This window comes from Pempheris klunzingeri, chromosome 1, assembly GCF_042242105.1.
Source record: "Pempheris klunzingeri isolate RE-2024b chromosome 1, fPemKlu1.hap1, whole genome shotgun sequence".
NCBI lineage: Eukaryota > Metazoa > Chordata > Actinopteri > Acropomatiformes > Pempheridae > Pempheris > Pempheris klunzingeri.
This window is the reverse complement of record NC_092012.1, coordinates 17,444,602-17,588,780: the sequence shown is the minus strand read 5'-3', so window position 1 is coordinate 17,588,780 and position 144,179 is coordinate 17,444,602. Positions and strand designations below refer to the sequence as shown.

Below are 144,179 nucleotides of genomic sequence, written 5' to 3'. Positions count from 1 at the left end.
ATTTTTTTCTGTTCCAGACAGACTATAACTACCAGACATTCACAAAAAGAGCTATTGTTCAAAGACTCTCCACTTCTCCTTTGTATCATGACTGTATTGAGTAACAGATTGTTTTTGGCTGAGAAAGGCAACTCACTCTTAAAGCAAACTGTGAGACACAAGATAAACAAAGTTAAATGAAAAGGGGCAAAAAGAGCGTAACTCAGACCATGGTAATTGCTCATTTGTAACCCAAAGCCTGGCTCCCCTGGTGGGTGCAGTGGAGAGAGTGATGGGGTGTGCGTGCTGGGCCCCAGTGTGATTGGGTGCTCTGAGCCAGTACACCCTCACTTGGCTTCCATGTATGGTTTGCTTGATTTGAAGAGTGACCTTGAGTGAGACAGTGCTCCTCTTTCGTTCCTGCTCTCCTCCCTAAACCATCTTTTCCCTCCCTCTGTCTAGGGAATGAAAGCTTTGCCAAGCCACCATCAACACAAGAGCTTCAGAGGAATTACAAGCTGCCCAAACCAGGGCTGTTTCGATGAATGAAGCTAGTGTCCTCACTCCCACTGTGTCTTTATGCCTTCAGTCATCCTGCTCCAGCACTGTGCTCAACATCTACAGTAGGAGCAGGTAAGCATAGAGAACAGCACAACAGGGATACCGTAATTTAGGTAAAATAAATACAATTTAACTCATTCGGAACGGATGGTTTTCCTGACATTAACAAGGTACATTGAATGGCCACATAATAGAGTTCCTTAATACAAGTATACAGGGATACAGGCAACACAAGGTTGTTCAACGAAATGAAACTTGTAGCTCCTTCATGCCACCAATTATTTATATACATATATACTTAAAGATATACACGCAGAAAACAATTTAGTGATGCATTTTTTGAAATTGCATCTGAATAAATGTAAACAGAAGCAACAAGACAATGGTGAAAATATTGCCTTCATCTTCACATTTCAAGTTCGACATCTGGGAGACACTGTCCATCAACTCTGACTACGTGTGAGCACCGAACACAGTAGATGTAAACACAGAGTCCATCTCTCCCTCTCTCTCTGTCTGTCTCTCCCTCGCCATTCTGCTGCCGTCCTTCAGCCCAGATCACTCTACCAGTCGAGTGCTGTAACTTGATGCAGGGGGCTGACATGAAGCCAGGCCTCTGTTAAGATGTGGGCACACACAGTCTCTGATTTCCCGTTGCTTAGACAGGCCGAGTCCCGTTACATCCACCCCACCATCCCGTGACAGGAGCAGGTCAGGTTGATGGTCGGAGGACGCCGTGGACCATGGCAATCGTGAGGAACTACCGGTTGCTGCTTCTATATAGTTTGCCGTATCTCTCTCTGAAAGGGAGTGGTTGGCCATAGATTCTCCTCACCCTTCTCCAGACCACTGGCAAAACAAAGTCCTTTACACCTTGTGAAGGTGAAGTGGAGGAAAGGGTTACGGATTTACCTCTGCTCATACCGTCACCATATGACCATATGACAAATTATGTATTTTAATCTAAAACTTTTGATCTTCTAGCTATGAAGGCTGAACACATATTTCTGACTCATCCTCAATTGATTAAAATCCTTATTCCAATCCAACCATTCCCTAATTGGAGACAATTACTGAATAAAGGGTGCTAAGAGACCAAAGGAAGCAGCTTAGAAGTGAAAAAGAGCGACAGCCCAGGGCGATACAGTAACACTGAGTCCAGTAATGAAGAGTACAGATAACTAATTCATGGAACAACCATAGACATTGGAAAATATGGCCCCTTGATGACAAAATAATCACAGCATGACAATATAATAATAGGAAAAAGGAATCATCCTGAGCAGGCCTTAAAAGCCCCTAGATTTAGCCCATCATATCTTTTAACATGTACAAACTGCCATATGCAGAAGGAGCAATTTTCACTGCTTTGGAGCGCTGTCTGCGTTTACATGAGGATTAGGGTTTGGCTGTCGAGTCAGAATCCAATGTGGAGCCTTCTATAACAAACTGAAGTAATTAACAGCTCACTTCTAAGGCTAACCTCTTTCATTTAGTGTCCTATGGAGCTGCCTCCTCCCAGGAGGGAAGACCTTAACAAATGGCTTTAATAGGCAGACCTTCATAATGTAAACCCATAGTCTTGTGGGACAGCTCACGGATTTGACCACAGAGCAAATATGAGTAATTTGTATACACGTCTGTTGGGAGCCATAACAACCGCACTGGGAGGAATTACTTTATGTAATTACTTGAGAAAATATCTTGGTAAGACACATGCAAGGCTATGTCATGCTATGAAATAGGAAAACAGAGGAGGTTACAGAGGGAGAAAGAGAAAGCGAGATGCAGATTATGTGATCTATCCCTATGGTGGTTAGGGCGCTCGTTGGAGAGGCTATGAGGCAATCACAAAGGTTCTTCAAATGCACCCGGCAAATTTACTCACATGGAAAATTAAGCAGAGACGGCATTCTGTCCCCCTAAAGACTTTAAGATATATAGCTGCTTTTGTAATTATCATGGGTCAGGTCCTAAATTGAGATATGTTCATATACCAGTGATTTCAGTATAAATCTTCCTCTGTCTGTGATGATTCTTTCAACAGCAAACTTGCATGTGCGTCTGGCTTTTACATTTTACATACTCGGTTATCTATGTGTGTGCGCGTGCGTGCATTTGTGTGTGTGTGTCTGTGAGAGTATGCATCTATGTGTGCATGCAGTGGGTGATATACGAGTTGCGGTAGGATTGAGAGAACCCTGTCGACAGCTGCTGGCTGCCATTCACACCTGAGAGGACCCATGTCCTGATGAGAATTAATGTACTCTGACATCCTCTGAGACTCTGGCAGCCCCCAGAGGGCCTAATGAAGAAATACAACCTTGCCAAGAGAGAAGGGGCAAATCAAAAGGCTCCCTCAGGCCCCAGGAGAGGGCATATAGAGAGGGCATGGACAGACAGAGGAGAAATAGAATAAGGATATTTGGGACTGAGAGCAGAAAGACTGAGAATATTCTTGGGCTTGTGCACTTTGTTTTTTTTTTTTCCCTCAGATACAGTAAAAACCTCAGATGTTCATCATTATGCTGATCTACCTCGCTGTGTTAATTAAACATGCAGAAAGTGTCACCAACATATGCTGGAAATTTCTCACCTGCTCATTAAAAACCTAATAATCAATCATATTTTTTTTAGAACTCTTGAGAATGAACCAATTGCCTGCAGGTTATATGTTCTGACCTCCCAGCAAGCCTGTATAGAGAAGGGTTCTAAAGGTCTGCAAGGTTAGTGGACCAACCCCTTTGGATCATTTGTGTCAGAGAAGAGGGCATGAATGGCCTTTCTTAAAAAGGAGCTGTGTTTGGGATTTAAGTATTGGTCATTATGCAAAATCTATTTGAGTCCCAAGTGATGTATCATCCAAGTACCAATTAAAATGCTTCCCTTTAAATTCAGGGTGACTTGTACATCTCTGAAGGGACAGATGGTAAAGCATAATGGTATATTTGTCCAGCCCAGCTCTCCATAGACCACAAAGTCAGGGCAGGAGGTAAAAACAAGTATTCCAATCCTTCAACCCCGGTCATTTCTCTCCCTAAATCCCTCATTTGCTCATCACTTTTCTTCCCCCACATCTTTTTTCCTCAATCTGTCTCCCTGAAACAAAAGCAGCACATTAGATTTCCAGTGCTCCACCACTCTTTGCAAACAGGGTGACTTTCACGAGCGAGCCAGAGTTTCTAATCTCAGAGGAGACTGTGAAATTCTGAAAATAAAGACTCAACATGAAAGTCTGACCACCTGAAAGAAGCAAGAGAGAAAGACAAGCAGACAGACAGACGTAGTAGTGAGGGGAAACAAGGAGGTGCGGCTGTTGCAGGATGAAGATGTCTGCACAGTACATTTAGTTGTTAACTATAAATGAGACCGAGGGCTTTGGCTCCAGCACAGGGCTGCCTGGAGGTAACCTGGGGCCAGTACAGTTGAGGTGCTCCCAGAGGGTTCAGGAAAGGACCACGGCAGAGTGTAGAGTACACTGGGACCTCTGCCAGGAGGACCAGCAGCCTCTGGATCCCCTCATGATGTTGACTAGCCATCCACAAACCACAAGGAAATGGCGGTAAGAGCTGACCCAGACAGAATTCCAGGCGTGTGACCATGTGACGTCAGTGCAACCAACATCTATCATTAGCACATCCACAAGCTCCACCAGCATGTCCTTCTGTCCGTTCTCCAGCATAGGATATTGCACTGTGATGAAGCCGACTGGGGCTGTCAAAGTGAACCGATGCCTGTCTTTTTGCTATTGCACAACAGCTAATTTGAAGTTCATTTCAGCTGCTTTTTTAACAGCTGCACAGTCGTCACACAGCAACGCTAGTTGCCAACATATCCCTGTCTGCATTCGGCTCTGCCACTAATCCCTGAAAATTACAGTGTAACTGCATCCGTGGAAAGTCATGGTGGCCACTCAGACCATCCCGTTCACTCACAATGAAAAAGTCCTGAAATACAAGCATTATCACTGAACCTATGGAGAAACATATTTCCAAGTTCAGATTTAATTCCCTGCTCCCTAGCTTCAGGCGTCCTTTTTATAAACTAGGGTTTGCCATTCAGCCAAGTCTTTAACTCAGATCTTTTTTCCTGATTCATTTTAAAACAAACTGTTGTCAGTCATGGCTCCAAAAGTACTTTTCTGCATGTGAATGAATAAAAAACAAACTTTTACCATTCAATTACAGAGCAACACGTAAAAACCGAGAGGTGTAAATCAATTTTACTTCTTTAAGGTAATCTATTCCTTAAAAAAACATGTGTGCTTCCCTCTATCAACTTTGAACATCAATTCCATTTGTCAAAAGCTAAAAATCTGTTAATGTGCACAGCAGAATAGTGACGTAGAGGGGAAAGGAGGTGCTTTCTTCTTAGGCTTCAATGTTTGGACAGAAACTGCTCTTTCATCCTCCATTAAAATTTCCCACACATTTCTGTCAAAACAATCCCTTCAAAGTCCCCTGTCAAACATGTATGCAGATGCAAAACACTCTTAACCAGTCATCCTGTGGGCAAACATTACTTCCAGCTGAGCAAACATGCCTAGACAGAACAAGCTATATGTGACGGAAGGCTCTAGTTTCTTACTCCATATTGGTCAAACACTATACAGCATTAATACACCTAGCGTACAGTGTACCCTTGCAGTGTTACAGCCTCCAGTACTATACTAGTCAAACTTTTACAACAAAAACAGTTATGTTTCAGTTGGTTCTTTTTTTTATGCCCTTTACTAAATGGTTCAGTTAATTTAAAAAAAATCATCTGGAGGTGACAAATAATGTGATGTGATTAGTGATGAGCTACAGATGTCACTATTATTTTTTGATGTAAAAACTAATCTGCAAAAAAACAAAGCTAGACCTGTGATCTAATGCAAACTCTCATTGCCTAATTCGGCAGATATGCAAGTAATCAAAAAAAAAAAAAGAACAGGGGACACTATTTAACATAATAAACAGAATATGTTTAGCATTTATTTAGGCCATTATGTAAAAATGAATCACAAGATAAAATGCATTGGGATCTGGCTGGTAGACGAGTGGACACCTGGTAGACTGAAGTTGGATTCACATGGAGATCTGGGGTTGTTCTTCAATGTATACTGTCTTCAAATGGCACTTCATCATGGTCTTGTTAAAGCTTTTTTATTTCTTAATTTCTTATCTACTGTTTGTATTTTCTTTGTTTTTTGTTTCCTGCCCATGGATATGGATAGTGGGAGCTAATTGCAGCATGTTGTGATTTATGCACTGGTCTCTGCATGGATTTGGAAGCTAGGGAAGTTAATAGAGTTCTTAAACTCAGTTCTCTCTTTCTTTCTCTCTCTCTCTCTCTCTCTCTCTCTCATTAAAAGAGAGACAACAAACCTTCATCAAGGTTTGGTCTTAATTGGCTTAAGTGCAGGTTTATGAAATAGTCAATGATCCTCTAGACACCAGTTTGATGTGATCATTTTGCAGCTGCAGGTCAGGTGAACTCTGACCTCACCTCCCTCCATGATAATGGCGAGAACAGACCCTTGGCCTCTCTCAGTATCAAACCTCTCATATTGGTCACAATGGCCATGTACAATGTCCACGGTGACCAATAATTGATGATGTCTTTTGAGCCTTGAAATGCATAATTTTAATGAGTGTGTGTGTGTGTGTGTGTGTGTGTGTGTGTGTGTGTGTGTGTGTGTGTGTGTGTGTATACAAGTGAGTGGATGAGTGAGAGAGAGGCCAAATTTGAGAAGTGTATGATTAGAACCAAATGATTAAAACTGCAGGAAAACCTCTGTAGACTTTGACAATCCTGCATTACTCAGGAAACTGTTCATAAAGCTTTAGGACTGAAATGTAAAAATAGACTTGGGGCTGTTCGTCATTATTGGAGGAACAATCTAGTTTATTTTGATCTTACAGGTAGAGTGGATAGTGCTTATAGTGATCATGCCTGTGATGTCAACTTGATCATTTAACCATTTTTCTTCTTTTTTGCTCATGCAGATTACCATTTTAATGCCATTTATTACATAAATATAAAGTAATGAAATGGAAAGCTTTGCTATTTACTACGTTATGCATCACATGACATGGCATTATCATTCCACTTGACGAGGGCGGCTTAAACCACAGGTGCTTTCCCTGTGCACAGGGGTTAAATTGGGCTGATGCTGCCCTAGGCCGGGCGTATGCCCCAGCTGCGTGTTCCTGTGGCAGGCTTTCTGGGCGTGTCCCCAGTGCACCAGGCCAGTGTTTTTGGGCGAGTCTGCGGTGCACCAAGACAATATAAAATCACCAGAGCCCAGAGCCTCTCCACAAAACAAATCCCCATGTACTCCCTTGCCTGTGTGCATTAGGTTTGTGTCTCCATTAACAGCAGCCAGGACTGTTTCCGGTTGTTTAAGTCGCCTACACAAGGCAGTCTGAGGAACACCAAGTTTCGCTGCTGCATGTCGTTGACTTGTTTTCTTTAATTTGTCATAAGCTTCATGAACACCACGTTTGTGATTGAGAGAAAATTACTCTATTTTTCCTGTCATGACTTCAGCACCAGCCACAGGTAGCCCGTCAGAAGCAGACAGAGCACAGCGAGACATTTCTAGTCCTTACATTCATTTCAGGAGCCACTTAAGCCCTCTATGGATAAAGTCCACTCCATTTTGCATACTTGTTGAAGAATCTGTTAAACTTCTACTAATGAACAGTTTTTTTTGAAAAATCTGTTTTATTGTGACCTCTGGCCATAGATAAAGAAAATGGGTAGATTCTGTGAACATGAGCCAACTAAATCAAAGTGGCTCTGTAGATCTTCTGGACATTTCTGACACTCCATATTGTGTCACATAGAGGCACAAAAGAAGCGAATGCAGCAAGCTTGACACATTACATTCTCCTCCTAGGAAATATAAAGACTGTTGCAATGGGAAGGAGGAAAAACAAAACATGCCCAACTCTGAAGCATAAGCTTAACCATGTACTACTTTTGGAAGGAATGAACATACTATGCTTCTCTAACATTACAAAATTAAGCAAAGTGTGAATAACTGGTTATCATATTAATTCAGTAATTCGTATCACCTGAGGAATGATAACACAGTGCAACATCAGTACTATTATCATCCATGTTGAGGTTAATAGTCCAGTTATGGTTTGGATTTTTAAAAGAAGAAAGAAAGAGAATACGTTTTGGGACTCTAAATAAGAATCTGTGGAGTGGTGCTTACAATCGTGAGAGTGGGTCTAGGAGAGTTATGGCTTTAGCTAGCCTGTAGTTTATGTGCACTCTGGGTAAAATGCAGAGCACTTTGAGAACATTTATCATAAAACACAGGGAAGGGACCGGGATGTAAAATGGCTGCTCTGCTCAGCCACAGTATCTGCGATCTGATATAAACTCTCCAGATAAATAATGCATGATGGTACTGTTGGAGAAAAAAAAAAAAAATCAGAGTGGCTCTCATTTCTTGCTCTGACAATTACAATGCTTTGTAAGGTTTTTGTTTTCCTCTTTTTTCATTTGGGAAAACTCCATTTCTCCTTTATTGTACTTAGAGCCAGACAATGTGGTTTTGCTTGTCTTCTACCTAAAAAGCTTATCATGAAGTAACACTGCACAGACTTTTTTATACACATTGGTGTAACGTGTTTGAGGAAATAACTAAATCAATGACAAATTGTGCTGTTAATACCTTTGTCCCTTACAAATGATGATGAGAAAATCCATGCATACAGATGAAATTAAAGCTATTAATTCTCACTTTGTTTAATTTACTAATGTTCTTCAATGTTTTTGTTTTTTTCTATAAAATGTAAAAAAAAATAATAATATTGAAATTGATTGTTTTGCTTCACCAAAAGTCCAAGACTTACTATTCAAATTGCAACGGCACACAGAAAAGCAGAGATATTCAATATCAGCCACTTCTACTTATCCACTAATAGTATTAGAACTAGATGATAGTCTTACTCTTCCCCATTTCTCCACATTTTCTCTTGCGTATTCTGTCAAAGACATAAACAAAACTTACATCTACTCTCTAAAAGGACACAGGTGCTGGGAGCTCCATGCACATTGGCAGCATTTAGCGGGTGACAAATGGAGTTTCCCAGGCTGAACCAGCCCAGAAGGCTCACTCAGGTGGGTTGATGAATGTAGAAGTGAGCCCCGACAGGCACGTTTATTTTTATTACATCTGTCATCGTACTTTTGCAATGTCTCCACAGCAAACACACACACACACACTCACACACATTATGTGCTACACCAGTAGGAGGATGTAGCCTTGAATCAGAGTGAGGACTGTGTAGAGATTACACAGCTATTGTAAGTTTTGGTCGTTTCACTGCTGGTTAACTGGATTTAGAATAAGTCAAACAAGTCAAATCTTCATGAGATGGTAGGAAGCAGAAGAGTATGAAAATGAAAAATGTAAGGTTAATATAGAAATGAACGGCAGATATTAAAAAGAGTCTTCAATGTGCCCAACCACTCACTGAAAACTAAAACAAGAAAACGAAGGGCAAGTGTACAAGCAATCACAAAAGAACATCCACCATCATCTCATTCCCATTCCCTCTCAACAAGAGAAACACATGATGGCAGGGAAAAACACAGTTTCTTTATTTGGCTACACGCAGAGTGTACTTTATCTATTTGACAGAGGATGTGAAATCACAGAAAAGGAGAGCGGAGAAAGGGTGGAAATATTCTTTTTAAGAAAATGATTCATGGGCTCGAGGCTGTGTAACTCATGAGTCAACAATGTACTGTGGGTGTCTTTGGGGGTGTGTTCAGCGAGGGTGTGTATCAATAGGTAATAAATCTCCAAGCATTCCCAGGATGAGGACAGCCACACAGGTGTCTCACTCTTAACACAGCAGCTTCAGCAGTACACACAGGTCATGGAAACACTGATTCATTGTGGGCCACGAGTCAGTATGGAACATGCCTGTTAATAAGTGGTGAATGTGGCAAAACCAACATAACAACACTAGAAATGACGTTTGGTTACAGTGATATTTCATGTTCCAAAGGAATCCACATTAATGGTTTGGGTTTTGGACAAGACATTTGATTTTAGCTCCACGGATTTGGAAATTGAAATGAAAATTGATGAGTTACACAATTTAAATATGTATTTGTTCTCTGATATGTTCCCGGTGTGCAAAAGTCAACTCATTATCCAGAAAATGTACAATATTATGTGAACTGGAAGGTAATAGAGTGGGAACTAATAAAGACTTTATGAAAGTTATAGTTAAAAAAGAGAAAGAGAGAGGCAAGCACACAACTATCAATGGTATTGACTGAAAATTCGGACACACGCTTGCTTTCACCTTGTCTTATGTCAAGCTTCACCATAGAACTCAATCAAATTAAGAGCAGCCAAGCTGAGACCCACTCTTTTCCACTCAAACGAGCAAGGAGAGCCACTATGACCTGCTTAATGGTGATAAAATGGTCTTTAATGGGACTGGCGTGAGACAGATTTAATGTAGTGACTTAATGCCGAGGTCTCTCACCTCTTCCTAAAGCTCCAGGGAAAGCTACCATTATGTGATCAAAACCCCCTGCCACCTGATGGGCTAGCTGGAGACCCTGTATAATCAAGGTCGGCATTGGCCTCTGGATAATGCAGCGTGGTTTAGGGATGCACCTAACAATTATTTATATTCTTTAGCATATTAAGTGTCAAAAATAGCAACACATGTCCATCAGAAGTTACCAGAGTCCAAAGTCATTTGCAAAAAGTCAAGACATGCAAATACAGGTCTTTAATAATTTTTTTTTTTTTTTTTAAAAACATACAAACACACACATTTTCATGTTTTAAGTTTCCATCTACTAAAGTCATCCACATATTTTTATATTTATTAGATGTTTGGCCTTCACTGTGTAGAATGATATATTTGACCACCTTAAATCTGAGACGTGTACGTACAAATATGATGTTTTGACATCAAGCCAATCATAGTCCAATATGCAACTTATGCAAGTAAGATGTGAAAACTTGAGGCCTATAGCGCCCACACACTGAAAATTGACTTTTATTGTAGGTGACATCTTGTGTTCAGCTGTTTAACTTCTGGCTTTTTAATTGAGGAAAAAGCAGTACTATTATTTTAAGATCTTTTTATCTAGGTAATTGAATATTTTTGCAGAAAAAATGTATCAGGCAAAAATAATTGTTCCAGTATTTACATTATCGATATATATATTTTTTTTTCTATCAATATTTACATGTCTGGAGGGGATCTTTAATGAATGACTCAAACTGGTAACTGGGTGTCAAAAAAAGAATCCTCTGTTGATCAACCAAAAACTGATCAATTAATGTTAATGTTAAATAGCGTAATTTCATTGGCACTGTCCAGCTATTTAAACTACCAAGGCCACCTGTTCAATCAGTTTTTACTTAAAGAATTACCAATATTAGCTCCAAGCAGAACATTTACTACAAAGGTAGAATCATTTAGTGCTTTGGCCTGAGGTCAGATGTCTATCTAGTGAACTGGAGAAAAAACGCCTACAAAACATTGAAGCTTTCCTTCATTTCACAGGCAATAATGTACAGAGTGAATTTCACTCACAAAACATGGTATATTATATTATCTATACAGAGTAGAGAGCCCTTTCTTCCATTTCCATGTTGAAGAAGCACAGTTGCATATCAGCACTATCACAGCCCTGAGAAATTTGATTTTCTATGTGTGTGACATCTCTAAACTCATCTTTCTGTTGTGTCATTTGTGTTTCGTTCAGCCAGAGGAGGTTTTAGTCTCCAGTTCATCTGAAGTTCAAGTGGAGCATCAGGGATTGTTCACCCTGTCGGTGTCTGTGAGGTGTCTTGTAAGGAGCAGCCAGGGAGGAATCCTTTCAATTAGAGTGATTTATGAGAGAACTTATTGAGCTTATTACACATGGGCTAAGACTGGGAGTATTCTGTTCCGTACAGAGGGTCATTTACGTGTTGATTACATGAAGAAGAATTGGAAGCTTCATAAATATTCCTTATGGTATCAAATCTCATCCAAACGGTCATCAATCTACAATAACTTGCACACCATTAGTCATAATGAACTTCATCTACACGACAATTTTCTCCCCATTTTCCATTGTATGCCACTAACAACAAAACTGAAAAAAAAAAAAACTTTTCAAACACGGTCTTCCTAGGGTTTGTGGGATTATAAAAGGTGGAAATTATTAAACTCTCCCAGCTTCTTTGAGACTTGCAAATAATGCATATTTTTGCAGTTTCACAGACTACCTACCTTCTCCAAGGATGGTCTAATGGTGGCACTAATAATGTTATCTTAGAATGTATCTGTGCTGCAAAGTAAGCTTTTAAATCTCAAACAATTATGTAGGCCTCATTATGCAATTCAGCAAAGACATTTAACTATAATGCTCCAACTTTGTAAAGATAAAAAATATGTCTTCCGCACAGTTAAAAAGGTATAAACACATGTTATTTTTCCCTTGTCTTGCAAAATATGGAACTGGGGAAAAGTTTAATGACAAGCGTGTAATTTTAAAAGTCAGCAGAAAGGTATTATTAACATAAAGAGTATCGCAACCATGATGGTTTCACTGAAAACCGCCACAGGCATCTGTTGGCCTAGAGCTTGAGAAAATGTATTACAGTACGTCCTATGTCTTTTGGCAACGATATGAGTGACTACATCGAAGTACTGACTGATATTAGAGAATTGTAAGGAGAATCATAATGTTGCACAATTGGTATGCAATCACTTGAATAAACAAATATGTCTAATTGTCTGATTTTGGCAAGGTTTCAATAAAATCATAATAGCAATTTACAAAAAAAATGAGACATCAGTGGTTTCTGACAGGACAGATAGCATATCAAGCGAGTACTGTTGAAGGAGGACATATCTCTTCATTGCCATTGTTGAATTCAAGGCTCCACTGAAATACAAGAACTGGCCTCTATGACAAGCCTGATCTTCAGTAAGACTGTTACGGGGTAGACTGTAGGATAGAGTTTAAAAAAAAAACATGCTATATCAAGGCATGGGGGGTAATGTGGGTGTGGGCAAGGGCTCTCCTCTACATTTAATAAACTTGTTAAGGAGGCATGCAACATCATTAGAGATAAAATAAATCCTATCTGACAGCTTTCATTGAGGTTGTCGTTAAGAGATATGGAATCTATGTGCTTGTTCTTTCACAATAGAAACATTGGTTCATTTCCTGTCTACACGGATGAGCTGCCCAATTTTACGCCAGCCTTTGAAGGTAATTTTACATTGCCTGGGCCTCTCTGATTTCAACTTTGTATGCATTATTTACAGAGAAAAGGGGGGGCAGGGCAGGTCTATCGAAATACTCCTTGCCCTAGGTAATTATCCAGAAGTCTTAGTCCAGCCCCGTTGATGAAATGTGCTCATGTTTATGCACACGAAGGGGATTACACATTCAAACAGTCGGACCACTATTTCACTTCCTCACAGTGTAATTATAAACGGATTAGACTGCATTCAAAATGCAAAGACACCCCTTATTTTGAACCATATCCTGTTCCAAATAATATTGCCTGTATGAAAGCATGTGCTTGTCTTATCTCAGGTTATTTCATTTGACTAAAAAAAAAAAAAAAAAAAAGGTGTTTTGGAGTGTAGAAAGAGAAAAAAAGTCAAAATGGTGAGACAATAATTTCTATTTCAAATCCATGGAGCTTCACAGTGTTAAAGTCATAATGGGCTGCAGGCAATGAGAGGGAAGACGTGCTGAATTAATTAGCCTGGCAAATAGACAGGCTCCCTGTATTGACCCCTCACTGGTTTTCTCCCTCCGCCTCTTTGCCAGCCACACAATCAGCAGTGTCACTAATTAAGAAATACCAGCTTAGATTCTGTCCTTTGTAACTTGCATCAGACAAACCCCTGAATTAAAAGCGGAAATGTGTACCTTCACTAAGTGACTAAATATAAGCATAGGCTGACTGCTTATAAAAACACTGATTCGTTGTATTTGTATTCAAGTTTTTTTCTGGTTTACTTTTGTATTTTGTTTGTAATGGAGTAGATTGTAAATATGAAGTAACCTTCTTTTTTTCCTCCAAAAATGGCATATATAACGTGTTATTATTTTATACACACACACACACACACACACACACACTCTATAATAACATCACCAGTGGAGCAGAGGGTGATAATAAAAGCTGGTAATCCATTTGGTGCTTACACATCCATATAGAGTTCAAAGGTGACACTATAGCTGGAGGTGGAACAGTCTGACAGAAAATAGATTGATACATTTACAGACAAATGCAGAGAGTTCCAATATGTTGATTGTATTTTTCTGCCAATTGTAATATTTAAGTTTAGAATTAACAAAGAAAAGATTCCAAAAACGAATGTCTAAAGCTTACAATGTATCTTATAACATACAATGTTGGGCATTAAAATTATTTTTCATAATAAAATGTGCATTTTACTACATTTCGTAGTTTTGGCTTTTCTCCTGAAAAATATCATGTTTATCCTTTTATCTGATAACATGTAAATGAAAGTATATTATAGGATTAAAGACTTTCAATGAATAATGCACTCAGGGAAATATATAAATATATATAAATATATTTTAAGGGTTTAACAAACAACATGTCTTCACCACACCTTGCCACTCGTTTCCCTCGACACATTACCTTAGCACACACATGGTTAGTTGAATGACATTCAGCAAGGCAAACTCTATGGGAGCTCTACTGAACCTTTAGTGCATGTATGGTGCTTCCAAAAGTCCCGTTGCTGTTGGTGTGCATTAGGCCAAAGCATAAGCTCTACGGTTGTTTTTCCTTTAATCAGGAAGAAGTCCCGCTGCACAATGCAGTAATGCTAGCGGACGCCCAATATTACAGCTAAGGGAGCACTCTGGCACATTAGAGGGGTGGAGGTTGAGAGAGCAGGCCCTAGTCATTCCTACAATAAGGAAGAGTCACACCAGAGACAGAAACAATAACTGCACTTCCTCTACAATGGTGCCCCCATGCACCCAAATGCAGAAAAATGACAGGAGGTGACGTTCCCTGCTGCATTACTTTTGAGTTACTGAGGTGATTTGCAATTCAAAGAGTCTGAAGAGTGCTGACCACAACACTAACGCCTCCACGGGCCCACTGAGGCAAATAAGACCTGGGGCAATTTGCAAACCCTTTTGCTTGGAAACACACTTTTAGGCCAAGTCATGTAAAATAAAAATATGATAAATACCAAAACTAATGAGGCCAAATTTTGTTTTCTGAACTAAAAATAGAGGTGGGTGTTAGGAGTTAAGTTTATGTCAAGGCTACCCTTTCTTGGAGCAACTTTGATAGAGTTGGCCTTGACAACACTGCAAAGTAGCTTACATGTTGTAAATTAATGCTTTGCATATCTGCTTAACTGGTGAAATCAACAGTAAAGTCTTACTTATGAAAATTGTACACAATGTTTATATTTGCATTTGTTTGAAGCACGTAGAATTTAAAAAGCGAACTTGAGATTAAGCATTTCTGTGAAAGAGTAAAAACCTCTTTTTTGAGAAGTATTTCAATTATGACTGCCACAACCTGAAACGCTCTTACCTGAACTATTAATCATAGTGTGTGACTTCTGTGCTGCCATATGGAGGAGCAGCATGTGAAGAGCACCAAACTTGCTGATCCTCTGTAATTGGGCCCAATTAATCCTGCCGGCTGCATCATCCACATCAGGTCTGTGGTGTGCTGCGCTCCAGCCTGAGAGAAATACGAGTACTGGATTTCTCCCAGCAGCCTGTCCAGTCAGAAACAGGAGAACTCAAAGCACCTGTGATTAATGATGGAGAGTTAAACTACTACAGATGATTTAAGATAACATGGGAAAAGGAGGGGCAGGGGATTTAGGTGGATGTTTAGCACCATAGTAGTAGAATATTTGTGAACTCCATCGCCAATACAATTGCATTTAAGGCCAATGTTTCGCAGGTGAGTACGTGTAAAACGTGGAGTATCATTCTGATGAAAACTTCAGCAAGACACACAACAAAATATTTGAGTTTGGCCTGTGGCTACATATAAGAACTTCAGCATTGTTTGGAAGATTCCCTCATTTGCAGTGTAGCCAGTAGAATTCACCAAGTGCTTTAATGCTTCATTTCCTATATCCGTTGGCTGATGAAATACCTGAGGATATTCATTAAATGTATGCATTTGTACAAATAACAAACACAAGAGTCTACAGCCATGCTAGTGATACTCTGAGACTGTCCTTTAGGCTAAATGCTAATATTGGCATGCTGGCACACTCACAGTGACATGGCTAACATGCTGATGTTAAGCAGGTATAATGTTTACAATGATCACCATCTTATTCTGGGATGCTACCATGCTAATATTTATTAAATGGCAAGAGAGTACAAGAGAGCTGGAATTTGATCATAAACCAAAATGCAGCTGAGCGATAAAATTATCTCAATATGAAGCTGTAACAACATTTTCGCCTATAACAATGATAAAAGTTTAAGTATTTTTTACTCCATATGGATAGATCAACTAGCCTATTACACACCAAAAATAAATGCGACAACAGCCAGTCAATCTGCAGTTTTTTGCTTGCATGCTTGCCTGTCAAAGTACATGCAAATTTCTGATTGGTTGTATAAAAATAAGCAATAGTGATGATGTCAGCGCCTTTCTGAAAAGTTCAGAGATTTTCAGCGAAAAGCTCTTGTAGTGGCCGCACAAATACGTCTGAGCAAGCTGGGTGCAGCTCTTTTCCTCTAGGTAGCTACATGCTGCTGCAGATGTTCTCTGCTCATTGAAAATAACTGAGTGAAATATGGACACAGGCCCTTAGTTTGTAGGAATGCTCTGTAATCAATCTAAACTTGAATCTTGTTGAGTTAAACAGAAGTTTTTGAGGTGATTTTAAAATAGGTTTGAGCATCACTGTTGTCCTGTCCTGAAACTCTTCAATCATGTCACCTAAATCCACAAGCTGAAGGAAGGACAGAACCTCAGATAGGCTGATCTGATACAACACAACAGCACTCCAGTATCAATCTGGAGTGGAGACAGATAATGGATTAAACTCAAACGTACCACTCACAAGTGTTATATCTGATTCATCTTCTGGTTCTTCATCTAGTTAAAAATCTATTGTTAAGTGTGAACAAGAAAAGAACCATCAACAACTTGATAAGAAAGTTTCTTCTTTTCATGATCTTATTTTATTTCCCCATGTCGCTGTTATAAATGGTTAGGTACAGTATAGACAGTCATAGTAGAGGCTCCATATTCCTGACACTGAAATGCTCTGTCCCTCTCTGCTTGATATTTTTGTGCCTAGCATAAACAGAAGGAAGGTACCTTCAAATGTGCCAGAACAAAACAAGGCATTACCATAATGAAAATTGAGACTGAGATGTTGATATCTGATTGATAGCAATGAAGTGCCTGTACATTTACGAAATTAAGTTTAGAAAACAATATTAGATTTTATGTTTTAGAATATTATACAGAAAACACCACACAATACAGATACTGAAAAATATTGTGTTTGCAAACAGGATATCGATGCCAGCAGATCTGCAAATACTTAAACTTCACTATCAGGTTATAAAGGCTGTTGATTGTGTCTATGCTAATCCTTAACAGCATAGAAACTCTTTTTCAATTGTGTTTGTAGCAAAGAATCATGCAGAAATTATTGGGAAGGACTTATCAGGCAAAGAAAGGGAACCCTAATTAGATTGGACTACAATCAGATTCCAATATCTGTATAATTAGTTCATGGTTCCTAAAATGTAATCGCTACTGATTAGATTTATCTAGCCAGATGTTGATTCTCAAATATAATTAAGGATAATCAAGTGTTTTTGAAGCATGTAACTGTATGATAAAAAATGAGAATCTTGTTTCACAGACGTCAGACAGTACAAACTGAATCCAACGTGTACTGATGTAGCATTGTTCTTATGTGCACATATCCTGATGTGACTACCTGTACAACCAATTGATTGATAGATTGATTGACCTCTGCAATGTGAGAAGGCAAAAGTCACTTTCTCATGCAAAAGAATCAATCAGTACTACAAGGAGAATCTATGGTTACTAATCAGTTACTGGCTCAAGGTGAAGTGCCCTACTTTTTGTGAATCAAGATGCGTGCACAGGAGCAACCAGAGTAGACAAGACCAGTGAATCTGTGCATCAAGCAAAGATTTGGTTTTACATCAGAGCCGAAAGCATGTTGTGATCAGGATTGGATTCAAAGATATATTAACACTGAAGGCCCAAAAGCACTGAAAGCATCTAAAAACATGCAAATATACCCAGCGTGCACAAAAGTATCATGAGGTATTTCAAACTGCTTTGATGACCCTACTTGGTCCTTGTTTCAATGTTGTGTCAAATAAGGACCCAACAAACAAATCTGTTATTCCTGTAGCTGTAGTACCTGTTTGAAGAGACCTAATGAAAATAAAAAGGTAAAGATTTCTACCTCAAAAGGTCAATATATTATTAAATACATTTATGATACTAAACAAATAGACAAAAAATAAATTGATTTAGAGATATGACCAAGATTCATATTGAGCCTGTTTTTTGGAGAATTATTTTCCTAAAGTGTGAGTGAGGAGGAGGTACTTCCTCTACTTTCATGGTAACTCCTCGGTTATTCCTCCACAATGAGAAGCAGATCGGCGGTAGAAGGGACCCCGAAGAGTGGAATTCCAGCAGCTAGTCAAACTCAATTTCTCTTAACTTCACATGCTACATGAACCTAACAACAGCAACAGCAACAGGGGTACAACCTGGGCTGGTCGCCAGTCAATCACAGGGTCGAAATATAGAGATAGACAACCATTCATGCTCGTATTCACACCAATGAGTCACCAGTTAGCCTGACCTGCATGTCTTTGGACTGTGGGAGGAGGCCGGAGTACCCGAAGAGAACGCACGCAAGCATGAGGAGAACATGCAAACTCCATGAAAAAAGGCTCCAGCTGGCCGACAACGTGGAGCCTCCTTGCTGTGAGGCAACAGTGCTAACCACCACACCACCATGCTCCCATAAGCTGGCATCAGCCAGAGATGATTGAGTCATTTCATCTGATTCGCAGCAAAAACCAATTTGTCCTCTTTGCCCAAATCAACAGCTGCATCATAGAGACATCTTGCTATGCAAAGCCTACAGTATTACGTTGTCCAACAGTTGCAGAATTAAAAAGCACAAATCTACACCAGCCCTGTCATGGATATACATAATGACGACCCACTTTTAGTCAAATCCATGTTTGTGGAGATAAAGAATCATTGTACTTGTCAGCAAGATGGCAGAGGGCCATTTTGCCTTTTTATTAATGGGGGCAATTATTCATACAGTGCTTCGTGCAGATCCTGTTGAGCTGACTTTGGCGGTTGCTCTTAATTGTTTTACTCAAGGTAAGTGACAGACGGTTGTATTCAGTTATTCCAAGCTGTGCTTATATGTAAACAATAAAACATCCACTGTCAAAACTGAAAGAATTCTGAAGTTTCAAGGTGTTTTCAAGCCACAACAGTTTGCACTAAACAGATATAAAATTTGCTAGCACCCAATGAAATCCAATTTTTAAATGAAGATATGAATCTGGAGAATTCTTCCAGTAGTATACAAGACAACATTTTAGTGTAGACTATAAGACGTGGAAAATGTAGATTTAGCTTTATTTTTTTTCAACGTCTGTGTGTGTGTGTGTGTGTGTGTGTGTGTGTGTGGTGGGAAAAGACTGAATGTATCTGTATTTGTCATGCATATGAAGGAGTAAACAGAATAAATGCACAGAACAGGAAAAGAAACATGGTTTGGGGGTGAAAAGGGTGACTTGAAAGTGCCTGGCAGCTTAAAACAAGCAAGTGAACCACATAAATGTAGATAATTATCACACCATGTATAGCATTCAGCAACTCAGCATCTCATTATAGTCCAGCACATATTTTGTTTAAAGTCACTTTGATTGTGTTTGACTTGAGCAATAACCAAGCCTGTTGGACCAGAGTCTATCTGTGTTTGCCTATAACTCAAACCAACACAGCACACGCTCAATGCAGCATCTGGCTTTCACATTACATTTGAGGCTGAGTTTTGAGGAGCCTCTGAAATGTGTTGGAATTAAATTAAAACATGCGCTATGCCTGGGCAAACTGGACATTTTCCAAGAGTGCATTTCACACACCATAAACACTACAGAAATCTTTAAACATATAACCTAAAAGGGCACTGCTGAGCCTTTAAGATTCGTTGGGCAGCACGCATTTAAGAATCTCCCAAAAAATAACAAGCTGTTTTGCATTTGAAAGAAAGAAGGAGACACTAAATTCCTCAGAATTTATGGTTCTAGAAATCCAAAGTTTTCTTTTTTCTCTTGTTTTTAACATGTTAATATTTCACACTGACTTCAGAATTACTGGAGTTTATGAGGGAGGCAACAGTGTAGGTGCATGGGAATACATTAATAAACAATGACTGCAAAGATTTAAATCAGCAGGAATTTATGAAATGTATATATATTATGTATATATAAATGTATATATTATACATAAAAGTAATTGAGATGTAAATCATCTCACTCTATTCCGTAATATCTAAAACCTATTATATGACAATTGTTATAATCTTCCCTTTCAATTAACACCACACCTTATGTAATGTGGCACACATTTTATTACATCTTTGCAGCTTGTTTATGCTCTACAATTCATTCAAATGAACTGAAAGAGGATAAAGAAAGTAAGATCAGCATCACAGCTTCAACAGTATCCCTGTAGGTGTTCATAATGAACACATTTATAAAAGAAGCAAACAGCAAACAGCTTTGAACCACAAAAGAAGGGAATTTCTCAAGTGGTGTTTTAAATACAGGACCCAGACTGCTTAGAAATCCGTTTAGCCCACCCCTAATGCAATATTTTACTAGTTATCAAATTGAGGTTCACATATGGTGTGGCCTCGGCAAAATCCTAAAAGCAAACTGTTACTAAGACCCAAAATCTATGTCAAATAACCACCATCTGTACCAGAGCCGATTTACAGTAAAACCAATGTCTCCTTAGCAGCTTTAGCAAAACAACTGCACGATATGGAAACAGATATGATTATATAACATAATAGAATAACAAATCTGGTTAAAGCTAACAGGAGGGACAGAGACCCCATTCAGAATCTCAACCTCTTCTTATTATTCCTCTCCAAATCTAATCCTGTCAGACAATAAACGACATAAATGTGTCTAATAGGATTATGGCCAGTGAAAATATGTTGGCGAGAACAGGGATAGAGACATGGGGGAGAGAGAAGGAGGGGGACAGGGTGAGAGAGATAAGTGGGGTACCTTTACCACCTTCAAACACTCAAAAGAAAGCATGAGGACTTGTGAAGGACTACAAGTTTCCCAAACTGTGGATCATGGCTAATTCCTCCTGGCCCACGGCTGAGTGCTGGGTTGTGGCTTCAAACAGCAGTGCGTTTGTTTAGTGGGTCTCTGGAACATTCCTCAAGTCTCAACTGAAGCCGAACAATAAGATGTCTGGTGACCAAATGACCTTTGTCCTCCATTTTCAATTACAGTATCCATAAAAACTTCAATAATTAACAAATCTGGGTGTTCCTATTGCATAATCTGTTTTTCCAAGTGGTTTTGAAATGATCTTTGATTCTGTTAACTGCCAATTTGTGCTTCAACTGTTGATTATGTTGCCATTTACCATCAGCACTGGTCTCAGACTGGTTTCACCATGTTTGCCTTGGCCTGAAACGTGCGTCTCCCCACAAGGTTATAAGACTCAGTGGAGGGATCTCGATCTGCTGACATCCACGAATACAGGGCAGCAGTCATATTTACACAAACTGGCACAGAGGAGGAAAGAACCCTTTACAGCAGGGAGCTGCACAGAAGAGTGAGTGAATGAAAAAGATAGAAAGGACAACCATAATTGTGTCTGTCACTTTGCATTAGAAAAGAAATTACTCCAGTAAATGCACATATACACACATCCATGCAGGCCTTCCCTCTAATGGACTATTGCTATGTGATAAACGGTCCTGTGCCTCCTCAGGACCACCTACCCAGCAGGAAAATCAGGTCATGCACCTGGAAATGGTCAGAGCCACAAACACTAGCAAACAGTTTGTGATTATGGTTGGCAATTACTCAGGACCCTGGCCCACACCAGAGCCAGACGGAGGTGGAGATAGGGAGCACCATAAGCTGGGAGAGGAGGGATGGACCACATACATTATCAGGAGGGAGGAATTATTAATATAAGCAACGAGCCAAGTCCAACTCAAAAAATCTAAAACCAAAGAAAACACTTACAGACAGAGACATGTACACCCAGGTAATCCCACACTTGGTGACCAATATATTAGTTCATTAGTCCCTTCTTCAATACATATTGAATGGATAGCATTGTACTCACTGGGGTTAATTCTATTTTCCCCACATATGAATTCAAACAATATCATTCCTTGCTTGAGGTCCAGCCCTCTGCCTGTTTGTGAATGACCTCAGAATGTGTCTGCCAAGAGGAGAAGAATCTTGCATATGTGAAACAGCTGCTTGACTTATAGCCATTTATGCAGGATATAGTTGATTTCATGGACCTCCACCAGTAATGATCAGTAAAAGAACAAATTAGGGAGACAGAACAGTCCAGTAATTCCTGCCACTCAAACAAAGAATCCTATTATCGACAATCAAGATCCTATGTAGTGTTTTTAGTGGGTTATGCTCTGCAGGATTATTAAACTGAAAGACCTGTCACGGTCTGGATTGAGAGGGAAGCACTGCCTTTCAGTTTTTGGACAGCAGACAAACATCCTCCCAGTTGTTTGTACTGTAAATCACATTATGCTCCAAAACGCCCTCCAACAAACCTGCCGTCTACTAACACCTCCTACTGTGACACATTAATTATAACTTCCTGTATACAGCCTATCCCAAGCCATGAATACGTAATGCTCCAGAATGAGTCATATTCACATAGCAGACGCCCAACAGTGAATAAATACAACCTATCCATCAAACACTGCCCAGTGAAAAATTATTGAAAGCCCACAGAGGCAGGCAGGAGGCTGGGCCTAGCCAATGGGAAGAGTAGAAATTATTATACTTGTCCCAATTATGCCCTCTATGCTAAACAAAACCTGAGCACCTAAGAACCAATAGCCTAAATGAAAAACATGTCAGTGTGGGTGACAAGTAGGTGTTCTGTTAAATTCTGACTTCATATCATTTCAGTCCAAACAAGGTTCTAACATGGGGTGTAACTTGATTTTTCTCAGTCCTGAAAGCCACGTCTATCTTTGCTACGGATGGTGAAAAATGCAGCGGAAACTGGCAGGTCATTCATCTCTGTTGTCCCAGTGGGTGGTGTTGGATACAAGTTGACTAATGGTCCTACTGAAATGCTTCAGATGTCTGAGTAATGACAAGCTATAAAGCAAAGATGACTATAAAGTCAACTAATCTGAAATCTACTGACTGTTTTCCAGTGATGATAGCTGCTTGACTTTTAGAATAAGGAAATGTCATGACAATACAGGGGCTAAGGTTAGAGAGGGTTGGATTTTGGCACTTATTTAGTGGTCCACTGATAATGAGGTCAACTGAGACAATACACAAGATGCTAACAGTAGGGTTTGGTTCGGACAGCCGGTTCCATTTTAGATCCGCTTCCTGATCAGCAAAAAACTAAGATTAAACATTTCATACCCTCTGCTGCTCGTGTAAGTTTCAGATTGTAGTGGCAGTTTGTGAAAAATAACTGGGCAACCTTAATTATTTGTTTATTCATTTACCAGACTGTAGCATTTCTGGCTTCTAACCTAACAAGTCATCACAGATCTAAGGTGAATTCAATTACAGTTATTTATAACTTTACTTACTTGCAAATGATTAAAGCGAAAGTTAATGATATTCAGTAAGGGATTTGATAAGATTCAGAATTGACAGGTGGATTTGATACTGGATTTGGATTCAATAAAATGCTATCGAACACCAACTCTTATTAACCCTTTATAGGGCACTCATTGAAATACTTAGAAATTCAAAATTTCAACCCTAGATCATGTTATGGTGAAAATCAAGGTCAATGAAATTACCATATATGGTTTCTTGCCGGTCTGTCATGTAGCCTGATTGTCACTGATTGGCTTGGAGAAATCTCGTAGTTCTGCTGCCTTATGGTGAGGCAAGGGGCGGCATTTTGAACTCCCACTTAAGTTACCAAATATGGTCCCATGCCCGTTAAGGGTTAAAGGTAGCTGGTAGTTTTTATTGCAATGGAGGAAAAACATTTTAAAAAATACATAATTGGTCCTTCCGTCTCTTTCCTAACATCGAAGTAGTGAAAGTAAAAGGCAAAGAATGACTTAAGTGACAAATAACAAAAGAAAGGCATAACAGAAGAATGAATGACAGAAGGAAATGAAAGTAAGTAAGGAAAGTAAGGAGAGGTAAAGGATCTTCAGGAACTGCCCCGAGTCTAAACATCTACTGCCCATCCCTTCAATACCTACCCCCCAGCCCTGCTTCCCCCTCTGTTATTGCTCCTTCTGCTCCTCATGTCTGTTAAGTCAGCATGACATTTTATGATGCATGGATATTAAAAAGCAGTTTCTATTATGTGTGAGAGGGTAGTGGAAACAGCCATGCTCATGCTAGGTAATTAGGGGAAGCAGGCAAGGGGATATTTATGAATGCAGGGGAAGGCTAGGGGGAGGCTAGGGGGAGGCTAGGGGGAAACCAGGGGAATTGGTGTGTAATGTCCTGCTGTCAGTAACAGTTTTCTCTTTAACTCTATACAGAGCACTGTTAAGGGTGGAAATCATTTTGAATCTCATTTACGATCCATGATGCCTCTGAATCATTTGGTTCATTTGTCCTCCGTGATGCGTCCAACTGAACAATGCCAATTGCAGCAATGATGAAAGGAGCACTGAGAATTTTTAGCAAATACGGCCATGGCAGGCTAGATGTGATTGCACTTGATCAGACAAACAAAGAGTGGTAATACAGTTAAATATACTGCTTAGGGTTGTGACGAGGCCTTTACTTCAGCTGTCCTGTTAGGGCATCTCAGCTCGGAATCAACCCGCCCTGTCCGAGGAGTCTTGCAAGGCTTGCAAGATCAGTGTCTTTCAATCCCTTCTGAAAATACAATTTAATCAAAAGGCTTTGTTATAGATTCATTTCAGCCGTTTGTGATATTGGTCAGGATTCTGCCATATTAAGTCTTGCACCTTATTTTGTCAATACAACTTTTACTTTTTTATACCAAATGTTACATTCCTGCCAATTGACTATTCATAGTATTACTATTTTTATTGTTGGCAATTTCACTTTTCATACCTTTATAGTTGATTCTTGGTGCCTGATCTTTTTGTTGTTTTTCATCGTACTCTTTCATTGTTCTATTGTGGTGCTTTGTAAAGCACTTTGCAATGCTGGTTTCAATAACTGCTATATAAATCTTATTAGAACCACAACCAATATTAAAAAGAAAAAAAGATTTTAAAATTGAAAAAAAAAAATCTCCTTTTGATTTTTTTTTAACAAAGATTGCATGGCGCCAGTAGCAACATTTTTCACAGATCGCCTCGGCAGATATGCAATAAAACCACTCTGTTCTTCTCTCCTGATGTGGTCAGCATATCCGTTTCTGATACTTGCTGGAGAACTTTGATCAGCTTTCTGACCACAAACCGTGAAAAGTCATTTTCATAGAAACCAAAGTAATAATAATAAGTTCACTTAACCGGACTTGAAAGCAAATGTACTCTGTTTAAAAGCTACATAGGGAAAGAGTTTCTTTGAATACAGAGTCTAAGGGAAATAATTGTTGATCAGTGTTTAGTTTTTCAGTTTTGCTCAGTGGCCCATGTAAAGATCAAACACACACACACACACACACACACAGTGTGCATTGCATCCGTTACGTTGTACAATCAGGGTTGTGGCTTTTGGCAATGTGCAGCTGTACTGTATCTTTCCTTTCTCTGTTCAAAAACATTAAACAATATTTCCAGCTGGCCCCTCCAGGCCCCCAGCTCAATAACAGTTTGAGGCTGAGAGAGAAGTGAATGGAGGTGGTTCAGACACCTCAGGGCCTTGGGGGCTGCCCTGGGCTCTCCCTGGAACCACAAACCAGCACAGGTCACTCTCAAGTTTGTTGCTTTTCGTTTTCTCCACAGCTCAGGGACAAAATGAAGCCTTAACCTCGTAATCTACCCAACATGTCCCCGGGTAGCACTTCTGGATTTAGAGCTGGGAAATTACACTTCAGATCTGAGAGGTGTGGAGGGAGAAAGGTGATTTTGAGCATACCCGATGAAAGATGGCATTTTAGATAATGGAACCACAAGACTGAAAATTTTTCAGTTTTCATGAACACACTTCCAGACATGATATTCCTTATAGCATGAATAATTGAAGCGAGCAGTTAAAACATATCAACATTTGTGTTTATTTCTTTAGGATTTTATCTTTGGTGGTTTCAGTTGTAGTGGTAGGGAGGGATATAATGTGACAGCAGTCTCTCTGCCACCTGTCACGGTGCGGCTTTAGGGGGAAATATTCTGTCTAACCTTCTCCCTCAGTCCATCCAGCCCACTCTGTCTGCTGCACAATCAGTCCTCTGTTCGAGACTCAGGGTGGGTCTCACTCCTTCCACCCGCATTGCTGTGAAAACAACCCAATCTCAAACACACTCTCACTGTGGCATACCCATGTGTAAATACACACATACACACTCCTGGACCCACTTCTAAACCCATTGCCCACCGCGGTGTAGCAGAACCTATGGGAAACCTAACCCCATTCCTGCCACTTACTATTATACTCCTGCCTGCCTGCTTCATTGAAAACACATGTATGTGTGTGCGCTTATGTGTGTTTAACACATAGTTGCAAGTAAATGTGGGTCTGCCAAGGTATTCCTACTGTAACTTTGGGTGCGTAACTGTGCATGCAGACTTGAAACCCTGACAACAGTATACACACTGATACACTATTCCTGCTATTTCAGGCCCTCACTTCAAGTCTTGATCTTTGCCTGCAGCTCAGGCGTACATCCATAAGCAACCAGTCTGAAAAATGTAACCATGCCACAGTCTGAATATTTATGCCAGATTGTATTAATGTAGCAACAGCACTCATAAGCTCCTTTCACACATGCATTTTGTTATGTGAATGTGTCAGGGTCAGTCTCATGTCTGAATGAGTACCTGAGTCACTTTAACGTAAAAATCACCGCAGCACTGAGTCAGTATCTTCCTCCTTAAAAAAACAAAACACTCTTCTTCTCTCATATCATAACTTTTCATCTTACCGCTGTTACACCGCTCCCTCGTATACCAGGTGCCAAATATCATGCAAGCACACGGCTCTTTCCGAAAATGTCTGGTAATGTCTAAATAAAGCTGTTGAGACATTAACATAAAAGGCACCTGCGTCTGAATTACATCACAGACAGATGAGCAGCAATTTTGCATATTCCATGTCTGAAAATGGTTATAGAGCCAGAGAGCTTGTCAACAGGATAGAACTTAACTTCACTGTACCACTGTCCTCTCAGGCAGTCACATGATTCATAGTCCTACTTGCCAACAACTTAACACTTCAGCCATGATATATGGCAACAGGGACAAATCACCTTCTATGAAAATTCCCCCGTACTCCCGTTGTATGCAATGACACTGGGGGATCCTCCTAATGTATAATGATGAAAATTTTCTGCCACTGTGACAAGGCAAAGTCTTTGCTTCAGTGTATGAGACCCATGAGCAAACATATGGTTCTGTGTATTGCTGCCGACATTGACGTATTGCTAGTCACGATGGAGTGGGGCTCACATCAAGAGGAGGCTCGTCCAAACCACTTAGTCTATAGATCATCAGAGACAGAGAGCTCTCCCTCAGCCTTTATGCACTCCTCAAGTGGGCCCATTCAGTCAGAAATGAAAATAGAGAGAGAGCGTACTATGTCTTTGGAGTACAAGTACATTTATGTGTGTGGTATGAAACTCATACAGACATAGGAGGTGGGCCAATACTTCTTACTTAGACCACACACATGTACACACACACATATATATATATATATATCTACATGCACACTAACATCCACACATGCAAAAACACACACACATACACGCTTCGCTCACTTAGACACATTTTAACACCCAAACAACACAAAATGACAACCACAGGCCAAGAAACACAGGCCTACACTGTTGCCATATCCCCTTCCAGCGACAGAGAGCAAACGAGCCTCAACATTTTCCACGGCTGGGTGCACTAGTTAAACGCTCTCAGAAGTGATGTCTCTTTGATGAGCTGTGGTAAGTGATATAATAATCACACTGCCACTTTTGCCAGAACACTTGCCCATATTGCCCCGCCAGCTCAATGCCCTTAGGGGAGACTCAGCCAAATAAACAGATCCCATTTCTAAAAGGCAGAGACTGGTAATGATGAATGCTAAAGTGTTCATCCTGTTAACATTCCTCACTCACGGTATCACGGCTGCTGGAGGCAGGAGTAGAGTTTAAACTGTCACCAACCAAGGCCGTCCATCTATGATGAGAATACACTGGAGGCCTTTGTGTCACTGGAGCATTTTAGACAGACGGAGGTAGGCAGACAGTTACACAGACAGACAGAAGGGTGAGCACAGATTAGATAAACTCTCACAAACACAAACACAATACCCCAATTGATCATTTCTGCCACCAATGCATCACATGCCCCATAACTCACTATGAGACTACAACCATGAAAGGCAGTGATACACTGGCTTAATTTTGAGACAATAAAGTAGATGGCCAATTTTGTGAAAGAAAAAAATACTTCAACCTAAGGTTTTTTCATTATAGTTTTGTTCGTTACAGGCGATTTTATCACACCAATTTTGTCCAGACTGACACCAACCATACCTGCTGGAAGCAATATCTACTCTCATCGTCTCCAAAACCAAAATATATGTCATTTTGCTACAGTATGCGTTACCTCCACTCTGCTACTATAAACTGGGACAGAGTTACACAACAAATGTCACGCCAAGTTCCCAGCTAGGAGAACCATGTGAGCACAATGATGGAGGGTAGTGTTTGGCTGTGTTTAAATCCACATACTTACAATGGATATAAAATGTGAAGATGCTGGTTGTGTATCTACCTGGTTTGCTTTCTATCTTCCGTTTTTCTTGAAACGGAAATGACGTCATGTTAAAAGGGGTTAAGAAAAGCCTGCATATTTAGATCAAATGATTATTTCACACCATTCAAAACATTTTTCAAAACATTTTGAAACCTGTATTATTTACACCTATAATTTGCTAGCTAACAGTCTTCTTCTTTCCAACTGTTGTTGCCACCTTGCTACATTTCCTGCCTTGTGTTACCTTTACATAGTGCAGAAAAAGCTAAACTGTCTTTGATAAGAAGACATCAGTTGTGCTCACACCAATATCATAACTGTTTGGTAATACATCACCAATTAAGTTGAACAGGTAGGTAGTAGGCACTAGCTAGTGCTGCTTTCTTGTCCAACTGGTAAATTGTCCCCTACTGTAAATAACTAAAAAAAATATGAATGGGAATAAGTGCTGGGAATGAGGATTAAGAAATGGACCAAAATGCTTGCCTATTTGTACTAAATAGATGGAATACTTAGTACTATCATCATAGCTTGCTCTGTATTGGCCAAGAGTGAGCCAAAACAGAGGGTGGCAGCAAGGAATGGAGCTAAAAAGCAACACAGTGGACGGAAAAGAAGTCCATGCAACACCTGAACACAATTTTACTAAGTCTTCTATTTAAAGCCCTGAGCAGTGTTCGGAATCACATGCTAATGTACTATTCATACCAAGTAAGATGTCAAATTCAGTATCGACTGTGTTTCAACTGCACAGTGTGTGGACTTTGTATATTTGAGAAACTCACGGATGTTTACGGTTTCAAATTAAAGTATGTGGCGTGAGCTTACTTGTCATACTCTACCACCCCAAAATGCATTGCATCTCTTCAGACTGTCCAACGGCGGGCCGATAGGCAGATTATTCTAGCACCAGTGTGGATAAAATAATTAAGAATGATGGAGAGCAGTGCTGTACAGATTATATACACATAAATCATCCACCCACCACCCACCGGAATGAATTATTTTCTCCAATTTAGAGACCTGTACTTTGTGTTTATTTGTGGTTAACAATTTTTATTCAATTGTAGCCCAGACTGCAATGCCACGACAGTCGTAGGATACAGAGATGATGTATTGTTTAAGCATTCTTCTGATTGAACAGTCTGTCGTAAATGGCATACTTCATTGTTCATTTAAGCAGGCAATATGCAGTCCATAATGTTTGAGTAGGTAGTAGACAGTACGTTAGTATGCCATTCCAAATTCACAGCCCTGGTTTTTGTTCCTTAGCAGTTGCTTTTGATTCTGTTTGGTGACACTGTGTCACTAGGTTTCTCAAGAACTCCAGTGTTTCCCCTAGGTTTACAGCTTTGGGGGGCGGGGCGGGGCGGGCAGCACTTGGGCTCTTTTCTGTACTTGGACCCAGAGCAGGAGAGCTGCTCTGGTTGCTACTCGCAGGAGAGCGAGTATTGCCATCTTCACCACCCTGGGAGCGTTTAAAAAATGCAGATATTTTTGTCTGCTTTTCAGGTGGTTGACGCGACAAATTTTCCGACGCACGCTCTCTGTCTGCTGGTGGGAGTGTGCTCACCTGTGTGTGCACACGTGTCAAGAAAATAAAATTAAATAAAATTAACTTGACCTTCAAGGGGGATTGGGAGGGGTGTTGTGGGGGTGACCCCCTAATATAATGCTTGGGGAAACACTGAACTCTAAAGCTTTTCTAGTTGTTAAAGCATTGCCGCTGTTTAGAGGTTCTCTATATGACATTTAATTTGGATGTCTACCTCTAACTTTTTCAAGTGAAGACCTGATGTTTTTAACTGCCATCTTCTGTCTTCTGCATATGGGTCCAACTTAATCTTTAAGGGTGGAACAAAGATTAGAGCAAAAACAAGCCAATCATGAATGAGTGTTTATGAGAGATGAAATCTGCACCTGCAGACATACTACTGTTCCTGCTATATACTCCTCTTACAGCTGAGGCCGCAGCAAATCCTCAGTTCATGAACCGTAGATTCCAGCACCCAAGCATGACAACTGCTCAAGATCTGTGCAGAGGTGTATTGTAGCATATGTTATTTCCCTGCTGCTCATGTTTTGATACCTGCTGTGTTCCCTCTCCAGGCTCTATTTCCACTGTCAAAACTAACCAGTCTACCTCTTTGTTGTTTCCAAGGATCTCTCTGAGCCCTCCAGGTTACCTCCATAGTAGCATGAGCTGGCCAAGGTTGTTGACAAGCAGAGAGCTGTCATTCTGCCGTCACATCAGCCTTCAGACTGTGCCATCGGTCTTCTCTCTAGAGCTCTACCATCAAGAGGTTAGCTGCAGTGGTTTACATCAAGGAGGCTCTCCAGTATGGTTTAATCTGTCTTTCCACTTCAACTGGTAGAGCTGGATTTTTCTTTGTGCATTCTTGCATTCATTACCATGGCCTAAATAATGCTACCATCAAGAATGAGAACTCTAATGTGATGTTTTTTGGAGTTTACCAATTTCCACAAATCACAAATCACAAATTCATAAAAAATGTCAGTTCTGTTGCAACTCCCATCACAGTTTTGACTCAAGGTTCCCCCAGGCACCTACAATTAACTGTGATGCTTCATTCTGGCAGTGGGAACAATTCAGAAACACTGGCTGGATGACACTTCTCATATGTTTGCTATCTGGACTGGCCACAAGAGCTTTCTCTTTATCAGCAAAGCAAGCAACTTAACTGATACTCATTGTTTAGTTATTCCTCGGCCTCCTTTACTGAAACTGGTACGTGTAATAAATGTAGTTTATTTGCTGTACTGGAGGCGAGGCTTAGTGAGTTGGAGACACGGTTCCGCACCATGGAGCATAAGTCAGTAGCTGTAGCTAGCCAGCCCCCAGTAGCCGGTGCGGGCCGTCCTAGCTTGGCTCCTACTCCCCCAGCGGTTCCCGCGCAGCTGTGCTCTTATCTAGAAATATGGCATAGTTTATAAATCCTAAAACCTGACAACCCAGAGTCGAGACCAGGAGGCAGAGCTGCAGTCTTACACACTTCTCTGCTCCTCCATTAGAACAGTCACCCACCCAACATCCCATAGACACTGTATCCGTCTCCCAACCACTCAGATCATTTAGATCTATCAAGTCCAACAGGAGAGGAGTTCAGCATAAAAATCTAATCAGAGTTAATACCACCATTGGCACTATGAAACAGGACAGGAGAGTTAAATGTGGACTTTTAAACATCAGATCTCTGCCATCCAAAGCTGTTTTAGTAAATGATCTGATATCTGACCATCAAATTGATTTATTCTGTCTGACAGAAACCTGGTTACATCCTGAGGAATATGTTAGCCTTAATGAGGCCACAGTCATATTAATACTCAAATTCCCCAAGATTCTGGACGAGGAGGTGGAGTTGCAGCAATCTTTAACTCTAGTTAAAGATAATAGTCCAACCTAGACCCAAACTTAATTATAACTCCTTCGAAAGTCTTACTCTTAGTTAGAGTAAGACTCACACCCAACCTGGAAAACACTAAAACCAGTGTTGGTTGTCACAGTGTACCGCCCCCCTGGCCCATACTCTGAATTCTTAACTGAGTTTTCAGAGTTTTTATCAGACTTAGTCCTTAGTGTGGACAAAGTGATTATAGTAGGTGATTTTAATATTCATGTGGACAATGAAAATGATAGTCTCAGCACTGCTTTTGTCTCACTTTTGGACTCAATTGGCTTCTCCCAGAGTGTAAATGAACCAACTCACTGTTTTAACCACACTCTTGACCTTGTTTTGGCTTATGGTGTGGAAATTGAACAGTTAACAGTCTTTCCACATAACTCTATATACACTAGAGAACGACTTCATGAGCTTCTTTAATGATAAAATTCTAACTATTAGAGACAAAATTCAGCACCTCCTGCCCTCAACAGGGTCTGATTCAACTTCAAACCTAGGAACCATAGAAACAGCTGTTACACCTGATGTGTATTTGGACTGTTTTTCTCCAATTGATCTTTCTGAATTGGCCTCAATAATCTCCTCATCTAGACCGTCAACATGTCTCCTAGACCCCATTCCTACTGGACTACTTAAGGAGGTCCTGCCCCTAATTAACACCTCCTTACTGGATATGACAAATCAGTCTTTACTAACAGGTTATGTACCACAGTCCTTTAAAGTAGCAGTAATTAAACCTCTCCTGAAAAAGCCTACTCTTGATTCAGGTGTGTTAGCTAACTATAGACCTATATCCAACCTTCCCTTTCTCTCCAAGATCCTGGAGAAAGTCGTAGCTAATCAGCTGTGTAATTTTCTAAATTCTAATAGTCTATTTGAGGATTTTCAGTCAGGTTTTAGAGCGAACCATAGCACAGAGACAGCACTGGTGAAGGTTACAAACGACCTCCTTATGGCATCAGACAGATGACTTCTCTCAGTCCTGGTCTTGTTAGACCTGAGTGCTGCTTTCGACACCATTGACCATCACATCCAGTTACAGAGACTGGAACAGTTCATTGGTATAAAAGGAACTGCATTAAACTGGTTTAAGTCCTATTTATTAGATCGATTTCAGTTTGTACATATTAACAATGAATCCTCTGTCCACACTAAGGTTAGACATGGGGTCCCACAGGGTTCAGTGCTTGGACCAATACTCTTTATCTTATATATGCTTCCTCTGGGTAATATTATCAGGAAGCACTCTGTTATAACCACTGTTATGCAGATGATACACAATTATATTTATCAATAAAGCCAGATGAACCCAATCAGTTGGCTAAACTTCAAATCTGCCTTAAGGACATAAAGTCCTGGATGAGCAGCAACTTTCTGCTGCTAAATTCAGATAAAACTGAAGTTATTTTGCTTGGCCCCAGACACCTCAGAGACAGCTTTTCTACCAACATAACTGCTCTGGATGGCATTACTCTGGCCTCCAGCTCCACTGTGAGGAATCTGGGAGTCTTATTTGATCAAGATTTGTCCTTTAACTCCCACATTAAACAGATTTCTAGAACTGCCTTTTTCCATCTATGTAATATTGCTAAAATCAGGCCCATCATATCCACAGATGATGGAGAAAAATTACTACATGCATTTGTCACTTCTAGGTTGGACTATTGTAACTCATTATTATCAGGCTGCCCCAATAAGTCGTTAAAGACTCTCCAGCTGGTCCAGAATGCTGCTGCTCATGTTCTGACGAGAACTAAAAGAAGACACCACATTTCTCCTGTACTGGCTTCTCTTCATTGGCTTCCAGTAAAATCTAGAATAGAGTTTAAAATCCTTCTCCTCACTTACAAGGCTCTTAAGGGTCAGGCCCCATCATATCTTAAAGAGCTCATAGTACCGTACTACCCTACTAGAGCACTCCGCTCCCAGAATGCAGGCCTACTGGTGGTTCCCAAAGTCTCCAAAAGTAGTGCAGGAGGCAGAGCCTTCAGCTATCAGGCTCCTCTCCTGTGGAACCCCCTTCCAGTTTGGGTTCGGGGGCCAGACACCCTCTCTACATTTAAGAGTAGACTAAAAACCTTCCTTTTTGACAAGGCATATAGTTAAGGGCTGGATCAAGCCTTAGACCAGCCCCTTGTTATGCTGCTATAGGCTCAGACTGCCGGGGGGACTCCTATGGTGCATTGAGCTCCTCTATTCTCTATCCTCCTCTTCCTCTCCATCATTATGTCTCATGTCAGCCAAATGTCTGCCACTAACTTGCTATCTTCCCCGGAGCCTTTCTGTGCTTTCTCATCTCTCAGGTTCCTGTGGATCCTGGTCCTGGTCCTGCTGATGTGGTTCTCTGCTTCATGAATCACTGCTGCGGATCATCGGCCACTTGTCATGTTTTTCAATAATATCATACTGCTAATCTTTTAGTCACATTCCTATTGTTAGTGCTATAGTCAATGCTAGTACGTTGGTTGCTGTTTGTGTTGTCTCCCTCCCTCTCTGTCTCTCTCTCTCTCTCTCTCTCTCTGTCCAACCTCTACTCAACGCGGACCCCTACAGAAGCCGCCCACATTGAGCCTGGGTCTGTTCGAGGTTTCTTCCTGTTAAAGGGGAGTTTTTCCTTGCCACTCTTGCTCAATATAATATCTGATGCTTGCTCCTTAATTTTGAATTCCTGAATCGTTGGGTCTCTCTCTAATTAAAGAGTTTGGTCTCGACCTGCTCTTTATGTAAAGCGTCTTGAGAGAACGCTGTTGTGAATTGGCGCTATATAAATAAAGATTGATTGATTGATTGATTGACCTCATACCAACCTGGTTCTAAGAATCAGAAAAATGATCTCTCTGCAGTATGATTTTATTTGAGACAGATAAGGTTCCTGAGCCCATACAGTCCACTGCATTGTGGGTACATTGCTGTGGACTGTTTAATGTGGTGGAGGAGGCAAAGAAGCAGGGACCGGGCCGGGGAGGGCCACCTGTCTGTATGTACCCCACTCAGCATAGGTTCTGGTTCTTCAGTGGCTGGGTATCCAGGCATGGCACACACCCTCGAGTTCATTTAAAGGTTTTAGAGGCCTACCATAGAGGTGAACAAATTCATCTTGGCCCCGTATACAGCTGGTCTACTACAGTAACTTCCAATCACATGTCAACCATGGTCTTACCTCTCTGTGGATTTCATTTAAATCCAGCCAAATTCACAAAGTAACAACACAGTTTTAGCAGCAGAGGTTAGGTTCTCAAAATCTGCACATTTTATTTCTACCAATCCATAAAGTTCCCAGTGGACATTGTCTGTGACAGTATCTGTGAATCTCTCCTCAAGTTTTCAACCTCAGTCCAATGGCCGAACAAATGATGACATTTTCACACTGCTTTGCCTCAAGCCCCAACCATGATCTGAATAAGTGGCTTGAATTTACACATAAAACACTCAAGAGCTCTTTCATCGAAATGTCACTTTCTCAGCATTAGTTGGGTTTTCATCCTCCACTCTTCCCAAATAAGAAACTTGACCTGCAAGGTGTGAAGAGAGCAACACCAGATGTTGTTTAATTTGAGTCCATAAGACCATTCCATCTGCATCTCCTGAGAGACCTGCCCAACAGAGTCACGGAAGCCATGGAAGCTTGCCCCCAACTTCATTGCTGCCAAGGCAAATGTGGGTTGTTGGCCAAGTCCTAATGATTCTTTGCTGAAACCTGTGCTTTATTGCCACTTGTCCCCTCCATTTCCCTCTGTACCTCACCCAGCCACCTTCCCTGGTGACCCTGCTAAGGGTAGCATTCATCCTTTCTCATCTGGAGGGGAGTGCAGAGTTGGGGGCCATCACGGAGTGGGTGAGGCAGTTGCAGGCGTGTAAATAACTTAAGTTGTTCACAGGACATTCACTAAAGTCATTGATCACACTGCCCCAGGAGGAAAAGTGGCTCGAGCCCTTTCCCAAATACCACAAAATAATCTACGCATTTCTGATTACGCCATTGACTACCACATTTTAGCAGCAGATAGTGGTTGGAATGACGCAGCACTTTTTGCCACATATCTCAAAGGCCTCAGTTACCAAGTAATTGACTGTATTATGCCTCTCGAGCTACCTGATGACTTAGACTCGCTCATAGCTCTCACTATCTGCTTTGACAATCGTCTCCAAGATCAAAGAGGAGAAAAACAGCAAGGTGCTACTCGTCCTCCTTACCACAGAGGGCCTCCTCTGATCCAGAAACTCCCAGCGCTACCAAAAGAATGTTTATCGACACCTCCTGCATCGACATCCCCTACAACCCCAGAGGAACCCATGCAGCTGGGCAGAGCCAGGATTGCACCGGAGGTCAGGCAACGTTGGTGGAGGGAGAATCTTGATCTTTTCTCCTGATGAAAAGACCCATGTAGAACACGTCAGAAATGTTCTCCGGAGACTTTTAGAGAACCAGTTATATGTAAAAGCAGTAAAATGTGAGTTCCATGTTCCCATGGTCTTTTTTTTAGGGTTCATAGTAGACCAAGACCAAGTCCAAATGGATCCAGAAAAGGAGATCGCTGTGGTGAACTGGCCTACTCCCACCTCCAGAATGCGATTCATATCTCCCAGTAGTTACTTTAGCTTAGCAGTTAGCAATGCCTTCTCTCTCTCCCTCTCCTGCTCTTTATTGGTTGAGGTGTCTTGTGTTTAGCTATTCCTTTGACTTCTTTAATGATAACACTACACCAAATGCAGTTTAGGGGCTCTGTGAATTAGAAGTGCAGCTCTGCACCATGGATAGCCCAACCCTAAGCAATATCCTGTTCAACTTTAAAACACATGTGTATTAACACTGTACAGTGTTAAGCTGCTTGCACTTATCACATAATATTAACTATTGTTAGCTATTAGGATAGCTGTTAATATTTATGGTAACATTAATGTTACATTTGTGGGAGTGGAAAAAATCTCACGCTAATGTTGATTTTGACACTGGGAGACATGGGTGTATTAATTTGCTGTGTAGCCTGTTCTTTTGAATAAGGAAATCTGCAACTTTCTTTGAGGGGGACAACAGCCAGTTGAAAACAGAGCATTTCAAACGGGCAGTGTGGGTGGTTAATTTTAGAAGGGGTATTTGCTGCCACACTCCGGGGCATCCACGGCACTGGCTATTTGACTAGGGTAGAATTACTGCTTTGACTTGTGTTTTTGACTGCTGTCTTCTGTCTCCTGCACACAGGTTCAACTTCTTCTTTTGAGTGAAGCAAACAATACAGTATTCTCTTCATTTTCCATGCTCAAACACCAAAGAGGTTGATGACACTGTGTGCTTATTCACAGACTCGGGGGTTAAAGTGTGTGCATATGAGATACCAAACAAATAAATATGATTTGGCCCATCAGTTCGAATATTGACATATCCACAGAATCATCCACCCTTTCTCCAAGCTTTCTCTTTCATTCTCGCCATCCTTATTTCCTGTCTGGTAATAAGCACCTGAATACATAAAAGATGTTGCTCAAGTCCTTCCTGTTTATATTAATGTTTTATTTAGTGTTTTGTATTATCATAATCAAAGTTCCAATAAAAATAACAAAGTAGAATAAAATATACATATCAAGTGACAGCCTAGTTCCGTAACCTGTCCCACGCGGAATCTTGATGTTATGTTAACAAACAAATTAGCATTTAAATGAGTCCTGCATTTTATCCTTCAAGGTTATGTTGTTATGGATATTAAATTAGAGTGTGTGGATTTGCTTGTGTATGCACTTGTGTTTGTGTGAGTCTGTGAGTGTGAGTGTGAGTGTATGTGCGTGTGTGTGGTCCATAAGCTGCCAACCGACAAGTCCCCCAGAGAGGTGTTAGAGCAGGTTTGTTTAGGGTTGGTTTGGGAGAGAGTGGGGTGGAAACGTGCACGTTCCAGCGTGTGTGGGTTTTGGTCTGCACATGGTTGAGGGGAAACAGTCCAGACTTTTTCTAAACTGCAGAGGATTTAATATCCACTTCTCCTGGCGGACAACATCATCATAAGTTCTTCTAAGCTAATGTGCCCAATATAACTGTCTTTTCTTGAGGACGAAGTCTGCAGAAAACTCACAGGGACAACGGTTTGTCCATGTGCTTGCCTGCTTTGGATTGTTATCATTCTGGCTGCAGTCACAGCGATGAAAGTGTGTGGACTGCTATTGCAGAGGTGCTACACAGTGATTGTTTAAACAGCAAACAGTGCTTAGACACACACACTACACCCACCAGATGGCTCAACTGCCAGTTTATAAAGTAAATTCCAAAATAGAGACTTTAAGCCAGGTCTACTGTGCTATCACCATTGGGTAAGAATCAAGACTTTCTGAACTTGATGCTACAAGATGATCTTCATCTGCACTCAGCACTTCTAGAGGATCCATTAGTCACTTTTAGCTGCCAGGTGTCACAGCTTCCTGTGTGATAAAAGAAAGGTTCCTCATCCAGACTAAGATTCATCTGACATCTGCATGTAAAGAAAGTCCTAGAACGGTGAGAATCAGCTACATGCTACTAAACCAACTAATCTGTCCACACACATGGTTTCTACAGAAGAGAAACAACAATGTTTCAGGAAGCAGAAACATAGGGTCACACTCTCCCTGCACACATTTAAATCAGCAAATGATATTGTGGTGAGTCCACACTTAATCTCTAAGGCAAACTAATCTCCCCTTTAATATAGTTGATTCACGAACCTGCTCAAAAACATGTTGTTTTTAATCTACCCCTCGCCGGCTCAGCAGCCATAATAAAATGTGGATTAACTTGTAAGCTGGGTGATATGTGGAGGGTTTTTTTCCTGATTCTTATGGCAGAGCGTCTCCTTCAGTCTGCAACAGTAAATATGTATGCTAATACAGTAGCTCATAAAGTCTTCAAAAACACCTCCCCATGATATTACAGGTAGAAAAGCTCACGTCTTCAAACACACACACACACACACATTCTATGCTCATACACACAAACACACACAGTGATGACTTTGCCTGAGGCAGTTTACATCTACAAGCATCAAGTATATTAAGTTTATACCTGTTTTTGCATTAGCTCATTCAGTCAGTCATTCATTCTTTCTTTCTTTCATTGTTCCACTGATTCCTTCACTTTTAAGGGTAATGTCCAGTCAGAATTAATTTGGAATTGCTCCAGGTGTTAATGAGGGAAATATTTTACATCCTCTTAAGTATGACACTTGGGATGAGCCTGGGAGAATAATATTTTCTGTCTTTTTTATTTCTGTATTAATTTTACCCTCAACTCATAATAAGACATCTTTGCTTTAATATCATGTATTTTTGTAGCAGAAATACACTAAATCCAGTTTGGATTCAATTAAGCTTCTTTTTACAGAGAGAACATTTATTCATTATCATTTTTTATAACTTTTTGCCTTGTTTTTGTTTCATTATTAAACTTTTAGATGAGTCAAATTGAGATTTCAAAAGGAACAGGAAACGTAAAGATAAAAAACAAATACTTAAGCATGTCAAATTAGATACACAAGAAGAAAGGCTGGTAGACAGCAGCATAAAGGAGAAAAAGACAGTGACCAAGGAGAAAAGGAAAAGGTGATAAAATGTATTCAAAGCACTTGCTTTATTCGTTAAAGCAGGTGCACAATTGCTATTTCTAAAACATTAAGAAAATCCTAAAATAAGAATTTTCTGTTCACTTGTTATAAGATCATAGACCTCTTGGGGAGCTGTGTCATCTACAAGGTTTCAAGAGGAGATGCCATTTAATATGTCGTAAATAATATAATGTTTACAAGAGATGAGCAAAGATCTCTTGTTGATATTTATCGACCCTAACCCTATTTATACAATTTCAGGTACCTTCTCAAGTCTTTGGTGAAAACATGGACAACCATTAGCATGTCTGTGGTCTACCCACATCCTTCAGTCCATAGGTGGGGTCCAGTGATTTGATATAGTGTGTATAGAGTGCCAATGATTAAGACCATGTGGGCATGGTTACAGTTGGGCCCACTGTTGCCTATTATTATTGCCCTATCTGAAACTAGAGCTACACTTCAGATCACCACTTGGACATTCCAAGACACACTGATCCATCACAGGGAATGTCAACCTGGAAGCACTCAGACCCCAAAGCAAACCATTTCCTGAAGCCCTACCTCCACCAATCGTCCAGCCCAGACATTTATTTACTTAGCAGTGCTATCCAGTGCAGTTTGGGCCATTGCAAAAACTAATTTGCGAATTTGTGGAGCCAGGTTTCAAACGTAGGGTCTACAGTGGACTCTCTGATATGTTCTTGTGGGTTTGTGACAGGAAATAAAGATCTACAAACGGAGTGGAATTTGCTTTAAGACATGCCAGTGTTAGGTGGGGTGTTGTTATTCCAAAGTCAGAAAATTCCGCCTCCACCCCAGAAACACATATCCTGTAAGTACACATCCACAGTACATATCGGAGCAGGGGCTCTGTCTCGAAGGGTTTCTATCCTTCTATCTGAAGATACTCTGAAGTGTTTTTGTGTTTGGCATCGATGTTTCTGTATTAAGACGTGAATATGACAGAAGCACCAAATTAAAGCCAATTAGTAAATGTATCCACCTTATAAAATATTAATGATTGTATTTTTATGTCAAATGCCTAGTCTGTTCGCAGTCAGTGTTCTCTGCGGTGAAGGAGGCTTGTCTTTTGTCTGTCTTCAGCGGATGATGTATGTTATTTGTGCCACAACACTTTTCAAACAAAAGAACACAATCATAGAGAGAAGAACGGATCTGATGATGAATCACCACTTATTTTACACTACAGAAAGCTGCGGTTTATCGGCTGGTCAGCAGCTGCTCAGACCTTTCTTTCATTACTGAAATGCACAGGGCCTTTGTCAATGCATTGGGAGGGGAAGGAAAAGGCAAAATAAGGAGTCTCTAGCTCATTCCCCCTCCCTGTTTTATCTCTCACACCCACTCACTCTCTCTCTCTCTCTCTCTCTCTCTCTCTAACACACACACACACACACACACACAAAGTACAAGGGACTTGAAAGACCTGTTTCAGGTGTTTGAACTCATCATTACCAACTCAAGCCTGGGGATCTGCTCAACCTGACAGCCTTGTTGATAGATTGTAATTGTATGGTCGCAATTGATTGACTGCACCACACTCAATGTAATATGCATTTGTTGGAGGTTACAGGTAAAAGGAGAGGCAGTAATGACTTCCCTCTTTGTCCTTTGGCAAATGACCCTGTACAAACTCTGATGGACACTTTACCATATTGAAGGGGGAAAGGATACTTTTGCATTTCACTGTGGATATTCTGCTTACCAGGCAAAAGAAGGTTCTGGTTTCCCTTTTAATCAAATTTCAATTATTCCAATGGAGGAGAGGAAACACACATTCTGTAGCGGTCTCTCTCTGTGTTCTTTAAAACCAGTATTTTCCTCCAGCAGCTCCAGGTAATTAATCATCCATACATGTTTTAAAACATCAGCGACTCTCCTCGCTCCGTTCTCTCAGTCAGTACTTTGCCTCTGTTGTCCCAATGTGTGAGTGATTACCACCAAACTAAATATATTACATATTCCAAAGTGTGGAAAATACACATATGGCGTGGTCTTTGAAACGGTGTTTTATTTGAAGCATAAGCGGAAAAGAAAAAGGAGGCTGAATGGAGTGTGACTTCCAATGTACAGGTGCAGCTAACGAAGTTGGAGAAAAGGAAAGGGGAAATGTACAGTAGCAGGTCAACATTTTTCACTTTTTTAACAAGCCAAGAGTAAGAGAAAAAATATTTTCTTGCCAAAGCTTTGTGAGTCATTCACCACATTGCTGGCTGAGAAATATCTTGGCTGTATACAACCAATGGTTTTTCATATTATGGTATTTTTTTGGTGGTAATGGTATTTATTCAGACTTCAACTTCTACTACAAATCTTAAATCATCATTTTAAAGAGAAGCCATTCTTTTTCTATTTTGCACAAGCTTGTCCCTCTCACTCTACACGCTCACCTGTCCACACACAGCAGCGGGGCACACAAATCTGCATCTCTTTGTTTGGCCGATCAGGATAGAACAAGCAACCCCTCTCAGCTGTATGAAGTCCATTGTAGTCTAACCTAGGGCACTCTTTTTCTCAGCACATATAAAAATAAATCAGACTATTAATTTCACTCCAGACTGGCCTTGTCTCTACTGTGATACTGTACTGACCATGCTGCCCTGGTCTCAGAGTACAGCTTGTCCTGTGTCTGTGATATTTGCTGCCAGTGTTCAGGACGATGGCTTCCCCTCCTGTTTGTATTTGTGGCTCCGGCCTTCACCTAACCGTGTTAATCTAACAGTGGGAAACCACGGGCTCTCTCACTCTTCCACTGATGGCTGCTTCACTGCAGCTTCACAACTTTGACCCCCTTAGTGGGAGTAGCGCTGGGAAGTCTTTGTTAATTTTCAGTAAAGAGTTTGTTTCTCTAAATAAACTGAGCGTTCATGGGTTGTGCTGGACAAACTAGGAAAGGCCTTTTGGGGATCAGACAAGATGCGTTTCCTCTTCTAACCATTGCACCTGCTAAATAATACACTCAAAAGAGAGCCGATCATTGGCTGATGAGCTTGCTAGCAGGATTTCCAAAGATTCAGTGTATATAATGGCCAAGTGGGCACATGCATGTGCATGAGTCAAATTCTGGCTCAAAGTCTCCTTATTCCTCTACAACAAATAGCAGAATTTCCAGCCTCTCCAACTTCATGAAAGAATTCATTAATTGATGTCAAATACGAGGAGTTCTACCTGCCTCAAGGAGAGGAGACTTGGCTAAATATTGTGATCATAACGTATCATATGTCATGCTTCTCACCCCTAGTGGTCACACAGGGCAGTGAAATTCACAAGATGAGAGATTTACACCAGAAGTTACATTAAACCTCTTGAGGGCTCACCAAAGCCTTATGTTCCTTTCATAGGATAGAAACAGCTTCCACAGCAGAATGCATGACAAGCACACACACACACACACACACACATTCACAGCTCCCTCTCAGTGATACTCACATACTTTGCACACAGGTTCCTGTGTCGAACACTACCGCCATAATTCTTTTGTTTCATCGAGTAAGGTAGTGAAGCAGAGTGGATCTAAATCCAGCTTCTAAAAGCTGCATGAGTCTGAGATGTTTCCTGGGTTATCTGACAAAGACAGAGGACATAATGAGAGATAGATCGGTTTCACCTCCATCTACTTCTCTTCCCCCACCCATTGCAAAGTCGCTCCGTCTCTCTGCTCTGCCAATCTGAGATACAGGACCTTTACCCAGGCCTATCTCAGAGCACAACCGGATCATACCAGGCCAATCTCCTCTCTAGAAATAGAGGAGGGCCGGAAAAGACTCCCGTTTGCTCACGTCACCTTATCGAGAGCAGGGGACACAGGGGAGAAGTAGCGAGTAGATTACCGGTCTCTAAAAATAAAATTGAAATATGGCATCTGTTGTGCAACCTACCTTATTCTATCTCTCTCTCTTTCTCTGTATGTATGTTTGGGTTTTTTTTCTTACCAATGTGAAACCTACTGTACGTACTCTGTTAATCATGTGTTGACTTTATGATAAAGTTGAGTACTGTTGACCACAATCCTTGTTTAATAATATACTTGCATACACATATTATATAGGTGTGGCTTGGTTGCACATTATTGTTTTAAGCCCCGGCCTCTTGCTCTGTTTTACTGGTCTCAGAGGACAGCGGGCATTGAGTACTAATTGGTTCCAGAGCGAACCATAACACGGACTCCACCAACGACTGTCCGCCTTCATCACCACAGGACCGTAACGAGTGTTTTGCAAACAACACAGAGGGGCTGATAAGAGGCCAGGTGGGTAATTGATGTGGTTACTAAGTGGCTAATTTGCATTCTTTACGCATATCAAACTAAGCAGAGGCAGAGATAGGGGTAAATTGGAAAGGGTTGGGGCGAATTACAGCCATAAATGACAACATGAACTCAAAATTTACGCTAAAGTGCCCAGAATTCTCGAAGACTCGTTAACAAAGTGATGAAGGATACCTTGATAGAGATAAGTGCAAGGGCCAGGCAATATGGCAAAAAATGTCACGTCATCATAGGGCTGGGTGATAAAGTGATCTCGATAAGGGATCGTAATAAAATTTATGTTGATCACGATGAAAAACTTTGGAAACGTTGCACTCGATATGGATTAAGCCAACAGCCTATGACACAGCAGAAGCAAATGAGACAACAGCCAAGCTCCCATTTCCTACAGCAAAGCATTGTTTCACCCACTGGCAGGCTTGAACTCTTTGGAATCCACAAGCCACAGTGGCAAGTGTACAAATATCTGCCAGCCACTTTCTTGTTTTAGCCAGCATTGTGTAGCTGCATGTGAAACACAATAAAACAAGATCTACAATATTCAAGCATGATTAGTTAGGAAAATAGTCTATTTAATTTCACAAGGTAAATCTTTGAACTATTGAGGAGATTCTCTCTCTCTCTCTCTCATACACAACCCCCCCACCCACCCACCCACCCACCCACCCACCCACACACACACACCCACACACACACACACACACACACACACACACACACACACACACACACACACACACACACACACACACACACACACACACACACACACACACACACACACTCATTTTCCCTGCACTATTTCTCAGGATGAGGTATTTCAAAGATTCACTGTTTTATGGCTTCCAGTTTTAGGTTTTTAGTCCCAATAGTGAAACTATTTGTTCTCTTATTGGCATCTGAAGTGTGTTCATGAAATACCAAACAGAATGTTGTCTGGCTTGTCCCCTCATTAAACACGATTCACAGGATTCTCAGTTGTCAGTTTCTCACTTTGGTCTGTGTCTCCTCCAGGGGGGTAATATTACGCCAGTTTACATATCACATATCAATATACCAATATCTATCAATACAGAAGAAATTTGTGATCATTATTTTTGGTATATCACTCAGCGCTGTCATAATTTTTTCCCTGTAAATGGATAGACACACAGTATATCACAATTTAAATCCCTAATTTTTGACCATGCATGTAAAAACCATGTCTTTTGTATTTAGAAAAGCAACAATATCTTGGTGACTTCATTTTTTGTGAAAACTGGAAAAGGCAGATGGTACTGTTAGACTGTTGTTCTCTGCATGCCAACAGAAACGATTCAGGTGATTAACATGTTTTGTAGTATTTCACGTCTTTGTTGGCAGAGTTTATAATATGCAGTGCATCACCGATCTGTTTTATGTTGGACTTTTAGTAGCCAAAGCACAGCCACACCAACATTATCATATCCAGAAACATTTCTTAGATTTAATTTGTGCAGCTGTGACTTTGCCAACATTTGATGTTCAAGCAGCCCTTATCTTTTCCATCTATCTTTGAACCATCAGTGTTTTGCATTTGCATTTTCCTCAACACTGGGCTGAAAAACAGTGTTTCACTGTGGTGGTTTAACATTTCTGTTCACACATCCATGTCCGATGCTGGGTGTGGCCAGAAGTCCGCTCTGTTGCACTGAAGCCCTGCCCAAGAGTGATGTCACAGTGGACTGACACATCCTGCAGAACACTTTTACACTGCAGAGAACTTTAACCAGTCGGGTTCAGAAAAACGATTTTCATGGGGTGTTAAGGTAATCTTCACATAGTACCATTTGAAACATTTGGAAACAGTGTCTGGAAGCTAAATGTGTAGTGTGAGGAAAAGTACCCTAACCAAAGTATATTTAAGTTTTTAAACTTTAAACTGTGGCACATTTTTTATTGAGACCGTATACGGTATTCTGTTGCTCACAGTTCATCAGTTCTGATTTCATTTCCCAACACAAAACCTTAACAATTCTGGTTCTATAAAAATATACTGGATTCAAAACAGATTATTTGACGTTCATTTGAAATTTTGACAAAATGACAAGGCATTTCTGCTTTCTTGCTTGATTAAAATATGAACATTTCTAGACAATTTCAGCAAAACGTTGACACAGCACATGTTTTTGAGAGTTAAATAAAGAATAGTCCATTAATGAGTTGAGATATGGATCCATACAAAAGTAACAGCTGGAGTGATTCTTTCCCCTGTAAGGACACATGGCAGCTCTGCTGCTATCACTCAATTCCCGGCTGTCTGCTGATGGGAATGATGAGCTTTTCTACAGTGACAACAGTGGGAGAATGCCCCTGAGGCAAATAGTGATTTGTGATTTTGGGTTATATAAATAAAGTTTGACTTGAAACGAGATAACTGGTGACATTTGGGTTAGTTATGGGGTAAGTACATATGATGAAAGCATCACTGAGGCTTTTTACTTGTACTGCTGTTGTTGCACATTGTATTTATGCTAATTGGCCAAACATATAGGGTATCAGGTGCTATGGGAGTATCCTATAAACCTAATTTACAGATGCTATTACTATTATCTCACACAGCTCAGTGTAAACTTTGAGCAAGAACAACTCTCTGAGGAATCCTGAACCCTCTTTCCTGACAGGCGATAGAGGAGCAAATTAATGGACTCTGCAAAACACTGTGGGTCATTCAACAGGCATTTGGAGACGTGATTGAATGGTCTATGAAATAGTGTGTGCGAATTTTGTTTTAGGTACTTATAAACATGTCTCTCATTCTGTTTAGGTTTTCTTGTTTCACCAAAGACAGCTACTCCAGCCTATTCTATTCAGGGGTTGATCTATGACTATTTGCAGACTGCAACTCAAGAGTGTGTTACCATTACCCAAACCACCCCCCCCCCCCTCTTTTTTTTTTACTTATATGTGCATTTCTTCTCAACCTGTTCCTGGCATGGCTGAGATGCCTTGCTCTCCCTTAAGAGCACATCTGCTGCTTTAATGCTGCACCAGAGTTTATGGAGGTCTCAGTACAGCCCAGACCTGCATCTGCAGACCCATCCGAACAAGACGAACAACACTTGTATTGTAAAACTCATAACATAATTGTTTCTTCATTCCTAACTCTAAAATCACCTCATGGGTGGGTGGTGACACTCAACCACATATGTTTAAGTGGTGTGCAAGGTTAGGTACAGACGGTTGGATGGAAATACAGGGGACTGGAGGAAGGTGCTGAGATGGGACATAAGATAGACAGCAGGATAAATTAGGAGAAAATGAAACAAAAATGCACAAAAAGGAGTACAAGTAAAGGAGAGAGAGGGAGCAGTGTCTTGCTGTCAATTCTTCTTGCAGTATAAAGAATCACTGAGGCCACCTGCACCAGATGCTGGCTAGGATCATTAGGCGTGTGGCTAAAGGAGAGGTGCTTACCCAAAGAGGAGAGTTGTGTACCAAGCCCACCTGCCCAGGGATAAAAATCTCCCTGGGACTCTTAAGCTGAAAGGAAGAGAGTGCTGAGCCTCTCTTAAACAGATGAAGCTAAATAAAACCAAGGCTATTTATCAGTGTAGCAGCCACTTGACTTGTCACTCCTCACCCTGCCTCCTCTCCATTCAACCATTCATTCATGGCAGCACTATCAGCCACACAAAGCAAATCAGATGCATGAATCAGGACTAGCAGTATGGCTGAAGTAAGCCAAAAATTACTTCTCCATCTGGCCGAGAGGACAAATTAATATATAGAGTTGGGCACCACTTAAAGGCAGCTATTTGACTTTCATTGCACTTTGGAATATGTTGAACCACACAAACTTGCAACAACAAGCTATGCCTGATTGTTACCATTTGTAAAGGACATTCCCATTGTGGCGAACATTTTTGTCACTGAAGGCCTGACCAAATACTTCAGAATGACCTGGCAACCACATCATTATCCAGTCACTACTGCTTCCTTGGAAAGTCCCTGAGTTCTAATCAAGATCAAATGGACCATCAAAAATCACAAATACTATCTAAAAAACAAGTCATTCTTTGGTCAGTGGTAACCACTGGTGGTTCCCCTGCCCCTCTACGTCCATCCCCATGCCTCATCCTTGCACTTGTGAGGTGATTTCTACTCACTCCATTCATCATGTGAGGAGCCAACAGCTAAATACTTGTCAGCACTGAAAGAGTGATTCCTGCTGCTACTGTGTATCAGTGACGCTGCTCCCCTGGGGCAGATTTTCCAACACACACACACACACACACACAAAGTGGAAGATTATTTTCACCAGACTTAACCTCTCCAGGGGGCAATCTGTCAGTGTTACAGTGGCGTTAGTCACAGGGATAAAGGTACTCAACTCCACTATAGTCTGCAAAATTTCTCCCCATTTCCACAGTGGTATTCAAGTGAAAGTAATTATGCATGATATGTTAAAACAAATGAATGATCGTGGTGTGTACAAGTAATTGCCTCCCTTCTTTACCATTACCACTGTATCGTACTGAAAAGAGAATATGGGGAAAAGTTAAAAAACAGCATAATGGGACATTTTGAAACAGACAAAATTGTCTCATTAAGATACATTATACAGACTCCTCAGAGCTGCAGCCTCAGAGGTTTGGTAATTTTGGGCCCACACGTGTATTGTTCAATCAGCATTGTTATCATTACCATTCTTCCTCCTCCACTCCTCAACACTAAAGTGCTGAAGCAGGTGTATTACACCATGGAACTTCATGATACTCAAGTGCATCTGTCCATTGTGCTAGTAGGCTGAATCCACCACTAACCACTAACCCTCACTAACCTTTAATGATCAGCTAGTGCCCTTAAAAATAGATGTACCTTGCAATACCAGCTCTACTGTATGTGTTTGTTTTTTGGGGCATCATATAATGAGCTCTAATCCTGGAAATTGGAAATTGATACGTCTCCTTGCTTTTGTACAGCCGTAATAAGAAACGGTGTCAGTGGTAGGCAAACCATTCAGTGCGATAACCATGTCTAATGGGGCTATAATGCAGGGTTGAATGCCTCTATCTGCTGGGGAGAGACAGCCCTCTCAGCAGCCCCTCAGGCAATCGCCTCAGGTCCATTTCAGAGGAAATTCTCAAGTGTTTCATAATTTACACTCATAAATGGCTTGTTTTGATCACTGAGCTATAGCATTATGTCTTTTTAGCCGTTAGCTGGCTGTTTGACAACCCTGATCATCAGCTTTGCTCATCCTTAAAGTGATTCCTGCTTATAATGGAAAAATAGACCGTTGTCTTGTTATTTATGTAATCTTGTCACCACTACAATACAAGATAACTTTGAGAGAGACAGTGCAGGCAGACAAGATCTGGTTAAGAGACAGAAAAACTCCCTGCTGTAAAGTTATGTTGCATCCACAGTGCACTTCAAATCCAAACAGTCTAGATAAACGTGGGAAATGGCTCCTTTATTTCATTTTATTTTATTCCTTTATTCCTGTGCGCTGGTCTCTGAGGAGAACTGGCATCGATTGCTGATTTAATGAAAGCGTCTGTTCCTCTCCCCCATTCCTCACTCCTCCTCCAGGTCACTCTGCTTAAAATGTCTCCGTTAATTAGATTTCTGTTAAAAGCCGTAAATAGAATCAGAGGTCTGGTGCCAAGATACACTCTCCTTTACTCTAGTCTTCACTCTCTTTTTTTCTACGATTTTTTCAAACCGGTGTTCTGGTGGGCTTCCCTTTTTCTAAGCTACAAGTTACATACAATGGGCAGCCCCTCATATTCACAATGTCAAATATTTATTTCACAACAAGACAGAGGATAAACAAGCCACAGAGATGTAATAAGTAACCTCTTCTGTAATGTATCACAATGTTGGTAAGAGTAACAGTTACTCAATTGATCAATTAATGATGATGATCACAAAATTAACTGGCAACTCTTTTGACAAACAATTAAGCATTTAAGTTGACCAACCAGAGGTTGACCAATACTGTATTTTTAAAAGCTGATAAAGTAACGATAGTTTGGAGCAGGGAAAAGCAGACACGACAGCCTGTTAATCAGCCGATATAATCACTATCCCCCACAACAACACGCAGACAGGGTCAGAAAATTACCACTCATTAACACTTAGAGTTGAAAATTAAAGTTCCTTTATAGTAACCCAAAAATACTCTTGATACAGTTAATACAAATATTGTCAGACGAAAACAAAACCAAGTGATGCCTCCTGTTACTAATAAAGAAGATTAACAAAGCTCTGGGAATTTAGCCAAAAAAAACAAAACAAAGTAATGCCTCTTGCAACTAATAAACAAGCTTTGTGAAGTTCTGAGCACACCAGAGTTCTGCATATAATCCGGACAGTGTGCTGCAGTAAACTCTGAGGGATGGACGGCCTGAGAGGGCTATCGCGGACTGTGTCTCTTAGTCTCTCAGTGCACAATCACAAATGATAAACACTTTGAAGTTTCTGCTTCTCATATGTGAGAAGTTGCTGATTTTCTTTGTCATATATGATAGCAAACTGAATATCTGTTGGTTTTGGATGTTAGTTGAACAAAGGAAGTAATTTGATCACATCCCAATGAAAACAGTCAGCAGATTGATCAATACTGAAAACCATTGTTTGTTGCAGTCCTGGTTGGTAGCACTGTTGAGACAGAACTATGTTTAAATATTGCCTGATTCCTATCTTGGCAGCTCTGTTCCATTTATTCTAGTGCTTGATTGCTGGGACTGCCTCCCAGTGCCTCACTGCGTCTGGGATGCCGATTCTCTTCCTATAATCCTAGTTCTCAGATGTCTGTCTGTAGATGAGATGGTGGAAGTAGACAGCTGTTGTTATTTTACAAATGCAATTAAGGGAGTATTTATGTGTTCATATTTTTAATCAAGGTAGTACATATGTGTGGCCATTTTTTTTGGCAATCTGAAATGTTCAAGTTAAACAACAAACATCCTTTATGAAACTGGGTGGGTGAATAAAACTTGTTTGGAGGTCAATGACATGATGCTAGGATGCTAGGTGTGTTCATATGGTTTTACTTTAACCTAAAAAGGTTTATAATTTGAAAATAAGCTTACAAATTACTTGCATACATTCTTTTTGAGCATATAGTCTAAAATGCTACAAACTTAAACCAAATAATTAAACTTGCTTTAAAAAATGTGAAATTCTCAATTAAACACCCTAGCAACTAGTATGGCGTGATCTTACATTAGTACTATTTACTAGCAAACTTAAGAAATGGAACACCATTGATCTGAATATTATGTAGGTCAAGTCAACTTCATTAAGTGTCAAGGCAGTGTAACCCCTCATTCAAGGAGCCATTTTGTTAATAAAGTACAAGAAAGCCATGTGGCAGGAAATGACATGTTCTGATGCTAAAATTTACATCTGCAATTTCATAATGATAGAGCCTCTTTTCCCCCCCAGATGCCACTTTCAAGCAAGGAGAAAGTGGCTCGTCACAGAGCAAGAGTGAATACTGACCCTGTTGCCAGAGCCAAGAGGCTTGCCAAGAGACTTGAAAGGTGGTTTTCTCATACAAAAACAAAGCACAAAAGGATATCAGGTCAGAGTAGCCTGAGAGTGAGTGTTAAACTTTGTCCTAAAAGCAAGCGAAGCACTCATCAGCGACAACATCAGTTTGATTGCCCTGTGTCCTGTTGGACTGTTCTAAATGGCTACGAGCAACGCTGCACGCTGTTTTGAGTTAAACTTTTGTCGGACGCCCAATTTTTATTACTGTCACTTTGAAAGCACTGTAATAGACAAGGAACAGCTGATTGGTGAAGTTGAAATGAGGAGTTATCTGTATGTATAGCTTCTCATTTCACAACAGAAACCTGAATAAGTTCAGCAGCTGGCTGGAGGAAGGTCACAGAGAGCTGACGTCGATAGTAACAACCTGCTGCTTTTGGCTGGATTGGCTCATTTCCACTTTAGAAGTCACAGTCAGGTGGTGCAAACGCTTTATGTCAAATGGAGTAACCAGTATTTCTCATGAAAATATAACAATATACTGGAAAATTTTAATAGCGGAAGTGGAAAAAGTGGAATAAATAAAGTGTTATCTATTGCAGTGTTATAACATGTTATATACAATTTGTGCATAATTTGTCAGATTATTTAGAAAACAAGAATTGTTCTGAGCAAATGTCCCACTCAGAAAGCATAAAATTTAAATTTAGAGATAAGCCTGATAAAATCTGCTTCACTGTAACATTTTAAAATTAAGCAATTATTATTATACTTAGATACACTTGAGGTGAATAGAATTTTATCATTAATTCAGAATGTAAAAAAAAAAATGGTGCAAATGTCATTTAAAATGACATGAAACCATCATGAATACAAATCATCATGCCAACCATCACCAAACATCACTGGCCAGTCCATATTAACATAATCTGTACATAGGAATGAACAGTATTGGAGAAAACGTAGGTAAAAGAAAAATAGCACAACCCAATGTACATAATGGATTTAACCTGAAAACATTAATTAACACTGGAATTAGCAGCTACTCATTGTAGTTGAGTACATGACACTCCTACAGAGAGGGGTTTTAAAGTTATGTGGTGCAAATTAATTTTTTATGCCCACTTCTATTCTTTCATTATAGTTTACAGATGGAAGTAATCACAACAGAAAATCATCTCAAAAAACAAATCAGTCATATTGTCCCAATTAATATCATTGTGCAGTCCTGAACATCACTGTTTATTCATTAAATATGTACCTATCAAAGGCAATATGAAGGGGGATCAGAGTCGTGGTTGGCTAAGGATTCTGGATGTTGCGTCTTGGGTCCCCCTTCAATAATCTGCCTTGCAGATATTTAAGGGGTAAATTTACATTGAATCACATCAGGAGGATAACTGCTGGTCTACTGCTTGAGTTAAACATTGATCAACAAGTTGCAGTGGCCAATCAGCAATTGTATAAAAAAAATGATACTTTATCGCTTGTTATGCTTCCAAGCAGAGAAAGAAACTCAATCTACTGCTGGATCCCTGAGGGTCTGTTTAAATCACTAAGTGACTGTAGGAGTGTATGTCCATGTTAAATTGTTTTTTTTTAAATTGTCATTTCTAAAATGTCTGGAAGTAATTTTTCTAAAGCTTAACACTTATGAAAGTGAAAATCAAAATGATTGTGAAGCAAAACCTAAAAAAACTGTTCAAAAGTACCAACACAAAGTTTCCACAGTTCTGTAGCTGGGTCTCTCGTTTGTTGTGTAGACAACCGCTCACGGACAACTTCTCTTAGCTTTTTACTCAATTACACAATTAAATGCCACAATTATATAAACACGAGCATAGTAGCCATCAGGAGCGTACATTTCACTCACAGTTACCGCACACTTGTATTTTGGCTCAGTGGGTGTACTCTGTGCTACTGGGTTAGCACACTACACAACAGTCTGTCACTGAGCAGCAGCTTTCACTCGTTCTTCAGCTCAGTGGGTGTGTGCTTCATATTTCCCTGAGTATTTTTCTGAGCCACGACTCACATTTTGGCTTCACATTCTCTGCCTTGCCTTGTGGAAGGCTCTAGTCATGTGCACGGGTAGGATGTGCTCAGGTTGGCAGGTACATAGGTAGACTAGACTACTATACATTTGGGCCTAATGATTAGAGAGGCTTGTTACAGGCCTGCGACAGCCACAGATCAGATCATCTGTAAATAATTTACAAGCACAGTCATTTAGTACTGTAACTGTCACCTCTGCAACTCTGAATCGTTGTTAGGCCGTTTTAATTGTCTTTAGCTAACTAGCTTTACATAGTCCAGAGTAATTGTACTGTGGAGAGTATGTCAGTAACATTAACTTAACTGAGCTTGTCTAAGTAACGGGACTACCCTAATAGCGTGAACTATTCTAGACTCACTCAACAACAAAACCACTGGACTGTCACACACAGGCCACCCACAAGGTAACACACAGGTGCAGTCAGGCAGTGGGTGTGCTAGCCAGAGGTGAAAAAAGTATTCAGGTCCACGACTTAAGCAAAAAGCAGTAATATACGCTCAACCCCTAATATTGGTGTAACTGCGCACAATTTGCATCTGAATGGTCAGTCAATAAGAATGACCACATTTTACCCTTTAGGGCTGACCTTTAAAATGCTAGCATCAATTCCACTCCTTATCTGCACTCTATTTTCAATCTTGGGGCTTGAGTTAAAATATCTGAGTGCTGTTCTATTTACACAAGTTTTACCTTTGTAGGCTTTAAGGGCGCATTCCAATGATGGCACCCCCTGCTCGTACATTACATTTAGATACTAAATCAATTTTGATGCAAAAAGAGCAGAAGACAACGGAGTATAATGCTCTATACATAGCCTAGCCCCTTCCTCACTATGGAGGAAGCCACGATACTCATCCTGGTAATTGTCATCTCCATCCTGGACTAATGCAACTACTGCCCTAGCATCTGCCGTTAGACCCGTACAGCTGGTTCAGAGTGCTTCTGCCTGCCTGCTTTTCAACCTCCCAAAGTTTTCCCCACCACCCCTGTTCTCCAATCACTACACTGGCTGCCTGTTGCAGCTCCTATCTAGTTAAAGACTGCTACACACGTGGACAAAATTGTTGGTACCCCTCTGTTAATGAAAAAAAAACGCACAATGGTCACTGAAATCACTTGAAAGTTACAAAAGTAACAATAAATAAAAATTTACTGGAAATTAACCATTGAAAATCAGCCATTACTTTTGAATTGTGATTCAACAGAATTATTTAAAAAAAAAAAAAAAAACTAATGAAACAGGCCTGGACAAGAATGATGGTACCTCTATAAAAGATTGAAAATAATTTGACCAGAGGGACATGTTTAACTCAGGTGTGTCCTTTAATTGGCATCACAGGTGTCTTCAAACTCATAATCAGTCAGTCTGCCTATTTAAAGGGTGAAAAATAGTCACTGTGCTGTTTGGTGACATGGTGTGTACCACACTGAACATGGACCACAGAAAGCGAAGGAGAGAGTTGTCTCAGGAGATTAGAAAGAAAATTATAGACAAGCATGTTAAAGGTAAAGGCTATAAGACCATCTCCAAGCAGCTTGATGTTCCTGTGACAACAGTGGCACATATTATTCAGAAGTTTAAGATCCACGGGACTGTAGCCAACCTCCCTGGACGTGGCCGCAAGATGAAAATTGATGATAAATTGAAGAGACGGATAGTTCGAATGGTATCCAAAGAGCCCAGAACAACCTCCAAAGAAATTAAAGGTGAACTCCAAGGCCAAGGTACATCAGTGTCAGATCGCACCATTCGTCGTTGTTTGAGCCAAAGTGGACTTCATGGGAGACGACCAAGGAGGACACCACTGTTGAAAGCAAATCATAAAAAAGTGAGACTGGAATTTGTGAAAATGCATATTGACAAGCCACAAAGCTTCTGGGAGAATGTCCTTTGGACAGATGAGACAAAACTGGAGCTTTTTGGTAAGGCACATCAACTCTATGTTCATAGACGCAAAAATTAAGCATACCAAGAAAAGAACACTGTCCCTACTGTGAAACATGGAGGAGGCTTGGTTATGTTCTGGGGCTGCTTTGCTGCATCTGGCACAGGGTGTCTTGAATCTGTGCAAGGTACAATGAAATCTCAAGACTATCAAGGCATTCTGGAGAGAAATGTGCTGCCTAGTGTCAGAAAGCTTGGTCTCAGTCGCAGGTCATGGGTCTTCCAACAGGATAACGACCCAAAACACAAAGCCAAAAACACCAAAGAATGGCTAAGAGAAAAGCATTGAACTATTCTGAAGTGGCCTTCTATGAGCCCAGATCTAAATCCCATTGAACATCTGTGGAAGGAGCTGAAACATGCCATCTGGAGAAGACACCCTTCAAACCTGAGACAACTGGAGCAGTTTGCTCACGAGGAGTGGGCCAAAATACCTGTTGACAGGTGCAGAAGTCTCATTGATAGTTACAGAAATCGTTTGATTGCAGTGATTGCATCAAAAGGTTGTGCAACAAAATATTAAGTTATGGGTACCATCATTTTTGTCCAGGCCTGTTTCATTAGTTTGTTTTTTTAAATAATTCTGTTTAACGACAATTCAAAAGTAATGGCTGATTTTGATTGTTTAATTTTCAATAAATTTTAATTTACTGTTACTTTTGTAAGTTTCAAGTGATTTCAGTGACCATTGTGGGTTTTTCTTTCATTAACAGAGGGGTACCAACAATTTTGTCCACGTGTGTACCTAGTTGCTAGCTTACAGGGAAACCATTCCTCCCTACCTACAAGCCATGGTCAAACCATAAATGCTGGCACTACTATTGTGCTTCACTGCCCCTGGAAGTGGTGGAATAAACTCCCCACTGAAGTCAGGACAACAGAGTAAATGTCCATCTTTTGCTGCAGGCTGAAAACCACCTTTACAGACTGACCTTCAGCACCCCACAGCAGTACTTCACATTCACATCTCACTTCTTGGTAAAAATAGGTTTAAGAGGCACTTGTGATGTATAGTGGTGGGTTTCCCCATATCATGTTGACTCAATTTTGAACAAGACTGTGCATGTGTATGTACAACATGACGTGGGGATGCATACAGAAACACGGCATTAAAAAGGCCCCAGTGCCAAAATTATAGACCATAGTATTGATAAGCTTCAACACACTTTTCTAATCTCTTTATTATCAAATGTGCCGCCTCTCTCCTGCACACACAAACTCACACACATACATTGAAGACAACGCTAAGATTAACGTTAGACAAGTTGATGCCAACACCACTCGTTACTGTAAACCTGTAAACTTTGCTGCTCGCTAAGACAAACCAGCTCCTCCTCCCTCTTCACTCAGTATTATGTTATCAGGAATATGACTTATTTCACTGACATTTTAGACTTGGTTCCAAGGAGATATGATTGATTTATATAGTGGCTTTCTTGTTGCTCTAGGAATAGCATTCAATTATTCTGAATTTATTTTTAATATTTTTGTTAAAAAAGCAATTATTTAGCACTGAAAAAGAACCTAAAAGAGTAACGATAAAGAACCAAACCAATCTGGAGTATTGATAAGAGTAGTAGTATTGATAATATCCTAACAATAGCCATCCCTAATATGACGCATGCATGAGTGCACCTTCTCACCATGTTATAATTTTCATTAACACCAATTTATGTGTGTAAAAGGTGTATGAACGGTTTATGTGCATATGAATCATTTATACATCTGGCCCCAGGTGTTAGTCATGTGATTGATTGAATTACTGTTTAAATTACTGTGTGTATTATGTTTTTGAAATTATTTGATTATGCAGTTTGTAAAAAAAACCCTGATTAGTTATTGTATATGCTTAATGATCATTTAAGATGAGAGACTTTATTTTTCTGTTCAGCAGATAAGCAACACTTAGACTGCCACAACGGCTAATCATCACATTGTTCCTGATGAATAGCCAGCCAAAATGATTATGCACTCTACAAAAACTCTTAATTAGCAAAATCTCTTCCTCAATCAAGTATCTAAATTACATTTATACAGTTCAGTGATTACTGACCAAAAGGAAGATTCTTGAGCTGTAAAGAATACGCTGGCCCATAAATGGTCCCATCAAATGGGTGACCACTCACTGAATGAATCATGTCTTAATAATTAAATTGTATGGCATACCAAGAGTGTTAACTTTAGTGGATGCACATTGAGCGGTTCTGACTTCTCAATAGGCTTTTAAAGAAATTAAGTGATGGGCTTGGACAATAATTTCTCTTTTCTGGGTCATTGATCTTTCTCTTTTTTGGCTCCTCTCAACCAATTTTGCTCCTGTACTTCAGATTTGCATTCAGGGACCTTTGCCTTACCCCTATAACTTCAGAAAAGTCATGGGGGAAAAAAAAAGAGATGTATGTAGCTGAGGTGTCACAGTTATACATTTGAAATATGGTTAAAATATTTACCTTGAACTTTAATCTCTTTGGATTTCTTCCTTTGTCTCTGAAATAAGGTGCTTACTCAACAACGATCATTGGTTCAATAATAGATAACTACAATTAATCAATATAGGTATTTCTGTGGGTATCTTTAGCTATTTTGCACTATTCGTATTGGGAAGAGTATAAAATAAGGGATACTACACCATCTAGAGCATGTGTAGTAGAAAAATTGTAGAGGTGTCTTCATTATGTCTACTTGTAACACTAAATGATACAAATAAAGTGCTTACATCAATACAACGAACAGACATAAGTTGATATCAGACACAATTTATTAGTTAGTATGTTATGTCTGAATTAAGTTACAGTAACATCAGGATAACGTCAATCACAATCAGTCTTAACTTTCACTCTTCATTTGTATGATACCTCTGCCATGAGCACTGTCATAGCACTTCTATCCTCCTCACACCAGTGTTTAATCTTTAAAGTGGGGCTGTTATAGACAATTGTCACTTCTCACTAGAAAGCTTACAACACAATTGCTATGGGAATATACAACTCTAAATACACTCCTCACAGAAGCAGAAAACAAAAGCATGCTGTTGTTATGATAAAAGCTATTAATTATTCAAACCAGTCAAAATAGCCCTGATAAATGTAGGCCAATATGAATATTTGTTTAACATGTTAAGATGGTTTTTTTTTTTACCTCAGAGTACAAACAGTTTGCTGCTGTTGACATCCAGCTATTAATTTAATGGTTGTTAACAGCCTGCAGATTATTGCGATTTAAGGGTCAACATAGCATCTTCTTTCTACGCACCTGCATCCCATTTGTTTCAGTTTTTCTAAAAGAGGTTTAAGCAGCCTATCAGCATGTCATACTATTACACCAATAATCAAAGTCCATTAGTTTCCACTCCCCTTTGCACCTAGTCCCTCTGCCATTTCCCTGCAATGCCTTTGAAACCTGAGAACAACCATTACCACCTTTCTGTGACATTTTTTAGCAATCCAAAAGGGGCTTCACTGATATAACCCGTCTTCCTGATCAATAAATGGAACTGCAGGCTAGTGCCATCTATCACCTCCAAAACAGCCTACCTGCCTCTCCTGATGAGTGATAGATCTCCTATGCAGCCTATAATCTGAAATTACTCATAAAGACTGATTAGGGCCAAATCAGAAACTTCCTCCTCAGAATCCTGTACATATCATCAAAAAAAAAGGCTTTCTGGAGTCAAGCAGCCATATGATAGACGAGCATTTCCAAGCACGAGGCCAGGGTATTGTGCGTGCCATGAAGCTTATTTTATAGGGTCCATGATAGATGTTGTTTAGAGCGATTTAAGCGGCCCTTATGCTGGTGTCAGCATCTGACCCCTCCGCAGTGATAAAGCTATCAGAAAGAGAGAGTAGAACCAGAAGTGAAATATGGAGGGGGGAACACGTGTGCCAGATAAACTCCTGCATACTGGGCACCCACCCAGATCTGCGAGGGGAAAGCCTTCCATCTTATCTACATAAAACTTGAGGAGTGGGGGGGAACAAGTGCAGAAAGAGTGGTTTCAGTGAGATTGCCTATGAAGTCCTCTAACAGTCCAACTTCCAAAACTTGATTTTAAATTAAGAGCATTTTCCCAGGAACAACAAATGCAAACTAACTCTTCATTGCATCAATCAGAAGTTATAGACAATTTAGCTAAGTAATATAATTGATTAAACCAAACTGGTGGCGGCTACACAATGCACAGGACAATAGTAGTGAATGTATAGCAGCAAAAGACAAGCAACATCACTGATAATAGATGCTTTTGCTTGCAGATGCCAGAAGTAAACCTAGTTCCCCTTACAGGAATAACAAAGTGCTTTACATTAAAGGAACAGTAAAAAAAAAAAAGAGTGCAACATACTATGATAAATATCAAGATTACAAGACAAAATAATAAAACAAGTCAAGAGAATAAAAAAGGGAGGGTGAGGTGTGATAATTAAAAAGGGGGACCTGATGAAAGTTGGACAAAGGTTTCAAATATAAGTGACTTTTAAGAAGTGGTTTAAAAGATTAAACTAACTTGGCCAGTCTGAGATGCTTCGGCTTAAGACTAGAGACCACAAGTACCACTAGTATCAAAAGATCAAATATAAAACAGGGCCACGCCGATAGTTAAGAAATGTTACTGACACAACCAGACAACCTTACATGAGAATCGTGCTATGATTCATAACACGCAATGTCTAAAACATAAGCTGGTGCCATGTAGAACCTTGAAAATAATCAAAGCCATCTTGAGAGAGTCGATTCATTTACATCAAAAACATATTTCACAATTACCCCTCATGGTACATACCTTTACGGGCAGGCAAGCTGCTGTTTAATTTGCAGAGGTGCAATGAACACCCCACAGTTACACTGTTGGCTACAACTTCAGCCCCATTATTTAACCCTATATTTATTTAACATTCTAGCAAGTTCTATTAAACATTTGCTGAATTTGCCATTAGCAGTTCCTGTTTACAGTGTACCCATGTTTGTAACAGACCACTGTCACTGGATTACTTTGGCACTCATTTCTGCTGATTTGTCTACTTTCTCAAACTGAAAGACCATTCACATTGCTGATAAACTCAAGTGTTTGCCAACCTCAAAACCACAGGCTATGCTGTCACATTGCATTGAAAGCTGTCAGACAAAATGAGTGAAGGTTTGTGTTCATTTCAGTCAGTGAACTCAACTTAATTTTGTCACCACTCTTACTATTCTCATGAAAGAATAACTGGGTAGTAATTATCAACAGAAAAAGCTTCTAAATGAAAATGTAAAAATTAAGCATGACACCCGTGTGAACTGCAGTTCAACCAGCTTGACATTAGCTGAAAGACAGAAAACACAGGACAAGGAATGATTTTAAGAGTTGTGCTGCAGATAAGGAAAACTGCTGGCACAAAAGAATTCTTTGCCATAGAGGTTACTCTTTTAGGAAGGTATTACAAACCCAATGGGACATTAACCCCACCTCTCTCCTCCAGGCTCTATAATACAGACACTGCCCCAAATGAGTAGTTGGTGTTGTCATGTGAAATTGAGACCTATTGCTTGTAATCAGGAAATGCGACAGGCCTGTCCCCTCTAAGAGCAGGTCACCTCTACTCCCCCGCCCTCTTCCTGTCCTGGTCCTGTTCAGCCTTCATGAGTCCCATGTTTTATTCCCCATTTCTGTCCACACACATTGGCCCTGTCATTTTTCACCCCGCTGACTGATTACCAGTTACACTGTTCAGCCAATCTCCACTTACAGCTCCTTGTCTTCTCTGGCTTTATGACATTATTACATGTCTTTATCACCACCATCAATACTCCAGGCCCCATAGTGAGATGTTTCAACGCCCGGGCCAGACTAGACACAAACACCATAAGCTTAGTCCACAAATCTTCAACACACACTACATTACAGCACATGGTGTTAGGTGGACAGAGACCTGAGGAAATACAAGCAAACAAGTTACTTTATTATCACTTCAACATAATCAGCATTATTACACTTTATAAAGTAGTAGTTACCTCTCTAGATCTACTCTGCTCAGCCGGGGATGTACTGTTTTTGTTCTGTCTGGCTGCACAAACTTGACTGTGATAACAGAGGTTCGATAGTTTGACTAGCCAAGCATGAGTGAAATTTTTAATGAGATCCACAATCCTCTAAAATGAAATGCACTTTGAAATCAATGGAAGCAAGGCAGAAGTTCCTATATTACCAAGTCTAGTAGATTAAACATGTGGGAGTGGTGAAATTAAGTCACACAGAGGGACAATGGAAAAAGAGGGTGAGATAAAGTAACAGCAAGAAGACATCTCTATACTGTAATGGGTGGTGAACTATTGTACTCTGAAGATATTCTTTATTGAGAAACTTATTATGAAACTTCCTTTAAAACCCTGAATGTTTTCTCTAAATGTAGACAGTTCAACTAAACCTCTACTCAGGGATGACACTGACTTCAGAGCATAATAATGAACACGCTCAAATGTTCAACAGGAGAGAGAGACATTAGGAGTTGAAATTAAGGGGAGATGTCTCCCAGCCAAAACTCTAATCGCATCCTGAACTAAATCAAATCAGCCAAATGCCTTGCAATAAAAAAAGAGACAGCAAACATCCACTACATAACAAAGAGACCTTTAAGTGGACACTACATTGTGTTATACATATTACTCTTGACAGTATCAGCAGCATTCATCAACATCACAGACAATCACAGCCTATTTTGTAACTCTGATGTCAGGTTTTACCTTGAGTTCACTTTCAGTGTATGTACATTCACAGGTGCATGTTTGAGAGCGTGTTAAAATGGGACTGTTATGGATTCCTGACCAGAGGTGGTGGTCTCAAAGGTGTATCGCTGCGATTTTGTTCAGTTTATTTTGTTTGCACAGTGGCAAACATTGAAGGACTAAATAAATGGCGAAAAACAAGTCCTTTCCAGACTGCAAGCCAGGTGGGAGTGAAATGTGTCATGTACATTTGTCTGTAACACGGAATGATGTTTTCTTTTCCCTTACAGATGTTGATGACTCAAATCCATTTCAAAATTAAAATACGGATCTTTTTTTTTTTTTCTTGAGTAAACCGAATAACCAAATTTAGGAATGCAACATTTCTTGTCATTTTCATTTTGTCACTGTTCTCATGTTTAAAATCATTTCATCAACATTCATCACTGAATACTACTGCAGCTTTCTCCACTATAAAGCAATATGAACAACTTAGTAGTGCATGTAAGGGCCGTCTATTGCAAAAGTGGCAGAAGGATTCTTTTATGTTAAACATACAACAGTTTGTTTTTTTCTTGTTTCTTCACATATAATTCTAATTCATGTCAATAACAGCAGTAGCCCACTTGAGTCTATTCATAAACCTCTTCAATCTTCTGTTTGTAATGGGAAGCACTCTGGGCAATTAACACACGTCAGCAAACAGTCTCGTGAATGTGTGTCTATTAATAAACATTAAAAATGTTCAGTGAAAAATGAGCAACACTTATCTATATTTTACAGTCATTTTTCTCAAATTTAACTGAAAGTACTGTGTGTGTGTATTCTGTGTGTGTACATGTGTGTGCATTAGTGGCGGTTATTTGAGTGCAGTCATGTGTGCCTGCCCCTGGGTGGGTGCAGGGTTGTGTCTGTGTGTGCATGTGTGAGTGTGTTTGCACGCAAGAGCTTGAACACATACAGTAACTTGACTGAAATGGGGAATTTTAACATGAGAGAAGCGTAATCTCAGTCTCACAACAGGCCGCCTCAATGTCAGAGGAGCACTGCACTTGTGGCAATTACTATTGACATCACGCTAATTGTAGCTGAATAATTAATCCTCACTGTTCAGGAGTACAGGGACCTGAAAAGGTGAGCTGGATGTGGCAGAGATGAACTCTTGCACAGTAGAATGGTGACTAATTGGATTTAGGATCATTGTGTTTATTGGACAATCGCAGTATTACCTATTCCAGTTTAGGTTATGTTTAAGGGGAAACAGGGGCCATAATTAGACTCTCATGACCACAGCATGCCAATTAATAACAATTACAGTATGAATTTAAATATAAAACACACAGTGATGAATTTAAATATAAAACACACAGTGATGAAGCTAAACATGTATACACAATTATTTAATATGCAAAGCATAATTCATCAAATGAAAACAATGTAGTCTGTGTCGGTGAATGAGCAAAGTGAAATTTAAACCAGAGATTAAATTTGTAGCACTTGTCTGCCCTCTATTGGACACAACGTTTAAATGCCTCTTTCCTCTTCCTTTTATGCAGAGCAATGTGTTATCTGTTACATTTTATTTTGGGTAATTATATTAAATTGGGTGCAAAATCATGGCAGTCCCAGTGATTTGGGCCTATCATGGTATGTTTGTAAAATCCCTTTGTGGTGATGATGACACAAAGCATCAGGATGGATTGAGTATGACAAACAAGCAAAAAAAAAAAACAAGTTGTGTGTGTAATTAAGTAATGTTCTCATGTTCACAAGCAAAACCACTGAGGGGTCACAGAAGTTTTTATAACCTACTCACTAAAAAGTTGTTTAGATATATACATATATATATATATATATATATATATATATAAATAAAAATAAATCCCATACATCCACCTTTTTAAAAATCAACAGAAAATTTAAATTCCACTTTTGAATTTTGGGCATAAACTGTTAATAAATGTTATCAAAGTTCTCCCATAGTAAGATATAAGACCATTTTCTCTGTCTGATTAGTTGTTTTCAGAGGGTAACCTGACACAGGATGTGAAGTGTTATGTGGTCTATAATGACACGACATCTCTGATAATTTACCATTAGACAGCGAAACGCGTATTAGTGAAAATGTTGTTTGACGTACGACAGCAATAGGAGGAGATGAGTCACCCTGATTAACACAGACATGTGATGCACCCCTGTTAATCTGTTGTTAACAGTCCTTCATTATCTTCTTGTACTAATCCAACATGCTACAACCTATTGAGGTTTCATTACTAGTGGAAAGTTGACTCATCAAGGCATTTCCTAATAAGTCATCATTGTACATACAAGATGTTATATGCATAAGTGACACATACAAATCCTTCCCTACCAAAGAAACATGAGCAAGACTTAACATTTTCAGAGTAAGCAGACCATCTTTCAAACGGAAGACTCGAGGGTTCACTGTATAGTAAGACAATGTCGCCACCTAGTGAGTGTCACAGCAAAAAATTGTATTTTATAAATAGATGGTTATGATGCTGTAAAGTGCCTTTACTTTGTACCAAGTATGTGACACTAACTTATGGACAACAGCAGACTATCCCTCAGTGAATTGCCACGTTAATTCCATTGAATTTCCTTTTCACCTTACTAAGTGATACTGTGTTGGGCAGAGTTGCTCTGCAGAAGCCATCACATGGGAAGCTGCAAACTAAATGCTACTAACATCCTGGTGTTCAGTGGTTCAACAGATATTTTGTACAAAACTTCTGACACTCCTTATGGTTAATGGGAGATGAAATCCATGATATATCATTGTTACTGAGAGAAGGCTCACCATCAGACTTCTTTACCATGCACACAACTAAACACGTCACTGCTGTGTTTTTGCCAGAGCTTAAGTCTTATCTTAATCTTACCCCATAAACATTATATATGCGTTTCATTGTTATGCGTACTTCTATGAAAGGAGAGGAGTCCCCGCAGTGATAATATTTACATTGGCACAGTTTTGAAGCTCATAGCAGCACACACAAGCAAAGTTGGCGGACAATGTTTCCCAGATCCTAAACTTTTAATGTGAATATGACGACCATGTTATCACCACCGTTTCATCCAGAAGTCATTTAAAAAAATCTACTACTGAATTATATCCTGGTTGTCTATGTGTATGTATTTCAATAACTGTATATATTGTTCATTTTAACTATCTGTTACTTTGATCTTATTATTTCTCTGAAATCCAGAGCAGTTAAACCCACCACTATTAGCGCTGTTGGCTTCACTAGACAGGTGCAGTGCAAATAGAGTCTCAATATTTACAGTCATAGCAACAGGTGTATATGGTCTAAAGATTGATCCTGCGTGTATTCAATATACCTGTGTATACAGACAAACCGATCAAGTTATGATACTGTATTGCAGGCCTTACTCACATGTTAAAGAGCTTACAGGCAACAACATTTTATGAGGTTATTATTACTGTAGAATTCTTTATTGTATCGTTTATCGTATGAAATATCAGCATTATAGGGAAAAACAAGGGTTGTGATACTGTCACCAATGTACAAGTTAACAAAAAGGTCATTTAAAAAGATAATCTTTTTCCAGCATTGAGATGTCTTGTCTGCAGTCAAGTTGTGTTGTTTGCAGTATTTGTGCTTGGCTTCCCACTCCTGATAACAATATAAAAGTTGTATAAGCAATCGACCAAGCTGACATTTGAGAAGTTCATACTATGACTATAAGTAAGTATGAAATAAGTATGCATTGGAAAGAAGCAGGGCAACGCATAAAATGACAAAATTCTAATGAGCAACTTCTAGATATTCTGTCTAGAAAAACAACCACACACGGCTGACTTGACTGCGTACTGTCATATGCAAGATTGGGGAAATTCCAAGTGAATTTGTCCACGGTGCTGGTTGTGTCAGTAGCCAGCACACAGTGATAGCCTCAATGAGAGTCTAAAGTGAAACGCACATGCTGTCGCTGAATCCAAGAAAACAAAACACAATGTACAGTATTTGAGATCCTAATATGCACACGACACACTAAATATATTCCAAGCTAACCCCCACAAGCATCATAAGCCAACACATGAGAGACCTTTTTAAACCACATTTCACACTCACTCAATATGAGATTACAATAAATGAATGCATATTCAACATTTTTTGACAGAGAAAATTGACAAGGAGTCATGCATAGCCTGTTCTGGCATTTTCTCTAGCTGCCTCTTTTGTGACCTGAACCATAACAGAGACCAGAGGTCAACGTAAGCTTACAGCCCTATCTAAAGGACAAACTGTGTTAGTACATGTAAACCAGAGCATGAGAAGGGATTGTGCCTTAGGTGCACATGGCACTGGCAAAAAAAAGGCATTTTACTACCTACATTATGGACTTCTATATGATATGATTTCTAGTCTTGTACATAAAACATAATGTAAACTGAAACAATAAAAGACTTCAACGTGTCTGGGTTTGCTAGATCGTATACAGTCTTGAGTGTGATGTGCTGTGGTGTGGGGTCTCTGGAGACGGTGTGTGTGTGTGTGTGTGTGTGTGTGTGGGCTGTAGGGGCTGTAGGGGCTGTGTTGATGAAGGCTTTTTTTATTTCTGCATCATTAAAAGAGATGAGTGAGATTGGGTCTTGGAAAAAGGAATACACACACACACACACACACAAAATAAAGACAAAATATATTATTAATAAATACCAGCATTTGTTTTAAGTAAATTATACACTTAGTTTTTGCTGACCTGCAGCTTTCTCAGACATCCACAGATACTCGCACATACAAAATACTGCCCTTGCCTGGTTTAAGGGGTGATAAAAAAAAAGTTTTAATGATAATGTGTCTCCGACAGCCATTTCCTGCATTTGTTTCAGTGTCATGAAGAGGGTTATTCTAGTTTTTAATTCAGATTCAGTTACCCTTTGCACTCTTTTCCAGATCTATATGAATATACGCATATTTGCATGAACTTAGAAATCAAAGACCTTTTTAGAAAGATCTTTGAATGAATATGTGGTTTCAGCAAAAAGAAAGCGTCTAGTGAATTCCTGCTCTGTTCACAACTTAACCTGGGTTATTAAAATTATTAACTAAATCATACTCTTCAGACAACTCACCAGCGTTCAAACAGCTGATTTCCAAATTCATTCATCTCATAATCAGTCCATCTCTTATATAAGAGTGTCCACACATCTTTGATGACCACAAGTACAGCAACCAGAGAAGGGCAATCATGTCCATGTCATGAAATAGGAATAATTCAGCTTTGCAGCGGTGTGAAATTTAAGAAATTCTGTTTTCACAAACTATAACAACTATAGATTGGCGAGGAACATGCACACATGAGAAACACACAAACGCCACTTCAACAACAACAGAAGAAGAAGAACACAGACGCCTCCAAAACATGTAACAACCAATAGAAAACTCATATAATAGATACAAATATTAGATGCACAACTAAAACGATACTAGATGCACTGTGCAGACACCAGTGACTCGCTCACAGTCAAGTCTGTGTCAAACACCTTCAACAGGGAACTTTAACAGGACTCTGCCACCTGTTAGCAAAGCACCAGGAGCCCAGAGCATCGCCGCTCATGACACCAGCAGTAAACAGTATGAAAAGGAGCTGTCCTACCTTTAGCTAGGTCTGTCCTTTGCTCCGTCTGCAGTCGCATCCACCAGAAGATGATTCATTTCATTCTTCAGACCAAATGTCCAAACTTGGTAGTTGGCGTGCAGGTTGAACCTGGTTCCTTGGGGGCGCTGTTGCTAGCTAGGCTAACATTAGCAAACAACAATAGCATTTGTTGTGTAAGCTAGTTCTGCTCCCGCTGTCCTCGGGTTGTTGCTGCAGTTTATTCATTTGCTTTCTTTGTTTGTTTGTTTTTTTTTCGGCAGCCCACGTCCACCAACCTGACAGCTGCTGTCAAAGCGTCTGTCCGCCACCTGGACGGACTTCTTCGGGAGACATGTTCGCCGTCTCTGCGCTCGTTATTCTGCGTGCGCGCAGCAGCGCCACCGTGTGGCCGCGAGAGGAAAACTAGCGCATGTTGCGCATATAATGGACCTTCTTTTTAACAGCAAATGTTTAGACATGCAGGTCAAGAACAGCTGCTAAGATTCATTCTTTTTTTTATTTTCCATTTCCAGTGTGCCTCCTCACTTGCACGGCTCAGTGGGACTCCCACAGGGTGAGCCCTCATTATTGCTATTACTCACACCTGTGGTTTTTCAATATATGACCAAGCAGATAGGTCTGTTAAAAAGGATATAAGACAACAAAACTACTCCAATCTGGCTTATCTGCTGGCGTGAAGTGAATATTATAGTGGTGGCCTTGCTTGTCTGCCCCAGTCTCCTTCGATTAAACCTATGAATTGGCGATTTTTACAAAATCCCCCTCCAGGTCTATTTTTCTTTGTTGTTGCACCAGCTTCTGTTACATTCTCCTCAGCAGCCTTTTATTAGCTTCACAGCTGCAGGTGAGATGTCACTGTATAATGTGTGGAAGCGAGGTCGCTGGAGTACAGCTGGTGGCAAATGGCTGTGGGGATGTGAGTGGCTGTGCTTGGTCTGATCTGATGAAGATCCAGTAGCAGACTGTATATCTGCTTTATTTTTTGTTATCATGGCTGTATTTCACTTGCAACATTAAAATATATATATATACACATATATATGTATAAACCCTTACAACTACCCCATAATATGTAGCCTTCAAGTGGGTTTGTGTTGACCTCATCCACAAGCAGTGTTGTTACTCGCAGTAACAGCACTGGGCTGTACTGATGTTTTGATATAGTGGCCACAGTCAGATATATATATATATATATATATGTGTGTGTGTGTGTGTGTGTGTGTGTGTGTGTGTGTGTGTGTGTGTATGTGTGTGTATGTGTATATATATATACATATATATACAGGGTTCACAAAAAGTTAGGGATATTCGACTTTCAGGTGAAATTTATGGAAAATGTAAAAAGTTAACGCGACAGTGATATTATATCATGAAAGTAGGACATTTAAGTATCAGCATGCAATGGTAGTTTCTTCATCTTAAACAATTTATTGAAAGAAAATCTAACAACAGTGGAGGGTAAACAAGGGTAAACGTAAAATTGGGATGTGGCCAAAGGACGTCCACTCATCTCCTTTCTGTGACTCTTCCAGTCTCTGTATCACTGTTACAACCTCCTGATGACACTCTGTGACCCTCTAAGCTCAGTGAACACTTCTGTCTGAGGACCTGTTTGAAGCCTCCAGTGGCGAGGTGCTGCTGATCAATAGTTAGGTGTCGTCCTGGTCTCATGATGTCAGAATGTGAACAGCATGATGAGGAGGACTGTTTAAATACCAATTCTAACTGAACCAGGAAATGTATTGGTGGTGGTTCATCCTGAAATTTCACCTGAAAGCCGAATATCCCTAACTTTTTGTGAGTAGTGTATATCCCTTTTATTATATTTTTATTGTTATTCTATTCTTATTTTATTTTTGTAAAATGTTTCTTGCACCAAAGTGGAGCAGCGCCCCTAATTTCGTTGTACTGCAATGAAAATAAAGGCTATTCTATTCTATTCTAAAAACTGCAGGTCACGTGATGCACTGGCACCTGTATAACCTGTAAAACTCCCTGGATCCTGAACTCATTCATAAATGATTGTGGATCATTGTAACTTCAGCTGTAGGGGTCAAAGGTTCAGGCCCTGCACACCCAAGGTACACCCACACAGGTAATGTCACTCACACCGGCTGATGTCATGTATAGACTATGTTTTATTGACTTTTCTGTAAAGCTCCTATTTATTCTTGGATAAAGAGACCTTTTTTTTCCACGGAATACATTTTGAGATGTCATAGGAAAAACACAGGTGTAAATAACAAAACTGATGATGGCCAAATTCCATTTAGCTGCTTCAGTTTCATGGTCCTACCATGGACTACATTTGAATAGAATAGAGCCATTGTTAATGCTATTACGCCTGTGTGTTTATGATGCACAAAATAAGTCAAAATATCTGCTGTGAAAAAGATCCATTACACCGTCTGAGGGTCCTGCACTCTCAAGCACTTATCAATCACTGCATTGTCATCAAACATTATCAGCCATACTAATGTACAGACCTTTCCTACTGTTTTTATTTTATTTCATAATTGCACTCTAGTCAATTTTATAATTGTACTACAGGGTACCTTATATTTTCTTTTTCTTTGTTTGTAAAGCAATTTTGAAACTGTCGGTCTTGCCTCCAACACAAATGAGAATATGGTAGAGTTAGGCAGTCAATTATTAATAGAAGTGTAAAAGCAGTGGCTGAAGTAAAAGGCTGCATTCGCTCTCTAACTTTAGACCTACATATCAATTGTAAAGAGCTTCCTTTTTGAGAAGACAAGTTAAGGGACATTCGTCATACCCAGAGGGGTTGGTAACTAGTGGCTATTGGTTGGTGTAAAAGAACCAGTGATGGTGGTTGAATGCACACAAAGTGAATATCAATCATAAGTTAAGATAAGAGAGACCTAATTAATCCCACACAGGGGAAATTAATTTGTTCACTAGCAAAAACAAGGGACATAACAAATATGAAAATAAATACAAATATGATACATGTGTGTATCGCACAGTAGTAAAAAAAAAAAAGATGTTTGGTCAATAGTAAAAAATATACAAGGCAATCAATTTCTTTAAACAAAGCATTATTATTATTATTATTATTATTATTATATCATATGTCCATGGAAAAGAAAAACGCCCAGTCAATCCCCTCTTCACTCCTGTTGGGAGTGCTAGATCCTGGCCTTGCTGTCACGACTGCCGCTCACATACCTAAGACTGGACAAACACACACACACACGTTATAATGGTTGAAATATAAAATATTACAAATATTCAGCTACTGTATGTCATAATTTCATCCTAGAAAACCAAACGGTGAGAGAGAGCTATGGAGCTGATCATGCTGTCTACACCAGCGCACTTCCTGTACCGCTTTCCATTTTTAACATTTCCATTCCACAGCAAGTGAGAGACCTGCTTCAAGAGCTTTAAAAGGTGCCTCAGGATTTGTTTGTTTGTTTCTTTTACTACATCAGCTTTGTACATCAGGATTGTTCTATTTTGTTTTATTCTATTTTCTATCATCTAATTGCTAGATTCATTTTTATATTCTACTGTTAGATTGCTTTTTATATTGTATTCTAACTGTTAGCTTTACTCAAGAGCCAAGTCAACTAATAATTTCACTGTACATTATAAAGTGTATAATTGTGCATGTGACAGTAAAACATGATTTAATTTGAGTATTTTACAGAGTTCACCCACCCAGGGCCTGGTCATTGTTCCACCAGCCCAGCTATTGTTCCCACAGAAATGGTAAGTGCTATAGGCTATATTACACATTTTACAGGGATTATGCAAAGAGAAATTGTGTTAGTGCCTAACTGTATCAACAAACAGCTATATTAAGTCTTGCTAGGTCATCAAAGTTAGTCCTCGTGCTTTCACATGTCAGCTCATCAATGGAAGAATATGCAAAATAATTAGCTACCCACAGTTATGCTTTTTTTTTACTGAGATCACCCACATTCCTGCTGCTGATCTTTCCACTTGTCACTGATGTACAGCCTAACAAATGATGTGTGTAACGACTGAATTGATTACTAGATAAGCTAGTTGACCTACCATTGTAATCAGATGTACAAATACAGACAAAACTAAATGTTGCTTATAATAAATCCTGCAATCAAAATAAACTCTATATCGATGAACTCGATTAGCTCAGATTTTGCGAGGCATCAATAACTTAATTTGAGGTTTGATCTAGGCCAACTTACGTCTGGTTATGGTAGCTAGTGAAGCTAGTAAACATTTCCTAAAGCTGGGTACATAAAAAAAAAAAAAACACCACTGACTCAATTAATGAGACATCAACTGATGCATTAAAATGTCAAAAATAGAGCAGCAAGCAGCTTGAGAAACTCTGAACCATGACACACGTCACTTCCGCATTCTGTGATTACAACAGAAGTCTATGAGTCACACCCTCTTTTTGAACAGCGCAGGTTCAGCCTTAGCAGGAACAATGTCGAGAGTGTAATGTGAGTATGGGACTTAAAGGCAGCTTAAGATGCATCAGGTCAGGGCAATGGAAATGTGTTGCCTGTCAGAGGGCTCTGTAGATTTATATTGGCACAGTATGATACTCATTGCAGGGTCTAACAATAAGTCAAACATCAAATAACATGAATATTAAGTTTCCATAGGAATGCTTACCCAACTTTTGGCACATTTTACCTAATGCTGAAAACTGACATATTGTGTTGTCTACTAGGCTGACCGCTTTTGACTGCAGAATGTGAGTTCTGATTAGGGTGAAACAGAAAAATGCAATTTTCATATAAAGCTTTAGTTTAGCTTTCACTTACTTTGCAGTTAAAGGGTAACATGAGGTAAGAGTGGAATTGGCTGTTAAATGATTCAAGTCAGCTTTTGTCAACTAATAGTGTAGCTTATGGCTGGACTGGAGGCTGAGGTTGCCAGTATGATTGATAGACTGAACTTCGACCGTGGTTTTGGGTTTTGACAGCAGTCCAAAAGTGCTTTAACTGTAACTGCAAGATATCTTCTCTCCCTTTGAGCCATCGCTTCTGAGGATAAACCTAGTTTTCAAAGAGCCACAGTAAAGGTGGTCTCACTAATTCCACCACATTCACATGCTTCATGGCAGTATATAGCATAAGGAGAGCAGGGTGAGTTGAGCCAATTTTTACCTGAGGCATCTTTAAACTTAGGGCATGACAGTATTGTCTCCAACTAAAATATGTAATAATTTTTAAATAAACAGTTTTCAAAATATGACTAAAAAAAAAAAAGAAAAGTGGTCTCTTGGCTCAACTCGCCCCCAATTATGTTGACATAAAACTGAACGTTTTCACCTAATATAAGCTAATACTATATCAAAGGAAGAGAAATCAATGCCAAATGACTTCTTACAGGTTTTATTTAAAGATAAAGTTTACAACTTCAAAGGCCAGTTTTCCTCAGCAAGTTCTATTCAGGATTTTCAGAATAATGTTCAAAATCAACAACAAAATTGACTGCAATTAGCTAGTTATTCCAAGTGTTTGGCCATTACTTTTTAGATGGTTTATCCAATACTTCTAGTGAGCTACTTTTAGTGTTTATCCATTACCTTTATCTAACTATTTCAACTCTTTATCCATTACTTTTGGCTAACAACTTCAAGTGGTTATCCAGACTTCATTCTAAGTTAACCAGCTAATAGTGATGTAAGCACACAGTGTAATGATCCACTAAATAAATCTGTGTGTTGATATAGTTGTGACTCAGATCCTACTGCAATGTAAATTTACAGTAAAATAATATCTTATTACTTTAATACTTTATACTCTAATAGTGAGGGCAAGGTGAGGCTCAACTCACAGACCTTTTGGCTCAAATGACCCCACCCCTGTCATTTTAACAAACTTGTATCATCCAGCAGTTTAGAGCTAAAGCCATGCTAACAGTATAGCCTCATATTGTAAGTTCCTAAACATGTGTGTAGTGTTTTCAGACTTGTCTGTAATTGTTCCATCGCAGGAATCATGACTCCTTGAAATGGAAAAAAAACAGTTTTTTGATCTTGAATGTGCTTACCACATCTACTATGGGCCTCCCTCCACCATAGGGTGATTCAAAAATGTGTGGTCAAATGACCAATTTTGTCTACGGTTGTTTACAGTGTGTAACCAGAGAGAATTTCTTACCCTACCTAAAGAGAATGGTTAGCAACATGGGAGGTAAGCCACAGGAGTCCAGATGTCCTCCTCACCAGCTATGATGGCAAGACAATCTGAGAGGAGAGAACATTTGAGGCACAAGCAGGTGTAGCAGCTGTATTACTACAAGGACAGGAAGGAGCACACAACTTGCGTTATGGACTGTTTGAGGCCCGAGTATTGGTAGTCCGACTGTAGGGAGTTATTTAGAGGGAGGGTGTTCAAAGTAGATACACTGAGGATGTTTCTGTCTTAAGATGTAAGTTCTGAAGAAGTGAGATAAGCAGTGTAATGTGCACGAATCTGGTTATTTCTGCAAAATAAGTCCACACAGGGCAACTTGATTTTTATCAAATTATTATTATCTAAAAAAAATTCTATTATTTATAGTAATACTACAGAATTAGATATGGGCAAAGGAGAGAGTGATAAGTAATTATCATTCAGCCACTGCCACCCTATCAGTATTCGTGAAGCGCTTCTCATTTTGGCTCACAAATGGTCAACAATGAGGTTATTTGGTCCATAATTGGATAAGCCCCCCTCCAAAGTGACCCCCATTCCCAGGGTTTGGATTATAATCTGATCTTTGTTAGGGTCCCTAGGATAGAGAACATGAGGATAAATAAATAATAGTCTATCAGGTGTGCCTATGAGAGAGAGTGAGAGAGAGAGAGACTTCACTGCTTGCTGCATGGTCTATCACTTTCACACACACACCATCATCAGCATCTTATTATTAACAAGATGCATTAACATAAATAATACTCATTGTGCTGGAAAATGCATTGCAATGTGTTGTTGGTAATGTATTGGCAAAGCCCTCTAGTGGCCATAGAGATTAATCTTGCAAGTCAGGAACAAAGGAGGAAGTCAGGTGACATTATTACCGAGCCACAAAGTCATCAGAGGGAAGAGCTTGGGGTGGATCATCGCAACAAGAATAAGTTCTGTGACTTTGTCACAGGTGACCACGGTTTGTTTCCTCTGTTTAACTGACAGTCAACTTTATCATCATATTAACCATCACCATGATTTCTCCCTAACCTTAACCAAATGTTTACTTTTATAACCATGGCAATGAATATCAAGTAACTTTAGTGAAGTAGTCATTTTAATATTTCCTAAAATCTAACCCAGTCATGTTTGTGTCTAAAACTAAACAAACATTAACAATAACAGCAGGGATTTGTAATGATTTCAGAAGGCACAGACAAATTATGATGTCCCCTCATTAGTAGCTGAAAAAACACTTCTATGTGTTATTCTAGCAAGGTGATACCAACAACATATTTTGCCATTGAATTTGCATATATATATATGTGTGTGTGTGTGTGTGTGTATGTATATGTATATATATATACATATGCATCCTTGTGCTCAAGATAAACAAAACAAGGGACAATAGCTCAATAGCACTACTAGTGGTCAAAATATTTTGCAGGGTACCTTTAAATGACCATAACTCAAATGTTATAAGTTTGACTCTGATTCTTAAGTTTGAGTTGAATTTTTTTTTTTAAACTGTCCACAAAACTCTACAAACACTAACACAAACACTAAATATACGACATACAGGGAATCGTATTTTGTGTTATCATTTATTCATGAAGATCCTGTTCAGAAATGCACTGCAGAGCATTTTGTTACCCAGTAGAGCAGAGCAGAGCACCTAAATTCTGGTTAGAAACATCAGCATGAAAGGACATAATTAACATTCATTCATTTCAATAATGAACATTAATGATAGTTTGAATTAAAACCAGCAGCAAGAAGAAGCAGCAAATATTTCTCCAATACCAGATGAACCTTCTAAATTGAAGTATTCAGTTCATGTTACTGTTGTGAAGAGAATATATTCTGAGTGATAATGTGCAAAAGTTTTTGGCAGGTGTGAGGAAACACTGTAAAGTAAGAATGCTTTCAAAACTTTGTTTATCTTTATCAATTTACAAAATGCCAAGTGAGCAAACAGAAGAAAACTCTAAATCAAAGCAGCATTTAGTGTGACCTCCCTTTGCCTTCAAAACAGGATCAATTCTTCCAGCTACACTTACACACTGTATTTGAAGGAACTCAGCAGGAAGGTTGTTCCAAACATGTTGGAAAACGAACCACAGATCTTCTGTGGATGTCAGCTGCCTCAGATCCTTCTGTCTCTTCATGTGATCCCAGACAGACTGATGATGGTGAGATCAGGGCTCTGTGGGGGCCACACCATCACTTCCAGGACTCCTTGTTCTTCTTTATGCTGAAGATAGTTCCTAATGACACTGGCTGTATGTTTGGGGTCGTTGTCCTGCTGTAGAATAAATTTGGGGCCAATCAGACGCCTCCCCGGTGGTACTGCATGATGGATAAATATCTGCCTGTATTTCTCAGCACTGTGAGGACACCATTAACTCTGACCAAATCCCCAACTCCAGCTGCAGAAATGAAGTCCCAAACTTGCAGAGAACCTCCACCAGCTTCACTGCTGCCTGCAGACACTCATTATTGTTCTGCTCTCCAGCCCTTCAGTGAACAAACTGCCTTCTTCTACAGTCAAATATTTCAAATTTTGACTCATCAGTCCAGAGCACCTGCTGCCATTTTTCTGCACCCCAGTTCTTATGTTTTTGTGCATAGTTGAGTCGCTTGGCAATGTTTCCACGTCGGAGGTTTGGCTTGTTGGCTGCAATTTTTCCATGAAGACCACTTCTGGCCAGACTTCTCCGGACAGTAGATGGGTGTACTTCGGTCCCACTGGTTTCTGCTAGTTCTGAGCCGATGGCACTGCTGCACATCTTCTGATTAAGTGAGCATAATGTGTCTTTCATCTGCTGCACTAAGTTTCCTTGGCTGACCATTTCGTCTACCGTCCTCAGCATTGCCCGTTCCTTTGTGCTTCTTCCTAAGAGCTTGAACAGCACATGTTGACACCCCAGTCTGCTCTGAAATCTTTACCTGGGGGAGACCTTGCTGATGCAGTATAACTACCTTGTGTCTTGTTGCTGTGCTGTGACCTGTGAGATGAACCTGTCTTCCGCAGCCTCACCTTGGTGGCAGAGTTTGGCTGTTCCTCCCCCAGTTTTAAGCCTCCTACACTGTTTCAGTTAATGTGTTTTAACCTACATATCAAACTGATGATCATTAGCACCTGTTTGATATGATTGGTTAATCATACACCTGACTATGATCCTACAAAATCCCTGACTTTCTGCAAGTGTACCTGGAAGAACTGATGCTGTTCTGAAGGCAAAGGGAGGTCACACTAAAGACTGTTTTGATATAGATTTTTCTTCTGTTCGCTCACTTGGCATTTTGTAAATTGATAAAAATAAACAGCTAGATTTTATATTTTTGAAAGCATACTTCCTTAACAGCATTTCTTCACATCAGCCCAAGACTTTTGCACAGTACTTTAGGCTAAATTCTTAATGACCCTGTAACATTGTATAATCAGACGTCAGCTATAAATTATAAGTCACACCAGAAAGTAGCAACTGTTTCAACACAAATGACAGAGGAAATAACATCTCTGTGACTATGGAAAATGAAAGCATTCATTTCCTGTATTCACAGACTTATACTGTATCTGCTTCATAAGTATGATGCAGTGCTGCCAACAGCAGATACTGCTGTTAGCTAGAAACATATATGACAAAATGCAGCATTTCACCTGTAATTGGAAATATGATCTGCAGAACTCCTGTCCAGTTATTGTATACTTTTACGATAAACAGTTAGATATAGGCTTTCTCCATTTGGAAAAAGAAGCTGTCTTCTGATCAATATCCAACTGAAATCTATTCAGACGACACTTGTAAGACACCTGTTTTTCAATTTCCTTATCCTTGTTATATATTAACAGTTTATGCTGCTTTTCTTTTACAAAGCTGCTGTATATTCTGTGGAGAAAACACAACAGTATGGTTTTAAATGGCCTGAAACTGCATGATCTCAGTTTTCAATGTGGCTCCATTAAGGAACGTCCAATGCTCCTTTTTCCTCCTATTCAAGAACATTTCCCTCCTTGGCTTAATAAAACACAGCTGAAACTCTACAATAGCTGTCAAAGAAGGTGAGCGCCTCATGCAGTGCTCTGTAACAGATGCCTGACTGGCCACAATAAATGGTTTCACGGGATCCCAGGAAAGATTTTACTTTCACACTATGCAATTAGCATAGAACTTCTATACTCATGAGGACAGGATGTATTCCCTCGCCTCTAATCATAACCTTAACCATCTCAACTAAATGCCTAACCCCAACCTCGTCTCTAAACTGAACCTAAACCTGCTCTATTCGAAAACCTAAATACCAAAAACGCATAGTTCGCTCAGTGACCTGAAGAGTGTATTTACTATCCAGTGCCATTCAAAAGTTTGGACACACCTTCTCATTCAATGGTTTTTCATTATTTTATTATTTTCTATATTGTAGATTAATATTGAAGACATCAAAACTATGAAGGAACACAAATGGAATTATGAAGGAAGCAAAAAGTGTTAAACAAACCAGAATTATATTTCAGATTCTAGGCAGTGTCGCACACTCTTGGCATTCTCTCAAATAATTGAATGGTTTTCAATTAACATGTGCGCCTTGTCGAGAGCTAATTTGTGTAATTTCTTGCCTTTTTTAATGTGTCTGAGACCATCAGTTGTGTTGTGCACAGCTAGGGTTGGCACACCGTTCTATACAGTGAATAGCCCTATTTGACTACTGCTGTAATACATATTATGACAAGGGCCACTTCGCTAAGTAGAGAGAAACGACAGACCATCATTACTTAAGACACAAAGGTCAGTCAGTTCGGTAAAATTCAAGAGCTTTAAATGTATCAAGTGCAGTCGTGAAAAACACAAGAAGGGAAGACCAAGAGTTACCTCTGCTGCAGAGGAAGAGTTTATTAGAGTCACCAGCATCAGAAACTGCAAATTAACAGCCTCTCAGATTAGAGCCCACAGAAATGCTTCACAGACTTCAAGTAGCAGACACATCTCAGCATCAACTGTTCAGAGGAGACTGGGAATCAGGCCTTTATGGTCGAATTGCTGCAAAGAAGCTCCTTGTGAGGCAGAACAACAACAAGAAGAGACTAGTCTCGAGCCAAGAAACACAAAGAATGAACATTAGACCGGTGGAAATCTCTACTTTGGTCTGATGAGTCCGAATTTAAGATTTCTGGTCTCACCCGCCATTTTGAGGTGCAGAGAAGGTGCTTTCTACATGTGTAGTTCCCACTGTGAAGCATGGAGGAGGAGGTGTGATGGTGTGTGTGTGTGGGGGGGGGGGCTTTGCTGGTGACACTGTTGGTGATTTATTCAAAATTCTACCACAGCATTCTGCAGCAACATGCCATCCCATCTGGTTGCTCTTAGTGGGACCATCATTTGTTTTTCCACAGGACAATGAGCCCAAACACACCACCAGGCTGTGCAAAGATGACCTGGACTCCAAATTCACCCAACCTAAACCCAATGGGGATGGTTTGGAATGAGTTGGGCCACAGAGTGAAGGAAAAGCAGCCAATGAGGGCTCAGCACCTCTGGGAACTCCTTCAAGACTGTTGGAAAACCATCCAGGTGAATAACTCATGAAGCTGACTGAGAGAACGCCAAGAGTGTGCAAAGCTGTCATCAAAGCAAAAGGTGGTTACTTTGAAGAATCTCAAATATAAAACATATTCTGGTTTATTTAACACTTTTTTGTTTAATACATGATTCCATTTGTGTTCCTTCATAGTTTTGATGTCTTCAATATTAATCTACAATGTAGAATATAACAAAGATAAAGAAAAACCATTGAATGAGAATGTGTGTTCAAACTATTGAATGGTACTATATGTCCTGCTTTTGAGAATAGCTTATATTGTGAACGGCATCATGATATATTCATGATATTGTTGGTTATGTTACAATATTGTAGCTGATACTTTTGCAGAAGACGTGTTTATACATTCTAACGTATTTTGTTAGTTTCAGAAACTCCAGCAACTCATTTAGGCCCTTAAAATGAACGATTTTTAAACATGAAAAAACACCTGTTGTCATGCTAAATGTTGTTCTGCTTATTAATATTAAATGAAATGGAGAATAAGGTGACAGTTTACACCTGGAATGAGATATCAGGTTGCCTCTTCATGTTGCCTGTGTGCTCAAATTGTGATGCTATTTCTTTCTATTCAAACAGCATGTTATGATATTGTTATTTTGCAGCACACACAGAGGAGCAGTCATGCTCCAAATCTAACGTGGCCTGGAGAGAAGAGTTGCACATCATGTGCACTGAGCTCCCCTCATCAGACCTCAATACCAATAATGCGAAACAGGCAGAATTTTGTTTGTTTGTTTCCTAGACACAACATTTAGCAGAATACCAGGTTCCTGTGTATTTGCCACATTGTGCAGCTTCCCAGAAGTGTGATTATTAACTTTGTGAGTGGTGGCTAAGGGTTCCTTACATAGTAGATGGTGTGGTTCATCATGTGTGCAGAAGCAAGCACTGTAAGTGTTTAAAATTTAAAAAGGAATGCATGAAAGAAAGTCACTGGAAAAATAAGGAAAATTGTTATTGTCTTTGCACATTTCATGTAATCTATTATCTACTTGGCCTATCTTAACTAACGTTTCTACGTTTTTGTTTACACCAGTCGAAACCAAATGCAATGAACAAGACATGCAAGCTGGTTAGCTCATGATAATCTACGAAAACTTTGTGAACTCCTTCACATTTCAGTTTCAGACGCATCATTTCAAAGTCACCAGAATTGTGATGACACGCTAATTCATGTGGTGCCCTCCCATATGAGCCTCAATCTTATGGCCTGGTACAAAGCTGATGTGATGGCTGCTTTATGGATGAGGCCAAATTATACAGTGCAACAGGGTGATTGTGAAATGAGAATGAAACTCGGATGTATAATTTGTTCCTGCTCTTTTGCATAAAAGCTGTTTTTTAAAAAAAAATAAAAAATTAGCTCAATAACAAATACATTTTAATCATGCCTACATAAATACTGTCACAGCGGTATCACTGTGGTGACATAAGGCTCAGTGACAGGTGTTACACGTGAACACTAGTTTTGAAGCATCCAGAAAGTCATCATTCATTATAACTACATCACCCCCCCCACCCCCCCCTAACGACTCTGAATTAAGGTTAAATAAGGTATTCACTTGTCAAAGAAGTGGACAGGTAGAGCGGGTCACAGGCAGGGAACTGTTGTCTCTGAGCACCAGACATCTTGCATATCATCTCCCGTTGAGTAGTTGGATTGCAACAGAGCTCAGAGGAGCAGGGCGCGTGCAGACCATCAGGCTGTGCATTCTTTTAGCCGAGGACTAATTTTCAGTCCTCCACTTGGGTCTGCGTAAACAGCACCGCCCCGATGGTTGTTTGTTTAAGTGAGGAACGATCCATCGCAGAGCGCCGGGCTCGATTGACACTGTCTGCTGATCTGCTACTGCGGATTGCTCAGAATAACAAGGCTGCTCGCTAATTCCCGTCTATCGGGGCATTCGCCGAAACACCGAGAGAGTAGGGTCCAAAAAAAAGCCAACAAGGCAGGCAAGACCGCCGCGCCGCCGGAGTCCGCACCCTAGAATGGCTTCAGGAGACCTTTACGAGGTAGGATGAGCCCATGTCCAGGGGAAATGCTCTGTAATATTGACGAATAATGGAATTAGGAAGTAAAGGGGAGGGCGTCGCGTATGTAAAAAAGCGGTGTACTAAGCCCTTTAACAGGCGAAACTAACCCTTCTCAAGCTTTGCGAAGACGAGCTTTGTTAATTTACGCTTCCACTTTGTGTCGCTTCTGATATACTTTGACATAATTCTCCACGACTGGAGGAAGCGGATGAAAATGTCATTTGCGTGGCTGAACTCCTCAGTCTTGTCGCCGAGTTGAAAGTCGTGTTAAAGTGACTGAGCGGACAGACATGGTGAATAGCTCCAGACGGAGTGATGGTCCTGAAGGTGCGCATACATGCCAAAAGAGATTTTGTCATCACGGGCTTTTAGCGGCGGTGTGACTATTTCGCAGGCTTCTTTGACACAGAAGATGAGACACCAGGTTTATTTTTATCAGGCGGAGTAAACAAGTCTGCGTGAGCTTCTTTTCATGGCTGATGTGAGAATATGTGAAATGATGACTCCGGCACTGTTGGGCGTAAAAAAAAAAAAAAAAAAAAAAAAAGAAAGAAAGAAAAAAAAGTTGCCCAAATGGGTGACAGGAAGGTCACGCTGCCCTCGTGCGCAACATCACCCTGGAAGCGGTGCCAGACGTTTGCGTGAATCCTGGTTTCTACATCAGCTTCACTGAATCGGGCTCTTAATGTCATTAGCCTTTTGTCTGGGCTGACATGGTGTCATATGTTTCAGGTCATGGTGCTGACACAGACACAGAGAGAGATGGAGAGATCAGAGTGTCTGATGACTTCCAAGGACAAAACAAGTAGATACGGTCGGATAAAGTAGTTAGATAGATACAGTATAGACAAAACAAGTTCGTTTTTTTCATGTTAAGCGCACGTTTTAAACACGCCACTGAAATGTCCTTCTGAAAAGAAACTTTTTTTTGGGGGTGGGGGGTCTTCTCATGAGTGTTGAAGTAGATAACTTTATCAGCTCGCAGCACTACCCAACAATGTGTGGTGAGTCAAGCAGGAAATCAGTTATAAGACAATAGATTAGTGGGAAATGCCGTTTTGCAAACTGGACAGACTGTAAGACTTTTTTACTATTGTGTTTATCCTTATTTATTAATGTGGGATATAATAACACAGTGCAGCCAAAAAGAGCATCCACTGACTGCATTTAACACGAGCCCATATTAATACACCCCACGCCTGCCTCCTTGTTTTCACGCGCTTTGCCTATTGTCACTTTTATTTGCATACTTTTTTCCTTTTATGATATGTCTGCTTAATTATGCTTCTCTCAGCCGGGCACAGCTTCACGCATTCATGTGTTACTGCTGAGCAGCAAAACCTGTTCGTTTTATGCAGCATTCAAGAGAGATCGTTCGGTAATTACGAGCAGCTGAGTGGGAAAAGCCGTTCATGTCAGCCTCTGACTTGTAATCTCAAGTTGTGTAAATGAGACATTACGTCAGCGAAGTAGTCATGAGCAATATCGTACTTTTGTTTTGACCTTTGACTGCTGCTCCACGCAGGCTGTTGGTTTGATGTGGCAGCCTTTACTCTTCCCCCCGTGGTCACCGCTAGTTGGTTAGTTTTCTGTGAAGATGATCGTCGTTGAACAGATTACAGGATTATCACAATTCAGTGATAAAATGGAGTGATGGAGTGACCAGTACTGAGCAGATGACTGCAGTTTGCTGGAGTTGTACAACATTTATTTAAAAATGACCAAAATAAACATTTGAAATATAGAAACCGACGTCGCCTACTGTTGGGGGTTTATGGCGTGTTATAATTTGAGAAGTCTGTGCATGTGGAGAGTGCCTGCACCGACAAACTAGCTAATAGTTTTATGTGGTGGTTTGTTTGAGGTGGCTGCAGGAGAAAAGTGAAGGCAGTATTGTCAGTTCAATGTCATGCTGTATTAATATTTTTCAAGCCTTGGAATTTGATGCATTATAACAATTTGGAGAAGTCAAGAAATGTAGTCAGTGTGTGAATGTTCATTTCTTTTAGAGAAACATAATTCAGGGTGACTCCAAACAGCATTATGGCTTAGATTTGTACAGGAGGGATTCCCCTCATTTCACATTTCACAGGTACCAGGCCAATCTAATGAGCTGAGAATAGCTGTCAAGAAGAATATCTTGACATCACTCTTAGGTTTCTAAAGAGACACCGTGAAGCCTGGGTTTTAGCTGTAAACCGTCTTTAGAACTCTCAAGTTAGAAAATCTATATTTTGGGAGAATGGTGCTCGGGAGCTGGGGAGATAGAGCCTGGGCTGTAAGGCTTTGGGATGAGCAACCTTTGGCCTGCTGGGCTGAGTTAAGCAGGCTGAGACCAGTGAGTTTTCTGGTACGGTTCAAAAGTGGGAATGAATGAAGATCTGTAATGATTTGTGCAAATTCAATATTCAGTCTAGAAGTTCTTTTGATCTACTGCATGCTTTATTGACCTAAAAAAATGGAGGAAACTAGCAAGCTGTGTTGATCAAATATGATGACATGAAAACTGCTGAGAAGAAATGGGTGAAAGCATTTTTTGCTAAATCGTGGATAAGGGTCAGGGTGTCTGCTGACTTTGCAAAATGTAATGAGGCAGCGGAAGTGCTGCGAATCAACGGAACAATGTCAATTCTACAATGCTGTTGAGAAACCAACAAGTGGGGTTGCTGTTTAGAGATGCTCAACATTTATGCAACATTTAAACATAGCTGTACATCTTAGAAGGACAACATCTATCTTGAGAGGAAAAAAATAAGAGAAGTTAAGGTTTTCCCATTCACTTCAATGCTTTTTTTTTTTTAAATGTATTGACAGCCAACATCTGTTGACATCTGTTATGACTGACCTCTTTATCTTTATCTTGAATGCCCACTAAAAATACTAATACTTTCCTTCTGTAGACTTGACATGTGGCTGTTAGAAATTTGGAACGATGTTGGTGCTCTTAATTTTGTTAGTTGCAAAAGATTGTAAAAGTTTGAATCCATTTCTTCACTGTCCTTGTTGATGAAGCTGCTTCAGTGTCTCTCTACTGTGCGCACTGTGAAGTTCTGATTGAAGCGGCATCTTCTTCAGTGATGCTGACATTTGGTACAGATATCCACGGTGCCCAGAGGATTAATCGTAATGAGTCTGACTTTTCATGTTCAACTTGTTGTCTAGTAGCAGCAGGTCAAGCTTTGGATTTAAGTAGTAAGATTTTTCAACATCTGCATGATGAATTGCCATAAAACTTTTGCACCAACATTCACGGGCCTCAGATGATGAAGCTTAATGACTTGAATGATCCCACTTCCACCCGTCTGGATTTGTTCAGTTTAAGGGCTTTTAAAAAAACAACAACAACATCTTGCTGCAAATCCAGTGACTCTTCACCTAAACTCTTCTGTATTGAAGAGAGTCACTAATATTTCTCAGTGACTGTGCACTCATGTTGCCATGGCTCTCTAGACTGACTGTGCTCATTAAGAGGGGAGGGGGGGGGGGGTCCAAGCCGCAGCACAATCATCATCCAGGCAGGAACGTGAATGAGCTGTGAATGTGCGTCCAAGGAAATTTGTTTTATTTTTTCCTGAAGTGCACAGAGTTGCTATAGAGTGATTTTATTCCAGGGTCTGGAATCTTGATGGTACCAAAGTTCCACAGTCTATGTGACTATAGCCATTGTAACAGTCTTCATGAGATTAGAGGCAGATTTTGATGCATATTGATGTGAAGATAACAGCTTGAAAAAGAATAATGAGAAAGCTAGTTAGATTCACTTAAGTTTAGCTCTACTGTTTCCTTTCATTTTTAAAAATCTAATTTCTTACATGATAACGTAGCAGATGTGCAAATTACTGTGTGATGTCATTACAACTTTACCGGCAGGCTTTAGTGACTTTCCATTGAAAATATTGACTTTGCTTTTTCAAAGTCACTTTGACTGTAACTCTAACACCACAGAGTGGAACATCTCAACAGCTACTGGAATTTGGTTCAGACATTCATGTCCCCATCAGGATGATTTGTAGCATCTTCAACATTTTTCCTGTAGCATCGTCATCAGATCAAAATCCTGATTTGTTAAGTACGTAATTCAATACCTGCTAAACAAATGACATTCCTAGCTTTACTTTGTGTTTAATGCTAATCAGCAAATGTTAGTATGCTAACAGGTTGAAGTAATATGGTGAACATGGTAAACATTATACATCAGTATGTTAGCATTGCCATTGTGAGCGTGTTAGCATGCTAACGTTACTATTTAGCTGCAGGTATGGAGCTATCTAGGTATTCTATTTGTCATTTTGCAACACATGATTGCACAACAAAATGCAAGTTGTAGTCCCTTTGTGCTACATACATGTGGAACATACAGTACATACAAATATTTAAATGCAGGATTCAATAGGGTAAAATAGAAAATGAAATGAAACAATATTGGCCCAAATTATATACATTACATACAGTGGGGCAAAAAAGTATTTAGTCAGCCACCAATTGTGCAAGTTCTCCCACTTAAAAAGATGAGAGAGGCCTGTAATTTTCATCATAGGTACACTTCAACCATGAGAGACAGAATGGGGGGAAAGAATCCAGGAAATCACACTGTAGGATTTTTAATGAATTAATTGGTAAATTCCTCGGTAAAATAAGTATTTGGTCACCTACAAACAAGCAAGATTTCTGGCTCTCACAGACCTGTAACTTCTTCTTTAAGAGGCTCCTCTGTCCTCCACTCGTTACCTGTATTAATGGCACCTGTTTGAACTCGTTATCAGTATAAAAGACACCTGTCCACAACCTCAAACAGTCACACTCCAAACTCCACTATGGCCAAGACCAAAGAGCTGTCAAAGGACACCAGACACAAAATTGTAGACCTGCACCAGGCTGGGAAGAATGAATCTGCAATAGGTAAGCAGCTTGGTGTGAAGAAATCAACTGTGGGAGCAATTATTAGAAAATGGAAGACATACAAGACCACTGATAATCTCCCTCAATCTGGGGCTCCACGCAAGATCTCACCCCGTGGGGTCAAAATGATCACAAGAACGGTGAGCAAAAATCCCAGAACCACACGGGGGGACCTAGTGAATGACCTGCAGAGAGCTGGGACCAAAGTAACAAAGGCTACCATCAGTAACACACTACGCCGCCAGGGACTCAAATCCTGCAGTGCCAGACGTGTCCCCCTGCTTAAGCCAGTACATGTCCATGCCCGTCTCAAGTTTGCTAGAGAGCATTTGGATGATCCAGAAGAGGATTGGGAGAATGTCATATGGTCAGATGAAACCAAAATAGAACTTTTTGGTAAAAACTCAACTTGTCGTGTTTGGAGGAGAAAGAATGCTGAGTTGCATCCAAAGAACACCACACCTACTGTGAAGCATAGGGGTGGAAACATCATGCTTTGGGGCTGTTTTTCTGCAAAGGGACCAGGACGACTGATCCGTGTAAAGGGAAGAATGAATGGGGCCATGTATCGTGAGATTTTGAGTGAAAACCTCCTTCCATCAGCAAGGGCATTGAAGATGAAACGTGGCTGGGTCTTTCAGCATGACAATGATCCCAAACACACTGCCCGGGCAACGAAGGAGTGGCTTCGTAAGAAGCATTTCAAGGTCTTGGAGTGGCCTAGCCAGTCTCTAGATCTCAACCCCATAGAAAATCTTTGGAGGGAGTTGAAAGTCCGTGTTGCCCAGCGACAGCCCCAAAACATCACTGCTCTAGAGGAGATCTGCATGGAGGAATGGGCCAAAATACCAGCAACAGTGTGTGAAAACCTTGTGAAGACTTACAGAAAACGTTTGACCTCTGTCATTGCCAACAAAGGGTATATAACAAAGTATTGAGATGAACTTTTGTTATTGACCAAATACTTATTTCCCACCATAATTTGCAAATAAATTTTTTCTCAATTTTGTCTCTCATAGTTGAGGTATACCTATGATGAAAATTACAGGCCTCTCTTATCTTTTTGGTGGCTGACTAAATACTTTTTTGCCCCACTGTATTTATATTATACACTGAGATAAAAATTCTGTTGTGCATTTTTTCAAATTTGCATGTGGGGTACACAGCAGCAACAAGACAGTTGTAACAATACAGTCTTCATCCTCACATTACCAGTTCAGCATTTGAGAAACATTGTCCATCAGGTTTAACTTTGTTTGAACACCAAGCATCCAGTTAAAGTCTTGCATTCTGTTGGCTCAGAGCATGGACCAACCATTGAGGTCTCTGTAAACATGTGGACACATCAGTCTCTGATTTTGGGTCTCTTGGCCATTTCATCCATTCCATTTTCCTGCAACTGGACATTTGCCAGGCACAGCTTTAGGTCCAAGCTGGGTTAGCTTAGCTCTTATCCCGACTCTCTTCCATGTCCCCCTTGGCGGGGGGGGGGGGGGGTTGGGCTGTGCCGTGATGGGACACTGCTGTACCTAAGCACAGCCATACAAAGCCGCTAGCATGATGTAAGCTATCTTTAGTCCTTATGGGCACAGTTCAGTAGTGGTATTACTATGAGATCACTTAGCTTGGAAAAGATGACATAGTGGGTGTGTAGTCTGCATGTTGTCTTTCAGGGACAAGTGTGTAACAGGTGTGTCATTTTTTAGTGTGGTTACAGGTGCAACAGAGCTTACGCCCAAATGGTGTCAGGGTGTACGTTACACACCGGCCTTGACAGACTGTTCCTGTTAGTCAGATTATACATATACTTTAGTATAATATATATAATATATTTAGTGTTACTAAACCTCTTCGATCTAACCCTATTTACCTCCTCCACTTTCCTTCTCTTTTCCTTTGCATGCATCTCTGCTATGCTCTTATATGTGAGACTTTGTCTGGGATCGTAAGCTTTCAAATCTCCTGTTTTCATGTCAGGGACACCCCTAAAGCTCCCCCACGGAAAGCTGTTTACTCCTGGTAATGTTGAGCAGCTATTAGCATAGCTGCCTTAAACCCTCTGTTAAAACTCTCCATCCTCCATTTCTGGCTTAACAAACAGTAGGTGATGTCAAGTCCCTTCTAATTTCAACTAAACTGACTATCCACGGCCTGCAAAGGGGCACACAGTGTCGAATCATGCGAATTTTCACACTCTGGCTTCTGATGGGATCTAGCACAGTGGAAAATATTAAAAATTTTAATCGTTATCACCTAAAGCTGGATTTATAGTATTGAGTGTTACCGTAGATACCCATGGCAGTAGGTTTGCATTAATAGTGAAGTGGAAGCATAAAAATGAGTCACTGGCAATTACTTTCTCACAAATCACTGAAAGAGTTTATTAATAATAAAGCAATAATAATAGGATTCTAAACCAAATATTCCGTATCAAAATGTATTCTTGTGACATCTGTGAAATAGAAAAGGAAACTATTATCGGCATAGCTTAGACACACACATCATCAGAAAGAAAAATAATACAGCTACCAGGTAGGTAAGGTTCATTCAACAATCAGTAAGGTCAACCTTTATATTGAAAACTCATCATATATAAAAAGAAAAAGTGTTGGCAGTGTAAAATTATTAGGGAATTTTCCTTTTGTTAAATGCTTTTCCAACTTGGGTGTGTGTTGCCATTAAAGCCTTAACACCAAGTTATTTCTTCCTTTTTTGTCCATTCTGTTGTCTGTTTCTAGAGCAACCATTGTTCACCCAATAAGACTGGACACATAGTTCTGTCTGCACTAGTAAATATTACTGTGTACAGTTTCAGTTTATAGCAGTGGTAAGCATCAAGGCCAGTCAGTGCAGCAGTGCAGTTCTACCAGACACAGTATTGGCTGTGTGACTATATACCAGAGAATGCCTTCACAGAAAATAGTTCTTCAGGGGTTTGGGTGATTTGTGACCCACTGGACGTCACCTTGCACCAGGTGGGAGATGCATATGGAGATTTTGATTTCACAGAGAAATGTTATGATCCTTCTCCATATCACCATGTCAGAAGATAGTGCTCTGGAAGACATTCAGCTGCAACACACAACATGTTGGGCCAAAACTAAAGCAATAATCAGGAATAGGGTTATCCGATCTTGTGTTTAAAAAAAAAAATTAACTACAAATTAAGTTGTCTGGCAGAGATAATGGTGATATTGGGTTGCAAAAAAAGAGGAGCTTTGATCATAATGGAAATGGTCACCAGGCATTTAAGTATGAACATAAGAGAGAAGAAAAAAAAAACTACTGTGTCCGGAAAAAGGATTTATTGGTCAGTCACATACTTAAAACATTATACTCCAACCAGCATTCATTGATTTTTGATGTAGGTTGTTAGTGTGCCTTTGATGGTGTCGTTTCAGTGGACTGGAGTGGTACAATTTTCTGAACATGTAGAGCTGCCCTGGCTTGTTGGGCTGTGTAAAATAGCATTTTTCTCACCCAAAAACATTATCCATTTTTTAACAATGCTGGCTTGGTGCTTCAGTGCGCACTGGGAAAACTGACCTTTTGCAAAATAATGATAAAGAGACTTTGCTGTTGCTGTGCTTCACAGTGGGAAGAGATCTCTACAAAAACGACCTGGGAACATTAGTGTGGATGCAAGTCTTCTCATACAAAAATTAGGGGAAATAAATGAGACAGTTTAATGTAAACTAAGTCTCACCGTTTGGTCCTCATGTCAACCTTACTGCTGATGGTTGGTCAGAATTGATACACCTCATGTGATGAACACAGTACCGTACGGTTGGTGGCTGCCAGTGTCTCTAAATCTCTTTTACACAAGTTTATCCCGTTCTGTCTCTGTTTTCCTTTTCTTTTCTGCGCCTCACTCCTTTCTGCAATGCTGTTAAGTGTAACATTGTTTGGAACTAAAAGCAGCCTAATTGTCTGTTCATTTCTGTGGCACTCGTGCTGCTCACCCATCAAAGACTATTTACTTCTGTTAATGTCATCTGAGAATATGATGAGCAGTTATTATCACTGCTGCACTAAAGCCTCTGATGAAACCTTCCAACCATTTTCCATTACTCCCATGGCCCAAAACCTTGCTACTTCTAAATGCCCTAGGAGTATTGTTTAGCACACTCTCACTAGAATATTTTCTTTTTTCACCATAAGTGCACTCCCATGTCAGGCAGTGATAAGGTACCTGCATACCTGTATAGATATCTAACCAAAACCTGCATGTTATGTCTGACATGTCAACATTGGTGCAGGTATTGATTTGTGAATTTTATGATGGGTGACGTCGGCAGATTGTGCTATGCGGTTTTATTGCGGTGTATATGTGACTGTTTTTAATATGATGTGTGTGTTTGTGGCTGTTTGTGGTGCTTTGTGTTTTTGTCCCCGTTATTACAATGGACCAGTACATCAGATCGGCAATATGTCGAGAGAGAGTAAGCTCTCATCACCACGCCCCTTTTTGGGGGAAAACAATCTCTGGTTCCACGTATACGGCTGTAGCGCATACACTTAAACAAACCCATTTAAATGAAATGTTGAAGAGTTGCTGTGTTGTTGGTTGCACCAGGATTAAATCCCTAAATCGCTGATCTTTGATTTGTTCCCTCACCATGTCCTGAAAATTTTTCTGCTCAAAGCTACATGCTAATGCTATATGCTTGTGTGTTGACTGCTATGCAGCTTATCTGCCAGTATGTCAAATGACTCGCATGTGTTTCTTGACGTTTTATTTGCTTATTTTAAGGGTGCAAAGCCAAACCAGTTTTGTTTTCATGAATTTAATATTAACAGCTGTAGACTAATGTTCCCAGATGTGCTGATCTGATCTACAGTGTATGATAATTGCTAATCAATAAAACCCGAACATTTGAATGGTGTGAACTGTCACTTAAGGCCAAGTTTTGTTTGCCAGACTATCTGTCTCCTTAAAAGAGGGACTTCATGAAATTATGGCATATGATCAGCATACCCAGAAATTTCACCTTGAGTCTTATCTGCACCTACTGAATTGCAAATTGAGTTGAATGCAGTAAAATTGAATTGCACAGTAAATAGTCATTATTTGAGTAATTAGTCACGTACAGAGGTTTGTGTGTTGTTTAAACAAATGATAGAATATGTCACTGCCCAACTGTTTATGCAACAACAACTTAAATTAAAACATATTTTGGTGTTATATAGCCTATAATTTATTTCACAAAGTAATTTCACCGTTTGCTGGCAGAGGAAGAAGAAAAATCTTGAGCATGACTACTGTACAGTAGTGCACCGAATTGGAGATCTTAGATTAATTTTCCTTCTCAGTTCTTCTTTTAATACTTTAAATTTAACTAAGACGTTGCTGATAAGTGTGACTTTTCACATGGGGTTGATTGATTTACTGCACATGATTGAGTGCCTGTGTCAAATAGTAATATTTGTAATTTTCTGTGGTCTTTGCTGGCCTAATATATCTGTAACGTATACAGGCTTTTTTACTTTTTGCTTGACTTTGAACAGCTCATGTTTAAGGTTTCTTCATTATAGCAGCCTGCAGCTCATTGCTCTCCTCTGGCCTCTTATCTTTCCTCTGCAGGGAATTAGCCCTTATCATAAACTTGACATATGTCACAAAATTTGCCTTTTTTAAAGATTTGACACTCCCTAGCAATGTTTCAAAAATAGAATTCAACATTGAAACATAAGCAAATCTTTGTAAATTAAATATAATTGAAGGATTCATCCTTTGGAAAACATGAAAGTGTTTATTCATGTTCCTAGAAATCTGACTATTTTGTTTTAATACAGTATTCCCTGTGTACAAAGTGGGTGGCTGATGGTGCCATTACCACAAAAACAATAGGATTTATCCTCAGGGGATGATGAATATTCACAGAAAATTTCAGTTTTGTGGCTGGTGGACTCAATGCACCTGTGCGTGGTGCTGGTCCATGAAGTGTACCCACATGGGGGCCACCCACTCTTTCAGCAATATGAAATTATATGAAGGGCTTCGAACCCTGTAAGTTTTTATTATATAAATATATTCCTGGCCCCTCAGGGGCCCCCTGATTATAATATCAAAAAACACACTGCTGCAGACATTTCCATTCATGAAAACTCTGCCAATTAATCATCCTGTGCAGGAGCTAATTAAACTGTTCTTATTTTTATATTCATTTTAAAAAATGATTTAAGATGTAAATCTCTTTGTCTAATGCACTTTTGTGCAGATCAGTTCATAAGGTCTTTTTCTCATTTCTCATTTTCAAACTAGTAAATCTGTATATTACACTTTCTAATTTCTTAAAACACAGTCTAATTGCCTGTCCATCTGTGTGCTGCCTTCAGGTGGAGCGGATTGTGGACAAGAGGCGGAACAAGAAGGGGAAGTGGGAGTATCTGATAAGGTGGAAAGGTTATGGGAGTAAGGAGGACACATGGGAGCCAGAGCACCACCTACTGCACTGTGAGGAATTCATTGACCAGTTCAACAGCTTGAGACTGCACTCACACAAACGGCCCAAAGTGACAAAAAATCGTCAAGAGGCCCTCATCACCAGCCACCCATCTGCTACTGAAAACTCCAGAGCTCGGTCTGAGGCCCGAAAGAAGAAAAGGACTTGTGGCCCAGCTGTTGGGGTTAGAGTAGGAGCTGTTCTAGGGATTGGAAGTGGAGGGTCAGGACCCACTCAGAAGCAGAGGAAAGTGGGTGTGGGAGCAGGGAAGCATCCTTTAGGGGAAAGAATTAGCAAAGCCATGACATACAAGGCTCCTCCTCAGGCGGAGCCTCACTTTATTCCTCCAGTGAGGGTTCCTCATAATGGAGTCCAGAATGGAGAGATGGAGCCTCTCATGTACAGGACAGCAGCAGCTGCACGGCCACACAGAGTGCCCCTGGACAGAGTGGATGGAGAACTAGGAGACATGGATACCACTGGACAGCAGTTCACCACTGAGCTAGGTAATATGTTGGGAAACTGTGTGAAATTAAAAACAGAGTTCAGCTAATGCTGGATTTTTTTTAATGCAGATATTGGTGTCATGATAGTTAAGAAAAACTGACAACAGTATAAAGAGTCAAAGTGAAACTCTGAAATTACATTAATATTTGTAACAATACAAATATTTCCTTTCCTTTAACAAAAATAATCTCCCATTAACAGACCAGTGCAGGTTAAAATGAGAACCAAGACTAAACATCCCTTTAACATGTCTTATGGACAGCGAGAATGCAGCTTCATATTAATTCTACACTGATATGTATGTTTTGTTACTCAAAATATGGTGTTCAACAAGCCAGGATGCCACTTTGAAAACATACGTAATGATTGATTATCATTAAACTTGCCTGAGTCTTTCAGCTGCTGACAGACCTTCCACTGCTGTCACATTGTGACACTGAGGTGCCACAAGGAAGATCCTGGCCCTGCTGCCCTGTTCTCTCTCTGGAGAGAGGGCTCGACTCTCTGCTCTCTCTCTCTGTGTAGCATAAACTCCTGTGAATGAGGCGTCACTAAGTGGCTCTAAAGCTATTTAGAAGGCTAATGTTCAAGCATGTCAACTAGTGAGTCTACATGGCATGAACACCTGTGAATGATAAGTCTTGATCAGCAAATGTTTGAAAATGAGCACGGCTTCACAGACTCCCACTCAACGTTTGGGGGCTGGGGTGGGTGCTTGTAAGCATCAGCTGATCACTTCTATCTCGTCAGAAGGTTCGGGGCTGATTTAAAACAGCAGATAACGTATTGAGCTCTATTTTATAGAGAATTTAGTTTACAGTTCAAAAAACACATTTAAGTGCCTCTTTAACAAATGTTTTGACATTTGATATGAGCGGAATGTTTTACAGACAAGACATTAACTTGTCAGTTCCCTCTTAGCCTAGTTTCTGACCTGCGCCATGCCACCGACCAAATAACATCATTTCAGCGATTCATATAATGAAGCGAAACACAGTGTGATGAACTAATGCTCTCTGATGAACTGACGATGTAATGTTGACACTGTTTCTAAATCATCTCAAATATGTTTTTGGCCTGTCATATGGTGCTGAAACGTTTAGAATGCACACCGTTATCTTTTTTGATGTTTTTTAAATTATATTTCCATGATGAGTGTTTTGCATTTTACTAATTGCAAGGATTAGTACAAAGTCTTGAAAGTTTGGAAAATTAATTTTAACCGTTGTATTGATGATCTGGTCTTAAATCGACAGTCACTCACATAAAACCAAAAATCCTCGAATGTTTTAATGAAATGATCCATGATCATATTTGTTATATATCACCAGACACAGAGTAGACAGGAGTTAGAACGACTGACATCGGCACCAAAAATGAAAAGGGGGCAGTGTTGCCATGTCTCCATGTCTGGTGTAAACCCAGTGTAGGGAACGACCTGCAGAAAGAAGAGCGACCTGCATATGATGAGGGAGTCAGTGCTCACCTGCCATTCATAGCTAGATGTTCCTCTTAAAAAGGTCCAGGAAGCTTGTGTTACATGATAGATTGCATTGCTTATAAAGGTAAATGCAGCATATTTTAGCAGACGTGCTGACACACAGCCCTACTATGGCTCTTTACGACAGCAGCTGATAACACCTTTGAAATTCACTCATGGGTCACAGTCCAGGGCTGCACCACAATAGTTAATCATTACATACGTTTTCAAAAAGTCATCCTGACTTGTTAAACAGAAAATCTACATGGTTGTTTGTTTTTTGAATAACAACACACATGTCATCGGTAGAATGAATATGAAGTTTATTCATTCCCGTCTGTAATACCTGTTAAAGGAATGTTTTGCCCTCTGTTGTTGGTGCTGGGAACCTTTACTACTCTGCTCAGATACACAGAACATGCTGAACGTGTGCATATTGGTTTGGTCGTTACGTGCTTGTTGTGCTTTAAAATAGACAATTTCCATAAAAGTTCTGTATGGACTAAGCCGAGAGTTTTGCTATGCGAGAACATTAGGGCTACCAACCTTTTGCCAGGCTGGCCAGCTGTAAAGGATCGTAATCTCCTAATCCTTGAAAGACTACCCCGTTTACCTCATTCAGCATCCACTCATTAAACTGCTACACAGGCAGAGGGTGTCTCTATGGTTGTTAGCTCCAAACAAAAAAAAGGAGAAGCCTTACATATGCAGCAGAGGACTGTAAGAAAATGATGTTAGTATTTGAGTATTTGCTTGCATAGAAGGTGTCTGACTGACCTTTTCTCATTTAACATTCCCTTCAAGTTTCTGTTTCACCACTGAAAAAGAATAGGTGACATCAGTTCATGCAGTCATCATATCAGTGCCCACGATGCATCTATTTCGAGCGCACGGACAACTTAAAACCTGCAGCAGCATGAAAGAAAGTCTTTCAATTAATTATGGGAGTGAGGACGGGGAGGTTGCAAATGTCATCTGTTTTACCGGAGTGACTGAGCTGCTAGTATCTCCGTGACAATCAGCTAGCTAAAGGTAGCACCAGTTGCAGACAGCACCTCTTTATTGTGCAAAAATGTGACGCATTGTGTTGTCACGTGTCTGGAGCACTGTCAGTGAGACAAAAGCCTCAGCCTCTTGTCCCACAACCATTTTGAAGCGCTGCTGCTGCCATCAGAAATCCCATCTACCCAGGCTGAGCTCTGTTTATGTTCTTCCTCTGTAAAATTGAATTGAAACAGACTCATCATTTGAAAATCACTGTTGATTGAATTTACTGTTGCAGTCAAACTCTGCATGGTTTGTTTGTTAGAGGAACTTACCCCAATTTATTCAATTTAGCCGTAATTTGAATCTTTGTTAGGTCTAAATCTGAGAACGCTTGGAGGGATGATATAAATCATATAAAAGATATGAATATTTAATGGAAATTTTTCATATCTTCAGCCTAAATTACCATTACAGTTAACTACATTTGTTGTTACAATAAAGTAGAAAAGAGTTTTTCTCATATAGTTTGCCACGGCTGCTTCTGTTGGTATCCGACTCACAGGTGAGGCCCTGGCTGGTTCCACTGCTTCACTGCATTATTCATTTTTTTAAAACACTCATGGTCAACAACACAAACTGAGTCTCCCATTGAGGGCTTTAGCTAGTTTCAAAGTCTCTCTGACAGCAAAAGTTGTCTTTTTTTCTCCAAATCCGATCCGATTTGTGTTAAAGACCCAGCTTTTATTGGTATTTACATAATTTAAAATAGTAGTTTCTAATAGTTTTTAAAAAAAAAGGATCACACCACTTGCTGTGGTGGGAAAAATTGTGCTTGTCTTCCTGAATGATGGATGACTTATTTATTGGTTATTGTTTCCAACCACTGCACCACTAGATCCTAGATAAGGGACTGGATTGGTTAACTCATGGTGCACAACTGAGATTATTTACTGTCACTCAGTTTTTACAGAAACCTTTTTTCTTTTTATCAATACAGTCAAATCAGTTTTTGGATTAATATTGGTCCTCTAGAGAGATTACACTGCTCCCACATGTCACGGTTTCATTGTGTGAAAGGCCTGAAAAAATAATGTTGGCTACTTTCCAAATGTGACAGCAAGGAAAGTAAGCTCAACGTGTGGTTTTTGAGCTTGAAATATTAATGCAATCAAGAAAAATTCAAATTAAATAAATCCCGCTGTGATAGCCCAGAGATCATGGAGAGCAAATACTGTCAAATTACAAAAAAAAAGTAGGTGAATGCTATTGTGGCACATTGATGACATGCCTGCCAGCTGTAAGTGTCCAGACAAAAGCAAATGTAATATGGAAAATAACAAATTCAGAATAATTAACATCCCTGTCAGACTTACAGCAAAGTTAATACAAGACAGTCTGTGCTTGGTTTGTGTATATGTGCATTCAAATGATTTTAGTTGCAAATGAAACATCCAGACCTTATGTTTTATTGAAAAGTTCGGATTATTTTTAGGAGACTGTGCAATGTTTGATGCTGCAATAGCACTGCAAATGCCAAAAATGTTATTCAGGAATATCCTCTGAAGAATTTATTGCAAATACAGTATGTAGTAGTTTTCATAGCAGTCATAGCAGATACATATAGAAAACTCAGACCACCTTATTTTAGTTAGGAAAAACCCGCCCACAGTGCTCAGCTGTAAGCAGCAGCATCGGTGTCCTTCAGTTGATTGTCAATGAGACTCAGATATGCTAAATATGATGTGTACCAAGTCAAACCAAGCTCTACATACAGCAGGTCCCTCATCAAAAGTCTCTAGTTTAACCATATTATGTAAAGCACTGGTTTGTCACTTTTAAAATGTTCCTCATTTCGTGCTATTTCGTGGTTCAACCTTGATGTGCACGCACACAGGTGATTCTAATGGACACAATTACTTAAGAATGGACCATTGGGAAATGTTTCTGTGTTTCTATAAGTGTCGTTTATAGAAAATGCCATCATGACTGATGTCAACCAAGACCCAGTGTATACATAGTTTTTAAGATTATATTTTGGGCAATGTTTCTGCCATGGGTGTGTTCTAATCATCAATCTTAACATCATGTAATATCTACATTAGTCCTAGAGGACCCATTGACCAGTTGTGCCCCCCCTCCCCCCTCCTCTGTGTCAGGCTCCCCTCTGGCCAATGGCAAGATGCATCTGCACAGCTCAGTAAAGAGGAAGTTGGCTGAGGAGAAAAGCTACGTGTTTGACAAGCGGCTCAGGTACAACGTGCGACAGAACGACACAAACTGTCGATTCCGAGACATCGTGGTCAGGAAGGAGGAAGGCTTCACGCACGTCCTGCTCTCCAGCCAAACGACGGACAACAACGCTCTGACACCAGAGGTGAGAACGGGAATGTGCACACACCCACATGCTTTGTTTTACTGCTTATACATACGACTTAGGACTTTTTTTAAATTGACCTGTTTGTCCCTCATATTGTTGTGTGCTGTCTGGTATGTATCAATGCATGATTTTTGATTGTATCCCAGTTTCCTCTACTACTGCTGTGGAGATGCCCCAGAGCTGTGCAAAAACACCCCAAGTGCTCCAGGGGAGCTTTTTCGGGAGACAAACTTAGAAAACTTTGTGGTTTTATTTGACAGCTGCCAAGTGTGAATATGTTTAGCTGCATGAATCTTACACAGGGCACTGCTGTAGAAGTGTGTATACTCAGCGAAAAAAGGCTAGGAGCTCTTGGGCTCTGCCTTAGTCCTGAGTGATACCTTGAAGCCAAACAAGGTTTCTACACGTAGAGTAATTAAACATATAATCCAGCTTTATGCCATCTGTTGTTACTGCAGTGAAATGTCAGTCGCACTAGTGAGGAAATTATGCCGCAAGTTCACGGAGGGGAGAGCATTATGTAATTACTGGTGAAGTGAAGTGGAGACCCTGGAGATTGCCAAATTCCTAATGTTTTTCACTGCTCGCTATGTAGAAATGACATACTGTGCCAGAGAGTGCAGTGCTACATCACATCAAGTTTTGTTGTTGCAAAGCTCAGTGATCAAATACTTGAATAACAACAATGAAATAGATTGAATCTGTCTGTTTTTGCATTTGCTGATGTTAAATGATGTTAATACGCTAAAAATCACCTTGTTTGATAGGCTTTCGAAATCTTACCCAGATACTTCAATGCAAAAGCAGCTGTTAACATCAAACGATCACGTTTGCCGTCAGAACGTCCTGATGACTGGAGACCTAGAAGTTAGTGCCTGATGAAATTTAGACGTGAAACAACAAAAGGCTTTTGGTGATTGATCAATAAATTGCTCATTCACCATTACATCGAACACGTGTAAACAGAATCTTCATATTTTTAGGAGAGCTTTTGATTAGGTGTGATGATAAACCAGCTGAGTCTTCTCTACAGGCATTTAGGGGGCATAATCTATGTCAAGCTGTGTCTGATGGCTTTTGACATGTTTTCTCGCAGTCTACTGAGCAATTTGTTGATCACCTGCTAACCCCTTGTCAATCAAATTCGCCCTATAAAATCAACATCTATAGCAGCGGCAGAACAATACCTCCTTGAAGTCAGGAGTTGTGTTGTTCTTTATTATAATCTGTCACAGTGATGGACAAGATCTATTAAAGTCTATAATTTTAAGATTGGATCCAACACTGTTGCGGAGGAGCAGATGTTTAGGAAGAGACTTATGATTGCCACTGTCACAATATGTCTCAAATGAGACGCGTCCATCTGTAAACTGAATGTGGCAGAATGGCGCTCTGCTCTGATGCTGTAGCTCCTTGCATCGTGATGATCCACTTGTAGAATTGACTGCCTGCAGGAAAGCACCAGCCTGTGATTGGTGGCTCATTTCCACACTCGAATCAACAACAAGCTGCTTCATTTCAATTTCTGCTCAATATATTCAGTAACTTGCTTTTGCAGTTCAGCAGATGCTTTTCCCCAACTGCACTTTTGAATGGTAGCCAGCCTGTTCGCTTTTGGACTCGACTCGACTATTGTGACATTGCGTAACCTCCTGTTTAATTTTGTAAATGTGTCATTTATGAATTACCATGTTGTTATGCCAGCTGTTAAATCGGTCATAATGACAAATGGCTTTTGGAATTATCCATACATTTAAAAAGAAACAACATTTTGATAAATGGTGAAAACCTCATTATTATCATGCTTTTATGTCATTAACTGATGATGACCCTGCATGAATAAGTTGGCCATATTTCCTCTAGGTCTATATTTATCATTTAGACCTTTGTTGATACACTTATAATGTATACCATAAAGAACATTATAGTTTGTCAACATTTGAAACATTTTCAATCTTGGCACTTTATCAAAGACTCTTTTGTCATTTATTTGAAATGTTTTTACAGATTCCCTTAGTATAACAGTGAGTTGAGCCACAGATAACAGCACGTCTCACAGTCATCCACCTCTGGCTCATGAATCTAAGCAAACAGGTTTTCCCTCCCCTCAGACTGTAGGATGCATCTTAGATCTTCCTCACAGGGTGGCACAGGCTTTGATACTGCGACGTATGCATGGCAGTCTGTACTTCACAGGCACTGAAGTGGCCTAAACTGTGTGTGCCCGTGTCTGTGTGTGTGTGTGTGTGTGTGTGTGTACTTTCATGTGTGACAGTAAGCCTGTAAGCTGTGGGCTTATCAAACAGCTCTGATAGCTCCTTCTCTGTGTCTCAGTCTTTGAAGCTACAGGAACAAGAGAGTCTGCGTATGTGCAAACTGAATGCAGTCCGCTCAGAAAATCCTCAAAAATATCCCTATACATTTTTCACCCAATACATACAATGCTTACTTTAAGTGAGAAAGTCCCCTGAGCTGTTTACTGTTACTCTCTCTGTCACCTTTCTGGTCTAACACACAGTTGCTTTCTGCACCTGTTCAAATGTGTTTTAACATCCTGTGTTTTGTCAATTTCAAAAACTTTATCGAGCAACACACTGACTACAAGAATCCTGAAGCTAATGGAATAAACTGTGGCTCCGATGTGTCCCGATGAGCTAGCGTGCGCAACACCCTGCAACTGAAGCAGCCAAATGGAATTCAGCAATTGTTAACTCCATTATTTACACCTGCTTTTCCTACTGTGACATGAGAAGATGAATTATGTGGAAAAAGGCCTGTTTGAATCTTAGAAATTGACAGAAAATGTAGGAGTCGATAGAGCTCTCTGAGCTGTGACACCTGGACTACGTCTGCAGTCGTTCCCCATAAATAACTCGCAATGAAATGTGCTGTGTTTTATAGATGCAACAGATTGCAGTTGTGTGACTCTATGTCTGTCAGTGATGATGCAAAAAATCTCTCTCTCCAACACTCTCTAGAATAAACTACTGAGTGTCTGTTCCATAGGGAGCAGTGAATGAGTGAGCGGGGGAGTGGTTTTGGATAGCCCCTTTTTAAAAAGGCAAGCTATTTCTGTTAAGAGAAATCAAAACCCATCCTACAGAAAAATGTCCCCCTTCCTCCATTTAAAAAAAAAAAAAAAAAAAAAAGTATCTTTAGCTCACAATATCAAAAAGCCTCAGGAAAGTGGGAAGAGCTCTTAACTGAAAAAAGTCTGTCACTCCTACTCATTTTAAAAGCACATGATTGATTGACTTAAACCCCTAGAGGTGGTGATTTCATTTCTAGGGAGTTGATGCATGCTGTTGCAAGTCCCTTTGTTGTGGATACCACCTTTGTTTGTCTGCAGATGTCCTGGAGGCCCCTGCTCACTGCACATGAATGTCACTTTGACTGCTCTCTTCCTCCTGCTCTGCTTCACACACTGGAACCAGCATCTTCCCGTCTCCGTGTCTTGTATATGAGCGGGATTTTAATTGACGTTGTTAGAGAAACGTCACGCGTAGTGTCTCTCTAACACACACACACACATGCACACATGTCACATCCATTTAAAACTGGGGACAGATTATGTGCTTGGTGAGACATAGAGAATTAAGTTCACTTTGAGGTTGAATGGTTAATATGGGTCAAGGGTGATAATCTGATTAAAATGCAGCAATGGAGTGTGCAGATTGACTGCAGACAGTGATGTGGGTGTTGGGGCTTCCAGTCGACTTCTTATCAGGTCGGCTGTCTGACAGCGTGGGCTCGCTCCCTTCTTCATCACGTGACACAAAGGCCAAACGCTTGTCTGTTGATGCTGATATTGAATGCGAGTGAAATGTGTCTCTCTTCACTGACTGCTATAATGGTCACATTTGTTGTGGTGTCATATTACAGACACACTACTTGTGTTTCTTTTGAGTGAAACACAAATTTGAGTTCTTGTATTTCATCTCGAAGTTTGCACACACAACGTTTTTTTTTTTTACAAATCCTATTGGTACTACTCTTATCTCATGACTATCAACCGACAGTCAAGTTAGTTGCCACTGGCAGGCAGGTTGTCAAGGAAACAAGCTGCCCAGAGAGTTTCCATGATAACATCTCGCCAGATATCTGCCATTGCTCAGAAGGTAACATTAACTAGCTAGAAACCACCAAAATCTCACTTTAATGTTCAATACTGTTAAAACTTTGCACCCCAAAAATGTTCACGACACTGCTGATAACATCACTACTTGAAATAATGTGATTACAACTTATTGAACTAACTATTCAGTCACTAGTTGACATATTAGTCAGTGATTTAAAACAGTTACTACAGCATCACGGTCTGAAAACGTCTGATCTAAGAAATGAGCCATTGAATAGCAATGACAAGCGCCATTATAACTAGCATCTTCTTTTCATCACCACTGTATCAGTGCTGTTTGCTGACAACATGTGATCATTGGATACTTTTGTTTGTGTTGTCAAGCGAAAAGCACTTGCACTCGGTGAAAGAGCATTATTGATTTACATAACAAGAGACTAAAAGCTTGCATAATTATTTTCCCTTCAGTATTATTTTATTGTACCATTTCGTGTTTTTATTAACACGACAAATGAAAGCACTGGAGGAAGAATTTAAACTGACTTGTTTTTGAATGTAGAAGTAACTTAAACACCAGCTCATATAAAATTGGAGCCATCATCATTTCAGTTAAATACTTTAAGTTTGTTTAACACCCAGCGTGGATGTCCAGCCTTAATTTAAGGATTCAATATCTATATTTTATCTCTTTTTCTCAACCTTTCTACCTCCTCTCCCTCTTCAGATCATGAAGGAAGTGTGTCGAGCTCTGAGTAATGCAGCTGCTGATGACAGCAAGTTATTATTGCTCAGCTCCGTGGGGACTGTTTTCTGCAGTGGCCTGGAGCCGTCGTACCTGATAGGGCGTCTGTCTACTGACCGCAGAAAAGAGAGCAGCCGCATCGCAGATGCCGTGCGGTAAAGATAAATCTGTCTACTATTAACACTGACTCTCTTTTACTTGCCTCAAGACTTGACAGAGTCGGTACTGATCGTCCTATGACTCCCTTTAGGGACTTTGTGTTGGCATTCATCCACTTCAAGAAACCCATCGTGGTGGCAATAAACGGGCCTGCTCTGGGCCTCGGAGCCTCCATCCTGCCTTTGTGCGACGTGGTGTGGGCCAGTGAGAGGGCCTGGTTCCAAACTCCATGTGCAGCCCTCCACCTCACCCCCTCTGGCTGCTCTTCCTACACCTTCCCCCAGATCCTGGGTGTAGCTCTGGTGGGTCAGAAATATCCAGGCTTTTTGCTTATTTGAACCTTTTCATACCCACCTGATTATTATCCAGTCAAAGCATTTGCATCGCGCGACACATTGAAAATAGTGTGTAATTTTATCTCTCTCTGTTCCCAATGGCAGGCCAACGAGATGCTGTTCTGTGGGCGCAAGCTCACAGCACAAGAAGCGTGCAGTCGAGGCCTGGTGTCACAGGTCTTCTGGCCGACGACATTTAACCAAGAAGTGATGCTGCGTGTGAAGGAAATGGCATCATGCAATGCAGTGGTAGGTCGTGATCGCAACAAAGCAGAGGATGATTTGTTCTTTTGAATATAACCAAATGACCCTCTCTGCTTTCTGTGCGCTTTCAAAAGGTTTTAGAAGAATCCAAATGCCTGGTGAGGAGCATCCTGCTGTCGGTCCTGGAGGAAGTGAATGACAAAGAGTGTCAGATGCTGAAGCAGCTGTGGTGTTCAACCAAAGGACTGGAGGCACTCTTCAGTTATCTGCACAACAAGGCGTATGAGAAGTGATCATCCACAGCCAGACAACCACTCAATGTGGGTCAAATGTTATCTGCAGAGGGACATTCAGGGCGATTAAACGCTGTGATCTCGGTCTGAGGGAAAAGCTGCATCATGGGTCTCTTTTTCCATCCTACAGCAGAGGGGATTCTCCGGGATTTTGTTCGATTACATGTCTACCAACAATTCCTTCATGGTCCTCTTTTGTAAAGCAATTTTTTTTTTTTTTTTTTTTAATTGGACCCACATGGTCCAGATGTCTATTCTCTAAGATTCAAAGAGCAAAGGGCCAAATGTGCATCGCTTAAATAAACACTGAAGGAGGTTCTTCAGGGCGGTACAGAGTATCTCTGTACACATGTGAGATTTTGTTTCTGAAATCATCAGGATGTATGAAATCAATGTATGTCTGGTAGCAGATGATAAATTGACAATAATATATATAAATATATATTTATTTTAAGGGTGTAAAAGAGTTGCTTCCTGTATATAAGATGCATTTTCAGGATTTTCTTTTGTCGCTTACTGTTGAGAGTTGAAGTGTAAACCAAAGTTTGCATGAGGACGCTGTTTTTTTTTTTGCTACTTACGTGCACATTCCATCGGAAAGAAAACAGTTGGGATCCTGCGAGTTACCATAAAAGATGGACGATTCAACGAAAATTCTGTCTTTTTATTTCATCACACAAGTCATTGCTCATACTGTAAAATGTCTTTATTACACAGGACACACGTTGTTTTCCAGTAGCTTCATAATCAGCACCATAATCGCTCCTGTATGAAATCAAGACTAAAGCTCATGTAATAATGAGGCCTGGTCTGGTCATAATTCACAAGTAAATTAAATATCATCCTTGCACTGTTATTGTGTGAAATGCGTGATTGTTTTCTTTTTTTTCCTTCAAATCAGATGATCGTGTAGATATTACCGGACAGTTATTTCTTAGTTGTGTATTTATTTTTTTTTTAGAGCACACAAAGGAGATTCACATAGTCGCATTGTGACGACACTAACTGTCAGTGATCTATATTGTGGAAATGCAACAGTCGTGTAGCTGGAGTCGACCTTGTCCTTATCTGCATGTGATGATTTGAGAATTCAAGACGTTTTCTATTGCGATGTGTATTATACTTAGGGATCTATTTTTGTTTTACCAAAAACCGTAGGTCTGTGAAAACTGTTTTGTAAAATTCAGAAGATATTTGTCCGTTTTTTGCAGTTGTGCACATGCAGTACAGAATGATACATAGATAATCGACTGTTGTGTGTTACTACTTGCATGTAAGATACTGTACATATAAATGTGTTGCCTGTCTGAATACCTTGTGTTCCAGGGTATATTTTGTACCAACATTGTAAGTATTGTTAGAAATGGTGCAGTTTATTTTTGTATTTATTTTAGATAACCGTTTGGATGTGCAGTGCCATGTGGTCTTGTTTGCTCCGAAGCAACCCGGCTCTCTTAATCACCCTTTCTAAATTTCCCCTTAAAACTTTGACGAGCAAAGTGGGTAGGAAAGCAGAAAATATATATATATATATATATATATTTATAATTTCAAAACCAAAATCTAATTGTGAACACAGCTGTCACTTGAATAATGTTTGACATTATCAAATTAAGTATTTAGTTGTAAATTATTAAAGGCATGTCAGATAGTTTAATATATTGTGTTTTGCTGAGATTTATAAGAATGAACAGATGCTAAATAAAATTACCTTTATTGTTTGTCAGATTTGTCCATTTCAAGCAATAGAAGGCTTGTTTAACAACATTCACTCATCAGTTTTATGTGTGGCTGTTGTAGTTGGATTCCAGGGAATTATTAATGGTTTGATGGTGCATTTTCACCTAAAATGAACAGAAACGACAGCACACTTCCACTCAAGCTCATGAAAGATAGAACCTCTGTAGGTGCATTGTAGTGCACTCGTGAATTCATCCTTTTATCTTGCTTTCCAGACATATGATCAGCTACAGAACAATGATGCAGTGATTCATCTTCTCACTGGCAGGTTAGTGACCAAAAACTCCATTAGGCTTAAACAGGCGAGCAGAGGGTGTTGGGATTTTTTTTTTCTTTTTTATTAGAAATCCCTGAATTTACTTCTGTAACTCTATTCCTCGTCTGCAAATATTAGGTAACATCTGTAGTTCCTGCTCGGCTTTAGGGCTCTGAGAGGAAGTGAGAGGGACCTGTGTAATGTGGCGCCTGTACAGCATGGCTGAATGCAAATCACTCAGGTTAACTGAGTGTTAATGACTTTGATCCGTCAAAACTGGGGCGTTTATGTATTTATTCATTTATTTATTCAATTTGTAAAATATTAGATATTCTTTTCAGTGTGTCGCCTGAGATAGAAAATCCTTTACTTTCAAAAACCAATGTTTTGAACTCTTATTTCCTCTTTTAACAATCAGATCCCAGTTCCCACCTCGGCATGTGTTTGACGTGTGCTTGATAATAAAATTGATCAGTTATAACTAAAAAAAACAAAAAAACTACTAATATTTGTTCCATTATTTATTACAACTGACAGCGTTTTTCTTAGGTTCCTGTGTGTCTTCCTCTTATAACCACAGTGTCATGTATGGTGCCCTGTATGTATAATCATTCATTCATGTTTGTTTCTTCCCACATTGTCTCAAAAAAAAAACAATCACTCCTTGGGGTGATTGGTCCTTGGTTGCAATCTAAGTATCTGTCGAAGATTGATCCATAAGTTGTGATGGGCAGAGCGAGCTACTTCAAATAAAGAAACAGTACTTTCACTGTGTGTGGGCTTTTGTCTGTAGGTTTTAATTCATTTCCAGTGAGCTACCCTCAGCTTACCTGGACACTCACTGACCCTCAACACAGCTAGGATTTGCTAGTAATTATCAAGCAAATATTCACTAACAATTTTCAAAAACAGTGTGAAAATGCATGTTTGCAGTAAGAATTATTCATACAAGAGGGAACTGTCTGTATTCTGAACCGCTTGCTGTTCACATCTGTCAGTGCCTTTGTCTTTAAACTCAGATCAGCTGGTAGACAAACAGGCACTCGGCATTTCCTGTGTTGTTTGTGAGGTAACAAGAATCCTGCTAATCGATGCAACAGGCCTGCAACAAGCAACCTTTGATGTTGGAGCCTGCGCTTAAATTGCTGTGAAAAAAATAGACCTGTGGGAGCAACACCCCATTATAGTACTACGATACTACAACTACTAATTCTGGGCTCTCAACTGCAACTCCTGGTATTCACTCAGCAAATGGAGATGGCTCAGGTGTCATTTCCTGACCTAAATGTGAAGTTCAAGTCACATGAGCACCAGGTCATCAGCTAAGAGCCTGTGGACAGCCAAAGAAGCTTGAGGAGACCGCCCTTAGACCACTAGCCACTGTTTCCCATGATGACACATTTACCTGCTCCATGTACTGAATGGAGACAATGCTGCAAATGATCATTAGCTGTATGTTTCTGCAGTGTTCACCATCTTAAAGTCAAGACTTTTAAGACATTTTGACACCACGTGGAATTCAATTTAACACCTGTTTAAAAATCATTCTGGTCAAAGTATTTAGGTATGATGGAAAGTTCAGAAGACTCATTATAGCCTAGACTTGTATCACATTTGCCCATTATTAAGAGACATGAGCTTTTTAGCTACCATAGCTAGCAGTGTGACAGCGTTTCTCGATCCTGGTCCCAGGGCACACTGCTCTGCATGTGTTATGCTTCCCTGCTCCAACACACCTGATCCAAATGAATGGGTTGTTATCTTGAAATCAGGAGTGTGAAAGAGGGCAACATCTAAAATATACACAGCAGTGCACACTCAGGACCAGGAGGAGGAAACGCTGCTATGGGCATAAGGATTTGACAGCTTCCTGTATCCACAATCCTACTTGTTTATGGGTGTGTAACATTTAACAGCCCGCAAAAACCTCCTACAGCAGGCAAGAGATATAATAATATAATAATATTCAAGACTTTTATTAAGTATATTTAAGACTTTTTACTGTCTTATAAGGCCTCTTTAGTGGAAATGAATTTCAATGCTTTCAGGAATTTTTAAGACCTGCAGAAACCCTGATGGGTCATTTGCTTTACAGTATTTTACAACGAAGACACAGTAAAGTAATACAACAATGGATTTTTAAATTAAGAGATCATTTTACTTTATTTGAAAGGAATAAAACTCAACGAATCAATATGATTCTCCATTCAAATAAGCATCCAAACAATGATGACCGTGTTCACTATGCAAGACCGTGGGTGGAGTAACTCGAGACACTGGACGCCCTGTTTTGGGTCGTTTTTTTTGAATGCGAGCTCCGATTCTCTCGGTTTTCATGAATAAACCAGGTACCGGGGTATTCCTGAGGTTTCCTGCCGGCTAAAATAATGAGTTGATGAAAGGGTTCTACCACCAGCTTCACATCTCTTTGATGAAGCTGGGGCGCGCTGCTAACGGTGGCTAAATAAATGACGTTCCCCAACAGCAACGTTTAATCCAAAGTAGGGAATGCTGCCGTTTTATGTTGACCGAAAATGTTCTGGTAATGCTGCAATTTTTAGTCTGTGCAGAGAAGTCTAAAATATGTTTGAATGGTAAATATGGAAGTGGTGTGCATTTTCAACATGTCACTGCTAGTATATAATCATTTTTATAATGACCTTAATTATCTTTCATGTTTCCCTGAAATAAATCAAAACAGTAATGGCAATAATGTGTAATAACGGGGTACACTAGTTAATGAACACTCTTGCGTGATATTACATTCGTCAATCCTAATGCAACCCACACCTCGGAATTTACAAAACATAACAGACAGAGGTTAGAAGCCTTCCTCTGTCCTGTGTCCATAAAAACAGCAGCAGGGGCCCATTGCGATGTCATGCTTAATTCAATGTCCCAATGTGTGAATATTTTTAACTGGCAGTGACAAAGTTACAGCGAAATGTCCTTCAGAACTGCTCGGTGGGCCTTTCTTTCAGCCTCCTTTTCATCTCCACTGCATGCTGCTTACTGCGTTCCCGCTTTTCCAGTCTCTGTTGAAAGGGAAGGACACAAAGAAATTGTTGATCAAAAAACACAACAATGGTCAGCAGTCAGAGTGATTGTTGTGCTTTCGTCACGGAGTGCGAACAAATAACTGACAGACCTCTTTCTTCAGGCACTGACGCATGGCGCGGTCCACGTCATTACACTTGCCAAAAAACTTCAGGAAATTGTGCTGAGGGTCACACGCAACAAATACTACATTGTTTTGACTTTCTGTGAATATGAAACATGATTCACTTAGAACGAATTTAGAGAGTGACGTACCTCGGTGTGGCACTGCCTCAGCTGACTTATCAGCTCATTGCACTCATCCGTGTGCAGGTGAGGTGACAGGTCGGGGTGCATGTTGAGTTAAGGGCTTACTGAGCCACTGCAGCAGTACTGAAAAGCCACAAACAAGAGGGGCACTGATTGAGGAGCCCTGAGTTGACATTTACAGTTGAAAATCCCCTTAAGAGCTGTTATTTGGTCCCAAACACATTTGAACTGCATCAACAGTTGCTATGTTTGACATCAAACACAGTTGTCTTTTACTAAGCTGCAATTTTCACTTCAATAGGAATATGTTGAACATCCAATCAACATTTTAAGACTGCAATTAATTATTAATGTGCATTTAGTCCAAAATCTGCTGGGTGTTTGGCACATATTTCAAATTGAAGTTTTATTAATCTCTGCGCTGTAAATGAATCACACCACTAATTGCTTCAGCATTACTTTATATCCATTATGTCAACTCAGCATTGTTACACTAGTGCCAAAGGCATGACTTCTAAACTTTAGAAGACACACACATGGCACTAATCTTAAAGGATCAAATCTAAAGGATACTCGTTCCTCCCCATCCCTCTCCCTCCTGAGCTGTCATTGTGATGATGGGGCTTGTTTTTCCGCTGGACACTTACCTGCAGACACAGAGAGGAAGAGTAGTGTACAACACTGTGACACATGTGATATCATGGCTTTGTAAACCACCTGTATTCACCCTGAATCCTCTGGAACCAGCACAGCCTTGGCTAGAAGACTCTGAGTCACACTAAATGAATAGACTATGTTTAGAGTTTGAATCTCAACATGGGATCAGAATAACTAGCTTTACTTACAACAGCTGATATGCGATACATTTGATTAAAAGTTTGCAGTGAGTGACTGTGACAGCCTTACCAGTAAAGAGACTGTGTCATCTGAGAAGTTTTCCAGAAAACCTCAGTGGGGTGTCACGCTAGCTGGCTAATGTTACCTGCTAGGCCTCCGCTAGCAAGAACTGTTTGTGGCACGTCGTAAATGCCTAAACCACTAACGGAGACTCGTCTTCCTCCACGTAGTAAAACGGCGCAGGCTGCTATAATACAAAATAATGTCGGCTGGTCTTGAACTGGTACCGGTGTTAACCTGCAAACACTACACAGACCCAGAGGACACGCTGCCTGCTACAAACACTGGAAGCTTTCGTAACTATCGACGACACAGAATTGAGTGACACTGTCAGCAGCCAATCAACGTCCGCTTTCCCCTCAATGCACCAATAATATGCGTGCTTTTGTCAGAAGGCGGGACTTTTGATGATTGCAGTTTACAGGATATACAAGAGGCTTCTCAGTAACGTACTTCCGTTTTTGCTTACGGATGTATTTCGCGGTTAACCAGATGTCCTTCTGGGGGCGGTGGTAACGGTGGTGATAACTATATACAGTGTGTATCCTGTCTTATTTTAGTTACAGGTTAAGCAATTGCGGATGTCAGTGACGGGCATCAATGCAGAATTTGCATGATTCCGCCTAACAATACAGCTTTTACCTCTGCAAAGCATTTCAGAGATGATGGTCCTGCTGCTCCACTGTTCCAGCCTAGTGGACAAGGGTACCAGTGTGTCCTTAACTTGACTTCTCTAAACCTCACATATGGAAAGACAAAAAAAAGACAGATTTAGCACAGTTTTGTTTTTTTTCTTTGTTCATCTCCTATTAATAATCTCATGTCTCTCAAAACTGTACATTTCCAGCAGTGAAATGATTCCTACACACTGATGCATCAGTATTGACAATCTAATAATATCATAAATGATACTTTCTCACAGTGGGCATTTTTACCACAGCCATAACTGTTAATCTTTTATTATTATTATTTTTAACTTTAGATACATTTTACTGTAGCACCATTAGCAGTACCACTCCAACTCAACAGAGGGCGCTAAAGGGAACGAGTAAGACTTCCTGGCAGCCTCTGATTGGTCGGTTCGTGTTGCTCCGTTGTAGGCGGTTTGTTTGGACTGTGTTGTTACCACTGTGAAAACTGGACGGAGCAAACGGGCTAATAAAATCCAAAAAATACCCACCGATACAGCAGCTACGGTAGATTTGGCTCTCTGTTTGTGGAACAATGGATGAGTGTACCAAACGCTTACTGCAGCGGCTCATAAGACGGATACCGACTCAAATGCTGAGAACAACGCTGGAAAAGTGGGGCCGTTTGACTGCGGCACAGCAGCGGTCCGTGGATTTTACCCAACCGAAGTTGATGCTAACGGAGAAACTACTCACCATGTGTGCGGTATGCGGCGCTTTTTCCTGAAATAAAGCTAAGCTGTTCTTTCATACGAGTATACGTTTCATTTACGTAAACTGGCAACGTGGAAGTAACGTCAGGCCGTGAGGTCTTAGTTGTACGTAGCCGTACCGCGCCTAATGTTACCTCTCGGTACTTTTTAGTAGGGAACTGCTTAGTTTGGATTCAGCTAGCGTTGGTTTGGACTTCCTGACCTTTAACCTCGTTTGTTTTCTTCACAGGAAAGCGGCTGGACAGTCAAACATATCACAGAACTGGAGATGATCTGTAAGTCATGTGAAATTATTTCCCCATTTGGACTTGAGGAGCACCAAGGCAGCACAGATAACTAATAATTAGTCAATCTTCTCATGTCTCTTTGGTGTCATTGTCTCTCAGATGTCATTGACAATCCAAACCTGGGGATGTGGTATGCCTTACAGCTCATGGACCCTGAAGGTATGTCCAAACAAGACTGTGCATCTTGTTTTTAACCAAACACTACAGCTGCTGGTCGGATCAGGTGGTTGGTTGTTTTTAGGTTAAAAATACCCTGCTGATGTCCAGGTCCTCATCTGTTTTCCATTTTTTAACATTTTTTTGCACATTGTACGGTGGCATCACACATATTCTTCACCTGTCTGTTCCAGGGACAAAAAAAACAAAACATATTGTCATTTTTATGTCTGCACTGTTAAATGTAATTCTGGCTTTGGATGAACTACGGGTAGCCGGTGTCCCTTTTTAATCTATGTTTCTCTTTGTCTCTGTTCTCCAGAGGATGCTCAGGCTGTGGAGCTCACACAGTTCAAGGAACAATTTAAATCTCACCTCGGTGAGCTCGTAAGACATGTAAGCCAGATATTTCTTCACACATAAGACAGAATCTTACTAATGATATAGTTGCGTCATTAATACATTTGGCGTTTGCACGGTTCTCAACATTGTGTATTAAAAAAACGACTTTTGACATTGCATTCCAGGTGTCCGTCAAAATAAAGAAGCACACAGATGATGCCGTATGGATTCGTATTGCATGGGGTGACAGCTTCTCTCGGCCCAACCACCTGAAACCAACATATGTTGTTCACCATCTTCAAACGCCTTATGTCTTTGTGACCAGCCTGACTTCAAAGCAAAAGCCCTTGTTATCCCAGGTGAGGAATGACTTTTCCATTTCATCCATGACATTGTTTGTACAGTTGCCAGGCAGCTGTTTTTGTTTTCCCATCTCTCCATTCCCCTCTAAGAGAGCGATGTGCTTTGCAGGCCATGGTTCTGTCCACCAGACATCAAGCCATCAAGAATGCTAACCTCAGTGGACGGAAACTCACTGCCATTAGAAACCTGCTGATGAAGCAATATCAACAGGTAAGCCAGTTGCGATTACCAAAGAACAAGACTGTATCCTCTTATTTTTGAGTTACCTTAATTTCAAAGCTCTTTCAAAGTGTTAATAATTACAGTACAGGCCAAAAGTTTGAACACACCCTCTCATTCAATGCGTTTTCTTTATTTTCATGACTATTTACATTGTAGATTCTCACTGAAGGCATCAAAACTATGAATGAACACATGTGGAATTATGTACTTAACAAAAAAGTGTGAAATAACTGAAAACATGTCTTATATTCTAGTTTCTTCAAAGTAGCCACCCTTAGCTCTGATTACTGCTTTGCACACTCTTGGCATTCTCTTGATGAGCTGTCACCTGAAATGGTTTTCACTTCACAGGTGTGCCTTGTCAGGGTTACTTAGTGGAATTTCTTGCCTTATTAATGGGGTTGGGACCATCAGTTGTGTTGTGCAGAAGTCAAGTTGATACACAGCCAACAGCCCCATTGGACAACTGTTAGAATTCATATTATGGCAAGAACCAATCAGCTAAGTAAAGAGAAACGAGTGGCCGTCATTACTTTAAGAAATGAAGGTCAGTCAGTCCGGAAAATTGCAAAAACTTTGAATGTGTCCCCAAGTGCAGTCGCAAAAACCATCAAGCGCTACAACGAAACTGGCTCACACGAGGACCGCCCCAGGAAAGGAAGACCTAGAGTCACCTCTGCTGCTGAGGATAAGTTCATCCGAGTCACCAGCTTCAGAAATCCCAAGTTAACAGCAGCTCAGATTAGAGACCAGATGAATGCCACACAGAACTCTAGCAGCAGACACATCTCTAGAACAACTGTTAAGAGGAGACGATGTGCGAATCAGGCCTTCATGGTCAAATAGCTGCTAGGAAACCACTGCTAAGGAGAGGCAACAAGCAGAAGAGATTTGTTTGGACCAAGAAACACAAGGAACGGACATTAGACCAGTGGAAATCTGTGCTTTGGTCTGATGAGTCCAAATTTGAGATCTTCGGATGGATTCTACATGCCTGGTTCCCACCGTGAAGCATGGAGGAGGAGGTGTGATGGTGTGGAGGTGCTTTGCTGGTGACACTGTTGGGGATTTCTTCAAAATTGAAGGCATACTGAACCAGCATGGCTACCACAGCATCCTGCAGCGACATGCCATCCCATCCGCTTTGCGTTTAGTTGGACCATCATTTATTTTTCAACAGGACAATGACCCCAAACACACCTCCAGGCTGTGTAAGGGCTATTTGACCAAGAAGGAGAGTGATGGAGTGTTGCGCCAGATGACCTGAACCCAATCGAGATGGTTTGGGGTGAGCTGGACCGCAGAGTGAAGGCAAAAGGGCCAACAAGTGCTAAGCATCTCTGGGAACTCCTTCAAGACTGTTGGAAAACCATTTCAGGTGACTACCTCTTGAAGCTCATCAAGAGAATGCCAAGAGTGTGCAAAGCAGTAATCAGAGCAAAGGGTGGCTACTTTGAAGAAACTAGAATATAAGACATGTTTTCAGTTATTTCACACTTTTTTGTTAAGTACATACTTCCACATGTGTTCATTCATAGTTTTGATGCCTTCAGTGAGAATCTACAATGTAAATAGTCATGAAAATAAAGAAAATGCATTGAATGAGAAGGTGTGTCCAAACTTTTGGCCTGTACTGTATATGTCACTAAACTAAGCCATCATGCACTGGAGAGTAAAACTATTGTAAATTGCCATTTTCACCCTGTATGCACTGGGGGCAGTGTCATCAATGTCTTTTTCCATACTGATAACACAAACCCTTTACAGTCTTAACACTGAACTGTGAAACGTATTACACATTGTTGTCACTGCCCCTTATGTGTGAGTACAGGGAAATTCTGTCACAGATTGTATCTTTTTGTGAACGTCAATTATGTTATTAAAGTTTGATTTCTGCACTTAGATGTTTTGTGGGAATAATCAGCGCTTTCACTTCTAAATGAGGGGTTTAGATAACAAAGTTTATGTGGAGGTTTGCTGTACTACTAGTCGGCTTACTAGTCATGTGACCAATTGGCTATGGTAACCAGTTACAATTGTCATGTCATCACAGAACCATCACTTGGTGAAGCTTAATAACAAAGAAGGTATTTTTGATTACACCAAGTTTGTGTCAAAGGAGCCACTGAGCGAAGAGCACCTCTTAGCTAAGTGTTAACCTGTTCTAATCCCTGATGAAAGTCTTTTTATGTAAAACCCAACTGTGGAAGAAAGTTGCTCACATTTATAAAAAGATAGAACTGTTGTTCTGTATAGTGTGGCTTTTGACTTTTTGTTTTTGCTTTGTTTGTTTCCAGGTGTTTCCCACCAACTATTCCAGCCCTCTTGCAGAAAAGAATCAAACTGTCTCAAGTATGATCATCTAATCATTTAATCTGACCAGAGCTTCTTTTAATATTTTTACATGAAGCCACGATTACTTTAACACTGCTTATTTAGCTTGATGTGCTTTGCCTTAATGTGTTTTATTTGGCTTTATTTGCTTATACAGATCTACACATAGAAAGAGAACAAGCGGAGTCTGCAGCACACAGACTTCAGATGGCCTGCGAGGCCTTTGGTGGTGGGAAGTTACCTCAGCTACAGTCTGCAGTTTACAAGGTACTCCAAGACACGCTTGTGTTTTAAAATACTGAGTAAAAGTAGGATAGTTGTTGAAAATCAGAGTCAAACAAAGGCTATAACTCGCTGTCTCATTATCAGTTCAAAAAGTTCAGGATCTCTCTGTCTTTTTCTCACCTCAGTTATGTTTTATGCTCGTCTGTCCTCAGCTGGAGACAAAATTCAGAGACCACACCAACAAGACCATGACAGAGCAGGAAGAGCCCTTCAGATGTGTTGTGAAATTTGCAAGCACCAACCTCCTGGAGTCACTCAGACACTGTGCATCCTCAGGTACCAAGAATCTGTCGGCCAGTTCCATGAAAGAAACCATTCGTGTTTTAGGAAACACATTTCAGTTTATTAACTGTGACTCAGTAGGACAGCTCTCAATGTTGAATTTTTCATACTACACACAGTTCCATTAATGACCACAAGAGGGCGCGCGCACACACACACACACACACACACACACACACACACACACACACACACACACACACACACACACACACACTCACTCACTTTCTCTCTCTCTCTCTCTCTCTCTCTCTCTCTCTCTCTTTCTCTCCCTCCCTCCCTCCCCTAATTTAATGTATTTTTGTATTTTGCAGGTATCGCCTCCACCCCTGTCACACCTCTGCTCTCATCTATTCCCCTAAAAGGGAGGAATTATTTTGTCATCACAGACAACAGCCCTGGTCCTTCACAAACACGCCAACCACAGAAGTGATGGATAACAGACTCACAGCGCTGCCTGTTCTAACATCTGCCCTGTCCAGCCCTCCCATTCTATCATTGATCTCCTCGTTAACACGGCTCTTGAAGAGTCGTGGCTCCCTGGGTTTCCTAATGCGTTAAATTACTCTTACGTCTTTATGTGCTTCTGGTTTCAGATATATTAGTAGTTGGCAATATGCAATTGGCATTTTATTATCTTTTATTGGTGTTTAAGTGGCAGAATGCCACTGAAGTCAAATGTTACATATGTACAAATGGAATATAAAAGCAGGATTTTTAATATTCTTGAAGTTTGTGACTTGTGTTGTCTTCACGTCATTTCCCCCCCACACACTAGTTTTCACTGCATCTTCTAAAAGTATTTTACATTCGCTGCAGTGTTACAAATAGGTTAATTGGTGTGCTGGAAGTGAACTTTAGTATTAGCTACTCACAAATTGCCATTACAGTCTTTATTTCAAAGTCTTTTTAAATTCTGCTGTCTGTGCACAAACCATCTACAGGATAGGATCACATTTTTCCCGTGCCCTTGTGTGCTTTTAAAGAATCTGTCTCACCCGTCCACGCAGGCAGCGAAGAGATCACTTCCTTCTCAACTGCACTGTAGGAGATGGGGTTCCAAATTCACAGTCCTCACTGCACTAAAATGAATTCCAAAGTTCAGTCAAAGCTAATATGAGGTTTCAGGACCCTGAGTTAGTCAAATCAAACAGGTATCCTCCAAAGCTACCGTCTGTGTAGTTCAAAAGTCCCCCTTTCCATGATCTGGGTGAATACTTAGTTATGATACACACTTAAAAAGTAGTTAAAGGGAAACTGTCTGTTCACTGCTGGCTACATAGTTTCAGGCTGTATCTAAAATGAGTAACCACAGCAACATGAAGAAAATCTGAGTATCTTATTACCAACAATAAGTGTAGTCCCTCAGGGCGTCCTCCTCTAAACACCGCAGGATGGAGACTGTAACACAGAATCTGCATGAAGTCCTCTGCTGCTCTGAACTTACTCATACTTTGTATCTCGGACACGATTCGACTGGCTACTTAAGCCTGCAACCGACAGCACACACAGCCCGCCATTTGTTCCTGAAAATTTTGATATTGATTTGGGGACAGTGATGTGGCTGGATAGCTACCTACTGTTGTTAAACTTACTGTCAAATTATATTTACTGTTTGTCAACCATAAGCATGTCACATTATCTCTGCACTGACACTTTTCGCTGCTTTTGTTTGTTCATGTTTTGGTCGATGTTTTATTTAATTTTTTTATATGTGCTGTTTATATTTTGTATGCTGCTCAAAATACAACATATAAAAACTGTTACAGTACACGCGCATGTGTAGAAATCCTCATAATCTTTTATAATATTCAGCATCCATTATTCATACAGTGCTCTAGCAATACTGCATTTTGTTCTGGTCATGCCATTAAGGCTACTTGAATCTAAACTTGAAATGTGACTTTGTTGCCAGCACAGTTTTAGCTTTGTGTTGTGGCTAATAGCTGAGTCAAAGGCTTTACTGGACTAGACTATAAGCTTCAGCGTTCAAAGTCAGTAAGCCTTATTTTGTAAAACGGAAGCAGCGTACTGATACCGGACGTGACGTACCGCTAATGTCTCATCCGTCCTTTTGGTGGAAGGTGGCAAAGCAGCCTTTCAGGCAAAGCAGAGGGCCGTAATGCAACAGTTCATTCAATGCTGCTGCTGGGGCTCTCCGCCAAACACTGCACGGACTGTCAACACAGAAACATGGCTGCCACTGCAACGAGCAAGGCGAGTAACAGAGACAACGCTATTACAGACAGTCCGAAATGTCCCGCAGAGTCTCTGTCGCAGTCCCGGGAAATAATAAAACCAAGCATCACGGAGCTGACCAAAGAAGTGAGGACGAACATCCTGTGCACCGTGGAGGGATGTGGCAAGATTCTCCCCAACACACCTGCATTGAACATGCATCTGGTGAAGTCACACCGAATAAAGGTAAACGCTCACACCGACAGTCCGGTTAATATTCACGTCGTTTGGTCTCCTCAGTTACGTAACTGCGGTGCTAACTTGGCTAACTCAGGCTCGCTGACACTCTCTGTCATGAACTGGGAAAATCGCAAGTCATCCAGAACAACTTCGTCTCTGCTAACAGGCACAGCAGCAGTGATGCTTAGCAAAACACGACGGTAGAGTCAGTGTGAGGGAAAAGTTAACTTGTTTTTTTTAACATTTGGATTAATGCACAGCTAATTATTATGTACATCTACAGATTTCAGCTAATGTCAGCGCACTGTTTGTAGTTGTAGGCTGCAGTTTGGGTTAGTATCTCATTTTGGCTGTGCTAGTGTGTTATGGGAGTAATCTGTCTATCATTGTAATGTTACACTTAAGGTCTATTTTATTTTATAATAGGACCACACCAGCACTATTGATTAGTCTTACACACAGTACACCACCAATACTAAACAGTCAGCAAGTGGAGACGGGACCAAAGTCTACTGGTGACCCTGCTTCTTATGTCCTCACTGGTCTGGGCTTTTTTTTTTTTTTTTTTTTTTGTCCCTGTGGGAGGAGGAAATTCACTGTTTCCCCTCCATGAATGAAGTTCTTTGCTGGGAAAGGCTGCCTTTTGTCCTGCAATAGACTAAGCTCTTTGTTAAAATAGGTGAATGTGGGAATTTAAATGAGCTCCTCGAAGTAGTTCATGTGGCCCGGCGAGAAGAGTGTTTAAATACCCCATCAGTGGATCTACCAGGCACATTTGAGGTACAATCAGCTGCTGCATTTGAAAGTTTGATTACACATAAGTCTGCTTTACTCCTAAAGATTGCTTGTCCATACAAGCCTTACAGAATGACAGGAATCTTGATGTTTCACTGTGCAGCCACACTCGCATCATAAATTGTGCCTTTGAGGGATGTCCACGGCTATGTGCAACTTCTATTGGCAGCGGTAAAGATGTTCTAGTTGATGTGATGACTAAGTTCTTAAATGGTGGAAGAGCTCACTCTCTATGCTTCCTCTGCATTATTCATGAAGTCCGACTGCAAGAATGAGGCATGATGTGGGACACTGTATCTGTTTGTATCACGCTTACCTGAACGCCGCTGTAGATCTACTGCATCATTGAACAGCAGTAATGGGTTTGCTGATTACCCGCTCTACCTGTTTCTCACTGATCATGATGGCTGATGCATTTCATTTGAAGTCGTCCGCTCAGTCCGGTGTGACTTACTCTCATGAGTTTAATGTCACTGTTTTGGCTCGTCTTTTAGCTGTCTTTCTATCCATACCACTTCCCTCAGCAGCAAGGAGAAGCACAATTAGACTATCACTCTGACTTATCACTGTAGTGTGCGGTGTCCTAGAAAAATGAAATAACCTTGATAACGGCTTCCTAAAAAGCTGTGGACTGACCCTGGCTGATGACAAATAATGTCTTGACATGACTCAGTCCTCAGCCCACGAGCAGATGATGTAGCTGAAGCAAACTGCCAGAACATTCATTGTTGACCAAGTGTCTGTTGATGCTAACCCTTTACGATGAACCAGAGGCTGTTTGTCCGCTTGGGCTGTTCTGCCCCCTCCAGTCGTTCAGCACATGGAGGTGACCTTGACCACTGCAAGGCTGCAGTATTAATGACTGTTATGGAGCATGATGGTCCTTTTTCTCCATGAAGGGTACATTTACTGTAGGTTTCTTGTAATAAGTACACAATTAATTGACTTTAAAGTGCTGACAGGTGCTTCAGCAGGTCTGTTGTGGGACTAAAGGAGAAGCTGTGGTAGAGCAAAAAGTTACATCCTATGTGTTACCTGGCCATTAATTTCTTTTTCAGTAATGCAGAGCCCGCTTTACATACAGACATGTGGTTTATTGCATGAAAATACATTTTTAGTACACATCATATTTAGCTGCACTGACCAAGGAAAGTAAAGCACTGTACAACCATGTTTGTAGTCATGGTGATGACTTTGAAATATGATGTAAGATGATAATATCTCTCTGCTTTGTCTTCGCTCTTTGTCATTTGCTTGCACTGTCACCCTCAGGACGGTATTGTCAATCCCACGGTCAGAAAGGACATGAAGGGCTCTCAAAAGCTTTACTGCTGTCCCATTGAGGGCTGTCCCCGGGGCCCGAACAGACCCTTCTCCCAGTTCTCCCTGGTTAAACAAGTAAGCTTTTTGTCCAGTGACCTCTCATTCTATCCATACAGTCAACAGAGCAAAATGATAAGGTCTCTGTTCTGTGGAATAGCTCCTCATTTATTACTCAACACCAAATTTGTTGAAAAAATTTTACAGGAATGATATAATGCTGTTTAACAGAGTTTATCTGTCTGAAATGCCACTTTTCTGCTGCCACGTTTTGATCAATGCTCAATCCAGTTTGCATGATTAATTGGCCCACCCGTACTTACTAAAATCCTAACCTTACCCTGTCATGCAAAGCTGAGACCCACTGTTACTTTTTTAAAAAATCACAGCCTTTGAATGAAAAGCAATGTAAAATTCAAAACGTAGGAAGTTCTTCCAAACCATTGCGTATTTTCTGTATGACTCAAAGCCTCTTAAAATCATACATGGAGTATAAAATACTCCCAAGGACAAGAAATGCTCCGTTTGTTATTTCCCCGCACACCATTAGCAGCAATTCTCCACTGACCCCTGTAGCACCAAGGACTGCAAAACACTGGGCAAAAACTGCCCCCATTTCCCAATTCAGTCTAAATATAGTCTGCTACATTTAAAATATTACAGTGGACTGCAATTGTGTTTGGATCAGTAGAAATAAAATATCCCCACTTTTGGGTTTTTCTTTTTGTATTCTCATGTAAAAGAATATTTATTTACATTGGTCATGTCCACATGTTGAAAAATCTGAAGTGTAATGTAACGGTATGCAATGTATTCTTTGCTGTTTGATCTGCTTTCCTGCAGCACTTCATGAAGATGCATGCAGAGAAGAAACACAAGTGCTTCAAATGCAACAATGGCTACAGTACAGAGTGGGACCTAAAGAGGCACATAGAGGACTGTGGGAAGACCTACCACTGCACATGTGGCTGCCCCTATGCAAGTAGGGCTGCACTGCTCTCACATATCTACAGGACAGGTCACGAGATTCCTACAGAACACAGGCATGTACATCCAGAGCTCGGAGGAATTTTTATTGAAACTTTTTTCCAGGTTTGACAAAAAATAGTTTTGACTGGCTTTCTCTGTATCTGCTTTTGTTTCTTTTACAGAATTCCTCCAGTGAAAAAGCGCAAGATGGAGAAACTATTAAGTGGTTCTGAAAAGGTTAAGATCAGTGACTCGACCTGCCAGATCATGTCTGCCAGTAAAGAGCTTACAGAGACTGCTCTCCCTTCTGATGCATCTGTTCATACCGCAGACTTGGTGAATCAGAGCTCCAACCCACGTAAGAGCCTCCAGAAGTTGCTCCTACCAAAGCCCAAGATGGCTTTAGTCAGTGTTCCTGTGATGCAGCTGGCCCACTTGCCTGTCCTGCTTCCATCCACAGAAAGCGGGACTCTGAGGTCTGTAGTGCTGGCAGTGGACAGCCAAGGCTCCGTCAGCACCCTTCACCTCCTGCCACAAGCCACAGGAGCTGTGGTACCTCAACTTGATGCTAAGAGTCTGGGTTTTAAGGATAGCATGCCTACTTCCCGCTCCAGCCTGGGGCCCATTAGCACAGGGGTGCAGGTCAGTCTGGACCCTGCAGGCACAGAGGACCTGGCAGGCCAACGGGGAAGAAGCACCTCCACTAACATTCAGACGGACAAATCGTACTTGTCAAAAACGCCCGCAGGAGACGGGGCTGGGGAGGGAATAGGCTTGTGCTCCGTGGGTGAGTCCTCGGTGTCGTCCTGCGCCCAAACAGACATCAGCGTGAGTGCCCAAGTCCTCCTGCCAGTCAGCGTTGAAACCCAGACATTCTCTTCGCGGGCCAAAGCCACATCCTCTATCGGAGCTCAGACAGACAGCCAGTGCACGAGCCAAATTTCCTGCTCCTCCTCACCTGTGCCCCCATACAAAACCAGGCAGACACAGACACATTTTGCCATGCCACAATCAGAGGATAAGGGTCAGGACCAGGCCATCATGTGCTCTGACTTATTTGGCAATGACTCCCTCAGTGTGTCCACCCAGACAGCACTGGATATAGATGACGCCCTCACAGCTGCAGGAAGCAGCATATACGAGGACTCAAAGTCGGCAGGCGGTATGTGTTTTGGGGTGCAGACAGATGAGCTCAACTCAAACAACATGGCAGACAACCAGACCCAAACAATGACCTTGTTAAATGACCTAGAAAATATTCTGTCTGACAGCATGTCAGGCCACCAGGTGCTCACAGAGGCCTCTGCAGGCTGTGGGCCAGGTCTGGGCTCTGTACAGGAGCAACACAATGGCATTGACTTTGACTTTGAGGAGTTTCTCAGTGCTGTGCACATCCAGACGCAGACAGAGGAGAGTGAGCTGGGAGGACTGGGCGGTGACACGCCGCTGGAGTCTCTGGACATCCAGACCCAGACAGATTTCCTCCTGATGGATGAACTGGACCAAAGTGAAGGACCAAGCCGAACACAAGCCAGCGACCTGGAGCTATTTGATACTCAAACTCAGACTGACCTTAATTTCCTGCTGAGCGCTGGAAGCCACATGCCCCTTAGCAGCATCCTGCGCCATTCCAGCTTTTCTATGAGCACAGAGTCCTCAGATACAGAAACACAGACAGATCTCCCTTCATTTGCCACAGGCCTCTCTGCTCAGACCTCCGTCAGTCAGGGTGAGCATGCAAGGCTGCTCAACAGCACAGAGACTCAGACTATTACTAGCCAGGCAGAAGGCCTGGGACACCTCTTCCTGACGAGCAATGAAACACAAACTGTCATGGATGACTTCTTGTCAGCAGACCTGGCGTGGAATATGGAGTCCCATTTCAGCTCTGTGGAAACCCAGACATGTGAGGAGCTTTGTGCTCTCTTTCAGCACCCGGAGAAACCCAACAGCTGAAGCCGTCTTAGTGAAGCTGCTTTAGCTTTTGCAGTACAGGTTTCTTATATCTTCCTCTTCATATAAGAGGAATCGGTCTACGCTGTCCTCCAGCGGACCACAGTCTTAGCCGTAAGAAGTCTGCGAACATGTCTTTGAACGTGTCTTTGAACATTCCACTGGAGGCATCATGTCCAGAGCCTTTCCAGGTATATACCCTGACAGCTCCGCTGCACTTTATTAGCTCAATGGGCATGATTTATCAGCTCCTGTGATAGTTTACATATTTATTTGCACATAAAGTAACAAATTGTACGTGTCTTGTCTGAAATGCCAGTTTACTTCTATATTTCAGTGTATAACCACTGTGATTGGTTTTCACTGCTTACTTGCAGTTTAAAAATGACTCAAAATTTCATCACTGTCAAATCTGCACTTGAAAGGGATGACATCTTTGGCTGCGTGTGGCTGCGAAGGCTTATAAAATTGTTACCCAGTATGGCAGCTTTCAGATATGCATTTACTGCATGAAAACACGTCTGCTGTACAGCAAATAAACAAAATTGCATTTAGTTTTGGAAATATGCATGAAGCCACTTGGTCTATCTATTCTCAGCTTGTGCTTCTGACGGCTGCCTCATTGATGCTGCCTTTGTCAGTGGCAGCATGTCTATCAACACTGAATTACACCCTGCAAGCTTTACAGCTAGTGGAAAACTTGACCAGTGAGAACCTATCAGCTTTATGCTTTCCAAATTAAAGCCCCACAAAGCCTTCGATGATGAACAAGGTATCGCTCAAGGCCGTTAAGATGCATCTCTGGAACACACCGTTACTCATACAGACGTGGCACAAGAAAAAATTTAATGTTTATGTCTTGTCAGTTGTTGCGCACCTTTCATTGAAATGTGATTGTGAAGTATGATGTTGTGTAAACATTCTTTTGTGTCTGGGCCTCTATAGCTAAGCAGTCAGTTCATGTCAGTAAGCAGACTTGGCTGTCATTGTCTTTGACTTATTCATTAGCTGGGTGTAAGTGTATACAGTAGCAGTACTCAGTGCTGAAGTGATCCAGTAATGTTACTGTACAGAAACACATAGTGGATTAGAGCAAGGATTAGCACAGAGTAGTTGTATGTATTCACCACCTGATTCTGACTGAATGCAGTCCTGGTTAATATCCTCCGTTAAAAGCATCCTATTTTCCACCCTTTACAATCGGAACACATTGTTTTTATTTATTTTCTTTTTCTTTTCCCAAGCGACTAAACTCAATGTTATGATTATGTTTTTTTTTTTTTATTATTCTGTTGCACTGAGTTACCTCATTCAGCACAGGCACCACATGCAGGCTGCGTTCTACTAGGGAACCTAGAGCTGTAGGCCTTCTTTATTTGTTAATTTTGTTACGTTGGTGCCTTAACCCAAGTATTTAGTTAGTTAGTTTTTCTCTGAGACAGTTTGCTGCTGTCAATAATTAGCAAAATTAGATTAGAATATATTTTCTGAAATGAACAAACACTGAAAAATCAGAATCCTCGCGGTCTTTGCTTTGCATGTTTAATCCATTCTGTATTTGTACTTTCATCATTGTTGCATGAAATATTGGAATGTTCTCCATAGTTTCTATGGAAATATTTTTGTTGTCACATGCACATGAAGATAATGCTATGCAGCATTTTATTGAAGAGAATTAGTTTGATGCCATCCCAACATTCTCATGGACCGATGTTATCGTTTATAGATGTTTGTGGAAACGGGAAGAATGTACAGAAGATGACACTGTGCCCAAGTAGAACATGCTCTATTTTTTCACCACATCCAAACAGTTTAAGTTTCCCTGTGTTAACAAGGATTTCCACAGTTTTCACATTTCTTGTAATGAGATTAATACTTCTAGTTTGTGGTTCTTGAATTCAGTTACAGCATAGCTGCTCCCTGCTGGCATAGTGGCACAGGGAAATGCCGTGCTTTAAATGGAACTATGTATAGAAGCCTTGTCGGTCTCATGTGTCAGTTACAGTGCTTTATTTTCTCTCTTTTGGGAGTGCATGCAGATACTTGTTTTAGCAGAAGTAAAGTTTCTGTCGCCTACATGTGTAGAGTTAATGGTTGCCTTGATTAATTGTTGAAGCTACACTACAGATGTTCTTAATAAACTACTGGAAAGTGTGTCTTGTGTACCTTGTCACTTATTAATATTCTAAAACAAAGGTAGAAAAAAAACAACATTGCACTCAACCAACACAAAAAAGGATCACTGGTGCGTATGTAACCACAATTAATGTCCATGAAGTAAAAAAAAGGGTTCACACACCCAAATCAGTCAGGGTGCCCCTTTAATTCAGCTTTCAATTTCTAAGTTCAGTGTAAGAGAATAAACACCAGTTATGACGAGGCCTTAAGTGTACAATGCATTTTCCAGCTAAATTTGGAAATTTGAGAGCTGAATTAAAGGAGCAATCTGATGTGATTTTGGTGTGTGGACCATTTTTGTACTTTTTATTTTTGAATAACTACATTTTAGAATAAAGCCCAATATCGTGTTGTATCTTCTTTTGCTTTGACGCATTTACATCTCACTGACACGCTGAATCCTGTCCTGTGCGGGATACGCCAACTCTTTACAAATCTGTGCCAAGTAACCATTTTATTTCACATGCACATTCAGGTAGAACACAAGTTATGTCTGATTAGGTTAACACTGCAGCTCTTTTTGGTATACAACAATCCCACTAAGTGGATTATTTTTTTCTTTTACTTTACAACTAAACAACTAAGAGGTAGTATAATAAAGCAAGGCATAAGATCATCCCAGTTGTGAATAATGTTGCAGCAAGGAGACTACCTTGACACCCAGTACGTTTGGGGATCTCAGTATAACGCTACATTGCATAACCCAGACTCCATTCACCATCACATGTAATCAACTGCTCACTGATGTAAAATAAATGTGTACAATTAACTCTGACAGAGCAGATGCACTAGGTTGGCAGCGGCTTATCTGATGATCATGTATAGTCAGAGGCCACAGTACGACACTTCAGCTCCGACAGAGCTGTAGCTTGTGGTAGAAGTTTAAACAGTAGGAAGTGTGAAGCAGCACGCTGCCGAGCTTCTTCTGAGGTAGTTGCACTGTTGCTAGGTAACTAGAGCAGCTGAAAAAGCACTTGTGGGAACTGGTCAGAACAAAGTAGAGGACGTTAACATTTACATTTCAATGTTTTGTTCACTGGTCATTGGTTTGGTTGGTATGGTCTGAAAAGTTGCTGTGCTACAGCTCACTTCTCTGATGACGTCTCGCACATTGAATTCTTTCAACATCGTGTGACGCAGTGATACAAAATATAACAGGTTGTTTTTACTTGGCTGAACCTGAGAGTTTTAAACTGCATATTTGAATGTCATCATCAGTCATGTTACACATTTATTTCACAGCCCTCATACAGCTTGACGGCACACACAGTCTTGCTGGGGTGCATGTGTGCCTGTGCGCCTGCAGCATTGCCGGACTGGAGGGCCTGTGTGAAGCTCCTGGCCACTGAGTAGCTAGTGCGGTGCACTGTGTCGGGTTTGGAGGACACAGGTACTTGATACCTCTTGGGAATAGAAACACTCAGAGCAGAGAACAAGTAGGGGTTACGCTGACATGTCCGGTACTTGGGGGTCAGAGCTGCAGAGTAAGATGAAAACGCTGGGGTGGCCACAGGGTCTACTCTTTTTCCTCTTGTCCCGCTCTTCTTATCAAACATGGAACAGTTTTCCTCTATGGTTTCTCCTCCTGGAGTCTTCTTGCCACCGCAGGGGTCACAACTGACTTTCTGAGGATTCAGATGTGGTGATTTGATTGGTGGTAAAAACGTGAAGTTTTTAATGGGAACCACTGTATTGTTGGGCCTGTGTTTCTGCGCCTTAGTGGGCCTGCTCTCTGACACAGAGTATTTTGAGGAGAGATGGTGCGGCTGCAAAGGAGACTCTCTGAGCGTCTCTTCCTCCAGATTCGAGGTGGTTTTCTGCATTGCATTGAGGACACACCATTCTGAGGCATCTTTGTGCAGATCTGCCACAGACGTGCGATTCCAGGATCCCGTGCGCTGGTGTAATGGCACAGATTTCTTCATGCTGTTATGCGAGCCCACAGTAGACTCACAGCGGTGCTCTGCATTGCTGGCTGAGCTGTCTGCATTAGGGACGGTCGGGTCACCAGACAAGGGGGCCGGGTTGTCAGCCTCCTTATGCTTTGGTTTCTTGTATCTCTTCTGAGCCAAAAGTATGCAGCTCAGTGGAGCCGCCCTGGCCCACCCCTGGACCTGTTTTACAATAAATAGATATAATGTCAAATGTGAAAACACTTTTAATATGTTTAATATTAATATCAAAAAATTACATATTACTTTTTTATACTTTCTCTGCCGTAACTGTACATATTTTTTCATATCTCCTCGTGTCTGCTGTGACATTGTAAATTTCCCCGTTTTGGGATTAATAAGGGAATATCTTATTTTATCTTATCTTTTCTTTTCTTGAGCCAAGTCAAAATCAAAGATAAGGTAGTGGAAATTATGCTAATATTCATATGTGAGACTGAGTACATTCAATACTGGTATCAGTAAACTTACTGTTACTGATACCAGAGTTATATCAACAGGTTGGATTATAATAATTCACAGATTAAAACACAGATATTAATTTGTCCTCCTCATGTGAAAACATACATCATTTTGCCACTTAAAATCAACATGTGCAGCTGGTACAGCCTGCTTAAAGGTAACGTTAACTAAATCAGATAAATGTGGGCAGAGAGAGGATACTCATTCACTTACAGCTTCTTCCCAACCAGAGTAACAATGATACTCAAAGGGCTCCAGCTCTCTGAAGAAGTCCTCCTCGCTGATATCAACAAGGACATCGACAAGTCTCCTTTCGGGTATCTTGACAGTCTGTCCTCCAACTGCGTCCTCCTGCGTTAGAAGCTCACTGCCTGACCCCCTCACAGCTGTGCCATCCACTTCTTTTAAGGTCGCCATTACGTAGTTAGCTCATGCACTTCATGGTGATGTCTAGAAAGGGGCTTTTAGAAAACTAGAACAAGCCAAAATAACCTGTGAGGAGCAGATTTGTCCCGCTGTTCTCGTGCCAGAGAGCGCCGCTCACAGAGAAGTGCTGCTGCCCATCGCGATAAGTCTCCTTTCTGGTCGACACAGTTTCCCCCAAACAGGAGCCGAATGCCTCCACAGAGCAGCTGCGACGCCGTCGTCATGGCAACCCCCGGAGAGAGCGAGAGAGAGAGGCTGCACCCGGAAGCTGTGACGCAGAGAAAGGGGGCGGGGCCTCTGCTCCAGCCCAGCCTGCTCCAGCTGATTTATTAGCACATCTGTGTTATATAATGTAAATTTTAATTCACTCGGATTCTACTGGGTAATCCGGTGATGCGTACAGCAACAGAGTAGAAAATAGAGTTGGGTAGAGATTATGAAAGGAAAGAGGCGCTGGGAACTAATTGTTGTCGCAAAATTGGCAAAAATTCAATTAAAACTTGCTCAGAGGTTGTTTATCTGTTTTCTGCGTGCTATCGTGGTCAGTGTACTGTTGCCGCGATGCAAAAAGGGGAAGTCAGCCGCTTTATCACTCGTGAAGGAGGAAACCATTTTGGCGAGTCCAACGTTCAGTTCTGCACGTAGAGCCTCGGTAGGCGTCAAACTGTGGTCCGCGTCAGCTGCGAGGGGACGCAGCGTGTTCAGCACATGAGGACAGAAACATGCGACGGTCGCTGAGGAGAGCAAAGTATTCTTCTTTTGCAGTGATGATGATCTGTTTCTTTCTGCAATGAGCCGACAAGAGGGGTGTTTTCTTCACATGCTGAAATTTAAAGTGACTGATCTGTAACTCGCACTTTGCAGGCGCACACCAAGAGCTCGGTTTATTGGTCCAGAGCTGCGTAGAGTCAGGTTCTGACGCAGCCCGAGCATCCTATCCGAGAGGGGGACACTGACACCTGACGGCTCCATCTCTCCACACGCCGGTCTTTCCCATCACGACCACTTCGGCTCTGCAGTGCAGGGACTGCTGCCTTCTATGGAAGCGGAGTCTGGACATACTGTCGTGGTCATGCTGCCGCCAAAGAACTGCCTGCCGAGGAACTACAGCTGCATAGCTGGACTGTTCGGAAGCCTGGCGGCGGCGAACCCGCGGCTCGAGGATGGGGAGGATTATGACAGGATGAACGGTACCTGTGAGCCCATCGACAGCCCCGTGGTGGACGAGAGACCACGGGGCAGAGAGATCTCCCTGAAGCCTCCACAGAGCCCAAGTCTGCGACGGAGGTGCAAGTCCCTGCCCACACCCACAGAGAGAGCAAAGTTAGAGATCTCCCGCAGCAGAAGTCCGACCAGTCAGAAAAAGGTCCGGTTCGCCGACTCTCTGGGCCTGGAGCTCATTTCAGTGAAGCACTTTGATGATACAGATGTGCCAGAGGTTCCGGAGCGCATATTGGCAAAACTACCCAAAGGAACCCTCCACCTCAATCACCTGGACACTAAATTCCCCCGGGCTCCTAAGCAGCCAGTATTCATGGAGCTGCAGTTCACCAACCCCGGCACACTGCCCGGCTTTGAGCAGAAAGTGAGGGAGGTGAAAGTGATGCTGGAAAGCGTTGAGGCAGACGAATTTAGCCTCTCCGGGTTTGTGCGTGTGTTGAATCTGGCTTTCGAAAAGAGCGTGTCTTTGCGATATTCTCTGAACAACTGGATAACATTTATGGACAGTTTGGCGTCCTATGTTCCCAGCTCAAGCAACGGTGTCACTGATAAGTTCTGTTTCAAGATCGTCATGCCCACTTACCTCGACAACGGAGGCACTTTGCAGTTCGCGATTAAATACTGTGTCGGTGGGGAAGAGTTCTGGGACAATAACAACGGGAACAACTACAAAGTGCGGCGTCACAGGCTCAAGATGTCCCCCCCGCGGGAATGGGAGAACGGATGGATTCACTTCATCTGAGCCTCGCCGCCTGCAGTGGCACACTGCGTGCGTAATTTGCGCGTAACGGATCCCCGGGTACCTTAATTATGACCGAATGACTGCCTGTTGATGATTTGTTTCTGTCTTTGTCAGCCAGGCACATGCTCTGACACTGAAAACAACGTCCCACAATAATTCTAACATTTGCCCCGTTGTGGTTACAGATTGAGTGCTGAAAACGACCGATCGGTGTGGGGTGGTGTTAGATAATTTGCCTTGATGTCAGGGCTCTGTACAGCTTGGTGCCCTTTGGGAGGGCATGTCCACGTTATGTAATGCTGAAGCACGTGCCACGGAAAACGTGCAGGGCAATGCCGACTTCAGGCAGAAGATGCTTCCAGGAGATGCTATACATTTATTTAGTGGCATGGGGATCTTTGGATTATCCGTTTGTTTTGCATGTGTGCAAAAAAAAACCCAACAACATCTTGGCTGATTTGGATGCTGAACAAACCTAGTAGCATTACCCTCTGATGTTCTCATGCAACCTGGGGGGGAACACACTGTACAAACGTCTCACTGAGTTGACAGACAAAGAGATGCGGCAGGTTGTTTCATTAAAAAAATAAAAAATCAGTGTATAATTTCCCACTGTCATGCTATTGACAATGCCTTACTTTAAGCCATGATGTGGGAAGTTGTGCACTGAATGTTGTGCAGTATTATCTTCATTCTTCAAGGTGTTTAGGCACTGGGAATTAGGCACTTAGTCATAGTCCATAGAGGTGTAGACTTCCAATCCAGGGACACCATACTTTGTCATAAACCTGCCTTTTAGCCATATATATGCACCTACTCAACACCCGCTGTACATTTTCCTGTGTTGATGTAAATATGAAGTATTTTGCCAAATTTGAAAATCAAGGGAGTCCAATCAAGTTCAACATCCAAAGACAGTTAATTCAAAAAAGTTTTCTCTACAAAGAAAATGTCCTCGAATTATAACTGCATCGCGCATATTCCACAAATTAGAAAGGCTTTGACACTCATACTATACTGTGGTAGGAAGGTCTGTTTCTGAATGAACCCCTTGAACCCGATTGAGCCTCCCCCTCCCACCTCCCCAAATTTACCTCAGATTACTTGTTGACTTTTTCTCTTCTTCAGGTTGATTGTTAATTAAACAAATGTTATTTTCACAGTAATTATTTTCTAACAGATGCATTATAACAGTATTATTATTAAGTATTATTGTACATTTTCAAGACACAAAACTTTTTCATTTCTAATGTTCTTGATTGCACTGTGCAACTCTGTTTTTCATAGAGAAGTGTTGCCTATAGATAAAGTAGCTATTACATGGATGACCGTGTTGAACCAGCTTCTACTTCACCACTGTGCAAGAATAGTGCTGCTCTTTACCCTCCACATGACCTGAATGGTTTGGACCACTTGACTGATTTTACATTTTAATTGATGTTATACAGCTAGTCTGTCCTCTCCCCACATACACCCATGCGTTTCTTATTAATTCACTGGTGAGTAGTCTTCCAAACTTGCTCCTGAGCATTTGTCATCATGTTATCTGTCTTTATGGCAAAGAGGCTTGCATGTGGCAAGCAAATTACTTTTCTCAAATGCAAATAGCTATCATTCTGTCTTTTTCTTGTATGACATTATTAATGTTTGTGGGCACATAGAAAGTTGAGACTCCAGTTCAACAAGTACAGGAACAACAGACGGGGCCTTTTTAATTCCAGTGTAATCTGAACATGAGTTTGCTCTTTGTTTACATCATCATGGCCTCAGAGGGAGGCACTCCATTTAAAGAGGCCATCAGGTTGGGATGTGGATAAAGACTGTTCCTGTAACCACTTAGGTTTTGGAGCAACTCCACTGTGAATCCATCAGAAATGTTTGTCTCTATATTGGAAACTGTTTGTGTTGGAGTTTCAGTGCTATACCTGATGTTAGAATAGCTTTGCCGAGGTGAAAAATGGCCATCGCTGGGGTGATATTTGCTTTCCTGACATTTAGCTTTATCATGTATAGAGCTGCATTTCTCTCACCTGTTTATTTATATACACTGTGGATATCAGAGGTCTGCTCATGGCAGAGCTTAGTGTGTGCTATGTTGTTATATCAATGGGTATTTGCATATTGTCTAGTTAGGTCTGTGTAAACATTGTTCGAGCATTCATGCCATGCAGCACGCGGAAGCATTAATCATCCAGGCTGAGACTACTGATGTGGTAGAGGGATGCATCAATACCAATCAGTCACTGCTAGCACAGACTGTCTTTTTTAGGTTTTAACATTTGGCCGGGGCCAGGTCTCGACAAAATTTGCTTGGTTTAGTCAACAGCGTATAATGTGTGGCACAAACGAGTGTCTAAATGTGATGCTCTCTCATGCTACATTACATGTGACTGTTAACAAACGAATGTTGTTATTGGTGCATCTCTACTGTAAAGGAAGTGAGGGGCTTCTGGTCCGATTAGATGTTCACCTCAATGTATACGTAACATTTTGCATCACAACTCAATGATATATATATATATATGTGTATGTAAATGTGTTGCTATTTCATATTGAATGTCTTCCTATTACTGTTCTATGTTCTATGTGTGTTTTGAAGCATCTTTTCAGCAGGATTTAGAGATGTGAATGGTAAAAGTTTATCTGATGATCCTTTGAAGCTGGATGATAAAATATGAGCCCAAACTTAATGAATTCCTGAAACAGACTTATTATTAAAGTTAATGGTCGGTTTCTTCCCAATTAAGAGCATTTAAAATAATTCTGCTTCGTTAAATTGATCATGCCTGATAATGCCTAATAACTGTGATCATTTGTCATCAGTAAGCGATCAGTAGGAATTTTCTGTGAAATACAAACCAAAATGTGAGCAGTGTATCAGAATGAAACCCCACGTGCACAACAATGGTGTACACTGCCTTACTAAAATACGAGTTTACTTGGAGTCATGAAGTAAAGCTAGATGAGCGCAAGTGCTTGTTTGCTAAGAAATAATGTGATTGCAGATGGATGGACACATGTGGATGCTGGACATAAGGACATATCTGGTCAAGATAGGTCACTTGAGATGCACTTTGATGTTTGATAACGTTTGGCGTGAGCGACCTATGATTGTAGCTGACACTGAGCAGACTCAGTCAGAGCAGGTGTAATGCACTTTGAGTGAGAACAGGGAAAGGGGCAGGTTTGCAGGTCACTATATGAAAGCTTCTCCTGTGAATAGCTACTAACCAAGATCTTTTCCATTCTTCGTCCTGTTTTACTGCTCTGTTCTCTCACTGTGGAAAGCCTAAACCACCTCTGTCTTATTTATAACCATTTTATGGCACAGAATCTGCAGAAGTTATTTCAGTGAGTTTTCTGGTTTTGTAAATTCTATGCAACCTGTTTGTGTTGTAACATTTCGCAGTCATCTGACTGTGTTTATCTGTAACTGTGTGCTTTCTATTTTTTTTCTCTTTTGGCAGTGAATGCTAACCACATTTGCATGGACAGCTACAACACACCTTTATTTTTAGGTTTTGTTTTTAATGTAACCTATATTTTGTTAACAATGATTAATAAAGGCATTTGTGATGGAAGCTAAGTGTTCTGCCAGTACTTAAAGATCAAAATTGCCCAATGTAATCTCTGCACCCTTGCTTTCATTTAATTTCTCCCTGCTTGTCATGTATAATAAGCATAATACCTAATCAGACCTATCATTCCCAAAATACATCTCTTAGACTCCACAGTCTCTCTTATTATACTGTGCTGTGATACATGTGCAGTGTGTGACTGCAGAGCTGTTCGTGTGTTTACCCCACGCTGTCTTTGGTCAGCCGAGCATCTCATTTGCAGAGGGCTGCAGCTGGTCCCCATTCATGAAGCAGGGCACTGCAGTGGGCTGTACTCATTGCCATTGTAGACATGGCTGAGGACATGTCCTTGAATTGATTACAGTCTGACACCACGCCCCCCTCTTCTTATGAACGGGAGGGTTTGAAGCAGGAAGAAGAGCAGAAGAGCTAAGAAAGGCACAATAGGCATGTAAAAGATGAAAATGATAACATAGTACGGTTGACCTTTTTCATTTTTGGTTACCTCCCCTCAAGGCCCAAACACTTAGTGCAGCTATTCAACTGTACACAGAGTTAATGCAGCTGCCTGGTTAGCTTTTCTCTATTCAGCTGTTTTCAGGCTCAATTGTTTCTTAAGAATTTTATCAACCATATATTAGACTTGATATTTTAAAACATCCACACACCCCCGCATCACATGCATACTCATGCATATAGTACATCCTTATACCTAAGATTCATAGCTTATTACAGTAATAGTATAGTTATATTTCAATCAGACACATTCTGTGCTGTGCTGTGTAAAATATTTTGGCTAACAAATGCCAAAATGCAGCCAATCTACCATGTCTTTACTTCTAACAATTATAGTATGGCAGCATTCTCTCTAAATAGCACAAGTCAACCTTATGTAAGAAATAATAAGCCAACTGGCATGCAATAAGCTACAGTCTCTGGAGTACATCAACAAAGCTTCCAACTCTTTCATGAAAGGAAGTCAATGGCTGATAATGGAACTGTAATATAATATGGTATTCACTGATGAAAAGTTAAGATGACTGATTAATTAATTAGGAAGGCTAACGCACTGATGTAAATATGCAACATTTAAAGCTTTGCCCGCACATGTGCGGCAGACATAAGTTGTAATATGTTATATCTGGGCTTGTTGTGTATGTTGAGGGGCTTCTGTGTCAGATTAGGAACATGATCCTGCTTAATCTTCATGTAAACCTAAAGCAGTGATGACTGAGCAGCGTTGGCCCACAGTCAGAGGAAGCTGAGCTCAACTTTGTTTACTTATGGTTGAGCTGAAGGCGTCCCGACAGCAAGCAGTCAGTGTGAATCCATATGGCCAGTCAGTTAAAACCTGCTGTGTGATTCCAATCTAATTCTGCGATTAGAGCTACTCAGCAACTTGCTTAAAGTGGCAAATCACATAATTCCCCAGAATACAGATAATGGGAGATTAAAACATCCGTTGTCTGTAAGTGGTGAAGCAGGAAATTAAGACATGCACAGTTTGATTTGACTGTGGAGTGGCTCATTTGTCTTGTCTGGATTTTATTTGACTATTAGTTAGATACATTAGATGCATAAACATCAAGCAATCATTTAACAGAACGGCAGACTTTTGGCAAGAGTGTGGATGTCTATGTGTTGTATGCTTGTCTGTGTAATTACCAAGTGGCGGTAAACAGGAAACATTGTCATGCTGCGTAACAACAGCTGCTTATATAACCGCCGTGTTCATGTGATGCTGACGTTCTGATTGTTCTCTCCCTCCGGCGTCTGGCATTATGAGACTGCAACCGCAGAGGAATTGCCATCCCACCTGCGCCGCCTCTCCCACCTCATCCAAAGTGTGTGTCCTTCGGCTCTAATAACATGGCCAAGATGATGCACACAAATAAGTTTCATGATTCAGTCTCAATAATTCATGTGGGGCATTCAGAGAAATTCAGTGCCACGAGATGAATCCTGACTCAGCAGCAGCCGGAGCAGCACTGTGGGGTACAGCCATATCGTCGTCTCTGTGAGCACTAGACCTGAATAATTAATTAGCTAAGTGATCTTTTACAACTTTGGAAAATATATTCTGTTGTTTTGAAGTGCGTTCTCACGCTGCTAAGCAAGAGGGCCTCCTCATCCCTTTGACCGCAGCTGTTTTTAAAAAATATTCTTCCTCTTTATTCTCCTTGGTTAAATCACCCATCATGTTGTTTCCCCCCCCCAAACCTCTTGTTAACACTGAACTCTCTCCCATGTCTCTTACAGACATTCACTTACATTCACTCGCCCACAAAGACGTATAAATCAGGTGTGGCAGGAGTCAGACTGAATCTTTGTCAAACAGTCTGCTTGCCTACTTTCCTTTCCCTCATATTTATTTCCTACCTCGCTCACTCACTCCACCTCTCTTACAATTTGTTCATGGGTGTATTGCCTTATTTATTATCTAATATACTTATCTGTGGCTTTCATTTAATGTTAATACATTTCTCAGCTTTTGCTGGAATTGCATGTACCCTTCATCAGAGCATGTGCAAACCCAAACATTTCACATGTGAAAGGTCCAAATCTTTGTGTATATCATATCAATTTGTCTCAAAGTCATATACAGTAATTGTCAAAAATGTGGACACGCCTTCTCATTCTATTGTTTTATCAAAACCATGAAGGAACACATATAGAATTATATAGAAAACAAGAAAGTGTTAAACAAACCAGAATATGTTTTAGATCTTAGATTCCTCAAAGTAGCCACCTTTTGCTTTGATGACAGCTTTGCACACTCTTCTCACCGTTTCTGTGTCTCACAGAGCAGGTGGAACCAAAAATCTCAAATATGGACTCATCAGACCAAAGTACAGATTTCCAGTGATCTAATGTCCATTCATTGTGTTTCTTCGCCAAGCAATCCTCTTCTTCTTCTTCTTGTTCTGCCTCAGACAGAGCTTCTTTGCAGCAATTCGACCATAAAGGCCTGATTCCCAGTCTCCTCTGAACAGCTGATGCTGAGATGTGTCTGCTACTTGAACTCTGTGAATCATTTATATGGGCTCTAATCTGAGGGGCTGTTAATTTGCGGTTTCTGAGGCTGGTCACTCTAATGAACTGCAGCAGAAGTAAACCTTTCCTGGGGCGGTCCTCATGAGAGCCAGTTTCATCAGAGTATTTGATGGTTTTCGTGACTGCGCTTGAGGACACATTCAAAGTTCTTGAAATTTTCCAGATTGACTGAACTTCATATCTTATGGTAATGATGGACTATGGTTTCTCTTTTCTCATTTGAGTGGTTCTTACCATAATATGGCTTAGAATAGGGCTATTCACTTTATAGAACTGTGTGCCAACCCTTCCTCTGCACAACAAAACTGATGGTCTCAAACACATTATTATCTGGTTTGTTTAACACTTTTTTGTTTATGTGTGTTCCTCCATAGTTTTGATGTCTTCAATATTAATCTACAATGTAGATAATGATAAAAATAAAAAAAAAACTGTTGAATGAGAAGTTGTGTCCAAACTTTTCACTGGTACTGCATATCCTGAAATATTAACGGAGCTGGCAGCCAAACCTTATTACTAGGTCAACCATTTGTCTGAATAGGTAGTTTGCTACATCACTGCTATGTAATGCAAAGATAGACAAAGACACTAACATAAGCACACACACAAAGAGCCCAGAAAAAAATCATACTACAGCAGGTTAATCTGCATCTGTGGGAAGCTTTCCTAACTTTAATGTAGAGCTCTCAGTGGAAGTTTCCGCTCTCTTGACAATGTTTGTTCATGACTTGAGAAAGAAAGATGACTTGTTTCCCTACACACCATATTTAGACACGATAAAGGAACTAGGTTGGATAGGCTGCACAGGAAATACTGGCCAAAAAGAAACAATGGCCATGTGCCATAACCACATACCACACTTTGGGCAGATAAGCTTCTGTGTGACTTATGACACAGCTACTTCCAGAGAAAGAACAATTGACCCATGTGTACTTACTGTAGTTGTTTGTTAAAGCTGATCTTAAATTCTAAGGAGTTGATTTAACTCATGTGGGCATTTTTGGATGTTGCAGCACGATACTGCAATATGCCTTCTACTTTGCTTTTTTACAATATAAACGTGACTCCAAATGAATGGTAATGTTGCTCCCTAATGGCTGGATCTGTAAATAAGACCCTGCTCACTAACAAGTTCACCATATCAGTGTCGATGTTGTGTTCACAGCTTGTTTCCACTGGTCCAGGTGGCCAAAGCAATCAGTTATTTCAAGTTTAAGTAAATAAACACTTATTACTAATTTTCTGTAATTTTACTCAAGAATATGAAAAATCTACTTTTAACCTTTTAACATGTAGATCATTAAAAACTGTATTCAGTGACTCATTTAAATCAAAATGGACAATATTAGATGAACAACATTGCCCATAATGCAATCTTTGCTTACAGTGTGACCTGATGTCATGTAAGACCGAGATCAGCTTGTCCCCCGCGGATACTTCTCCCACCTCTCTCTTCCCAGGAGGATACAACTCAGGTGTGAGGAGTGTGTTGTATACACACTAATGATTTCCCCTGCCAGCTGACAGACTGGGCTTTCTGATCTTTGCGTTCATTGTTGTTGCATCTGACTGAATGGCTGTGTGGAGCGATCATAGCTGGAACATTGTAGATGCACGGAGAAAGAACGTAGTGTGTTGTTATATGTTGTTATAGAGTGCTGTAAAATAGGAATATGAAAATTCATCAGTCGTTGCAACAGGAGAAAATAACAACGGCTGATTCTGCTCTTCAGGATTTATTGTTCTGTTGCTATTAACTCTAACTGTCAAAGCAACTTAACAAGTAACAGAATGGCAATCAGTAACAGCTAAATGCAACTTTAAAATTCAGCTAAAATTTAGATGAAACTGTCAGCATTACATACTACAATTTACTGGAAATTTTAATATTCAACCAAATGTTTCACAGGTCTGGTGTAAAAATGTAACTGCAAGAGCAGTCATGGTGCACAATGGGCAGGTTGTTGTGTAATAGATGTTATTTCTTGTGTGGCAAATGGAATATGTCTGACATTGAAAAAGTAAAATGAAAAGTAATAGTCTCGTCCATTGTGCGTGAGACATGAATCCAGAGAGCCGTATAAGTGATCCTCTCCACCAACCAATGAGTGTTTAGTATGCTGCTGATCTCCTTCTAGACCTCCCAGGTTTACAAGACCTTATATAAGTTCTGTTTCATATGAGCACAGCAGGACTCATTGCACCAAGGAATACTGCTCTAAATAAAACAGAAAGTACAGCACTACACTTCCTTCCTCAACTTAAAATATTCATCCCTTTCTTTTTCTATCATCCTCTGCTGTTTTAATTTTCTGTCATTGCAACGCTCAAGTGATTTTATATACAATTCAGTTTCTGCTGCTTTTCATTCCATTCATTTGCTGATGCTCAACAGTAAATCATATTTATTTTCTTTGTCCATTCTGATCTTTACGGTCTTCTCCTATTACCTCCATCCTCACATTTTTCCCTGTCCTTCATCACTCTCTCTGCTCTCACTGTCCTTCTGGACCGTATCTGGTATTCCAATAACAAAATGAGCTTTCAGGCCGCTGTAGAAACAGTAAATTTCTTGCACTTGCACCAGGGAAGAACTCTGGGCCAGAGGCACGCTCATAAATAGTCCAGTGATCCAGACTATTTCCGTCCTTTCATTGGCTCTGCATCGCATCAGTCTGACCTGAGATGGATAGGCAGAAAGCATCATGCTGACAAACAGGTGGAAAGACTAACTTGGTAGGCACTTATAGAAACGCACACGCCAGAATGCATCCACACATACCCCAAAGGACCATGTGGTGAGAGGAGATAATCAGTGGAACATTAAGCATCATCACTTCGCCAGCTGACAGGTCTGCCATTGCCACTCTAAAAATGGCTTGTGTGTCAAACAAAGATAGACAACTTACCGAGGACATGGGAAGGATTTTCTCTTAAGCCCATACTAGTGACAAATGCAGGTTTGAAGCATTGCCCACATGAGGCACCATGGTGGTTGAGGTGTATGAAGCCATCTGTACCTAGAGTGGTACAGAAAGAAGGTATATACTACATAAAAAAGTATGTGGACTGGTCACCACCAAAGTATTACCCATATGTAATTGTTGAACATCTCATCCAAAACAACACTGATATGCTGCTATGACAACTTGATAGAAAGGCCTTTCTCAAGGTTTTGGAGTCTGGCTGCAGAGAATTAGTTCCCTTTATTTAGGCACAAGAGCATCAGTCAGGCTGGCCCTGATATTGAGTAATAAGACCTGCTCTCAGCGAGTGTTCAATTCATTGTTAAGATGTTTGATGGGCTGAGGCCAGAGCTCAGGACTTCCCCACTAAACTAAAAAAAAAAAAAAACCCAATTTCTTTATGGCCATTTCTTTGTGCACAATTGTATTGTCATGTTGAAACAGGGTCTTCTCTAAACTTCTCTAAACTTGGACCAGTCAGTACAGAGTGTGGACTGGTAACTACAGAGGTGCCTGTTCACCTCCTGGGCTCTACCGAGGTGCCCTTGAGCAAGTTAGTGAACCCGTAACTGCTCACAGTGACATCCTACGAGGCAGCCCTCTCACACGGACATGTCTCCACACAGTAGAGAATGTGTGTAGGTCCAGTTTGTGTGGGGATGGATCTCAGGCCTGTGTGTGTGTGTGTGTGTGTGTACTAACAACAGAGGGGAAAAAACTGGATTTCCCACAGTGGGATTAATAAAGTATGTCTTCTTTTTGTTGTTATTGTTGTTGTTCTTCTTCTACGTCTTTTTTTTCTTTTTCTTCAAAATAAAAAAAATGTATGCTGTACACTGAATCTGCCGGGAAAATGTAGGGCGCGGAACTGTGTTTGACGTCGGACGCCTCGGACTAATTTTCGGGTGACACACCAAACAAAAAAACGCTTCTATGGTGATTTGACAGAGACCAAGAGACAGTCCAGGTTTGCAAAATGGATAAATAAATGAGAGGGTCGAAAAGAAGAACAGGAGACGCTTCAGATTCAAAGAAGACAAACGGTAACGTAGACACTTTTTTGTTGCACATATTGAACTTTCTTAGTTATTGTTCTGAGTGCAGTGACACAGTGATCTGAGCCCTCACTACACATTTACCTTGATTTGTTATTGTCTTGAAAAGATGTGCAGTGGACAACAGGTTCACTGCATCCAATAACACTGTGATTCAGTGACCTGAGTCCTCACAAATGAAGAGAAATATTTCTTGGCAAATACCTGTACTTGTTTTTGTTCTTTTGCACAGGTTGCACTTTATTGTTGTTTTGAAAAGATGTGCAGTGGGAAACGGGTTCATTGTTGTTAATAGGTTGTTGCCAAAAATCTGTATTTGTTGTTTTTTCTTTGCACAAATTGAACCTATTGTTGTAAAAAGGTGATTTGCACATTTCATTTCATTTTTGAAAAATCACAGTCTGATGGAGCAATCTAGTGACAAAATGTCACAAAAAATAGTTTACAAAGTTGAAATGGAAGTTGTTTTTTTTACTTGCACACCAAATTACTTGTAGAAAAGTAAAAAGAAAGGTCATGATCTTGATGTTTTTTTTCCATTAAAAGTTAAACCTGGAAATTTTTCTTCCATCAAACGGGGGGCCTGACAGTTTGAGAACCACTGCACTAAACACACAAGTCTTGACAGACTGTCAGAACAAAAATGCACCAAAGTATGTGGATAGGGTTGGAAGGTGGTGGTTGGATGTTGGAAGAAGAGCAGCAGGGTTGGACTTACTTGACTGGACAATGTGAACCAGAAAGGAGATGCTTCTAAAAAATATATGAATGGACAGGAGCCAAGAGGTGTGGCTGAGTCAGTGTTGTGAATGAAATAGTCCTGACTGCCGGTTTGTCAGACATAGCATTTTTAAGGTATTGGTAGGTGCACCCGATGCATGCTGGGACTGACTTTTAGTCCCCTGGGACTTTGTGGGTAAAAGCATTCAATTGGATTAGCTATCTGGTTCACATGCTATAAAAGCATACGCTTTGTGTGTCACCTCTAACTGTGCGAAGAAAGAATGTATCAGCCCAACGTGTTTCTGCATCCTGTCTGTAACAGGAACCAAAGATGCCAACCTGTCTCTCACTGTGTGACTCACTCTTGCTGTATATGGTCTGTGGGGTGACTAGCACCAATTTCTCTCTGTCCTCACCTTTGTCACCCCTGCAGGGGTGTCATGGGCACTTTGTCACAGGGAATTATGTCATTGACTTCCACCTCCACCCTGTTTTCCAAATAAAAACGGTTCAGGAGCAGGGCCTGGCGCGTGAGTGATTCAGCAAAACGTGACTGCTGTCAGGACAAATACTTGTTAGCTCGTTAGGGAAGCATCCCTTCCTGCAGATGAACGCTGGAGATTTGTATCAGGCGTGAAGCAGCGGCCATGCATGAACTAGAAAATGCCGTGCGCACATCTGTGTGTGAGTGAGAATGCTGTGTGTATATTTAGGTTGTCCTCCCTCTGTGTGTCTGCCTTATGGTAACCTGAATCGTATCATTTTCACCCTGGTGGCTACGTCTTTATAAGGCCTGTTGCCTTTGGGTGCAGAGCACTCACAGCAGGTCTCATGAAATAATTATGTAGCTGCACTCTCACACACCTCTCTGTGTGTCTGGCTTCTACCCCAAAGCACTCTCTTATGTCTGTCTGAATCTCTCCTACAGACAGTGACAGGTCACATGGAGCGCATGTGTGACTGGACTCTAGTTGTCCTCTGTCTATCTGTCTATCTATCTATCTATCTATCTATCTATCTATCTATCTATCTATCTATCTATCTATCTATCTATCTATCTATCTACCTATCTATCTATCTATCTATCTATCTATCTTGTCTTACCACGTGTGGGAGAAGTTTTTCTGAGCGATGACCCAAACTGATGCACTTCATGCATGTGTGCACTGAGACTCTGCATATGGTGACTTTTACTCCTGAGGCTTGGCTCTCTGCTGCCCTCTTTTGTGCAAACCTATTAAAACTATATTGTCTGTCTAAAACCTGTGCTGCTGCAGAGTAATTCATCTGAACATCAGTGGGATTGTCTTTTGGGAGACAATTCATAATCCTGCCCCATGTAAGTAAATGAGTATTGGCAGCTGTCTTATTGTCAATAACTGTCTTTAATCCTACATTGCTGTTGATGTGCACAGCACATCAACACAGCGTACCTGTCTCTCTCTCTTTCACACACACACACACACACACACACACACACACCCACCGACACACAGCCAAATCCTTTTAAAATGGTGTAAATCCTCAGAGCAAGTCACGTTAATGAATGAGGCTTTGTTGGTGCCCCATCTGAAGGCTTGTGTTCTTGCTCACGACCCACTAAATGTGTCTCATCTGCCTGGATGCTCCACAGGTTAGCAGATTACAGAGAACAAAGGCCAGAATATGAGCACAGAGGCACAGGCGAATGGCCCTGTCTCTGGGGCCCATTCATCAGAAACAGCATCACTGGCTCCATCTGTCTGGAGGACAGCACACTATCTCCCCTCTCACCCTCTCACACTCCATCTGGCCTCCTTTCTACTGCTTGTGTGTGTGTTTGTCACATTGACCATAATCACCATCAAGTGCATGCCGATCTCATACTGTCAGAACTTTTCTGTATGTTTTTGAATTAAAACATTTCTCCTTCATGCAAATGTTCCTGTGTATCAAACTACAAGTGCACACATAGAAATAATACATAAACACATAAACACCAGGTGCGCTGATCTCTCTCCACCTCTTCCTCTCTCTCGTTTGCTTCCATCTCGTCCGTTGCCATAGTGACCCACTACTTCATCATAGGTGAGACCTCAATCTTCCCAGTTTTGCGTCAGGTCAAGATATATGGTCACACCAGCAGAGTAACCACACCGATAGACCTCTCTTTTTCCAGATTCCAAAAGCAGCATAGAGGTTAATAGAAACAATGAAGTTTAAAAATGTCAGCTAATTCATCACAGCAGCTGTCAAACACAACTGACACTTCCGTGCCATGAGGAAGAGGTTTTGGCAGGAGATGAGTGGAGGGCTTATGATTTTGGCGGCGCTGTGTGAGTGTGTGAGAGTGGATAGAGCTGGGCTCTTAAGTGTCCTCCACTCTGTGTTATTTCAGCTGGGCAGCCTCAGGGACGGCAGG

The 144,179-nt window shown here is 40.7% G+C and overlaps 5 protein-coding genes across 7 annotated transcripts; 4 read left to right on the top strand and 1 right to left on the bottom strand.

Annotated features, from left to right (window-relative positions):
* The first annotated feature begins 81,337 nt into the window (after positions 1-81,337).
* On the top strand, positions 81,338-106,845 carry LOC139203167 (chromodomain Y-like protein 2). 2 transcript variants are annotated; one of them, XR_011584374.1, is made up of 8 exons: positions 81,338-81,566; positions 92,826-93,438; positions 98,063-98,280; positions 103,086-103,258; positions 103,354-103,564; positions 103,703-103,846; positions 103,936-104,203; positions 104,298-106,845. XR_011584374.1 is itself a non-coding variant. In XM_070832841.1 (7 exons), the coding sequence occupies exons 1-7, from the start codon at positions 81,543-81,545 to the stop codon at positions 104,092-104,094; spliced, it is 1,542 nt and encodes a 513-aa protein (XP_070688942.1). In that variant the 5' UTR covers positions 81,338-81,542; the 3' UTR covers positions 104,095-106,845. The 2 variants fall into 2 exon arrangements, 1 of the variants encoding a protein (XP_070688942.1); XM_070832841.1 differs by having other exon boundaries at positions 103,936-106,845.
* A 1,389-nt stretch (positions 106,846-108,234) lies between these two features.
* cmc2 (C-x(9)-C motif containing 2) lies at positions 108,235-110,583 on the bottom strand. 2 transcript variants are annotated; one of them, XM_070829973.1, is made up of 5 exons: positions 110,303-110,583; positions 109,970-110,043; positions 109,403-109,473; positions 109,239-109,310; positions 108,235-109,125 (listed from the first exon to the last, which is right to left on the bottom strand). In XM_070829973.1, exons 2-5 carry the CDS (start codon positions 110,004-110,006, stop codon positions 109,042-109,044), a joined length of 264 nt encoding a protein of 87 aa, XP_070686074.1. In that variant the 5' UTR covers positions 110,007-110,043; positions 110,303-110,583; the 3' UTR covers positions 108,235-109,041. The 2 variants fall into 2 exon arrangements, with proteins under 2 accessions (XP_070686074.1, XP_070686075.1); XM_070829974.1 differs by lacking the exon at positions 109,970-110,043 and having other exon boundaries at positions 109,403-109,519.
* A 906-nt stretch (positions 110,584-111,489) lies between these two features.
* On the top strand, positions 111,490-116,588 carry cenpn (centromere protein N). Its single transcript, XM_070834579.1, has 10 exons — positions 111,490-111,688; positions 111,925-111,970; positions 112,082-112,141; positions 112,461-112,534; positions 112,666-112,839; positions 112,952-113,053; positions 115,363-115,417; positions 115,557-115,666; positions 115,837-115,960; positions 116,281-116,588. Exons 1-10 carry the CDS (start codon positions 111,518-111,520, stop codon positions 116,397-116,399), a joined length of 1,035 nt encoding a protein of 344 aa, XP_070690680.1. The 5' UTR covers positions 111,490-111,517; the 3' UTR covers positions 116,400-116,588.
* Positions 116,589-118,088: 1,500 nt separating this feature from the next.
* On the top strand, positions 118,089-125,531 carry atmin (ATM interactor). The gene is given in 5 exon segments (XM_070836239.1): positions 118,089-118,119; positions 118,122-118,390; positions 120,452-120,577; positions 121,343-121,542; positions 121,651-125,531. Coding segments are annotated over 5 exon segments (2,400 nt in total). The 3' UTR covers positions 123,425-125,531.
* A 3,797-nt stretch (positions 125,532-129,328) lies between these two features.
* On the top strand, positions 129,329-130,568 carry LOC139206130 (protein phosphatase 1 regulatory subunit 3E). The gene has a single exon (XM_070836238.1). The coding sequence runs from the start codon at positions 129,479-129,481 to the stop codon at positions 130,400-130,402; it is 924 nt and encodes a 307-aa protein (XP_070692339.1). The 5' UTR covers positions 129,329-129,478; the 3' UTR covers positions 130,403-130,568.
* The last annotated feature ends 13,611 nt before the right edge of the window (positions 130,569-144,179 follow it).

Coding starts and splice junctions, on each gene's coding strand:
- LOC139203167 (XM_070832841.1), top strand. CDS start 81,543: ATGGCTTCAGGAGACCTTTACGAG. Junction 93,439..98,062: donor GCAGTTCACCACTGAGCTAG/GTAATATGTTGG, acceptor CCTCTGTGTCAG/GCTCCCCTCTGGCCAATGGC. Junction 103,565..103,702: donor AGATCCTGGGTGTAGCTCTG/GTGGGTCAGAAA, acceptor TCCCAATGGCAG/GCCAACGAGATGCTGTTCTG.
- cmc2 (XM_070829973.1), bottom strand. CDS start 110,006: ATGACAGCTCAGGAGGGAGAGGGATGGGGAGGAACGA. Junction 109,474..109,969: donor AGAGGGATGGGGAGGAACGA/GTATCCTTTAGA, acceptor ACATGCACCCCG/ACCTGTCACCTCACCTGCAC. Junction 109,126..109,238: donor GTCAGTGCCTGAAGAAAGAG/GTCTGTCAGTTA, acceptor CCCTTTCAACAG/AGACTGGAAAAGCGGGAACG.
- cenpn (XM_070834579.1), top strand. CDS start 111,518: ATGGATGAGTGTACCAAACGCTTACTGCAGCGGCTCATAAGACGGATA. Junction 112,535..112,665: donor TCGGTGAGCTCGTAAGACAT/GTAAGCCAGATA, acceptor ATTGCATTCCAG/GTGTCCGTCAAAATAAAGAA. Junction 115,667..115,836: donor TACAGTCTGCAGTTTACAAG/GTACTCCAAGAC, acceptor GTCTGTCCTCAG/CTGGAGACAAAATTCAGAGA.
- LOC139206130 (XM_070836238.1), top strand. CDS start 129,479: ATGGAAGCGGAGTCTGGACATACTGTCGTGGTCATGCTGCCGCCAAAG.